The sequence below is a fragment of the Labrus mixtus genome, chromosome 4 (assembly GCF_963584025.1).
Source record: "Labrus mixtus chromosome 4, fLabMix1.1, whole genome shotgun sequence".
In the NCBI taxonomy this organism is placed as follows: Eukaryota; Metazoa; Chordata; class Actinopteri; order Labriformes; family Labridae; genus Labrus; species Labrus mixtus.
In genome coordinates, this window is record NC_083615.1 from 33,502,693 (window position 1) to 33,646,871 (window position 144,179).

The window sequence follows — 144,179 nt, forward strand, 5'->3', positions numbered from 1 at the left end:
CAACTTTTTTGAAGCTGAAATACTTCATGAAAATGTTCGACTTTTTTAAAGCCGAAATCCTGTCGTGAAAATTTTCAACTTTTTGAAACCGAAATCTTTTCATGAAAATTTTCAACTTTTTTGAAGCTGAAATACTTCATGAAAATGTTCGACTTTTTTAAAGCCGAAATCCTGTCGTGAAAATTTTTAACTTTTTTGAAGCCGAAATCTTTTCATGAAAATTTTCAACTTTTTTGAAGCCCAAATACTTCATGAAAATGTTCAACTTTTTTAAAGCCGAAATACTTCATGAAAATGTTCGACTTTTTTAAAGCCGAAATCCTGTCGTGAAAATTTTCAACCTTTTTGAAGCCGAAATACTTCATGAAAATGTTCGACTTTTTTAAAGCCGAAATCCTGTCGTGAAAATTTTCAACTTTTTTGAAGCCGAAATCTTTTCATGAAAATTTTCAACTTTTTTGAAGCCGAAATCTTTTCATGAAAATTTTCAACTTTTTTGAAGCCGAAATACTTCATGAAAACGTTCGACTTTTTTAAAGCCGAAATCCTGTCGTGAAAATTTTCAACTTTTTTGAATCCGAAATCTTTTCATGAAAATTTTTGAAATTTTTTGAAGCCGAAATACTTCATGAAAATGTTCGACTTTTTTAAAGCCGAAATCCTGTCGTGAAAATTTTCAACTTTTTTGAAGCCGAAATCTTTTCATGAAAATTTTCAACTTTTTTGAAGCCGAAATCTTTTCATGAAAATTTTCAACTTTTTTGAAGCCGAAATCTTTTCATGAAAATTTTCAACTTTTTTGAATCTGAAATACTACATGAAAATGTTCAACTTTTTAAATGCCGAAATCCTGTCGTGAAAATTTTCAACTTTTTTGAAGCCGAAATACTTCATGAAAATTTTCAACTTTTTTGAAGCCGAAATCTTTTCATGAAAATTTTCAACTTTTTTGAAGCTGAAATATTCATGAAAATGTTCGACTTTTTTAAAGCCGAAATCCTGTCGTGAAAATTTTCAACTTTTTTGAAGCCGAAATCTTTTCATGAAAATTTTCAACTTTTTTGAAGCCAAAATCTTTTCATGAAAATTTTCAACTTTTTTGAAGCTGAAATATTCATGAAAATGTTCGACTTTTTTAAAGCCGAAATCCTGTCGTGAAAATTTTCAACTTTTTTGAAGCCCAAAAACTTCATGAAAATGTTCAACTTTTTTGAAGCCGAAATACTTCATGAAAATGTTCGACTTTTTTAAAGCCGAAATCCTGTCGTGAAAATTTTCAACCTTTTTGAAGCCGAAATACTTCATGAAAATGTTCGACTTTTTTAAAGCCGAAAACCTGTCGTGAAAATTTTCAACTTTTTTGAAGCCGAAATCTTTTCATGAAAATTTTCAACTTTTTTGAAGCCGAAATCTTTTCATGAAAATTTTCAACTTTTTTGAAGCCGAAATCTTTTCTTGAAAATTTTCAACTTTTTTGTAGCCGAAATCTTTTCATGAAAATTTTCAACTTTTTTGAAGCTGAAATACTTCATGAAAATGTTCGACTTTTTTAAAGCCGAAATCCTGTCGTGAAAATGTTCAACTTTTTTGAAGCTGAAATCTTTTCATGAAAATTTTCAACTTTTTTGAAGCCGAAATCTTTTCATGAAAATTTCCAACTTTTTTGAAGCCGAAATCTTTTCTTGAAAATTTTCAACATTTTTGAAGCCGAAATCTTTTCGTGAAAATTTTCAACTTTTTTGAAGCTGAAATACTTCATGAAAATGTTCGACTTTTTTAAAGCCGAAATCCTGTCGTGAAAATTTTCAACTTTTTTGAAGCCCAAATACTTCATGAAAATGTTCGACTTTTTTGAAGCCGAAATACTTCATGAAAACGTTCGACTTTTTTAAAGCCGAAATCCTGTCGTGAAAATGTTCGACTTTTTTGAAGCCGAAATCTTTTCATGAAAATTTTCAACTTTTTTGTAGCCGAAATCTTTTCATGAAAATTTTCAACTTTTTTGTACCCGAAATCTTTTCATGAAAATTTTCAACTTTTTTGAAGCTGAAATACTTCATGAAAATGTTCGACTTTTTTAAAGCCGAAATCCTGTCGTGAAAATTTTCAACTTTTTTGAAACCGAAATCTTTTCATGAAAATTTTCAACTTTTTTGAAGCTGAAATACTTCATGAAAATGTTCGACTTTTTTAAAGCCGAAATCCTGTCGTAAAAATTTTCAACTTTATTGAAGCCGAAATCTTTTCATGAAAATTTTCAACTTTTTTAAAGCCGAAATACTTCATGAAAATGTTCGACTTTGTTAAAGTAGAAATCCTGTCGTGAAAATTTTCAACTCTTTTAAAGTAGAAATCTTTTCATGAAAATTTTCAACTTTTTTGAAGCCGAAATCTTTTCATGAAAATTTTCAACTTTTTTGAAGCTGAAATACTTCATGAAAATGTTCGACTTTTTTAAAGCCGAAATCCTGTCGTGAAAATTTTCAACTTTTTTGAAGCCGAAATCTTGTCATGAAAATTTTCAACTTTTTTGAAGCCGAAATCTTTTCATGAAAATTTTCAACTTTTTTGAAGCCGAAATCTTTTCATGAAAATTTTCAACTTTTTAGAAGCTGAAATACTTCATGAAAATGTTAGACTTTTTTAAAGCCGAAATCCTGTCGTGAAAATGTTCGACTTTTTTGAAGCCGAAATCTTTTCATGAAAATTTTCAACTTTTTTGAAGCCGAAATCTTTTCATGAAAATTTTCAACTTTATTGAAACTGAAATACTTCATGAAAATGTTCGACTTTTTTAAAGCCGAAATCCTGTCGTGAAAATTTTCAACTTTTTTGAAGCCCAAATACTTCATGAAAATGTTCGACTTTTTTGAAGCCGAAATACTTCATGAAAACGTTCGACTTTTTTAAAGCCGAAATCCTGTCGTGAAAATGTTCGACTTTTTTGAAGCCGAAATCTTTTCATGAAAATTTTCAACTTTTTTGTAGCCGAAATCTTTTCATGAAAATTTTCAACTTTTTTGAAACTGAAATACTTCATGAAAATGTTCGACTTTTTTAAAGCCGAAATCCTGTCGTGAAAATTTTCAACTTTTTTGAAGCCCAAATACTTCATGAAAATGTTCGACTTTTTTGAAGCCCAAATACTTCATGAAAACGTTCGACTTTTTTAAAGCCGAAATCCTGTCGTGAAAATTTTCAACTTTTTTGAAGCCGAAATCTTTTCATGAAAATTTTCAACTTTTTTGTAGCCGAAATCTTTTCATGAAAATTTTCAACTTTTTTGAAGCTGAAATATTTCATGAAAATGTTCGACTTTTTTAAAGCCGAAATCCTGTCGTGAAAATTTTCAACATTTTTGAAGCCGAAATCTTTTCGTGAAAATTTTCAACTTTTTTGAAGCTGAAATACTGTCGTGAAAATTTTCAACTTTTTTGAAGCCCAAATACTTCATGAAAATGTTCGACTTTTTTGAAGCCGAAATACTTCATGAAAACGTTCGACTTTTTTAAAGCCGAAATCCTGTCGTGAAAATTTTCAACTTTTTTGAAGCCGAAATCTTTTCATGTAAATTTTCAACTTTTTTGTAGCCGAAATCTTTTCATGAAAATTTTCAACTTTTTTGAAGCTGAAATACTTCATGAAAATGTTCGACTTTTTTAAAGCCGAAATCCTGTCGTGAAAATTTTCAACTTTTTGAAACCGAAATCTTTTCATGAAAATTTTCAACTTTTTTGAAGCTGAAATACTTCATGAAAATGTTCGACTTTTTTAAAGCCGAAATCCTGTCGTGAAAATTTTTAACTTTTTTGAAGCCGAAATCTTTTCATGAAAATTTTCAACTTTTTTGAAGCCCAAATACTTCATGAAAATGTTCAACTTTTTTAAAGCCGAAATACTTCATGAAAATGTTCGACTTTTTTAAAGCCGAAATCCTGTCGTGAAAATTTTCAACCTTTTTGAAGCCGAAATACTTCATGAAAATGTTCGACTTTTTTAAAGCCGAAATCCTGTCGTGAAAATTTTCAACTTTTTTGAAGCCGAAATCTTTTCATGAAAATTTTCAACTTTTTTGAAGCCGAAATCTTTTCATGAAAATTTTCAACTTTTTTGAAGCCGAAATACTTCATGAAAACGTTCGACTTTTTTAAAGCCGAAATCCTGTCGTGAAAATTTTCAACTTTTTTGAATCCGAAATCTTTTCATGAAAATTTTTGAAATTTTTTGAAGCCGAAATACTTCATGAAAATGTTCGACTTTTTTAAAGCCGAAATCCTGTCGTGAAAATTTTCAACTTTTTTGAAGCCGAAATCTTTTCATGAAAATTTTCAACTTTTTTGAAGCCGAAATCTTTTCATGAAAATTTTCAACTTTTTTGAAGCCGAAATCTTTTCATGAAAATTTTCAACTTTTTTGAATCTGAAATACTACATGAAAATGTTCAACTTTTTAAATGCCGAAATCCTGTCGTGAAAATTTTCAACTTTTTTGAAGCCGAAATACTTCATGAAAATTTTCAACTTTTTTGAAGCCGAAATCTTTTCATGAAAATTTTCAACTTTTTTGAAGCTGAAATATTCATGAAAATGTTCGACTTTTTTAAAGCCGAAATCCTGTCGTGAAAATTTTCAACTTTTTTGAAGCCGAAATCTTTTCATGAAAATTTTCAACTTTTTTGAAGCCAAAATCTTTTCATGAAAATTTTCAACTTTTTTGAAGCCGAAATACTTCATGAAAATGTTCGACTTTTTTAAAGCCGAAATCCTGTCGTGAAAATTTTCAACCTTTTTGAAGCCGAAATACTTCATGAAAATGTTCGACTTTTTTAAAGCCGAAAACCTGTCGTGAAAATTTTCAACTTTTTTGAAGCCGAAATCTTTTCATGAAAATTTTCAACTTTTTTGAAGCCGAAATCTTTTCATGAAAATTTTCAACTTTTTTGAAGCCGAAATCTTTTCTTGAAAATTTTCAACTTTTTTGTAGCCGAAATCTTTTCATGAAAATTTTCAACTTTTTTGAAGCTGAAATACTTCATGAAAATGTTCGACTTTTTTAAAGCCGAAATCCTGTCGTGAAAATTTTCAACTTTTTTGAAGCTGAAATCTTTTCATGAAAATTTTCAACTTTTTTGAAGCCGAAATCTTTTCATGAAAATTTCCAACTTTTTTGAAGCCGAAATCTTTTCTTGAAAATTTTCAACATTTTTGAAGCCGAAATCTTTTCGTGAAAATTTTCAACTTTTTTGAAGCTGAAATACTTCATGAAAATGTTCGACTTTTTTAAAGCCGAAATCCTGTCGTGAAAATTTTCAACTTTTTTGAAGCCCAAATACTTCATGAAAATGTTCGACTTTTTTGAAGCCGAAATACTTCATGAAAACGTTCGACTTTTTTAAAGCCGAAATCCTGTCGTGAAAATGTTCGACTTTTTTGAAGCCGAAATCTTTTCATGAAAATTTTCAACTTTTTTGTAGCCGAAATCTTTTCATGAAAATTTTCAACTTTTTTGAAACTGAAATACTTCATGAAAATGTTCGACTTTTTTAAAGCCGAAATCCTGTCGTGAAAATTTTCAACTTTTTTGAAGCCCAAATACTTCATGAAAATGTTCGACTTTTTTGAAGCCCAAATACTTCATGAAAACGTTCGACTTTTTTAAAGCCGAAATCCTGTCGTGAAAATGTTCAACTTTTTTGAAGCCGAAATCTTTTCATGAAAATTTTCAACTTTTTTGAAGCCGAAATACTTCATGAAAATGTTCGACTTTTTTGAAGCCGTAATACTTCATGAAAACGTTCGACTTTTTTAAAGCCGAAATCCTGTCGTGAAAATGTTCGACTTTTTTGAAGCCGAAATCTTTTCATGAAAATTTTCAACTTTTTTGTAGCCGAAATCTTTTCATGAAAATTTTCAACTTTTTTGTACCCGAAATCTTTTCATGAAAATTTTCAACTTTTTTGAAGCTGAAATACTTCATGAAAATGTTCGACTTTTTTAAAGCCGAAATCCTGTCGTGAAAATTTTCAACTTTTTTGAAACCGAAATCTTTTCATGAAAATTTTCAACTTTTTTGAAGCTGAAATACTTCATGAAAATGTTCGACTTTTTTAAAGCCGAAATCCTGTCGTAAAAATTTTCAACTTTATTGAAGCCGAAATCTTTTCATGAAAATTTTCAACTTTTTTAAAGCCGAAATACTTCATGAAAATGTTCGACTTTGTTAAAGTAGAAATCCTGTCGTGAAAATTTTCAACTCTTTTAAAGTAGAAATCTTTTCATGAAAATTTTCAACTTTTTTGAAGCCGAAATCTTTTCATGAAAATTTTCAACTTTTTTGAAGCTGAAATACTTCATGAAAATGTTCGACTTTTTTAAAGCCGAAATCCTGTCGTGAAAATTTTCAACTTTTTTGAAGCCGAAATCTTGTCATGAAAATTTTCAACTTTTTTGAAGCCGAAATCTTTTCATGAAAATTTTCAACTTTTTTGAAGCCGAAATCTTTTCATGAAAATTTTCAACTTTTTAGAAGCTGAAATACTTCATGAAAATGTTAGACTTTTTTAAAGCCGAAATCCTGTCGTGAAAATGTTCGACTTTTTTGAAGCCGAAATCTTTTCATGAAAATTTTCAACTTTTTTGAAGCCGAAATCTTTTCATGAAAATTTTCAACTTTATTGAAACTGAAATACTTCATGAAAATGTTCGACTTTTTTAAAGCCGAAATCCTGTCGTGAAAATTTTCAACTTTTTTGAAGCCCAAATACTTCATGAAAATGTTCGACTTTTTTGAAGCCGAAATACTTCATGAAAACGTTCGACTTTTTTAAAGCCGAAATCCTGTCGTGAAAATGTTCGACTTTTTTGAAGCCGAAATCTTTTCATGAAAATTTTCAACTTTTTTGTAGCCGAAATCTTTTCATGAAAATTTTCAACTTTTTTGAAACTGAAATACTTCATGAAAATGTTCGACTTTTTTAAAGCCGAAATCCTGTCGTGAAAATTTTCAACTTTTTTGAAGCCCAAATACTTCATGAAAATGTTCGACTTTTTTGAAGCCCAAATACTTCATGAAAACGTTCGACTTTTTTAAAGCCGAAATCCTGTCGTGAAAATTTTCAACTTTTTTGAAGCCGAAATCTTTTCATGAAAATTTTCAACTTTTTTGAAGCCGAAATCTTTTCATGAAAATTTTCAACTTTTTTGAAGCCGAAATCTTTTCATGAAAATTTTCAACTTTTTAGAAGCTGAAATACTTCATGAAAATGTTAGACTTTTTTAAAGCCGAAATCCTGTCGTGAAAATGTTCGACTTTTTTGAAGCCGAAATCTTTTCATGAAAATTTTCAACTTTTTTGAAGCCGAAATCTTTTCATGAAAATTTTCAACTTTATTGAAACTGAAATACTTCATGAAAATGTTCGACTTTTTTAAAGCCGAAATCCTGTCGTGAAAATTTTCGACTTTTTTGAAGCCGAAATCTTTTCATGAAAATTTTCAACTTTTTTGTAGCCGAAATCTTTTCATGAAAATTTTCAACTTTTTTGTACCCGAAATCTTTTCATGAAAATTTTCAACTTTTTTGAAGCCGAAATACTTCATGAAAATGTTCGACTTTGTTAAAGTAGAAATCCTGTCGTGAAAATTTTCAACTCTTTTAAAGTAGAAATCTTTTCATGAAAATTTTCAACTTTTTTGAAGCCGAAATCTTTTCATGAAAATTTTCAACTTTTTTGAAGCTGAAATACTTCATGAAAATGTTCGACTTTTTTAAAGCCGAAATCCTGTCGTGAAAATTTTCAACTTTTTTGAAGCCGAAATCTTGTCATGAAAATTTTCAACTTTTTTGAAGCCGAAATCTTTTCATGAAAATTTTCAACTTTTTTGAAGCCGAAATCTTTTCATGAAAATTTTCAACTTTTTAGAAGCTGAAATACTTCATGAAAATGTTAGACTTTTTTAAAGCCGAAATCCTGTCGTGAAAATGTTCGACTTTTTTGAAGCCGAAATCTTTTCATGAAAATTTTCAACTTTTTTGAAGCCGAAATCTTTTCATGAAAATTTTCAACTTTATTGAAACTGAAATACTTCATGAAAATGTTCGACTTTTTTAAAGCCGAAATCCTGTCGTGAAAATTTTCAACTTTTTTGAAGCCCAAATACTTCATGAAAATGTTCGACTTTTTTGAAGCCGAAATACTTCATGAAAACGTTCGACTTTTTTAAAGCCGAAATCCTGTCGTGAAAATGTTCGACTTTTTTGAAGCCGAAATCTTTTCATGAAAATTTTCAACTTTTTTGTAGCCGAAATCTTTTCATGAAAATTTTCAACTTTTTTGAAACTGAAATACTTCATGAAAATGTTCGACTTTTTTAAAGCCGAAATCCTGTCGTGAAAATTTTCAACTTTTTTGAAGCCCAAATACTTCATGAAAATGTTCGACTTTTTTGAAGCCCAAATACTTCATGAAAACGTTCGACTTTTTTAAAGCCGAAATCCTGTCGTGAAAATTTTCAACTTTTTTGAAGCCGAAATCTTTTCATGAAAATTTTCAACTTTTTTGAAGCCGAAATCTTTTCATGAAAATTTTCAACTTTTTTGAAGCCGAAATCTTTTCATGAAAATTTTCAACTTTTTAGAAGCTGAAATACTTCATGAAAATGTTAGACTTTTTTAAAGCCGAAATCCTGTCGTGAAAATGTTCGACTTTTTTGAAGCCGAAATCTTTTCATGAAAATTTTCAACTTTTTTGAAGCCGAAATCTTTTCATGAAAATTTTCAACTTTATTGAAACTGAAATACTTCATGAAAATGTTCGACTTTTTTAAAGCCGAAATCCTGTCGTGAAAATTTTCGACTTTTTTGAAGCCGAAATCTTTTCATGAAAATTTTCAACTTTTTTGTAGCCGAAATCTTTTCATGAAAATTTTCAACTTTTTTGTACCCGAAATCTTTTCATGAAAATTTTCAACTTTTTTGAAGCTGAAATACTTCATGAAAATGTTCGACTTTTTTAAAGCCGAAATCCTGTCGTGAAAATTTTCAACTTTTTTGAAACCGAAATCTTTTCATGAAAATTTTCAACTTTTTTGAAGCTGAAATACTTCATGAAAATGTTCGACTTTTTTAAAGCCGAAATCCTGTCGTAAAAATTTTCAACTTTATTGAAGCCGAAATCTTTTCATGAAAATTTTCAACTTTTTTAAAGCCGAAATACTTCATGAAAATGTTCGACTTTGTTAAAGTAGAAATCCTGTCGTGAAAATTTTCAACTCTTTTAAAGTAGAAATCTTTTCATGAAAATTTTCAACTTTTTTGAAGCCGAAATCTTTTCATGAAAATTTTCAACTTTTTTGAAGCTGAAATACTTCATGAAAATGTTCGACTTTTTTAAAGCCGAAATCCTGTCGTGAAAATTTTCAACTTTTTTGAAGCCGAAATCTTGTCATGAAAATTTTCAACTTTTTTGAAGCCGAAATCTTTTCATGAAAATTTTCAACTTTTTTGAAGCCGAAATCTTTTCATGAAAATTTTCAACTTTTTAGAAGCTGAAATACTTCATGAAAATGTTAGACTTTTTTAAAGCCGAAATCCTGTCGTGAAAATGTTCGACTTTTTTGAAGCCGAAATCTTTTCATGAAAATTTTCAACTTTTTTGAAGCCGAAATCTTTTCATGAAAATTTTCAACTTTATTGAAACTGAAATACTTCATGAAAATGTTCGACTTTTTTAAAGCCGAAATCCTGTCGTGAAAATTTTCAACTTTTTTGAAGCCCAAATACTTCATGAAAATGTTCGACTTTTTTGAAGCCGAAATACTTCATGAAAACGTTCGACTTTTTTAAAGCCGAAATCCTGTCGTGAAAATGTTCGACTTTTTTGAAGCCGAAATCTTTTCATGAAAATTTTCAACTTTTTTGTAGCCGAAATCTTTTCATGAAAATTTTCAACTTTTTTGAAACTGAAATACTTCATGAAAATGTTCGACTTTTTTAAAGCCGAAATCCTGTCGTGAAAATTTTCAACTTTTTTGAAGCCCAAATACTTCATGAAAATGTTCGACTTTTTTGAAGCCCAAATACTTCATGAAAACGTTCGACTTTTTTAAAGCCGAAATCCTGTCGTGAAAATTTTCAACTTTTTTGAAGCCGAAATCTTTTCATGAAAATTTTCAACTTTTTTGAAGCCGAAATCTTTTCATGAAAATTTTCAACTTTTTTGAAGCCGAAATCTTTTCATGAAAATTTTCAACTTTTTAGAAGCTGAAATACTTCATGAAAATGTTAGACTTTTTTAAAGCCGAAATCCTGTCGTGAAAATGTTCGACTTTTTTGAAGCCGAAATCTTTTCATGAAAATTTTCAACTTTTTTGAAGCCGAAATCTTTTCATGAAAATTTTCAACTTTATTGAAACTGAAATACTTCATGAAAATGTTCGACTTTTTTAAAGCCGAAATCCTGTCGTGAAAATTTTCAACTTTTTTGAAGCCCAAATACTTCATGAAAATGTTCGACTTTTTTGAAGCCCAAATACTTCATGAAAACGATCGACTTTTTTAAAGCCGAAATCCTGTCGCGAAAATGTTCAACTTTTTTGAAGCCGAAATCTTTTCATGAAAATTTTCAACTTTTTTGAAGCCGAAATCTTTTCATGAAAATTTCCAACTTTTTTGAAGCCGAAATCTTTTCTTGAAAATTTTCAACATTTTTGAAGCCGAAATCTTTTCGTGAAAATTTTCAACTTTTTTGAAGCTGAAATACTTCATGAAAATGTTCGACTTTTTTAAAGCCGAAATCCTGTCGTAAAAATTTTCAACTTTATTGAAGCCGAAATCTTTTCATGAAAATTTTCAACTTTTTTAAAGCCGAAATACTTCATGAAAATGTTCGACTTTGTTAAAGTAGAAATCCTGTCGTGAAAATTTTCAACTCTTTTAAAGTAGAAATCTTTTCATGAAAATTTTCAACTTTTTTGAAGCCGAAATCTTTTCATGAAAATTTTCAACTTTTTTGAAGCTGAAATACTTCATGAAAATGTTCGACTTTTTTAAAGCCGAAATCCTGTCGTGAAAATTTTCAACTTTTTTGAAGCCGAAATCTTGTCATGAAAATTTTCAACTTTTTTGAAGCCGAAATCTTTTCATGAAAATTTTCAACTTTTTTGAAGCCGAAATCTTTTCATGAAAATTTTCAACTTTTTAGAAGCTGAAATACTTCATGAAAATGTTAGACTTTTTTAAAGCCGAAATCCTGTCGTGAAAATGTTCGACTTTTTTGAAGCCGAAATCTTTTCATGAAAATTTTCAACTTTTTTGAAGCCGAAATCTTTTCATGAAAATTTTCAACTTTATTGAAACTGAAATACTTCATGAAAATGTTCGACTTTTTTAAAGCCGAAATCCTGTCGTGAAAATTTTCAACTTTTTTGAAGCCCAAATACTTCATGAAAATGTTCGACTTTTTTGAAGCCGAAATACTTCATGAAAACGTTCGACTTTTTTAAAGCTGAAATCCTGTCGTGAAAATGTTCGACTTTTTTGAAGCCGAAATCTTTTCATGAAAATTTTCAACTTTTTTGTAGCCGAAATCTTTTCATGAAAATTTTCAACTTTTTTGAAACTGAAATACTTCATGAAAATGTTCGACTTTTTTAAAGCCGAAATCCTGTCGTGAAAATTTTCAACTTTTTTGAAGCCCAAATACTTCATGAAAATGTTCGACTTTTTTGAAGCCCAAATACTTCATGAAAACGTTCGACTTTTTTAAAGCCGAAATCCTGTCGTGAAAATTTTCAACTTTTTTGAAGCCGAAATCTTTTCATGAAAATTTTCAACTTTTTTGAAGCCGAAATCTTTTCATGAAAATTTTCAACTTTTTTGAAGCCGAAATCTTTTCATGAAAATTTTCAACTTTTTAGAAGCTGAAATACTTCATGAAAATGTTAGACTTTTTTAAAGCCGAAATCCTGTCGTGAAAATGTTCGACTTTTTTGAAGCCGAAATCTTTTCATGAAAATTTTCAACTTTTTTGAAGCCGAAATCTTTTCATGAAAATTTTCAACTTTATTGAAACTGAAATACTTCATGAAAATGTTCGACTTTTTTAAAGCCGAAATCCTGTCGTGAAAATTTTCGACTTTTTTGAAGCCGAAATCTTTTCATGAAAATTTTCAACTTTTTTGTAGCCGAAATCTTTTCATGAAAATTTTCAACTTTTTTGTACCCGAAATCTTTTCATGAAAATTTTCAACTTTTTTGAAGCTGAAATACTTCATGAAAATGTTCGACTTTTTTAAAGCCGAAATCCTGTCGTGAAAATTTTCAACTTTTTTGAAACCGAAATCTTTTCATGAAAATTTTCAACTTTTTTGAAGCTGAAATACTTCATGAAAATGTTCGACTTTTTTAAAGCCGAAATCCTGTCGTAAAAATTTTCAACTTTATTGAAGCCGAAATCTTTTCATGAAAATTTTCAACTTTTTTAAAGCCGAAATACTTCATGAAAATGTTCGACTTTGTTAAAGTAGAAATCCTGTCGTGAAAATTTTCAACTCTTTTAAAGTAGAAATCTTTTCATGAAAATTTTCAACTTTTTTGAAGCCGAAATCTTTTCATGAAAATTTTCAACTTTTTTGAAGCTGAAATACTTCATGAAAATGTTCGACTTTTTTAAAGCCGAAATCCTGTCGTGAAAATTTTCAACTTTTTTGAAGCCGAAATCTTGTCATGAAAATTTTCAACTTTTTTGAAGCCGAAATCTTTTCATGAAAATTTTCAACTTTTTTGAAGCCGAAATCTTTTCATGAAAATTTTCAACTTTTTAGAAGCTGAAATACTTCATGAAAATGTTAGACTTTTTTAAAGCCGAAATCCTGTCGTGAAAATGTTCGACTTTTTTGAAGCCGAAATCTTTTCATGAAAATTTTCAACTTTTTTGAAGCCGAAATCTTTTCATGAAAATTTTCAACTTTATTGAAACTGAAATACTTCATGAAAATGTTCGACTTTTTTAAAGCCGAAATCCTGTCGTGAAAATTTTCAACTTTTTTGAAGCCCAAATACTTCATGAAAATGTTCGACTTTTTTGAAGCCGAAATACTTCATGAAAACGTTCGACTTTTTTAAAGCCGAAATCCTGTCGTGAAAATGTTCGACTTTTTTGAAGCCGAAATCTTTTCATGAAAATTTTCAACTTTTTTGTAGCCGAAATCTTTTCATGAAAATTTTCAACTTTTTTGAAACTGAAATACTTCATGAAAATGTTCGACTTTTTTAAAGCCGAAATCCTGTCGTGAAAATTTTCAACTTTTTTTGAAGCCCAAATACTTCATGAAAATGTTCGACTTTTTTGAAGCCCAAATACTTCATGAAAACGTTCGACTTTTTTAAAGCCGAAATCCTGTCGTGAAAATTTTCAACTTTTTTGAAGCCGAAATCTTTTCATGAAAATTTTCAACTTTTTTGAAGCCGAAATCTTTTCATGAAAATTTTCAACTTTTTTGAAGCCGAAATCTTTTCATGAAAATTTTCAACTTTTTAGAAGCTGAAATACTTCATGAAAATGTTAGACTTTTTTAAAGCCGAAATCCTGTCGTGAAAATGTTCGACTTTTTTGAAGCCGAAATCTTTTCATGAAAATTTTCAACTTTTTTGAAGCCGAAATCTTTTCATGAAAATTTTCAACTTTATTGAAACTGAAATACTTCATGAAAATGTTCGACTTTTTTAAAGCCGAAATCCTGTCGTGAAAATTTTCAACTTTTTTGAAGCCCAAATACTTCATGAAAATGTTCGACTTTTTTGAAGCCCAAATACTTCATGAAAACGATCGACTTTTTTAAAGCCGAAATCCTGTCGTGAAAATGTTCAACTTTTTTGAAGCCGAAATCTTTTCATGAAAATTTTCAACTTTTTTGAAGCCGAAATCTTTTCATGAAAATTTCCAACTTTTTTGAAGCCGAAATCTTTTCTTGAAAATTTTCAACATTTTTGAAGCCGAAATCTTTTCGTGAAAATTTTCAACTTTTTTGAAGCTGAAATACTTCATGAAAATGTTCGACTTTTTTAAAGCCGAAATCCTGTCGTGAAAATTTTCAACTTTTTTGAAGCCCAAATACTTCATGAAAATGTTCGACTTTTTTGAAGCCGAAATACTTCATGAAAACGTTCGACTTTTTTAAAGCCGAAATCCTGTCGTGAAAATGTTCGACTTTTTTGAAGCCGAAATCTTTTCATGAAAATTTTCAACTTTTTTGTAGCCGAAATCTTTTCATGAAAATTTTCAACTTTTTTGAAACTGAAATACTTCATGAAAATGTTCGACTTTTTTAAAGCCGAAATCCTGTCGTGAAAATTTTCAACTTTTTTGAAGCCCAAATACTTCATGAAAATGTTCGACTTTTTTGAAGCCCAAATAGTTCATGAAAACGTTCGACTTTTTTAAAGCCGAAATCCTGTCGTGAAAATTTTCAACTTTTTTGAAGCCGAAATCTTTTCATGAAAATTTTCAACTTTTTTGAAGCCGAAATCTTTTCATGAAAATTTTCAACTTTTTTGTAGCCGAAATCTTTTCATGAAAATTTTCAACTTTTTTGAAGCTGAAATACTTCATGAAAATGTTCGACTTTTTTAAAGCCGAAATCCTGTCGTGAAAATTTTCAACTTTTTTGAAACCGAAATCTTTTCATGAAAATTTTCAACTTTTTTGAAGCTGAAATACTTCATGAAAATGTTCGACTTTTTTAAAGCCGAAATCCTGTCGTGAAAATTTTCAACTTTTTTGAAGCCCAAACACTTCATGAAAATGTTCAACTTTTTTGAAGCCGAAATACTTCATGAAAATGTTCGACTTTTTTAAAGCCGAAATCCTGTCGTGAAAATTTTCAACCTTTTTGAAGCCGAAATACTTCATGAAAATGTTCGACTTTTTTAAAGCCGAAATCCTTTCGTGAAAATTTTCAACTTTTTTGAAGCCCAAATACTTCATGAAAATGTTCGACTTTTTTAAAGCCGAAATCCTGTCGTGAAAATTTTCAACTTTTTTGAAGCCGAAATCTTTTCATGAAAATTTTCAACTTTTTTGAAGCCGAAATCTTTTCATGAAAATTTTCAACTTTTTTGTAGCCGAAATCTTTTCATGAAAATTTTCAACTTTTTTGAGGCTGAAATACTTCATGAAAATGTTCGACTTTTTTAAAGCCGAAATCCTGTCGTGAAAATTTTCAACTTTTTTGAAGCCCAAATACTTCATGAAAATGTTCGACTTTTTTGAAGCCGAAATACTTCATGAAAACGTTCGACTTTTTTAAAGCCGAAATCCTGTCGTGAAAATGTTCGACTTTTTTGAAGCCGAAATCTTTTCATGAAAATTTTCAACTTTTTTGTAGCCGAAATCTTTTCATGAAAATTTTCAACTTTTTTGAAACTGAAATACTTCATGAAAATGTTCGACTTTTTTAAAGCCGAAATCCTGTCGTGAAAATTTTCAACTTTTTTGAAGCCCAAATACTTCATGAAAATGTTCGACTTTTTTGAAGCCCAAATACTTCATGAAAACGTTCGACTTTTTTAAAGCCGAAATCCTGTCGTGAAAATTTTCAACTTTTTTGAAGCCGAAATCTTTTCATGAAAATTTTCAACTTTTTTGAAGCCGAAATCTTTTCATGAAAATTTTCAACTTTTTTGTAGCCGAAATCTTTTCATGAAAATTTTCAACTTTTTTGAAGCTGAAATACTTCATGAAAATGTTCGACTTTTTTAAAGCCGAAATCCTGTCGTGAAAATTTTCAACTTTTTTGAAACCGAAATCTTTTCATGAAAATTTTCAACTTTTTTGAAGCTGAAATACTTCATGAAAATGTTCGACTTTTTTAAAGCCGAAATCCTGTCGTGAAAATTTTCAACTTTTTTGAAGCCCAAACACTTCATGAAAATGTTCAACTTTTTTGAAGCCGAAATACTTCATGAAAATGTTCGACTTTTTTAAAGCCGAAATCCTGTCGTGAAAATTTTCAACCTTTTTGAAGCCGAAATACTTCATGAAAATGTTCGACTTTTTTAAAGCCGAAATCCTTTCGTGAAAATTTTCAACTTTTTTGAAGCCCAAATACTTCATGAAAATGTTCGACTTTTTTAAAGCCGAAATCCTGTCGTGAAAATTTTCAACTTTTTTGAAGCTGAAATCTTTTCATGAAAATTTTCAACTTTTTTGAAGCCGAAATCTTTTCATGAAAATTTTCAACTTTTTTGTAGCCGAAATCTTTTCATGAAAATTTTCAACTTTTTTGAAGCTGAAATACTTCATGAAAATGTTCGACTTTTTTAACGCCGAAATCCTGTCGTGAAAATGTTCGACTTTTTTGAATCCGAAATACTTCATGAAAATTTTTGAAATTTTTTGAAGCCGAAATACTTCATGAAAATGTTCGACATTTTTAACGCCGAAATCCTGTCGTGAAAATTTTCAACTTTTTTGAAGCCGAAATACTTCATGAAAATTTTCAACTTTTTTAAAGCAGAAATACTTCATGAAAATGTTCGACTTTTTTAAAGTAGAAATCCTGTCGTGAAAATTTTCAACTCTTTTAAAGCCGAAATCTTTTCATGAAAATTTTCAACTTTTTTGAAGCCGAAATCTTTTCATGAAAATTTTCAACTTTTTTGAAGCCGAAATCTTTTCATGAAAATTTTCAACTTTTTTGAAGCTGAAATACTTCATGAAAATTTTCAACTTTTTTAACGCCGAAAACCTGTCGTGAAAATTTTCAACTTTTTTGAATCCGAAATACTTCATGAAAATTTTCAATCTTTTTGAAGCCGAAATCTTTTCATGAAAATGTTCGACTCTTTTAAAGCCGAAATCCTTTCGTGAAAATTTTCAACCTTTTTGAAGCCCAAATACTTCATGAAAATGTTCGACTTTTTTAAAGCCGAAATCCTGTCGTGAAAATTTTCAACTTTTTTGAAGCCGAAATCTTTTCATGAAAATTTTCAACTTTTTTGAAGCCGAAATCTTTTCATGAAAATTTTCAACTTTTTTGAAGCCGAAATCTTTTCATGAAAATTTTCAACTTTTTTGGAGCTGAAATACTTCATGAAAATGTTCGACTTTTTTATAGCCGAAATCCTTTCGTGAAAATTTTCAACTTTTTTGAAGCTGAAATACTTCATGAAAATTTTCAACTTTTTTAACGCCGAAAACCTGTCGTGAAAATTTTCAACTTTTTTGAATCCGAAATACTTCATGAAAATGTTCAACTTTTTTGAAGCCGAAATACTTCATGAAAATGTTCGACTTTTTTAAAGCCGAAATCCTGTCGTGAAAATTTTCAACCTTTTTGAAGCCGAAATACTTCATGAAAATTTTCAACTTTTTTGAAGCCGAAATCTTTTCATGAAAATTTTCAACTTTTTTGAAGCCGAAATCTTTTCATGAAAATTTTCAACTTTTTTGAAGCCGAAATCTTTTCATGAAAATTTTCAACTTTTTTGAAGCTGAAATACTTCATGAAAATTTTCAACTTTTTTAACGCCGAAAACCTGTCGTGAAAATTTTCAACTTTTTTGAATCCGAAATACTTCATGAAAATTTTCAATCTTTTTGAAGCCGAAATACTTCATGAAAATGTTCGACTCTTTTAAAGCCGAAATCCTTTCGTGAAAATTTTCAACCTTTTTGAAGCCCAAATACTTCATGAAAATGTTCGACTTTTTTAAAGCCGAAATCCTGTCGTGAAAATTTTCAACTTTTTTGAAGCCGAAATCTTTTCATGAAAATTTTCAACTTTTTTGAAGCCGAAATCTTTTCATGAAAATTTTCAACTTTTTTGAAGCCGAAATCTTTTCATGAAAATTTTCAACTTTTTTGGAGCTGAAATACTTCATGAAAATGTTCGACTTTTTTATAGCCGAAATCCTGTCGTGAAAATTTTCAACTTTTTTGAATCCGAAATCTTTTCATGAAAATTTTCTACTTTTTTGAAGCCGAAATACTTCATGAAAATGTTCGACTCTTTTAAAGCCGAAATCCTGTCGTGAAAATTTTCAACTTTTTTGAAGCCGAAATCTTTTCATGAAAATTTTCAACTTTTTTGAAGCCGAAATCTTTTCATGAAAATTTTCAACTTTTTTGAAGCTGAAATACTTCATGAAAATGTTCGACTTTTTTAAAGCCGAAATCCTGTCATGAAAATTTTCAACTTTGTTGAAGCCGAAATCTTTTCATGAAAATTTTCAACTTTTTTGAAGCCGAAATCTTTTCATGAAAATTTTCAACTTTTTTGAAGCCGAAATCTTTTCATGAAAATTTTCAACTTTTTTGAAACCGAAATCTTTTCATGAAAATTTTCAACTTTTTTGAATCTGAAATACTTCATGAAAATGTTCGACATTTTTAACGCCGAAATCCTGTCGTGAAAATTTTCAACTTTTTTGAAGCCGAAATCTTTTCATGAAAATTTTCAACTTTTTTGAAGCTGAAATACTTCATGAAAATGTTCGACTTTTTTAACGCCGAAATCCTGTCGTGAAAATGTTCGACTTTTTTGAATCCGAAATACTTCATGAAAAATTTTGAAATTTTTTGAAGCCGAAATACTTCATGAAAATGTTCGACTCTTTTAAAGCCGAAATCCTTTCGTGAAAATTTTCAACCTTTTTGAAGCCCAAATACTTCATGAAAATGTTCGACTTTTTTAAAGCCGAAATCCTGTCGTGAAAATTTTCAACTTTTTTGAAGCCGAAATCTTTTCATGAAAATTTTCAACTTTTTTGAAGCCGAAATCTTTTCATGAAAATTTTCAACTTTTTTGAAGCCGAAATCTTTTCATGAAAATTTTCAACTTTTTTGGAGCTGAAATACTTCATGAAAATGTTCGACTTTTTTATAGCCGAAATCCTTTCGTGAAAATTTTCAACTTTTTTGAAGCTGAAATACTTCATGAAAATTTTCAACTTTTTTAACGCCGAAAACCTGTCGTGAAAATTTTCAACTTTTTTGAATCCGAAATACTTCATGAAAATGTTCAACTTTTTTGAAGCCGAAATACTTCATGAAAATGTTCGACTTTTTTAAAGCCGAAATCCTGTCGTGAAAATTTTCAACCTTTTTGAAGCCGAAATACTTCATGAAAATTTTCAACTTTTTTGAAGCCGAAATCTTTTCATGAAAATTTTCAACTTTTTTGAAGCCGAAATCTTTTCATGAAAATTTTCAACTTTTTTGAAGCCGAAATCTTTTCATGAAAATTTTCAACTTTTTTGAAGCTGAAATACTTCATGAAAATTTTCAACTTTTTTAACGCCGAAAACCTGTCGTGAAAATTTTCAACTTTTTTGAATCCGAAATACTTCATGAAAATTTTCAATCTTTTTGAAGCCGAAATACTTCATGAAAATGTTCGACTCTTTTAAAGCCGAAATCCTTTCGTGAAAATTTTCAACCTTTTTGAAGCCCAAATACTTCATGAAAATGTTCGACTTTTTTAAAGCCGAAATCCTGTCGTGAAAATTTTCAACTTTTTTGAAGCCGAAATCTTTTCATGAAAATTTTCAACTTTTTTGAAGCCGAAATCTTTTCATGAAAATTTTCAACTTTTTTGAAGCCGAAATCTTTTCATGAAAATTTTCAACTTTTTTGGAGCTGAAATACTTCATGAAAATGTTCGACTTTTTTATAGCCGAAATCCTGTCGTGAAAATTTTCAACTTTTTTGAATCCGAAATCTTTTCATGAAAATTTTCTACTTTTTTGAAGCCGAAATACTTCATGAAAATGTTCGACTCTTTTAAAGCCGAAATCCTGTCGTGAAAATTTTCAACTTTTTTGAAGCCGAAATCTTTTCATGAAAATTTTCAACTTTTTTGAAGCCGAAATCTTTTCATGAAAATTTTCAACTTTTTTGAAGCTGAAATACTTCATGAAAATGTTCGACTTTTTTAAAGCCGAAATCCTGTCATGAAAATTTTCAACTTTGTTGAAGCCGAAATCTTTTCATGAAAATTTTCAACTTTTTTGAAGCCGAAATCTTTTCATGAAAATTTTCAACTTTTTTGAAGCCGAAATCTTTTCATGAAAATTTTCAACTTTTTTGAAACCGAAATCTTTTCATGAAAATTTTCAACTTTTTTGAATCTGAAATACTTCATGAAAATGTTCGACATTTTTAACGCCGAAATCCTGTCGTGAAAATTTTCAACTTTTTTGAAGCCGAAATCTTTTCATGAAAATTTTCAACTTTTTTGAAGCTGAAATACTTCATGAAAATGTTCGACTTTTTTAACGCCGAAATCCTGTCGTGAAAATGTTCGACTTTTTTGAATCCGAAATACTTCATGAAAAATTTTGAAATTTTTTGAAGCCGAAATACTTCATGAAAATGTTCGACATTTTTAACGCCGAAATCCTGTCGTGAAAATTTTCAACTTTTTTGAAGCCGAAATACTTCATGAAAATTTTCAACTTTTTTAAAGCAGAAATACTTCATGAAAATTTTCAACTTTTTTAACGCCGAAAACCTGTCGTGAAAATTTTCAACTTTTTTGAATCCGAAATACTTCATGAAAATTTTCAACCTTTTTGAAGCCGAAATACTTCATGAAAATGTTCGAATCTTTTAAAGCCGAAATCATTTCGTGAAAATTTTGAAATTTTTTGAAGCCGAAATACTTCATGAAAATGTTCGACATTTTTAACGCCGAAAACCTGTCGTGAAAATTTTCAACTTTTTTGAATCCGAAATACTTCATGAAAATTTTCAATCTTTTTGAAGCCGAAATCTTTTCATGAAAATGTTCGACTCTTTTAAAGCCGAAATCCTTTCGTGAAAATTTTCAACCTTTTTGAAGCCCAAATACTTCATGAAAATGTTCGACTTTTTTAAAGCCGAAATCCTGTCGTGAAAATTTTCAACTTCTTTGAAGCCGAAATCTTTTCATGAAAATTTTCAACTTTTTTGAAGCCGAAATCTTTTCATGAAAATTTTCAACTTTTTTGAAGCCGAAATCTTTTCATGAAAATTTTCAACTTTTTTGGAGCTGAAATACTTCATGAAAATGTTCGACTTTTTTATAGCCGAAATCTTTTCATGAAAATTTTCAACTTTTTTGAAGCTGAAATACTTCATGAAAATGTTCGACTTTTTTAAAGCCGAAATCCTGTCGTGAAAATTTTCAACTTTTTTGAAACCGAAATCTTTTCATGAAAATTTTCAACTTTTTTGAAGCTGAAATACTTCATGAAAATGTTCGACTTTTTTAAAGCCGAAATCCTGTCGTGAAAATTTTCAACCTTTTTGAAGCCGAAATACTTCATGAAAATGTTCGACTTTTTTAAAGCCGAAATCCTTTCGTGAAAATTTTCAACTTTTTTGAAGCCCAAATACTTCATGAAAATGTTCGACTTTTTTAAAGCCGAAATCCTGTCGTGAAAATTTTCAACTTTTTTGAAGCCGAAATCTTTTCATGAAAATTTTCAACTTTTTTGAAGCCGAAATCTTTACATGAAAATTTTCAAATTTTTTGAAGCCGAAATCTTTTCATGAAAATTTTCAACTTTTTTGTAGCCGAAATCTTTTCATGAAAATTTTCAACTTTTTTGAAGCTGAAATACTTCATGAAAATGTTCGACTTTTTTAACGCCGAAATCCTGTCGTGAAAATGTTCGACTTTTTTGAATCCGAAATACTTCATGAAAATTTTTGAAATTTTTTGAAGCCGAAATACTTCATGAAAATGTTCGACATTTTTAACGCCGAAATCCTGTCGTGAAAATTTTCAACTTTTTTGAAGCCGAAATACTTCATGAAAATGTTCGACTTTTTTAAAGCCGAAATCCTGTCGTGAAAATTTTCAACCTTTTTGAAGCCGAAATACTTCATGAAAATGTTCGACTTTTTTAAAGCCGAAATCCTTTCGTGAAAATTTTCAACTTTTTTGAAGCCCAAATACTTCATGAAAATGTTCGACTTTTTTAAAGCCGAAATCCTGTCGTGAAAATTTTCAACTTTTTTGAAGCCGAAATCTTTTCATGAAAATTTTCAACTTTTTTGAAGCCGAAATCTTTTCATGAAAATTTTCAACTTTTTTGAAGCCGAAATCTTTTCATGAAAATTTTCAACTTTTTTGTAGCCGAAATCTTTTCATGAAAATTTTCAACTTTTTTGAAGCTGAAATACTTCATGAAAATGTTCGACTTTTTTAACGCCGAAATCCTGTCGTGAAAATGTTCGACTTTTTTGAATCCGAAATCTTTTCATGAAAATTTTCAACTTTTTTGAAGCCGAAATCTTTTCATGAAAATTTTCAACTTTGTTGAAGCCGAAATCTTTTCATGAAAATTTTCAACTTTTTTGAAGCCGAAATCTTTTCATGAAAATTTTCAACTTTTTTGAAGCCGAAATCTTTTCATGAAAATTTTCAACTTTTTTGAAACCGAAATCTTTTCATGAAAATTTTCAACTTTTTTGAATCTGAAATACTTCATGAAAATGTTCGACATTTTTAACGCCGAAATCCTGTCGTGAAAATTTTCAACTTTTTTGAAGCCGAAATCTTTTCATGAAAATTTTCAACTTTTTTGAAGCTGAAATACTTCATGAAAATGTTCGACTTTTTTAACGCCGAAATCCTGTCGTGAAAATGTTCGACTTTTTTGAATCCGAAATACTTCATGAAAAATTTTGAAATTTTTTGAAGCCGAAATACTTCATGAAAATGTTCGACATTTTTAACGCCGAAATCCTGTCGTGAAAATTTTCAACTTTTTTGAAGCCGAAATACTTCATGAAAATTTTCAACTTTTTTAAAGCAGAAATACTTCATGAAAATTTTCAACTTTTTTAACGCCGAAAACCTGTCGTGAAAATTTTCAACTTTTTTGAATCCGAAATACTTCATGAAAATTTTCAACCTTTTTGAAGCCGAAATACTTCATGAAAATGTTCGAATCTTTTAAAGCCGAAATCATTTCGTGAAAATTTTGAAATTTTTTGAAGCCGAAATACTTCATGAAAATGTTCGACATTTTTAACGCCGAAAACCTGTCGTGAAAATTTTCAACTTTTTTGAATCCGAAATACTTCATGAAAATTTTCAATCTTTTTGAAGCCGAAATCTTTTCATGAAAATGTTCGACTCTTTTAAAGCCGAAATCCTTTCGTGAAAATTTTCAACCTTTTTGAAGCCCAAATACTTCATGAAAATGTTCGACTTTTTTAAAGCCGAAATCCTGTCGTGAAAATTTTCAACTTCTTTGAAGCCGAAATCTTTTCATGAAAATTTTCAACTTTTTTGAAGCCGAAATCTTTTCATGAAAATTTTCAACTTTTTTGAAGCCGAAATCTTTTCATGAAAATTTTCAACTTTTTTGGAGCTGAAATACTTCATGAAAATGTTCGACTTTTTTATAGCCGAAATCTTTTCATGAAAATTTTCAACTTTTTTGAAGCTGAAATACTTCATGAAAATGTTCGACTTTTTTAAAGCCGAAATCCTGTCGTGAAAATTTTCAACTTTTTTGAAACCGAAATCTTTTCATGAAAATTTTCAACTTTTTTGAAGCTGAAATACTTCATGAAAATGTTCGACTTTTTTAAAGCCGAAATCCTGTCGTGAAAATTTTCAACCTTTTTGAAGCCGAAATACTTCATGAAAATGTTCGACTTTTTTAAAGCCGAAATCCTTTCGTGAAAATTTTCAACTTTTTTGAAGCCCAAATACTTCATGAAAATGTTCGACTTTTTTAAAGCCGAAATCCTGTCGTGAAAATTTTCAACTTTTTTGAAGCCGAAATCTTTTCATGAAAATTTTCAACTTTTTTGAAGCCGAAATCTTTTCATGAAAATTTTCAACTTTTTTGAAGCCGAAATCTTTTCATGAAAATTTTCAACTTTTTTGTAGCCGAAATCTTTTCATGAAAATTTTCAACTTTTTTGAAGCTGAAATACTTCATGAAAATGTTCGACTTTTTTAACGCCGAAATCCTGTCGTGAAAATGTTCGACTTTTTTGAATCCGAAATACTTCATGAAAATTTTTGAAATTTTTTGAAGCCGAAATACTTCATGAAAATGTTCGACATTTTTAACGCCGAAATCCTGTCGTGAAAATTTTCAACTTTTTTGAAGCCGAAATACTTCATGAAAATGTTCGACTTTTTTAAAGCCGAAATCCTGTCGTGAAAATTTTCAACCTTTTTGAAGCCGAAATACTTCATGAAAATGTTCGACTTTTTTAAAGCCGAAATCCTTTCGTGAAAATTTTCAACTTTTTTGAAGCCGAAATACTTCATGAAAATGTTCGACTTTTTTAAAGCCGAAATCCTGTCGTGAAAATTTTCAACTTTTTTGAAGCCGAAATCTTTTCATGAAAATTTTCAACTTTTTTCAAGCCGAAATCTTTTCATGAAAATTTTCAACTTTTTTGAAGCCGAAATCTTTTCATGAAAATTTTCAACTTTTTTGTAGCCGAAATCTTTTCATGAAAATTTTCAACTTTTTTGAAGCTGAAATACTTCATGAAAATGTTCGAATTTTTTAACGCCGAAATCCTGTCGTGAAAATGTTCGACTTTTTTGAATCCGAAATACTTCATGAAAATTTTTGAAATTTTTTGAAGCCGAAATACTTCATGAAAATGTTCGACATTTTTAACGCCGAAATCCTGTCGTGAAAATTTTCAACTTTTTTGAAGCCGAAATACTTCATGAAAATTTTCAACTTTTTTAAAGCAGAAATACTTCATGAAAATTTTCAACTTTTTTGAAGCCGAAATCATTTCGTGAAAATTTTGAAATTTTTTGAAGCCGAAATACTTCATGAAAATGTTCGACATTTTTAACGCCGAAAACCTGTCGTGAAAATTTTCAACTTTTTTGAATCCGAAATACTTCATGAAAATTTTCAATCTTTTTGAAGCCGAAATCTTTTCATGAAAATGTTCGACTCTTTTAAAGCCGAAATCCTTTCGTGAAAATTTTCAACCTTTTTGAAGCCCAAATACTTCATGAAAATGTTCGACTTTTTTAAAGCCGAAATCCTGTCGTGAAAATTTTCAACTTCTTTGAAGCCGAAATCTTTTCATGAAAATTTTCAACTTTTTTGAAGCCGAAATCTTTTCATGAAAATTTTCAACTTTTTTGAAGCCGAAATCTTTTCATGAAAATTTTCAACTTTTTTGGAGCTGAAATACTTCATGAAAATGTTCGACTTTTTTATAGCCGAAATCTTTTCATGAAAATTTTCAACTTTTTTGAAGCTGAAATACTTCATGAAAATGTTCGACTTTTTTAAAGCCGAAATCCTGTCGTGAAAATTTTCAACTTTTTTGAAACCGAAATCTTTTCATGAAAATTTTCAACTTTTTTGAAGCTGAAATACTTCATGAAAATGTTCGACTTTTTTAAAGCCGAAATCCTGTCGTGAAAATTTTCAACTTTTTTGAAGCCCAAACACTTCATGAAAATGTTCAACTTTTTTGAAGCCGAAATACTTCATGAAAATGTTCGACTTTTTTAAAGCCGAAATCCTGTCGTGAAAATTTTCAACCTTTTTGAAGCCGAAATACTTCATGAAAATGTTCGACTTTTTTAAAGCCGAAATCCTTTCGTGAAAATTTTCAACTTTTTTGAAGCCCAAATACTTCATGAAAATGTTCGACTTTTTTAAAGCCGAAATCCTGTCGTGAAAATTTTCAACTTTTTTGAAGCCGAAATCTTTTCATGAAAATTTTCAACTTTTTTGAAGCCGAAATCTTTTCATGAAAATTTTCAACTTTTTTGAAGCCGAAATCTTTTCATGAAAATTTTCAACTTTTTTGTAGCCGAAATCTTTTCATGAAAATTTTCAACTTTTTTGAAGCTGAAATACTTCATGAAAATGTTCGACTTTTTTAACGCCGAAATCCTGTCGTGAAAATGTTCGACTTTTTTGAATCCGAAATACTTCATGAAAATTTTTGAAATTTTTTGAAGCCGAAATACTTCATGAAAATGTTCGACATTTTTAACGCCGAAATCCTGTCGTGAAAATTTTCAACTTTTTTGAAGCCGAAATACTTCATGAAAATGTTCGACTTTTTTAAAGCCGAAATCCTGTCGTGAAAATTTTCAACCTTTTTGAAGCCGAAATACTTCATGAAAATGTTCGACTTTTTTAAAGCCGAAATCCTTTCGTGAAAATTTTCAACTTTTTTGAAGCCCAAATACTTCATGAAAATGTTCGACTTTTTTAAAGCCGAAATCCTGTCGTGAAAATTTTCAACTTTTTTGAAGCCGAAATCTTTTCATGAAAATTTTCAACTTTTTTGAAGCCGAAATCTTTTCATGAAAATTTTCAACTTTTTTGAAGCCGAAATCTTTTCATGAAAATTTTCAACTTTTTTGTAGCCGAAATCTTTTCATGAAAATTTTCAACTTTTTTGAAGCTGAAATACTTCATGAAAATGTTCGACTTTTTTAACGCCGAAATCCTGTCGTGAAAATGTTCGACTTTTTTGAATCCGAAATACTTCATGAAAATTTTTGAAATTTTTTGAAGCCGAAATACTTCATGAAAATGTTCGACATTTTTAACGCCGAAATCCTGTCGTGAAAATTTTCAACTTTTTTGAAGCCGAAATACTTCATGAAAATTTTCAACTTTTTTAAAGCAGAAATACTTCATGAAAATGTTCGACTTTTTTAAAGTAGAAATCCTGTCGTGAAAATTTTCAACTCTTTTAAAGCCGAAATCTTTTCATGAAAATTTTCAACTTTTTTGAAGCCGAAATCTTTTCATGAAAATTTTCAACTTTTTTGAAGCCGAAATACTTCATGAAAATTTTCAACTTTTTTAACGCCGAAAACCTGTCGTGAAAATTTTCAACTTTTTTGAATCCGAAATACTTCATGAAAATTTTCAACCTTTTTGAAGCCGAAATACTTCATGAAAATGTTCGACTTTTCTAAAGCCGAAATCCTTTCGTGAAAATTTTCAACTTTTTTGAAGCCCAAATACTTCATGAAAATGTTCGACTTTTTTAAAGCCGAAATCCTGTCGTGAAAATTTTCAACTTTTTTGAAGCCGAAATCTTTTCATGAAAATTTTCAACTTTTTTGAAGCCGAAATCTTTTCATGAAAATTTTCAACTTTTTTGAAGCCGAAATCTTTTCATGAAAATTTTCAACTTTTTTGGAGCTGAAATACTTCATGAAAATGTTCGACTTTTTTATAGCCGAAATCCTGTCGTGAAAATTTTCAACTTTTTTGAATCCGAAATCTTTTCATGAAAATTTTCAACTTTTTTGAAGCCGAAATCTTTTCATGAAAATTTTCAACTTTTTTGAAGCCGAAATCTTTTCATGAAAATTTTCAACTTTTTTGAAGCCGAAATCATTTCGTGAAAATTTTGAAATTTTTTGAAGCCGAAATACTTCATGAAAATGTTCGACATTTTTAACGCCGAAAACCTGTCGTGAAAATTTTCAACTTTTTTGAATCCGAAATACTTCATGAAAATTTTCAATCTTTTTGAAGCCGAAATCTTTTCATGAAAATGTTCGACTCTTTTAAAGCCGAAATCCTTTCGTGAAAATTTTCAACCTTTTTGAAGCCCAAATACTTCATGAAAATATTCGACTTTTTTAAAGCCGAAATCCTGTCGTGAAAATTTTCAACTTCTTTGAAGCCGAAATCTTTTCATGAAAATTTTCAACTTTTTTGAAGCCGAAATCTTTTCATGAAAATTTTCAACTTTTTTGAAGCCGAAATCTTTTCATGAAAATTTTCAACTTTTTTGGAGCTGAAATACTTCATGAAAATGTTCGACTTTTTTATAGCCGAAATCTTTTCATGAAAATTTTCAACTTTTTTGAAGCTGAAATACTTCATGAAAATGTTCGACTTTTTTAAAGCCGAAATCCTGTCGTGAAAATTTTCAACTTTTTTGAAACCGAAATCTTTTCATGAAAATTTTCAACTTTTTTGAAGCTGAAATACTTCATGAAAATGTTCGACTTTTTTAAAGCCGAAATCCTGTCGTGAAAATTTTCAACTTTTTTGAAGCCCAAACACTTCATGAAAATGTTCAACTTTTTTGAAGCCGAAATACTTCATGAAAATGTTCGACTTTTTTAAAGCCGAAATCCTGTCGTGAAAATTTTCAACCTTTTTGAAGCCGAAATACTTCATGAAAATGTTCGACTTTTTTAAAGCCGAAATCCTTTCGTGAAAATTTTCAACTTTTTTGAAGCCCAAATACTTCATGAAAATGTTCGACTTTTTTAAAGCCGAAATCCTGTCGTGAAAATTTTCAACTTTTTTGAAGCCGAAATCTTTTCATGAAAATTTTCAACTTTTTTGAAGCCGAAATCTTTTCATGAAAATTTTCAACTTTTTTGAAGCCGAAATCTTTTCATGAAAATTTTCAACTTTTTTGTAGCCGAAATCTTTTCATGAAAATTTTCAACTTTTTTGAAGCTGAAATACTTCATGAAAATGTTCGACTTTTTTAACGCCGAAATCCTGTCGTGAAAATGTTCGACTTTTTTGAATCCGAAATACTTCATGAAAATTTTTGAAATTTTTTGAAGCCGAAATACTTCATGAAAATGTTCGACATTTTTAACGCCGAAATCCTGTCGTGAAAATTTTCAACTTTTTTGAAGCCGAAATACTTCATGAAAATGTTCGACTTTTTTAAAGCCGAAATCCTGTCGTGAAAATTTTCAACCTTTTTGAAGCCGAAATACTTCATGAAAATGTTCGACTTTTTTAAAGCCGAAATCCTTTCGTGAAAATTTTCAACTTTTTTGAAGCCCAAATACTTCATGAAAATGTTCGACTTTTTTAAAGCCGAAATCCTGTCGTGAAAATTTTCAACTTTTTTGAAGCCGAAATCTTTTCATGAAAATTTTCAACTTTTTTGAAGCCGAAATCTTTTCATGAAAATTTTCAACTTTTTTGAAGCCGAAATCTTTTCATGAAAATTTTCAACTTTTTTGTAGCCGAAATCTTTTCATGAAAATTTTCAACTTTTTTGAAGCTGAAATACTTCATGAAAATGTTCGACTTTTTTAACGCCGAAATCCTGTCGTGAAAATGTTCGACTTTTTTGAATCCGAAATACTTCATGAAAATTTTTGAAATTTTTTGAAGCCGAAATACTTCATGAAAATGTTCGACATTTTTAACGCCGAAATCCTGTCGTGAAAATTTTCAACTTTTTTGAAGCCGAAATACTTCATGAAAATTTTCAACTTTTTTAAAGCAGAAATACTTCATGAAAATGTTCGACTTTTTTAAAGTAGAAATCCTGTCGTGAAAATTTTCAACTCTTTTAAAGCCGAAATCTTTTCATGAAAATTTTCAACTTTTTTGAAGCCGAAATCTTTTCATGAAAATTTTCAACTTTTTTGAAGCCGAAATCTTTTCATGAAAATTTTCAACTTTTTTGGAGCTGAAATACTTCATGAAAATGTTCGACTTTTTTATAGCCGAAATCCTGTCGTGAAAATTTTCAACTTTTTTGAATCCGAAATCTTTTCATGAAAATTTTCTACTTTTTTGAAGCCGAAATACTTCATGAAAATGTTCGACTTTTTTATAGCCGAAATCCTGTCGTGAAAATTTTCAACTTTTTTGAATCCGAAATCTTTTCATGAAAATTTTCAACTTTTTTAACGCCGAAATCCTGTCGTGAAAATTTTCAACTTTTTTGAAGCCGAAATACTTCATGAAAATTTTCAACTTTTTTAAAGCAGAAATACTTCATGAAAATTTTCAACTTTTTTAACGCCGAAAACCTGTCGTGAAAATTTTCAACTTTTTTGAATCCGAAATACTTCATGAAAATTTTCAACCTTTTTGAAGCCGAAATACTTCATGAAAATGTTCGAATCTTTTAAAGCCGAAATCCTTTCGTGAAAATTTTCAACTTTTTTGAAGCCCAAATACTTCATGAAAATGTTCGACTTTTTTAAAGCCGAAATCCTGTCGTGAAAATTTTCAACTTTTTTGAAGCCGAAATCTTTTCATGAAAATTTTCAACTTTTTTGAAGCCGAAATCTTTTCATGACAATTTTCAACTTTTTTGAAGCCGAAATCTTTTCATGAAAATTTTCAACATTTTTGGAGCTGAAATACTTCATGAAAATGTTCGACTTTTTTATAGCCGAAATCCTGTCGTGAAAATTTTCAACTTTTTTGAATCCGAAATCTTTTCATGAAAATTTTCTACTTTTTTGAAGCCGAAATACTTCATGAAAATTTTCAACTTTTTTAACGCCGAAAACTGTCGTGAAAATTTTCAACTTTTTTGAATCCGAAATACTTCATGAAAATTTTCAACTTTTTTAAAGCCGAAATACTTCATGAAAATGTTCGACATTTTTAAAGTCGAAATCCTGTCGTGAAAATTTTCAACTCTTTTGAAGCCGAAATCTTTTCATGAAAATGTTCAACTTTTTTGAAGCCGAAATCTTTTCATGAAAATTTTCAACTTTTTTGGAGCTGAAATACTTCATGAAAATGTTCGACTTTTTTATAGCCGAAATCCTGTCGTGAAAATTTTCAACTTTTTTGAATCCGAAATCTTTTCATGAAAATTTTCTACTTTTTTGAAGCCGAAATACTTCATGAAAATGTTCGACTCTTTTAAAGCCGAAATCCTGTCGTGAAAATTTTCAACTTTTTTGAAGCCGAAATCTTTTCATGAAAATTTTCAACTTTTTTAAAGCCGAAATCCTGTCGTGAAAATTTTCAACTTTTTTGAAGCCGAAATCTTTACATGAAAATTTTCAACTTTTTTGAAGCCGAAATCTTTTCATGAAAATTTTCAACTTTTTTGAAGCCGAAATCTTTTCATGAAAATTTTCAACTTTTTTGGAGCTGAAATACTTCATGAAAATGTTCGACTTTTTTATAGCCGAAATCCTGTCGTGAAAATTTTCAACTTTTTTGAATCCGAAATCTTTTCATGAAAATTTTCTACTTTTTTGAAGCCGAAATACTTCATGAAAATGTTCGACTCTTTTAAAGCCGAAATCCTGTCGTGAAAATTTTCAACTTTTTTGAAGCCGAAATCTTTTCATGAAAATTTTCAACTTTTTTGAAGCCGAAATCTTTTCATGAAAATTTTAAACTTTTTTGAAGCCGAAATCTTTTCATGAAAATTTTCAACTTTTTTGAAGCTGAAATACTTCATGAAAATGTTCGACTTTTTTAAAGCCGAAATCCTGTCATGAAAATTTTCAACTTTGTTGAAGCCGAAATCTTTTCATGAAAATTTTCAACTTTTTTGAAGCCGAAATCTTTTCATGAAAATTTTCAACTTTTTTGAAACCGAAATCTTTTCATGAAAATTTTCAACTTTTTTGAATCTGAAATACTTCATGAAAATGTTCGACATTTTTAACGCCGAAATCCTGTCGTGAAAATTTTCAACTTTTTTGAAGCCGAAATCTTTTCATGAAAATTTTCAACTTTTTTGAAGCTGAAATACTTCATGAAAATGTTCGACTTTTTTAACGCCGAAATCCTGTCGTGAAAATGTTCGACTTTTTTGAATCCGAAATACTTCATGAAAATTTTTGAAATTTTTTGAAGCCGAAATACTTCATGAAAATGTTCGACATTTTTAACGCCGAAATCCTGTCGTGAAAATTTTCAACTTTTTTGAAGCCGAAATACTTCATGAAAATTTTCAACTTTTTTAAAGCAGAAATACTTCATGAAAATTTTCAACTTTTTTAACGCCGAAAACCTGTCGTGAAAATTTTCAACTTTTTTGAATCCGAAATACTTCATGAAAATTTTCAACCTTTTTGAAGCCGAAATACTTCATGAAAATGTTCGAATCTTTTAAAGCCGAAATCCTTTCGTGAAAATTTTCAACTTTTTTGAAGCCCAAATACTTCATGAAAATGTTCGACTTTTTTAAAGCCGAAATCCTGTCGTGAAAATTTTCAACTTTTTTGAAGCCGAAATCTTTTCATGAAAATTTTCTACTTTTTTGAAGCCGAAATACTTCATGAAAATTTTCAACTTTTTTAACGCCGAAAACTGTCGTGAAAATTTTCAACTTTTTTGAATCCGAAATACTTCATGAAAATTTTCAACTTTTTTAAAGCCGAAATACTTCATGAAAATGTTCGACATTTTTAAAGTCGAAATCCTGTCGTGAAAATTTTCAACTCTTTTGAAGCCGAAATCTTTTCATGAAAATGTTCAACTTTTTTGAAGCCGAAATCTTTTCATGAAAATTTTCAACTTTTTTGGAGCTGAAATACTTCATGAAAATGTTCGACTTTTTTATAGCCGAAATCCTGTCGTGAAAATTTTCAACTTTTTTGAATCCGAAATCTTTTCATGAAAATTTTCTACTTTTTTGAAGCCGAAATACTTCATGAAAATGTTCGACTCTTTTAAAGCCGAAATCCTGTCGTGAAAATTTTCAACTTTTTTGAAGCCGAAATCTTTTCATGAAAATTTTCAACTTTTTTAAAGCCGAAATCCTGTCGTGAAAATTTTCAACTTTTTTGAAGCCGAAATCTTTTCATGAAAATTTTCAACTTTTTTGAAGCCGAAATCTTTTCATGAAAATTTTCAACTTTTTTGAAGCCGAAATCTTTTCATGAAAATTTTCAACTTTTTTGGAGATGAAATACTTCATGAAAATGTTCGACTTTTTTATAGCCGAAATCCTGTCGTGAAAATTTTCAACTTTTTTGAATCCGAAATCTTTTCATGAAAATTTTCTACTTTTTTGAAGCCGAAATACTTCATGAAAATTTTCAACTTTTTTAACGCCGAAAACCTGTCGTGAAAATTTTCAACTTTTTTGATTCCGAAATACTTCATGAAAATTTTCAACTTTTTTAAAGCCGAAATACTTCATGAAAATGTTCGACATTTTTAAAGTCGAAATCCTGTCGTGAAAATTTTCAACTCTTTTGAAGCCGAAATCTTTTCATGAAAATGTTCAACTTTTTTGAAGCCGAAATCTTTTCATGAAAATTTTCAACTTTTTTGGAGCTGAAATACTTCATGAAAATGTTCGACTTTTTTATAGCCGAAATCCTGTCGTGAAAATTTTCAACTTTTTTGAATCCGAAATCTTTTCATGAAAATTTTCTACTTTTTTGAAGCCGAAATACTTCATGAAAATGTTCGACTCTTTTAAAGCCGAAATCCTGTCGTGAAAATTTTCAACTTTTTTGAAGCCGAAATCTTTTCATGAAAATTTTCAACTTTTTTGAAGCCGAAATCTTTTCATGAAAATTTTCAACTTTTTTGAAGCTGAAATACTTCATGAAAATGTTCGACTTTTTTAAAGCCGAAATCCTGTCATGAAAATTTTCAACTTTGTTGAAGCCGAAATCTTTTCATGAAAATTTTCAACTTTTTTGAAGCCGAAATCTTTTCATGAAAATTTTCAACTTTTTTGAAACCGAAATCTTTTCATGAAAATTTTCAACTTTTTTGAATCTGAAATACTTCATGAAAATGTTCGACATTTTTAACGCCGAAATCCTGTCGTGAAAATTTTCAACTTTTTTGAAGCCGAAATCTTTTCATGAAAATTTTCAACTTTTTTGAAGCTGAAATACTTCATGAAAATGTTCGACTTTTTTAACGCCGAAATCCTGTCGTGAAAATGTTCGACTTTTTTGAATCCGAAATACTTCATGAAAATTTTTGAAATTTTTTGAAGCCGAAATACTTCATGAAAATGTTCGACATTTTTAACGCCGAAATCCTGTCGTGAAAATTTTCAACTTTTTTGAAGCCGAAATACTTCATGAAAATTTTCAACTTTTTTAAAGCAGAAATACTTCATGAAAATTTTCAACTTTTTTAACGCCGAAAACCTGTCGTGAAAATTTTCAACTTTTTTGAATCCGAAATACTTCATGAAAATTTTCAACCTTTTTGAAGCCGAAATACTTCATGAAAATGTTCGAATCTTTTAAAGCCGAAATCCTTTCGTGAAAATTTTCAACTTTTTTGAAGCCCAAATACTTCATGAAAATGTTCGACTTTTTTAAAGCCGAAATCCTGTCGTGAAAATTTTCAACTTTTTTGAAGCCGAAATCTTTTCATGAAAATTTTCAACTTTTTTGAAGCCGAAATCTTTTCATGACAATTTTCAACTTTTTTGAAGCCGAAATCTTTTCTTGAAAATTTTCAACATTTTTGGAGCTGAAATACTTCATGAAAATGTTCGACTTTTTTATAGCCGAAATCCTGTTGTGAAAATTTTCAACTTTTTTGAATCCGAAATCTTTTCATGAAAATTTTCTACTTTTTTGAAGCCGAAATACTTCATGAAAATGTTCGACTCTTTTAAAGCCGAAATCCTGTCGTGAAAATTTTCAACTTTTTTGAAGCCGAAATCTTTTCATGAAAATTTTCAACTTTTTTGAAGCCGAAATCTTTTCATGAAAATTTTCAACTTTTTTGAAGCCGAAATCTTTTCATGAAAATTTTCAACTTTTTTGAAGCTGAAATACTTCATGAAAATGTTCGACTTTTTTAAAGCCGAAATCCTGTCATGAAAATTTTCAACTTTGTTGAAGCCGAAATCTTTTCATGAAAATTTTCAACTTTTTTGAAGCCGAAATCTTTTCATGAAAATTTTCAACTTTTTTGAAACCGAAATCTTTTCATGAAAATTTTCAACTTTTTTGAATCTGAAATACTTCATGAAAATGTTCGACATTTTTAACGCCGAAATCCTGTCGTGAAAATTTTCAACTTTTTTGAAGCCGAAATCTTTTCATGAAAATTTTCAACTTTTTTGAAGCTGAAATACTTCATGAAAATGTTCGACTTTTTTAACGCTGAAATCCTGTCGTGAAAATGTTCGACTTTTTTGAATCCGAAATACTTCATGAAAATTTTTGAAATTTTTTGAAGCCGAAATACTTCATGAAAATGTTCGACATTTTTAACGCCGAAATCCTGTCGTGAAAATTTTCAACTTTTTTGAAGCCGAAATACTTCATGAAAATTTTCAACTTTTTTAAAGCAGAAATACTTCATGAAAATTTTCAACTTTTTTAACGCCGAAAACCTGTCGTGAAAATTTTCAACTTTTTTGAATCCGAAATACTTCATGAAAATTTTCAACCTTTTTGAAGCCGAAATACTTCATGAAAATGTTCGAATCTTTTAAAGCCGAAATCCTTTCGTGAAAATTTTCAACGTTTTTGAAGCCCAAATACTTCATGAAAATGTTCGACTTTTTTAAAGCCGAAATCCTGTCGTGAAAATTTTCAACTTTTTTGAAGCCGAAATCTTTTAATGAAAATTTTCAACTTTTTTGAAGCCGAAATCTTTTCATGACAATTTTCAACTTTTTTGAAGCCGAAATCTTTTCATGAAAATTTTCAACATTTTTGGAGCTGAAATACTTCATGAAAATGTTCGACTTTTTTATAGCCGAAATCCTGTCGTGAAAATTTTCAACTTTTTTGAATCCGAAATCTTTTCATGAAAATTTTCTACTTTTTTGAAGCCGAAATACTTCATGAAAATTTTCAACTTTTTTAACGCCGAAAACTGTCGTGAAAATTTTCAACTTTTTTGAATCCGAAATACTTCATGAAAATTTTCAACTTTTTTAAAGCCGAAATACTTCATGAAAATGTTCGACATTTTTAAAGTCGAAATCCTGTCGTGAAAATTTTCAACTCTTTTGAAGCCGAAATCTTTTCATGAAAATGTTCAACTTTTTTGAAGCCGAAATCTTTTCATGAAAATTTTCAACTTTTTTGGAGCTGAAATACTTCATGAAAATGTTCGACTTTTTTATAGCCGAAATCCTGTCGTGAAAATTTTCAACTTTTTTGAATCCGAAATCTTTTCATGAAAATTTTCTACTTTTTTGAAGCCGAAATACTTCATGAAAATGTTCGACTCTTTTAAAGCCGAAATCCTGTCGTGAAAATTTTCAACTTTTTTGAAGCCGAAATCTTTTCATGAAAATTTTCAACTTTTTTGAAGCCGAAATCTTTTCATGAAAATTTTCAACTTTTTTGAAGCTGAAATACTTCATGAAAATGTTCGACTTTTTTAAAGCCGAAATCCTGTCATGAAAACTTTCAACTTTGTTGAAGCCGAAATCTTTTCATGAAAATTTTCAACTTTTTTGAAGCCGAAATCTTTTCATGAAAATTTTCAACTTTTTTGAAACCGAAATCTTTTCATGAAAATTTTCAACTTTTTTGAATCTGAAATACTTCATGAAAATGTTCGACATTTTTAACGCCGAAATCCTGTCGTGAAAATTTTCAACTTTTTTGAAGCTGAAATCTTTTCATGAAAATTTTCAACTTTTTTGAAGCTGAAATACTTCATGAAAATGTTCGACTTTTTTAACGCCGAAATCCTGTCGTGAAAATGTTCGACTTTTTTGAATCCGAAATACTTCATGAAAATTTTTGAAATTTTTTGAAGCCGAAATACTTCATGAAAATGTTCGACATTTTTAACGCCGAAATCCTGTCGTGAAAATTTTCAACTTTTTTGAAGCCGAAATACTTCATGAAAATGTTCAACTTTTTTAAAGCAGAAATACTTCATGAAAATGTTCGACTTTTTTAAAGTAGAAATCCTGTCGTGAAAATTTTCAACTCTTTTAAAGCCGAAATCTTTTCATGAAAAGTTTCAACTTTTTTGAAGCCGAAATCTTTTCATGAAAATTTTCAACTTTTTTGAAGCTGAAATACTTCATGAAAATGTTCGACTTTTTTAAAGCCGAAATCCTGTCGTGAAAATTTTCAACTTTTTTGAAGCCGAAATCTTTTCATGAAAATTTTCAACTTTTTTGAAGCCGAAATCTTTTCATGAAAATTTTCAACTTTTTTGAAGCTGAAATACTTCATGAAAATTTTCAACTTTTTTAACGCCGAAAACCTGTCGTGAAAATTTTCAACTTTTTTGAATCCGAAATACTTCATGAAAATTTTCAACCTTTTTGAAGCCGAAATCTTTTCATGAAAATTTTCAACTTTTTTGAAGCTGAAATACTTCATGAAAATGTTCGACTTTTTTAAAGCCGAAATCCTGTCATGAAAATTTTCAACTTTGTTGAAGCCGAAATCTTTTCATGAAAATTTTCAACTTTTTTGAAGCCGAAATCTTTTCATGAAAATTTTCAACTTTTTTGAAACCGAAATCTTTTCATGAAAATTTTCAACTTTTTTGAAGCTGAAATACTTCATGAAAATGTTCGACTTTTTTAACGCCGAAATCCTGTCGTGAAAATGTTCGACTTTTTTGAATCCGAAATACTTCATGAAAATTTTTGAAATTTTTTGAAGCCGAAATACTTCATGAAAATGTTCGACATTTTTAACGCCGAAATCCTGTCGTGAAAATTTTCAACTTTTTTGAAGCCGAAATACTTCATGAAAATTTTCAACTTTTTTAAAGCAGAAATACTTCATGAAAATTTTCAACTTTTTTAACGCCGAAAACCTGTCGTGAAAATTTTCAACTTTTTTGAATCCGAAATACTTCATGAAAATTTTCAACCTTTTTGAAGCCGAAATACTTCATGAAAATGTTCGAATCTTTTAAAGCCGAAATCCTTTCGTGAAAATTTTCAACTTTTTTGAAGCCCAAATACTTCATGAAAATGTTCGACTTTTTTAAAGCCGAAATCCTGTCGTGAAAATTTTCAACTTTTTTGAAGCCGAAATCTTTTAATGAAAATTTTCAACTTTTTTGAAGCCGAAATCTTTTCATGACAATTTTCAACTTTTTTGAAGCCGAAATCTTTTCATGAAAATTTTCAACATTTTTGGAGCTGAAATACTTCATGAAAATGTTCGACTTTTTTATAGCCGAAATCCTGTCGTGAAAATTTTCAACTTTTTTGAATCCGAAATCTTTTCATGAAAATTTTCTACTTTTTTGAAGCCGAAATACTTCATGAAAATTTTCAACTTTTTTAACGCCGAAAACTGTCGTGAAAATTTTCAACTTTTTTGAATCCGAAATACTTCATGAAAATTTTCAACTTTTTTAAAGCCGAAATACTTCATGAAAATGTTCGACATTTTTAAAGTCGAAATCCTGTCGTGAAAATTTTCAACTCTTTTGAAGCCGAAATCTTTTCATGAAAATGTTCAACTTTTTTGAAGCCGAAATCTTTTCATGAAAATTTTCAACTTTTTTGGAGCTGAAATACTTCATGAAAATGTTCGACTTTTTTATAGCCGAAATCCTGTCGTGAAAATTTTCAACTTTTTTGAATCCGAAATCTTTTCATGAAAATTTTCTACTTTTTTGAAGCCGAAATACTTCATGAAAATGTTCGACTCTTTTAAAGCCGAAATCCTGTCGTGAAAATTTTCAACTTTTTTGAAGCCGAAATCTTTTCATGAAAATTTTCAACTTTTTTGAAGCCGAAATCTTTTCATGAAAATTTTCAACTTTTTTGAAGCTGAAATACTTCATGAAAATGTTCGACTTTTTTAAAGCCGAAATCCTGTCATGAAAACTTTCAACTTTGTTGAAGCCGAAATCTTTTCATGAAAATTTTCAATTTTTTGAAGCCGAAATCTTTTCATGAAAATTTTCAACTTTTTTGAAACCGAAATCTTTTCATGAAAATTTTCAACTTTTTTGAATCTGAAATACTTCATGAAAATGTTCGACATTTTTAACGCCGAAATCCTGTCGTGAAAATTTTCAACTTTTTTGAAGCCGAAATCTTTTCATGAAAATTTTCAAATTTTTTGAAGCTGAAATACTTCATGAAAATGTTCGACTTTTTTAACGCCGAAATCCTGTCGTGAAAATGTTCGACTTTTTTGAATCCGAAATACTTCATGAAAATTTTTGAAATTTTTTGAAGCCGAAATACTTCATGAAAATGTTCGACATTTTTAACGCCGAAATCCTGTCGTGAAAATTTTCAACTTTTTTGAAGCCGAAATACTTCATGAAAATTTTCAACTTTTTTAAAGCAGAAATACTTCATGAAAATGTTCGACTTTTTTAAAGTAGAAATCCTGTCGTGAAAATTTTCAACTCTTTTAAAGCCGAAATCTTTTCATGAAAAGTTTCAACTTTTTTGAAGCCGAAATCTTTTCATGAAAATTTTCAACTTTTTTGAAGCTGAAATACTTCATGAAAATGTTCGACTTTTTTAAAGCCGAAATCCTGTCGTGAAAATTTTCAACTTTTTTGAAGCCGAAATCTTTTCATGAAAATTTTCAACTTTTTTGAAGCCGAAATCTTTTCATGAAAATTTTCAACTTTTTTGAAGCTGAAATACTTCATGAAAATTTTCAACTTTTTTAACGCCGAAAACCTGTCGTGAAAATTTTCAACTTTTTTGAATCCGAAATACTTCATGAAAATTTTCAACCTTTTTAAAGCCGAAATACTTCATGAAAATGTTCGACATTTTTAAAGTCGAAATCCTGTCGTGAAAATTTTCAACTCTTTTGAAGCCGAAATCTTTTCATGAAAATGTTCAACTTTTTTGAAGCCGAAATCTTTTCATGAAAATTTTCAACTTTTTTGGAGCTGAAATACTTCATGAAAATGTTCGACTTTTTTATAGCCGAAATCCTGTCGTGAAAATTTTCAACTTTTTTGAAGCCGAAATCTTTTCATGAAAATTTTCAACTTTTTTGAAGCCGAAATCTTTTCATGAAAATTTTCAACTTTTTTGAAGCCGAAATCTTTTCATGAAAATTTTCAACTTTTTTGAAGCTGAAATACTTCATGAAAATTTTCAACTTTTTTAACGCCGAAAACCTGTCGTGAAAATTTTCAACTTTTTTGAATCCGAAATACTTCATGAAAATTTTCAACCTTTTTGAAGCCGAAATACTTCATGAAAATGTTCGACTTTTTTAAAGCCGAAATCCTTTCGTGAAAATTTTCAACTTTTTTGAAGCCCAAATACTTCATGAAAATGTTCGACAATTTTAAAGCCGAAATCCTGTCGTGAAAATTTTCAACTTTTTTGAAACCGAAATCTTTTCATGAAAATTTTCAACTTTTTTGAAGCCGAAATCTTTTCATGAAAATTTTCAACTTTTTTGAAGCCGAAATCTTTTCATGAAAATTTTCAACTTTTTTGGAGCTGAAATACTTCATGAAAATGTTCGACTTTTTTATAGCCGAAATCCTGTCGTGAAAATTTTCAACTTTTTTGAATCCGAAATCTTTTCATGAAAATTTTCTACTTTTATGAAGCCGAAATACTTCATGAAAATTTTCAACTTTTTTAACGCCGAAAACCTGTCGTGAAAATTTTCAACTTTTTTGAATCCGAAATACTTCATGAAAATTTTCAACTTTTTTAAAGCCGAAATACTTCATGAAAATGTTCGACATTTTTAAAGTCGAAATCCTGTCGTGAAAATGTTCAACTCTTTTGAAGCCGAAATCTTTTCATGAAAATGTTCAACTTTTTTGAAGCCGAAATCTTTTCTTGAAAATTTTCAACTTTTCTGGAGCTGAAATACTTCATGAAAATGTTCGACTTTTTTATAGCCGAAATCCTGTCGTGAAAATTTTCAACTTTTTTGAATCCGAAATCTTTTCATGAAAATTTTCTACTTTTTTGAAGCCGAAATACTTCATGAAAATGTTCGACTCTTTTAAAGCCGAAATCCTGTCGTGAAAATTTTCAACTTTTTTGAAGCCGAAATCTTTTCATGAAAATTTTCAACTTTTTTGAAGCCGAAATCTTTTCATGAAAATTTTCAACTTTTTTGAAGCTGAAATACTTCATGAAAATGTTTGACTTTTTTAAAGCCGAAATCCTGTCATGAAAATTTTCAACTTTTTTGAAGCCGAAATCTTTTCATGAAAATTTTCAACTTTTTTGAAGCCGAAATCATTTCATGAAAATTTTCAACTTTTTTGAAACCGAAATCTTTTCATGAAAATTTTCAACTTTTTTGAATCTGAAATACTTCATGAAAATGTTCGACATTTTTAACGCCGAAATCCTGTCGTGAAAATTTTCAACTTTTTTCAAGCCGAAATACTTCATGAAAATTTTCAACTTTTTTAAAGCCGAAATACTTCATGAAAATGTTCGACTTTTTTAAAGTAGAAATCCTGTCGTGAAAATTTTCAACTCTTTTAAAGCCGAAATCTTTTCATGAAAATTTTCAACTTTTTTGAAGCCGAAATCTTTTCATGAAAATTTTCAACTTTTTTAAAGCCAAAATCCTGTCGTGAAAATTTTAAACTTTTTTGAAGCCGAAATCTTTTCATGAAAATTTTCAACTTTTTTGAAGCAAAAATCTTTTCATGAATATTTTCAACTTTTTTGAATCCGAAATACTTCATGAAAATGTTCGACATTTTTAAAGTCGAAATCCTGTCGTGAAAATGTTCAACTCTTTTGAAGCCGAAATCTTTTCATGAAAATGTTCAACTTTTTTGAAGCCGAAATCTTTTCTTGAAAATTTTCAACTTTTCTGGAGCTGAAATACTTCATGAAAATGTTCGACTTTTTTATAGCCGAAATCCTGTCGTGAAAATTTTCAACTTTTTTGAATCCGAAATCTTTTCATGAAAATTTTCTACTTTTTTGAAGCCGAAATACTTCATGAAAATGTTCGACTCTTTTAAAGCCGAAATCCTGTCGTGAAAATTTTCAACTTTTTTGAAGCCGAACTCTTTTCATGAAAATTTTCAACTTTTTTGAAGCCGAAATCTTTTCATGAAAATTTTCAACTTTTTTGAAGCTGAAATACTTCATGAAAATGTTCGACTTTTTTAAAGCCGAAATCCTGTCATGAAAATTTTCAACTTTTTTGAAGCCGAAATCTTTTCATGAAAATTTTCAACTTTTTTGAAGCCGAAATACTTCATGAAAATGTTCGACTTTTTTAAAGTAGAAATCCTGTCGTGAAAATTTTCAACTCTTTTAAAGCCGAAATCTTTTCATGAAAATTTTCAACTTTTTTGAAGCCGAAATCTTTTCATGAAAATTTTCAACTTTTTTAAAGCCAAAATCCTGTCGTGAAAATTTTAAACTCTTTTGAAGCCGAAATCTTTTCATGAAAATTTTCAACTTTTTTGAAGCAAAAATCTTTTCATGAATATTTTCAACTTTTTTGAATCCGAAATACTTCATGAAAATTTTCAACTTTTTTAAAGCCGAAATACTTCATGAAAATGTTCGACATTTTTAAAGTCGAAATCCTGTCGTGAAAATTTTCAACTCTTTTGAAGCCGAAATCTTTTCATGAAAATGTTCAACTTTTTTGAAGCCGAAATCTTTTCAAAAAAATTTTCAACTTTTTTGGAGCTGAAATACTTCATGAAAATGTTCGACTTTTTTATAGCCGAAATCCTGTCGTGAAAATTTTCAACTTTTTTGAAGCCGAAATCTTTTCATGAAAATTTTCAACTTTTTTCAAGCCGAAATCTTTTCATGAAAATTTTCAACTTTTTTGAAGCCGAAATCTTTTCATGAAAATTTTTCAACTTTTTTGAAGCTGAAATACTTCATGAAAATTTTCAACTTTTTTAACGCCGAAAACCTGTCGTGAAAATTTTCAACTTTTTTGAATCCGAAATACTTCATGAAAATTTTCAACCTTTTTGAAGCCGAAATACTTCATGAAAATGTTCGACTTTTCTAAAGCCGAAATCCTTTCGTGAAAATTTTCAACTTTTTTGAAGCCCAAATACTTCATGAAAATGTTCGACTTTTTTAAAGCCGAAATCCTGTCGTGAAAATTTTCAACTTTTTTGAAGCCGAAATCTTTTCATGAAAATTTTCAACTTTTTTGAAGCCGAAATCTTTTCATGAAAATTTTCAACTTTTTTGAAGCCGAAATCTTTTCATGAAAATTTTCAACTTTTTTGGAGCTGAAATACTTCATGAAAATGTTCGACTTTTTTATAGCCGAAATCCTGTCGTGAAAATTTTCAACTTTTTTGAATCCGAAATCTTTTCATGAAAATTTTCTACTTTTATGAAGCCGAAATACTTCATGAAAATTTTCAACTTTTTTAACGCCGAAAACCTGTCGTGAAAATTTTCAACTTTTTTGAATCCGAAATACTTCATGAAAATTTTCAACTTTTTTAAAGCCGAAATACTTCATGAAAATGTTCGACATTTTTAAAGTCGAAATCCTGTCGTGAAAATTTTCAACTCTTTTGAAGCCGAAATCTTTTCATGAAAATGTTCAACTTTTTTGAAGCCGAAATCTTTTCTTGAAAATTTTCAACTTTTTTGGAGCTGAAATACTTCATGAAAATGTTCGACTTTTTTATAGCCGAAATCCTGTCGTGAAAATTTTCAACTTTTTTGAATCCGAAATCTTTTCATGAAAATTTTCTACTTTTTTGAAGCCGAAATACTTCATGAAAATGTTCGACTCTTTTAAAGCCGAAATCCTGTCGTGAAAATTTTCAACTTTTTTGAAGCCGAAATCTTTTCATGAAAATTTTCAACTTTTTTGAAGCCGAAATCTTTTCATGAAAATTTTCAACTTTTTTGAAGCTGAAATACTTCATGAAAATGTTCGACTTTTTTAAAGCCGAAATCCTGTCATGAAAATTTTCAACTTTTTTGAAGCCGAAATCTTTTCATGAAAATTTTCAACTTTTTTGAAGCCGAAATCTTTTCATGAAAATTTTCAACTTTTTTGAAACCGAAATCTTTTCATGAAAATTTTCAACTTTTTTGAATCTGAAATACTTCATGAAAATGTTCGACATTTTTAACGCCGAAATCCTGTCGTGAAAATTTTCAACTTTTTTCAAGCCGAAATACTTCATGAAAATTTTCAACTTTTTTAAAGCCGAAATACTTCATGAAAATGTTCGACTTTTTTAAAGTAGAAATCCTGTCGTGAAAATTTTCAACTCTTTTAAAGCCGAAATGTTTTCATGAAAATTTTCAACTTTTTTGAAGCCGAAATCTTTTCATGAAAATTTTCAACTTTTTTGAAGCCGAAATCTTTTCATGAAAATTTTCAACTTTTTTGGAGCTGAAATACTTCATGAAAATGTTCGACTTTTTTATAGCCGAAATCCTGTCGTGAAAATTTTCAACTTTTTTGAATCCGAAATCTTTTCATGAAAATTTTCTACTTTTATGAAGCCGAAATACTTCATGAAAATTTTCAACTTTTTTAACGCCGAAAACCTGTCGTGAAAATTTTCAACTTTTTTGAATCCGAAATCTTTTCATGAAAATTTTCTACTTTTTTGAAGCCGAAATACTTCATGAAAATGTTCGACTCTTTTAAAGCCGAAATCCTGTCGTGAAAATTTTCAACTTTTTTGAAGCCGAAATCTTTTCATGAAAATTTTCAACTTTTTTGAAGCCGAAATCTTTTCATGAAAATTTTCAACTTTTTTGAAGCTGAAATACTTCATGAAAATGTTCGACTTTTTTAAAGCCGAAATCCTGTCATGAAAATTTTCAACTTTTTTGAAGCCGAAATCTTTTCATGAAAATTTTCAACTTTTTTGAAGCCGAAATCTTTTCATGAAAATTTTCAACTTTTTTGAAACCGAAATCTTTTCATGAAAATTTTCAACTTTTTTGAATCTGAAATACTTCATGAAAATGTTCGACATTTTTAACGCCGAAATCCTGTCGTGAAAATTTTCAACTTTTTTCAAGCCGAAATACTTCATGAAAATTTTCAACTTTTTTAAAGCCGAAATACTTCATGAAAATGTTCGACTTTTTTAAAGTAGAAATCCTGTCGTGAAAATTTTCAACTCTTTTAAAGCCGAAATGTTTTCATGAAAATTTTCAACTTTTTTGAAGCCGAAATCTTTTCATGAAAATTTTCAACTTTTTTGAAGCCGAAATCTTTTCATGAAAATTTTCAACTTTTTTGGAGCTGAAATACTTCATGAAAATGTTCGACTTTTTTATAGCCGAAATCCTGTCGTGAAAATTTTCAACTTTTTTGAATCCGAAATCTTTTCATGAAAATTTTCTACTTTTATGAAGCCGAAATACTTCATGAAAATTTTCAACTTTTTTAACGCCGAAAACCTGTCGTGAAAATTTTCAACTTTTTTGAATCCGAAATACTTCATGAAAATTTTCAACTTTTTTAAAGCCGAAATACTTCATGAAAATGTTCGACATTTTTAAAGTCGAAATCCTGTCGTGAAAATTTTCAACTCTTTTGAAGCCGAAATCTTTTCATGAAAATGTTCAACTTTTTTGAAGCCGAAATCTTTTCTTGAAAATTTTCAACTTTTTTGGAGCTGAAATACTTCATGAAAATGTTCGACTTTTTTATAGCCGAAATCCTGTCGTGAAAATTTTCAACTTTTTTGAATCCGAAATCTTTTCATGAAAATTTTCTACTTTTTTGAAGCCGAAATACTTCATGAAAATGTTCGACTCTTTTAAAGCCGAAATCCTGTCGTGAAAATTTTCAACTTTTTTGAAGCCGAAATCTTTTCATGAAAATTTTCAACTTTTTTGAAGCCGAAATCTTTTCATGAAAATTTTCAACTTTTTTGAAGCTGAAATACTTCATGAAAATGTTCGACTTTTTTAAAGCCGAAATCCTGTCATGAAAATTTTCAACTTTTTTGAAGCCGAAATCTTTTCATGAAAATTTTCAACTTTTTTGAAGCCGAAATCTTTTCATGAAAATTTTCAACTTTTTTGAAACCGAAATCTTTTCATGAAAATTTTCAACTTTTTTGAATCTGAAATACTTCATGAAAATGTTCGACATTTTTAACGCCGAAATCCTGTCGTGAAAATTTTCAACTTTTTTCAAGCCGAAATACTTCATGAAAATTTTCAACTTTTTTAAAGCCGAAATACTTCATGAAAATGTTCGACTTTTTTAAAGTAGAAATCCTGTCGTGAAAATTTTCAACTCTTTTAAAGCCGAAATGTTTTCATGAAAATTTTCAACTTTTTTGAAGCCGAAATCTTTTCATGAAAGTTTTCAACTTTTTTAAAGCCAAAATCCTGTCGTGAAAATTTTAAACTTTTTTGAAGCCGAAATCTTTTCATGAAAATTTTCAACTTTTTTGAAGCAAAAATCTTTTCATGAATATTTTCAACTTTTTTGAATCCGAAATACTTCATGAAAATGTTCGACTTTTTTTAAAGCCGAAATCCTGTCGTGAAAATTTTCAACTTTTTTGAAGCCGAAATTTTTTCATGAAAATTTTCAACTTTTTTGTAGCCGAAATCTTTTCATGAAAATTTTCAACTTTTTTGAATCCGAAATACTTCATGAAAATGTTCGACTTTTTTAAAGCCGAAATCCTGTCGTGAAAATTTTCAACTTTTTTGAAACCGAAATCTTTTCATGAAAATTTTCAACTTTTTTGAAGCTGAAATACTTCATGAAAATGTTCGACTTTTTTAAAGCCGAAATCCTGTCGTGAAAATTTTAAACTTTTTTGAAGCCGAAATCTTTTCATGAAAATGTTCGACTTTTTTAAAGCCGAAATCCTGTCGTGAAAATTTTCAACTTTTTTGAAGCCGAAATCTTTTCATGAAAATTTTCAACTTTTTTGAATCCGAAATACTTCATGAAAATTTTCAACTTTTTTAAAGCCGAAATACTTCATGAAAATGTTCGACATTTTTAAAGTCGAAATCCTGTCGTGAAAATTTTCAACTCTTTTGAAGCCGAAATCTTTTCATGAAAATTTTCAACTTTTTTGAAGCCGAAATCTTTTCATGAAAATTTTCAACTTTTTTAAAGCCAAAATCCTGTCGTGAAAATTTTAAACTTTTTTGAAGCCGAAATCTTTTCATGAAAATTTCCAACTTTTTTGAATCCGAAATCTTTTCATGAAAATTTTCAACTTTTTTGAAGCTGAAATACTTCATGAAAATGTTCGACTTTTTTAAAGCCGAAATCCTGTCATGAAAATTTTCAACTTTGTTGAAGCCGAAATCTTTTCATGAAAATTTTCAACTTTTTTGAAGCCGAAATCTTTTCATGAAAATTTTCAACTTTTTTGAAGATGAAATACTTCATGAAAATGTTCGACTTTTTTAAAGCCGAAATCCTGTCGTGAAAATTTTCAACTTTTTTGAAGCCGAAATTTTTTCATGAAAATTTTCAACTTTTTTGTAGCCGAAATCTTTTCATGAAAATTTTCAACTTTTTTGAATCCGAAATACTTCATGAAAATGTTCGACTTTTTTATAGCCGAAATCCTGTCGTGAAAATTTTCAACTTTTTTGAATCCGAAATCTTTTCATGAATATTTTCAACTTTTTTGAATCCGAAATACTTCATGAAAATGTTCGACTTTTTTTAAAGCCGAAATCCTGTCGTGAAAATTTTCAACTTTTTTGAAGCCGAAATTTTTTCATGAAAATTTTCAACTTTTTTGTAGCCGAAATCTTTTCATGAAAATTTTCAACTTTTTTGAATCCAAAATACTTCATGAAAATGTTCGACTTTTTTAAAGCCGAAATCCTGTCGTGAAAATTTTCAACTTTTTTGAAACCGAAATCTTTTCATGAAAATTTTCAACTTTTTTGAAGCTGAAATAATTCATGAAAATGTTCGACTTTTTTAAAGCCGAAATCCTGTCGTGAAAATTTTAAACTTTTTTGAAGCCGAAATCTTTTCATGAAAATGTTCGACTTTTTTAAAGCCGAAATCCTGTCGTGAAAATTTCCAACTTTTTTGAATCCGAAATCTTTTCATGAAAATTTTCAACTTTTTTGAAGCTGAAATACTTCATGAAAATGTTCGACTTTTTTAAAGCCGAAATCCTGTCATGAAAATTTTCAACTTTGTTGAAGCCGAAATCTTTTCATGAAAATTTTCAACTTTTTTGAAGCCGAAATCTTTTCATGAAAATTTTCAACTTTTTTGAAGCTGAAATACTTCATGAAAATGTTCGACTTTTTTAAAGCCGAAATCCTGTCGTGAAAATTTTCAACTTTTTTGAAGCCGAAATCTTTTCATGAAAATTTTCAACTTTTTTGAAGCCCAAATACTTCATGAAAATTTTCTACTTTTTTGAAGCCGAAATACTTCATGAAAATGTTCGACTTTTTTATAGCCGAAATCCTGTCGTGAAAATTTTCAACTTTTTTGAATCCGAAAACTTTTCATGAAAATTTTCTACTTTTTTGAAGCCGAAATACTTCATGAAAATGTTCGACTCTTTTAAAGCCGAAATCCTGTCGTGAAAATTTTCAACTTTTTTGAAGCCGAAATCTTTTCATGAAAATTTTCAACTTTTTTGAATCCGAAATCTTTTCATGAAAATTTTCAACTTTTTTGAAGCTGAAATACTTCATGAAAATGTTCGACTTTTTTAAAGCCGAAATCCTGTCATGAAAATTTTCAACTTTGTTGAAGCCGAAATCTTTTCATGAAAATTTTCAACTTTTTTGAAGCCGAAATCTTTTCATGAAAATTTTCAACTTTTTTGAAACCGAAATCTTTTCATGAAAATTTTCAACTTTTTTGAATCTGAAATACTTCATGAAAATGTTCGACATTTTTAACGCCGAAATCCTGTCGTGAAAATTTTCAACTTTTTTCAAGCCGAAATACTTCATGAAAATTTTCAACTTTTTTAAAGCCGAAATACTTCATGAAAATGTTCGACTTTTTTAAAGTAGAAATCCTGTCGTGAAAATTTTCAACTCTTTTAAAGCCGAAATCCTGTCGTGAAAATTTTAAACTTTTTTGAAGCCGAAATCTTTTCATGAAAATTTTCAACTTTTTTGAAGCAAAAATCTTTTCATGAATATTTTCAACTTTTTTGAATCCGAAATACTTCATGAAAATGTTCGACTTTTTTTAAAGCCGAAATCCTGTCGTGAAAATTTTCAACTTTTTTGAAGCCGAAATTTTTTCATGAAAATTTTCAACTTTTTTGTAGCCGAAATCTTTTCATGAAAATTTTCAACTTTTTTGAATCCGAAATACTTCATGAAAATGTTCGACTTTTTTAAAGCCGAAATCCTGTCTTGAAAATTTTCAACTTTTTTGAAACCGAAATCTTTTCATGAAAATTTTCGACTTTTTTAAAGCCGAAATCCTGTCGTGAAAATTTTCAACTTTTTTGAAGCCGAAATCTTTTCATGAAAATTTCCAACTTTTTTGAATCCGAAATACTTCATGAAAATTTTCAACTTTTTTAAAGCCGAAATACTTCATGAAAATGTTCGACATTTTTAAATTCGAAATCCTGTCGTGAAAATTTTCAACTCTTTTGAAGCCGAAATCTTTTCATGAAAATTTTCAACTTTTTTGAAGCCGAAATCTTTTCATGAAAATTTTCAACTTTTTTGGAGCTGAAATACTTCATGAAAATGTTCAACTTTTTTATAGCCGAAATCCTGTCGTGAAAATTTTCAACTTTTTTGAAGCCGAAATCTTTTCATGAAAATTTTCAACTTTTTTGAAGCCCAAATACTTCATGAAAATGTTCAACTTTTTTGAAGCCGAAATACTTCATGAAAATGTTCGACATTTTTAAAGCCGAAATCCTGTCGTGAAAATTTTCAACCTTTTTGAAGCCGAAATACTTCATGAAAATGTTCGACTTTTTTAAAGCCGAAATCCTGTCGTGAAAATTTTCAACTTTTTTAAAGCCGAAATCCTGTCGTGAAAATTTTCAACTTTTTTGAAGACGAAATCTTTTCATGAAAATTTTCAACTTTTTTGAAGACGAAATCTTTTCATGAAAATTTTCAACTTTTTTGAAGCCGAAATCTTTTCATGAAAATTTTCAACTTTTTTGAAGCCGAAATACTTCATGAAAACGTTCGACTTTTTTAAAGCCGAAATCCTGTCGTGAAAATTTTCAACTTTTTTGAAGCCGAAATCTTTTTATGAAAATTTTTGAAAATTTTTTGAAGCCGAAATACTTCATGAAAATGTTCGACTTTTTTAAAGCCGAAATCCTATCGTGAAAATTTTCAACTTTTTTAAAGTAGAAATCCTGTCGTGAAAATTTTCAACTCTTTTAAAGCCGAAATCTTTTCATGAAAATTTTCAACTTTTTTGAAGCCGAAATCTTTTCATGAAAATTTTCAACTTTTTTAAAGCCAAAATCCTGTCGTGAAAATTTTAAACTTTTTTGAAGCCGAAATCTTTTCATGAAAATTTTCAACTTTTTTGAAGCAAAAATCTTTTCATGAATATTTTCAACTTTTTTGAATCCGAAATACTTCATGAAAATGTTCGACTTTTTTTAAAGCCGAAATCCTGTCGTGAAAATTTTCAACTTTTTTGAAGCCGAAATTTTTTCATGAAAATTTTCTACTTTTTTGTAGCCGAAATCTTTTCATGAAAATTTTCAACTTTTTTGAATCCGAAATACTTCATGAAAATGTTCGACTTTTTTAAAGCCGAAATCCTGTCGTGAAAATTTTCAACTTTTTTGAAACCGAAATCTTTTCATGAAAATTTTCAACTTTTTTGAAGCTGAAATACTTCATGAAAATGTTCGACTTTTTTAAAGCCGAAATCCTGTCGTGAAAATTTTAAACTTTTTTGAAGCCGAAATCTTTTCATGAAAATGTTCGACTTTTTTAAAGCCGAAATCCTGTCGTGAAAATTTTCAACTTTTTTGAAGCCGAAATCTTTTCATGAAAATTTCCAACTTTTTTGAATCCGAAATACTTCATGAAAATTTTCAACTTTTTTAAAGCCGAAATACTTCATGAAAATGTTCGACATTTTTAAAGTCGAAATCCTGTCGTGAAAATTTTCAACTCTTTTGAAGCCGAAATCTTTTCATGAAAATTTTCAACTTTTTTGAAGCCGAAATCTTTTCATGAAAATTTTCAACTTTTTTGGAGCTGAAATACTTCATGAAAATGTTCAACTTTTTTATAGCCGAAATCCTGTCGTGAAAATTTTCAACTTTTTTGAATCCGAAATCTTTTCATGAAAATTTTCTACTTTTTTGAAGCCGAAATACTTCATGAAAATGTTCGACTCTTTCAAAGCCGAAATCCTGTCGTGAAAATTTTCAACTTTTTTGAAGCCGAAATCTTTTCGTGAAAATTTTCAACTTTTTTGAAGCCGAAATCTTTTCTTGAAAATTTTCAACTTTTTTGAAGTCGAAATCTTTTCATGAAAATTTTCAACTTTTTTGAAGCTGAAATACTTCATGAAAATGTTCGACTTTTTTAAAGCCGAAATCCTGTCATGAAAATTTTCAACTTTTTTGAAGCCGAAATCTTTTCATGAAAATTTTCAACTTTTTTGAAGCCCAAATACTTCATGAAAATGTTCAACTTTTTTGAAGCCGAAATACTTCATGAAAATGTTCGACATTTTTAAAGCCGAAATCCTGTCGTGAAAATTTTCAACCTTTTTGAAGCCGAAATACTTCATGAAAATGTTCGACTTTTTTAAAGCCGAAATCCTATCGTGAAAATTTTCAACTTTTTTGAAGCCGAAATCTTTTCATGAAAATTTTCAACTTTTTTGAAGCCGAAATACTTCATGAAAATGTTCGACTTTTTTAAAGCCGAAATCCTTTCGTGAAAATTTTCAACTTTTTTGAAGCCCAAATACTTCATGAAAATGTTCGACTTTTTTAAAGCCGAAATCCTGTCGTGAAAATTTTCAACTTTTTTGAAGGCGAAATCTTTTCATGAAAATTTTCAACTTTTTTGAAGCCGAAATCTTTTCATGAAAATTTTCAACTTTTTTGAAGCCGAAATCTTTTCATGAAAATTTTCAACTTTTTTAAAGCCGAAATCCTGTCATGAAAATTTTCAACTTTTTTGAAGCCGAAATACTTCATGAAAATGTTCGACTTTTTTAAAGCCGAAATCCTGTCGTGAAAATTTTCAACCTTTTTGAAGCCGAAATACTTCATGAAAATGTTCGACTTTTTTAAAGCCGAAATCCTGTCGTGAAAATTTTCAACTTTTTTAAAGCCGAAATCCTATCGTGAAAATTTTCAACTTTTTTGAAGCCGAAATCTTTTCATGAAAATTTTCAACTTTTTTGAAGCCGAAATACTTCATGAAAATGTTCGACTTTTTTAAAGCCGAAATCCTTTCGTGAAAATTTTCAACTTTTTTGAAGCCCAAATACTTCATGAAAATGTTCGACTTTTTTAAAGCCGAAATCCTGTCGTGAAAATTTTCAACTTTTTTGAAGGCGAAATCTTTTCATGAAAATTTTCAACTTTTTTGAAGCCGAAATCTTTTCATGAAAATTTTCAACTTTTTTGAAGCCGAAATCTTTTCATGAAAATTTTCAACTTTTTTGAAGCCGAAATCTTTTCATGAAAATTTTCAACTTTTTTGAAGCCGAAATCTTTTCATGAAAATTTTCAACTTTTTTGAATCTGAAATACTTCATGAAAATGTTCGACTTTTTTAACGCCGAAATCCTGTCGTGAAAATTTTCAACTTTTTTGAAGCCGAAATACTTCATGAAAATTTTCAACTTTTTTGAAGCCGAAATAGTTCATGAAAATGTTCGACTTTTTTAAAGCCGAAATCCTGTCGTGAAAATTTTCAACCTTTTTGAAGCCGAAATACTTCATGAAAATGTTCGACTTTTTTAAAGCCGAAATCCTGTCGTGAAAATTTTCAACTTTTTTGAAGCCGAAATCTTTTCATGAAAATTTTCAACTTTTTTGAAGCCCAAATACTTCATGAAAATGTTCAACTTTTTTGAAGCCGAAATACTTCATGAAAATGTTCGACATTTTTAAAGCCGAAATCCTGTCGTGAAAATTTTCAACCTTTTTGAAGCCGAAATACTTCATGAAAATGTTCGACTTTTTTAAAGCCGAAATCCTGTCGTGAAAATTTTCAACTTTTTTAAAGCCGAAATCCTGTCGTGAAAATTTTCAACTTTTTTGAAGACGAAATCTTTTCATGAAAATTTTCAACTTTTTTGAAGACGAAATCTTTTCATGAAAATTTTCAACTTTTTTGAAGCCGAAATCTTTTCATGAAAATTTTCAACTTTTTTGAAGCCGAAATACTTCATGAAAACGTTCGACTTTTTTAAAGCCGAAATCCTGTCGTGAAAATTTTCAACTTTTTTGAAGCCGAAATCTTTTCATGAAAATTTTCAACTTTTTTGAAGCCGAAATACTTCATGAAAATGTTCGACTTTTTTAAAGCCGAAATCCTTTCGTGAAAATTTTCAACTTTTTTGAAGCCCAAATACTTCATGAAAATGTTCGACTTTTTTAAAGCCGAAATCCTGTCGTGAAAATTTTCAACTTTTTTGAAGCCGAAATCTTTTCATGAAAATTTTCAACTTTTTTGAAGCCGACATCTTTTCATGAAAATTTTCAACTTTTTTGAAGCTGAAATCTTTTCATGAAAATTTTCAACTTTTTTGAAGCCGAAATCTTTTCATGAAAATTTTCAACTTTTTTGAAGCCGAAATCTTTTCATGAAAATTTTCAACTTTTTTGAATCTGAAATACTTCATGAAAATGTTCGACTTTTTTAACGCCGAAATCCTGTCGTGAAAATTTTCAACTTTTTTGAAGCCCAAATACTTCATGAAAATGTTCAACTTTTTTGACGCCGAAATACTTCATGAAAATGTTCGACTTTTTTAAAGCCGAAATCCTGTCGTGAAAATGTTCGACATTTTTAAAGCCGAAATCCTGTCGTGAAAATTTTCAACCTTTTTGAAGCCGAAATACTTCATGAAAATGTTCGACTTTTTTAAAGCCGAAATCCTGTCGTGAAAATTTTCAACTTTTTTAAAGCCGAAATCCTGTCGTGAAAATTTTCAACTTTTTTGAAGACGAAATCTTTTCATGAAAATTTTCAACTTTTTTGAAGACGAAATCTTTTCATGAAAATTTTCAACTTTTTTGAAGCCGAAATCTTTTCATGAAAATTTTCAACTTTTTTGAAGCCGAAATACTTCATGAAAACGTTCGACTTTTTTAAAGCCGAAATCCTGTCGTGAAAATTTTCAACTTTTTTGAAGCCGAAATCTTTTCATGAAAATTTTCAACTTTTTTGAAGCCGAAATACTTCATGAAAATGTTCGACTTTTTTAAAGCCGAAATCCTTTCGTGAAAATTTTCAACTTTTTTGAAGCCCAAATACTTCATGAAAATGTTCGACTTTTTTAAAGCCGAAATCCTGTCGTGAAAATTTTCAACTTTTTTGAAGCCGAAATCTTTTCATGAAAATTTTCAACTTTTTTGAAGCCGACATCTTTTCATGAAAATTTTCAACTTTTTTGAAGCTGAAATCTTTTCATGAAAATTTTCAACTTTTTTGAAGCCGAAATCTTTTCATGAAAATTTTCAACTTTTTTGTAGCCGAAATCTTTTCATGAAAATTTTCAACTTTTTTGAATCTGAAATACTTCATGAAAATGTTCGACTTTTTTAACGCCGAAATCCTGTCGTGAAAATTTTCAACTTTTTTGAAGCCGAAATACTTCATGAAAATTTTCAACTTTTTTGAAGCCGAAATAGTTCATGAAAATGTTCGACTTTTTTAAAGCCGAAATCCTGTCGTGAAAATTTTCAACCTTTTTGAAGCCGAAATACTTCATGAAAATGTTCGACTTTTTTAAAGCCGAAATCCTTTCGTGAAAATTTTCAACTTTTTTGAAGCCCAAATACTTCATGAAAATGTTCGACTTTTTTAAAGCCGAAATCCTGTCGTGAAAATTTTCAACTTTTTTGAAGACGAAATCTTTTCATGAAAATTTTCAACTTTTTTGAAGCCGAAATCTTTTCATGAAAATTTTCAACTTTTTTGAAGCCGAAATCTTTTCATGAAAATTTTCAACTTTTTTATAGCCGAAATCTTTTCATGAAAATTTTCAACTTTTTTGAAGCCGAAATCTTTTCATGAAAATTTTCAACTTTTTTGAAGCTGAAATATTCATGAAAATGTTCAACTTTTTTAAAGCCGAAATCCTGTCGTGAAAATTTTCAACTTTTTTGAAGCCGAAATCTTTTCATGAAAATTTTCAACTTTTTTGAAGCCAAAATCTTTTCATGAAAATTTTCAACTTTTTTGGAGCTGAAATACTTCATGAAAATGTTCGACTTTTTTAAAGCCGAAATCCTGTCGTGAAAATTTTCAACTTTTTTGAATCCGAAATCTTATCATGAAAATTTTCAACTTTTTTGAAGCCGAAATACTTCATGAAAATGTTCGACTCTTTTAAAGCCGAAATCTTTTCATGAAAATTTTCAACTTTTTTGAAGCCGAAATCTTTTCATGAAAATTTTCAACTTTTTTGAAGCCGAAATCCTTCATGAAAATGTTCGACTTTTTTAAAGCCGAAATCCTGTCGTGAAAATTTTCAACTTTTTTGAAGCCGAAATCTTTTCATGAAAATTTTCAACTTTTTTGAAGCCCAAATACTTCATGAAAATGTTCAACTTTTTTGAAGCCGAAATACTTCATGAAAATGTTCGACATTTTTAAAGCCGAAATCCTGTCGTGAAAATTTTCAACCTTTTTGAAGCCGAAATACTTCATGAAAATGTTCGACTTTTTTAAAGCCGAAATCCTGTCGTGAAAATTTTCAACTTTTTTAAAGCCGAAATCCTATCGTGAAAATTTTCAACTTTTTTGAAGCCGAAATCTTTTCATGAAAATTTTCAACTTTTTTGAAGCCGAAATACTTCATGAAAATGTTCGACTTTTTTAAAGCCGAAATCCTTTCGTGAAAATTTTCAACTTTTTTGAAGCCCAAATACTTCATGAAAATGTTCGACTTTTTTAAAGCCGAAATCCTGTCGTGAAAATTTTCAACTTTTTTGAAGGCGAAATCTTTTCATGAAAATTTTCAACTTTTTTGAAGCCGAAATACTTCATGAAAATGTTCGACTTTTTTAAAGCCGAAATCCTGTCGTGAAAATTTTCAACCTTTTTGAAGCCGAAATACTTCATGAAAATGTTCGACTTTTTTAAAGCCGAAATCCTGTCGTGAAAATTTTCAACTTTTTTAAAGCCGAAATCCTATCGTGAAAATTTTCAACTTTTTTGAAGCCGAAATCTTTTCATGAAAATTTTCAACTTTTTTGAAGCCGAAATACTTCATGAAAATGTTCGACTTTTTTAAAGCCGAAATCCTTTCGTGAAAATTTTCAACTTTTTTGAAGCCCAAATACTTCATGAAAATGTTCGACTTTTTTAAAGCCGAAATCCTGTCGTGAAAATTTTCAACTTTTTTGAAGGCGAAATCTTTTCATGAAAATTTTCAACTTTTTTGAAGCCGAAATCTTTTCATGAAAATTTTCAACTTTTTTGAAGCCGAAATCTTTTCATGAAAATTTTCAACTTTTTTGAAGCCGAAATCTTTTCATGAAAATTTTCAACTTTTTTGAAGCCGAAATCTTTTCATGAAAATTTTCAACTTTTTTGAATCTGAAATACTTCATGAAAATGTTCGACTTTTTTAACGCCGAAATCCTGTCGTGAAAATTTTCAACTTTTTTGAAGCCGAAATACTTCATGAAAATTTTCAACTTTTTTGAAGCCGAAATAGTTCATGAAAATGTTCGACTTTTTTAAAGCCGAAATCCTGTCGTGAAAATTTTCAACCTTTTTGAAGCCGAAATACTTCATGAAAATGTTCGACTTTTTTAAAGCCGAAATACTGTCGTGAAAATTTTCAACTTTTTTGAAGCCGAAATCTTTTCATGAAAATTTTCAACTTTTTTGAAGCCGAAATCTTTTCATGAAAATTTTCAACTTTTTTGAAGCCGAAATCTTTTCATGAAAATTTTCAACTTTTTTGAAGCCGAAATCTTTTCATGAAAATTTTCAACTTTTTTGAAGCCGAAATCTTTTCATGAAAATTTTCAACTTTTTTGAATCTGAAATACTTCATGAAAATGTTCGACTTTTTTAACGCCGAAATCCTGTCGTGAAAATTTTCAACTTTTTTGAAGCCGAAATACTTCATGAAAATTTTCAACTTTTTTGAAGCCGAAATAGTTCATGAAAATGTTCGACTTTTTTAAAGCCGAAATCCTGTCGTGAAAATTTTCAACCTTTTTGAAGCCGAAATACTTCATGAAAATGTTCGACTTTTTTAAAGCCGAAATCCTGTCGTGAAAATTTTCAACTTTTTTGAAGCCGAAATCTTTTCATGAAAATTTTCAACTTTTTTGAAGCCCAAATACTTCATGAAAATGTTCAACTTTTTTGAAGCCGAAATACTTCATGAAAATGTTCGACATTTTTAAAGCCGAAATCCTGTCGTGAAAATTTTCAACCTTTTTGAAGCCGAAATACTTCATGAAAATGTTCGACTTTTTTAAAGCCGAAATCCTGTCGTGAAAATTTTCAACTTTTTTAAAGCCGAAATCCTGTCGTGAAAATTTTCAACTTTTTTGAAGACGAAATCTTTTCATGAAAATTTTCAACTTTTTTGAAGACGAAATCTTTTCATGAAAATTTTCAACTTTTTTGAAGCCGAAATCTTTTCATGAAAATTTTCAACTTTTTTGAAGCCGAAATACTTCATGAAAACGTTCGACTTTTTTAAAGCCGAAATCCTGTCGTGAAAATTTTCAACTTTTTTGAAGCCGAAATCTTTTCATGAAAATTTTCAACTTTTTTGAAGCCGAAATACTTCATGAAAATGTTCGACTTTTTTAAAGCCGAAATCCTTTCGTGAAAATTTTCAACTTTTTTGAAGCCCAAATACTTCATGAAAATGTTCGACTTTTTTAAAGCCGAAATCCTGTCGTGAAAATTTTCAACTTTTTTGAAGCCGAAATCTTTTCATGAAAATTTTCAACTTTTTTGAAGCCGACATCTTTTCATGAAAATTTTCAACTTTTTTGAAGCTGAAATCTTTTCATGAAAATTTTCAACTTTTTTGAAGCCGAAATCTTTTCATGAAAATTTTCAACTTTTTTGAAGCCGAAATCTTTTCATGAAAATTTTCAACTTTTTTGAATCTGAAATACTTCATGAAAATGTTCGACTTTTTTAACGCCGAAATCCTGTCGTGAAAATTTTCAACTTTTTTGAAGCCCAAATACTTCATGAAAATGTTCAACTTTTTTGAAGCCGAAATACTTCATGAAAATGTTCGACTTTTTTAAAGCCGAAATCCTGTCGTGAAAATGTTCGACATTTTTAAAGCCGAAATCCTGTCGTGAAAATTTTCAACCTTTTTGAAGCCGAAATACTTCATGAAAATGTTCGACTTTTTTAAAGCCGAAATCCTGTCGTGAAAATTTTCAACTTTTTTAAAGCCGAAATCCTGTCGTGAAAATTTTCAACTTTTTTGAAGACGAAATCTTTTCATGAAAATTTTCAACTTTTTTGAAGACGAAATCTTTTCATGAAAATTTTCAACTTTTTTGAAGCCGAAATCTTTTCATGAAAATTTTCAACTTTTTTGAAGCCGAAATACTTCATGAAAACGTTCGACTTTTTTAAAGCCGAAATCCTGTCGTGAAAATTTTCAACTTTTTTGAAGCCGAAATCTTTTCATGAAAATTTTCAACTTTTTTGAAGCCGAAATACTTCATGAAAATGTTCGACTTTTTTAAAGCCGAAATCCTTTCGTGAAAATTTTCAACTTTTTTGAAGCCCAAATACTTCATGAAAATGTTCGACTTTTTTAAAGCCGAAATCCTGTCGTGAAAATTTTCAACTTTTTTGAAGCCGAAATCTTTTCATGAAAATTTTCAACTTTTTTGAAGCCGACATCTTTTCATGAAAATTTTCAACTTTTTTGAAGCTGAAATCTTTTCATGAAAATTTTCAACTTTTTTGAAGCCGAAATCTTTTCATGAAAATTTTCAACTTTTTTGTAGCCGAAATCTTTTCATGAAAATTTTCAACTTTTTTGAATCTGAAATACTTCATGAAAATGTTCGACTTTTTTAACGCCGAAATCCTGTCGTGAAAATTTTCAACTTTTTTGAAGCCGAAATACTTCATGAAAATTTTCAACTTTTTTGAAGCCGAAATAGTTCATGAAAATGTTCGACTTTTTTAAAGCCGAAATCCTGTCGTGAAAATTTTCAACCTTTTTGAAGCCGAAATACTTCATGAAAATGTTCGACTTTTTTAAAGCCGAAATCCTTTCGTGAAAATTTTCAACTTTTTTGAAGCCCAAATACTTCATGAAAATGTTCGACTTTTTTAAAGCCGAAATCCTGTCGTGAAAATTTTCAACTTTTTTGAAGACGAAATCTTTTCATGAAAATTTTCAACTTTTTTGAAGCCGAAATCTTTTCATGAAAATTTTCAACTTTTTTGAAGCCGAAATCTTTTCATGAAAATTTTCAACTTTTTTATAGCCGAAATCTTTTCATGAAAATTTTCAACTTTTTTGAAGCCGAAATCTTTTCATGAAAATTTTCAACTTTTTTGAAGCTGAAATATTCATGAAAATGTTCAACTTTTTTAAAGCCGAAATCCTGTCGTGAAAATTTTCAACTTTTTTGAAGCCGAAATCTTTTCATGAAAATTTTCAACTTTTTTGAAGCCAAAATCTTTTCATGAAAATTTTCAACTTTTTTGGAGCTGAAATACTTCATGAAAATGTTCGACTTTTTTAAAGCCGAAATCCTGTCGTGAAAATTTTCAACTTTTTTGAATCCGAAATCTTATCATGAAAATTTTCAACTTTTTTGAAGCCGAAATACTTCATGAAAATGTTCGACTCTTTTAAAGCCGAAATCTTTTCATGAAAATTTTCAACTTTTTTGAAGCCGAAATCTTTTCATGAAAATTTTCAACTTTTTTGAAGCCGAAATCCTTCATGAAAATGTTCGACTTTTTTAAAGCCGAAATCCTGTCGTGAAAATTTTCAACTTTTTTGAAGCCGAAATCTTTTCATGAAAATTTTCAACTTTTTTGAAGCCCAAATACTTCATGAAAATGTTCAACTTTTTTGAAGCCGAAATACTTCATGAAAATGTTCGACATTTTTAAAGCCGAAATCCTGTCGTGAAAATTTTCAACCTTTTTGAAGCCGAAATACTTCATGAAAATGTTCGACTTTTTTAAAGCCGAAATCCTGTCGTGAAAATTTTCAACTTTTTTAAAGCCGAAATCCTATCGTGAAAATTTTCAACTTTTTTGAAGCCGAAATCTTTTCATGAAAATTTTCAACTTTTTTGAAGCCGAAATACTTCATGAAAATGTTCGACTTTTTTAAAGCCGAAATCCTTTCGTGAAAATTTTCAACTTTTTTGAAGCCCAAATACTTCATGAAAATGTTCGACTTTTTTAAAGCCGAAATCCTGTCGTGAAAATTTTCAACTTTTTTGAAGGCGAAATCTTTTCATGAAAATTTTCAACTTTTTTGAAGCCGAAATACTTCATGAAAATGTTCGACTTTTTTAAAGCCGAAATCCTGTCGTGAAAATTTTCAACCTTTTTGAAGCCGAAATACTTCATGAAAATGTTCGACTTTTTTAAAGCCGAAATCCTGTCGTGAAAATTTTCAACTTTTTTAAAGCCGAAATCCTATCGTGAAAATTTTCAACTTTTTTGAAGCCGAAATCTTTTCATGAAAATTTTCAACTTTTTTGAAGCCGAAATACTTCATGAAAATGTTCGACTTTTTTAAAGCCGAAATCCTTTCGTGAAAATTTTCAACTTTTTTGAAGCCCAAATACTTCATGAAAATGTTCGACTTTTTTAAAGCCGAAATCCTGTCGTGAAAATTTTCAACTTTTTTGAAGGCGAAATCTTTTCATGAAAATTTTCAACTTTTTTGAAGCCGAAATCTTTTCATGAAAATTTTCAACTTTTTTGAAGCCGAAATCTTTTCATGAAAATTTTCAACTTTTTTGAAGCCGAAATCTTTTCATGAAAATTTTCAACTTTTTTGAAGCCGAAATCTTTTCATGAAAATTTTCAACTTTTTTGAATCTGAAATACTTCATGAAAATGTTCGACTTTTTTAACGCCGAAATCCTGTCGTGAAAATTTTCAACTTTTTTGAAGCCGAAATACTTCATGAAAATTTTCAACTTTTTTGAAGCCGAAATAGTTCATGAAAATGTTCGACTTTTTTAAAGCCGAAATCCTGTCGTGAAAATTTTCAACCTTTTTGAAGCCGAAATACTTCATGAAAATGTTCGACTTTTTTAAAGCCGAAATACTGTCGTGAAAATTTTCAACTTTTTTGAAGCCGAAATCTTTTCATGAAAATTTTCAACTTTTTTGAAGCCCAAATACTTCATGAAAATGTTCAACTTTTTTGAAGCCGAAATACTTCATGAAAATTTTCGACATTTTTAAAGCCGAAATCCTGTCGTGAAAATTTTCAACCTTTTTGAAGCCGAAATACTTCATGAAAATGTTCGACTTTTTTAAAGCCGAAATCCTGTCGTGAAAATTTTCAACTTTTTTAAAGCCGAAATCCTGTCGTGAAAATTTTCAACTTTTTTGAAGACGAAATCTTTTCATGAAAATTTTCAACTTTTTTGAAGACGAAATCTTTTCATGAAAATTTTCAACTTTTTTGAAGCCGAAATCTTTTCATGAAAATTTTCAACTTTTTTGAAGCTGAAATCTTTTCATGAAAATTTTCAACTTTTTTGAAGCTGAAATACTTCATGAAAATGTTCGACATTTTGAAAGCCGAAATCCTGTCGTGAAAATTTTCAACTTTTTTGAAGCCGAAATCTTTTCATGAAAATTTTCAACTTTTTTGAAGCCGAAATCTTTTCATGAAAATTTTCAACTTTTTTGAAGCCGAAATCTTTTCATGAAAATTTTCAACTTTTTAGAAGCCGAAATACTTCATGAAAATGTTCGACTTTTTTAAAGCCGAAATCCTGTCGTGAAATTTTTCAACCTTTTTGAAGCCGAAATACTTCATGAAAATGTTCGACTTTTTTAAAGCCGAAATCCTTTCGTGAAAATTTTCAACTTTTTTGAAGCCCAAATACTTCATGAAAATGTTCGAGTTTTTTAACGCCGAAATCCGGTCGTGAAAATGTTCGACTTTTTTTAATCCGAAATACTTCATGAAAATTTTTGAAATTTTTTGAAGCCGAAATACTTCATGAAAATGTTCGACTTTTTTAAAGCCGAAATCCTGTCGTGAACATTTTCAACTTTTTTGAAGCCGAAATCTTTTCATGAAAATTTTCAACTTTTTTGAAGCCGAAATCTTTTCATGAAAATTTTCAACTTTTTTGAAGCTGAAATACTTCATGAAAATGTTCGACATTTTGAAAGCCGAAATCCTGTCGTGAAAATTTTCAACTTTTTTGAAGCCGAAATCTTTTCATGAAAATTTTCAACTTTTTTGAAGCCGAAATCTTTTCATGAAAATTTTCAACTTTTTTGAAGCCGAAATCTTTTCATGAAAATTTTCAACTTTTTTGAATCCGAAATACTTCATGAAAATTTTCAACTTTTTTAAAGCCGAAATACTTCATGAAAATGTTCGACTTTTTTAAAGTCGAAATCCTGTCGTGAAAATTTTCAACTCTTTTGAAGCCGAAATCTTTTCATGAATATTTTCAACTTTTTTGAAGCCGAAATCTTTTCATGAAAATTTTCAACTTTTTTGTAGCCGAAATCCTGTCTTGAAAATTTTCAACTTTTTTGAAGCCGAAATCTTTTCATGAAAATTTTCAACTTTTTTGAAGCCGAAATCTTTTCGTGAAAATTTTCAACTTTTTTGAAGCCGAAATCTTTTCATGAAAATTTTCAACTTTTTTGAAGCTGAAATACTTCATGAAAATGTTCGACTTTTTTAAAGTCGAAATCCTGTCGTGAAAATTTTCAACTCTTTTGAAGCCGAAATCTTTTCATGAATATTTTCAACTTTTTTGAAGCCGAAATCTTTTCATGGAAATTTTCAACTTTTTTGTAGCCGAAATCTTGTCATGAAAATTTTCAACTTTTTTGAAGCCGAAATCTTTTCATGAAAATTTTCAACTTTTTTGAAGCCGAAATCTTTTCATGAAAATTTTCAACTTTTTTGAAGCTGAAATACTTCATGAAAATGTTCGACTTTTTTAAAGCTGAAATCCTGTCGTGAAAATTTTCAACTTTTTTGGAGCCCAAATACTTCATGAAAATGTTCGACTTTTTTAAAGCCGAAATCCTGTCGTGAAAATTTTCAACTTTTTTGAAGCCGAAATCTTTTCATGAAAATTTTCAACTTTTTTGAAGCCGAAATCTTTTCATGAAAATTTTAAACTTTTTTGAAACCGAAATCTTTACATGAAAATTTTCAACTTTTTAGAAGCTGAAATACTTCATGAAAATGTTCGACTTTTTTAAAGCCGAAATCCTGTCGTGAAAATTTTCAATTTTTTTAAAACCGAAATCTTTTCATGAAAATTTTCAACTTTTTTGAAGCCGAAATCTTTTCATGAAAATTTTCAACTTTTCTGAAGCTGAAATACTTCATGAAAATGTTCGACTTTTTTAAAGCTGAAATCCTGTCGTGAAAATTTTCAACTTTTTTGAAGCCCAAATACTTCATGAAAATGTTCAACTTTTTTGAAGCCGAAATACTTCATGAAAATGTTCGACTTTTTTAAAGCCGAAATCCTGTCGTGAAAATTTTCAACCTTTTTGAAGCCGAAATACTTCATGAAAATGTTCGACTTTTTTAAAGTCGAAATCCTGTCGTGAAAATTTTCAACTTTTTTGAAGCCCAAATACTTCATGAAAATGTTCGACTTTTTTAAAGCCGAAATCCTGTCGTGAAAATTTTCAACTTTTTTGAAGCCGAAATATTTTCATGAAAATTTTCAACTTTTTTGAAGCCGAAATCTTTTCATGAAAAATTTCAACTTTTTTGAAGCCGAAATCTTTTCATGAAAATTTTCAACTTTTTTGGAGCTGAAATACTTCATGAAAATGTTCGACTTTTTTAAAGCCGAAATCCTGTCGTGAAAATTTTCAACTTTTTTGAAGCCGAAATCTTTTCGTGAAAATTTTCAACTTTTTTGAAGCCGAAATCTTTTCATGAAAATTTTCAACTTTTTTGAAGCCGAAATCTTTTCATGAAAATTTTCAACTTTTTAGAAGCTGAAATACTTCATGAAAATGTTAGACTTTTTTAAAGCCGAAATCCTGTCGTGAAAATTTTCAACTTTTTTGAAGCCGAAATCTTTTCATGAAAATTTTCAACTTTTTTGAAGCCGAAATCTTTTCATGAAAATTTTCAACTTTTTAGAAGCCGAAATACTTCATGAAAATGTTCGACTTTTTTAAAGCCGAAATCCTGTCGTGAAATTTTTCAACCTTTTTGAAGCCGAAATACTTCATGAAAATGTTCGACTTTTTTAAAGCCGAAATCCTTTCGTGAAAATTTTCAACTTTTTTGAAGCCCAAATACTTCATGAAAATGTTCGAGTTTTTTAACGCCGAAATCCTGTCGTGAAAATGTTCGACTTTTTTTAATCCGAAATACTTCATGAAAATTTTTGAAATTTTTTGAAGCCGAAATACTTCATGAAAATGTTCGACTTTTTTAAAGCCGAAATCCTGTCGTGAAAATTTTCAACTCTTTTGAAGCCGAAATCTTTTCATGAATATTTTCAACTTTTTTGAAGCCGAAATCTTTTCATGAAAATTTTCAACTTTTTTGTAGCCGAAATCCTGTCGTGAAAATTTTCAACTTTTTTGAAGCCGAAATCTTTTCATGAAAATTTTCAACTTTTTTGAAGCCGAAATCTTTTCGTGAAAATTTTCAACTTTTTTGAAGCCGAAATCTTTTCATGAAAATTTTCAACTTTTTTGAAGCTGAAATACTTCATGAAAATGTTCGACTTTTTTAAAGTCGAAATCCTGTCGTGAAAATTTTCAACTCTTTTGAAGCCGAAATCTTTTCATGAATATTTTCAACTTTTTTGAAGCCGAAATCTTTTCACGAAAATTTTCAACTTTTTTGTAGCCGAAATCTTGTCATGAAAATTTTCAACTTTTTTGAAGCCGAAATCTTTTCATGAAAATTTTCAACTTTTTTGAAGCCGAAATTTTTTCATGAAAATTTTCAACTTTTTTGAAGCTGAAATACTTCATGAAAATGTTCGACTTTTTTAAAGCTGAAATCCTGTCGTGAAAATTTTCAACTTTTTTGGAGCCCAAATACTTCATGAAAATGTTCGACTTTTTTAAAGCCGAAATCCTGTCGTGAAAATTTTCAACCTTTTTGAAGCCGAAATACTTCATGAAAATGTTCGACTTTTTTAAAGCCGAAATCCTGTCGTGAAATTTTTCAACTTTTTTGAAGCCGAAATCTTTTCATGAAAATTTTCAACTTTTTTGAAGCCGAAATCTTTTCATGAAAATTTTAAACTTTTTTGAAACCGAAATCTTTACATGAAAATTTTCAACTTTTTAGAAGCTGAAATACTTCATGAAAATGTTCGACTTTTTTAAAGCCGAAATCCTGTCGTGAAAATTTTCAATTTTTTTGAAACCGAAATCTTTTCATGAAAATTTTCAACTTTTTTGAAGCCGAAATCTTTTCATGAAAATTTTCAACTTTTCTGAAGCTGAAATACTTCATGAAAATGTTCGACTTTTTTAAAGCTGAAATCCTGTCGTGAAAATTTTCAACTTTTTTGAAGCCCAAATACTTCATGAAAATGTTCAACTTTTTTGAAGCCGAAATACTTCATGAAAATGTTCGACTTTTTTAAAGCCGAAATCCTGTCGTGAAAATTTTCAACTTTTTTGAATCCGAAATCTTTTCATGAAAATTTTCAACTTTTTTGAAGCCGAAATACTTCATGAAAATGTTCGACTCTTTTAAAGCCAAAATCCTGTCGTGAAAATTTTCAACTTTTTTGAAGCCGAAATCTTTTCGTGAAAATTTTCAACTTTTTTGAAGCCGAAATCTTTTCATGAAAATTTTCAACTTTTTTGAAGCCGAAATCTTTTCATGAAAATTTTCAACTTTTTAGAAGCTGAAATACTTCATGAAAATGTTAGACTTTTTTAAAGCCGAAATCCTGTCGTGAAAATTTTCAACTTTTTTGAAGCCGAAATCTTTTCATGAAAATTTTCAACTTTTTTGAAGCCGAAATCTTTTCATGAAAATTTTCAACTTTTTTGAAGCTGAAATACTTCATGAAAATGTTCGACATTTTGAAAGCCGAAATCCTGTCGTGAAAATTTTCAACTTTTTTGAAGCCGAAATCTTTTCATGAAAATTTTCAACTTTTTTGAAGCAGAAATCTTTTCATGAACATTTGCAACTTTTTTGAAGCCGAAATCTTTTCATGAAAATTTTCTACTTTTTTGAATCCGAAATACTTCATGAAAATTTTCAACTTTTTTAAAGCCGAAATACTTCATGAAAATGTTCGACTTTTTGAAAGTCGAAATCCTGTCGTGAAAATTTTCAACTCTTTTGAAGCCGAAATCTTTTCATGAATATTTTCAACTTTTTTGAAGCCGAAATCTTTTCATGAAAATTTTCAACTTTTTTGTAGCCGAAATCCTGTCGTGAAAATTTTCAACTTTTTTGAAGCCGAAATCTTTTCATGAAAATTTTCAACTTTTTTGAAGCCGAAATCTTTTCGTGAAAATTTTCAACTTTTTTGAAGCCGAAATCTTTTCATGAAAATTTTCAACTTTTTTGAAGCTGAAATACTTCATGAAAATGTTCGACTTTTTTAACGCCGAAATCCTGTCGTGAAAATGTTCAACTTTTTTGAATCCGAAATACTTCATGAAAATTTTCAACTTTTTTGAAGCAGAAATACTTCATGAAAATTTTCAACTTTTTTGAAGCCGAATTTCTTCATGAATATTTTCAACTTTTTTGAAGCCCAAATAATTCATGAAAATTTTCAACTTTTTTGAAGCCGAATTTTTTCATGAATATTTTCAATTGACCCACCTCCCCTTACGAAAAAGTTGAAAAAAGACGCCACACGCCCCCTTGCGAAAACTTTTTTGAAGCCGAATTTCTTCATGAAAATTTTCAACTTTTTTGAAGCCCAAATACTTCATGAAAATTTTCATCTTTTTTGAAGCCTAATTTCTTCATGAATATTTTCAATTGACCCACCCCCCCTCACGAAAAAGTTGAAAAAAGACGATACACCCCCCCCTCACGAAAAAGTTGAAAAAAGACGAAACACCCCCCCTTACAAAAAAGTTGAAAAAAGACGAAACACCCCCCCCTCTACGAAAAAGTTGAAAAAAGACGAAACGCCCCCCCTTACGAAAAAGTTGAAAAAAAACGAAACACCCCCCCTTGCGAAAACTTTTTTGAAGCCGAATTTCTTCATGAAAATATTAAACTTTTTTAAAGCCCAAATACTTCATGAAAATTTTCAACTTTTATGAAGCCGAATTCCTTCCTGAAAATTTTAGACTTTTTTGAAGCCCAAATACTTCATGAAAATTTTCGACTTTTTTAAAGCCGAAATCCTGTCGTGAAAATTTTCATCTTTTTTGAAGCCGAATTTCTTCTTTAAAATTTTCAACTTTTTTGAAGCCCAAATCCTTCATGAAAATGTTCAACTTTTTTGAAGCCCAAATACTTGTTGAAAATTTTCAACTTTTTTGAATCCGAATTACTTCATGAAAATTTTCAACTTTTTTGAAGCCCAAATACTTTATGAAAATTTTCAACTTGTTTGAAGCTGAATTTCTTCATGAATATTTTCCACTTTTTTGAATCCGAATTTCTTCATGAAAATTTTCAAATTTTTTGAAGCCTAATTTCTTCATGAATATTTTCAAATGACCCACCCCCCCTACGAAAAAGTTGAAAAAAGACGAAACACCCCCCCTTGCGAAAACTTTTTTGAAGCCGAATTTCTTAATGAAAATTTTAAACTTTTTTGAAGCCGAATTTCTTCATGAAAATTTTAAACTTTTTTGAAGCCGAATTTCTTCATGAAAATTTTCAATTGACCCACCACCTCACGAAAAAGTTGAAAAAAGACTAAACACACCCCTCTTACGAAAAAGTTGAAATTTAGACGAAACACCCCCCCCCTTACGAAAAAGTTGAAAAAAGACGAAGCACCCCCCCTTGCGAAAACTTTTTTGAAGCCGAATTTCTTCATGAAAATTTTCAACTTTTTTGAAGCCCAAATACTTCATGAAAATTTTCATCTTTTTTGAAGCCTAATTTCTTCATGAATATTTTCAATTGACCCACCCCCCCTTACGAAAAAGTTGAAAAAAGACGATACACCCCCCCCTCACGAAAAAGTTGAAAAAAGACGAAACACCCCCCCTTACGAAAAAGTTGAAAAAAGACGAAACACCCCCCCCCTCTACGAAAAAGTTGAAAAAAGACGAAACACCCCCCCTTGCGAAAACTTTTTTGAAGCCGAATTTCTTAATGAATATTTTCAACTTTTTTGAAGCCCAAATAATTCATGAAAATTTTCAACTTTTTTGAAGCCGAATTTCTTCATGAATATTTTCAAATGACCCACCCCCCCTACGAAAAAGTTGAAAAAAGACGAAACACCCCCCCTTGCGAAAACTTTTTTGAAGCCGAATTTCTTAATGAAAATTTTAAACTTTTTTGAAGCCGAATTTCTTCATGAAAATTTTAAACTTTTTTGAAGCCGAATTTCTTCATGAAAATTTTCAATTGACCCACCACCTCACGAAAAAGTTGAAAAAAGACTAAACACACCCCTCTTACGAAAAAGTTGAAATTTAGACGAAACACCCCCCCCCTTACGAAAAAGTTGAAAAAAGACGAAGCACCCCCCCTTGCGAAAACTTTTTTGAAGCCGAATTTCTTCATGAAAATTTTCAACTTTTTTGAAGCCCAAATACTTCATGAAAATTTTCATCTTTTTTGAAGCCTAATTTCTTCATGAATATTTTCAATTGACCCACCCCCCCTTACGAAAAAGTTGAAAAAAGACGATACACCCCCCCCTCACGAAAAAGTTGAAAAAAGACGAAACACCCCCCCTTACGAAAAAGTTGAAAAAAGACGAAACACCCCCCCCCTCTACGAAAAAGTTGAAAAAAGACGAAACACCCCCCCTTGCGAAAACTTTTTTGAAGCCGAATTTCTTAATGAATATTTTCAACTTTTTTGAAGCCCAAATAATTCATGAAAATTTTCAACTTTTTTGAAGCCGAATTTCTTCATGAATATTTTCAAATGACCCACCCCCCCTACGAAAAAGTTGAAAAAAGACGAAACACCCCCCCTTGCGAAAACTTTTTTGAAGCCGAATTTCTTAATGAAAATTTTAAACTTTTTTGAAGCCGAATTTCTTCATGAAAATTTTAAACTTTTTTGAAGCCGAATTTCTTCATGAAAATTTTCAATTGACCCACCACCTCACGAAAAAGTTGAAAAAAGACTAAACACACCCCTCTTACGAAAAAGTTGAAATTTAGACGAAACACCCCCCCCCTTACGAAAAAGTTGAAAAAAGACGAAGCACCCCCCCTTGCGAAAACTTTTTTGAAGCCGAATTTCTTCATGAAAATTTTCAACTTTTTTGAAGCCCAAATACTTCATGAAAATTTTCATCTTTTTTGAAGCCTAATTTCTTCATGAATATTTTCAATTGACCCACCCCCCCTTACGAAAAAGTTGAAAAAAGACGATACACCCCCCCCTCACGAAAAAGTTGAAAAAAGACGAAACACCCCCCCTTACGAAAAAGTTGAAAAAAGACGAAACACCCCCCCCCTCTACGAAAAAGTTGAAAAAAGACGAAACACCCCCCCTTGCGAAAACTTTTTTGAAGCCGAATTTCTTAATGAATATTTTCAACTTTTTTGAAGCCCAAATAATTCATGAAAATTTTCAACTTTTTTGAAGCCGAATTTCTTCATGAATATTTTCAAATGACCCACCCCCCCTACGAAAAAGTTGAAAAAAGACGAAACACCCCCCCTTGCGAAAACTTTTTTGAAGCCGAATTTCTTAATGAAAATTTTAAACTTTTTTGAAGCCGAATTTCTTCATGAAAATTTTAAACTTTTTTGAAGCCGAATTTCTTCATGAAAATTTTCAATTGACCCACCACCTCACGAAAAAGTTGAAAAAAGACTAAACACACCCCTCTTACGAAAAAGTTGAAATTTAGACGAAACACCCCCCCCCTTACGAAAAAGTTGAAAAAAGACGAAGCACCCCCCCTTGCGAAAACTTTTTTGAAGCCGAATTTCTTCATGAAAATTTTCAACTTTTTTGAAGCCCAAATACTTCATGAAAATTTTCATCTTTTTTGAAGCCTAATTTCTTCATGAATATTTTCAATTGACCCACCCCCCCTTACGAAAAAGTTGAAAAAAGACGATACACCCCCCCCTCACGAAAAAGTTGAAAAAAGACGAAACACCCCCCCTTACGAAAAAGTTGAAAAAAGACGAAACACCCCCCCCCTCTACGAAAAAGTTGAAAAAAGACGAAACACCCCCCCTTGCGAAAACTTTTTTGAAGCCGAATTTCTTAATGAATATTTTCAACTTTTTTGAAGCCCAAATAATTCATGAAAATTTTCAACTTTTTTGAAGCCGAATTTCTTCATGAATATTTTCAAATGACCCACCCCCCCTACGAAAAAGTTGAAAAAAGACGAAACACCCCCCCTTGCGAAAACTTTTTTGAAGCCGAATTTCTTAATGAAAATTTTAAACTTTTTTGAAGCCGAATTTCTTCATGAAAATTTTAAACTTTTTTGAAGCCGAATTTCTTCATGAAAATTTTCAATTGACCCACCACCTCACGAAAAAGTTGAAAAAAGACTAAACACACCCCTCTTACGAAAAAGTTGAAATTTAGACGAAACACCCCCCCCCTTACGAAAAAGTTGAAAAAAGACGAAGCACCCCCCCTTGCGAAAACTTTTTTGAAGCCGAATTTCTTCATGAAAATTTTCAACTTTTTTGAAGCCCAAATACTTCATGAAAATTTTCATCTTTTTTGAAGCCTAATTTCTTCATGAATATTTTCAATTGACCCACCCCCCCTTACGAAAAAGTTGAAAAAAGACGATACACCCCCCCCTCACGAAAAAGTTGAAAAAAGACGAAACACCCCCCCTTACGAAAAAGTTGAAAAAAGACGAAACACCCCCCCTTGCGAAAACTTTTTTGAAGACGAATTTCTTCATGAAAATATTAAACTTTTTTAAAGCCCAAATACTTCATGAAAATTTTCAACTTTTATGAAGCCGAATTTCTTCCTGAAAATTTTAGACTTTTTTGAAGCCCACATACTTCATGAAAATTTTCAACCTTTTTGAAGCCGAATTTCTTCATGAAATTTTAAAACTTTTTTGAAGCCCAAATACTTCATGAAAATTTTCAACTTTTTTGAAGCCGAATTTCTTCATGAATATTTTCAATTGACCCACCCCCCCTCACGAAAAAGTTGAAAAAAGACGAAAAACTCTTATGAAAAAGTTGAAAAAAGACGAAACACCCCCCCTTGCGAAAACTTTTTTGAAGCCGAATTTCTTCATGAAAATTTTCAACTTTTTTGAAGCCCATATACTTCATGAAAATTTTCATCTTTTTTGAAGCCTAATTTCTTCATGAATATTTTCAATTGACCCACCCCCCCTTACGAAAAAGTTGAAAAAAGACGATACACCCCCCCCTCACGAAAAAGTTGAAAAAAGACGAAACACCCCCCCTTACGAAAAAGTTGAAAAAAGACGAAACACCCCCCCCCTCTACGAAAAAGTTGAAAAAAGACGAAACACCCCCCCTTGCGAAAACTTTTTTGAAGCCGAATTTCTTCATGAAAATATTAAACTTTTTTAAAGCCCAAATACTTCATGAAAATTTTCAACTTTTATGAAGCCGAATTTCTTCCTGAAAATTTTAGACTTTTTTGAAGCCCAAATACTTCATGAAAATTTTCGACTTTTTTAAAGCCGAAATCCTGTCGTGAAAATTTTCAACTTTTTTGAAGCCGAATTTCTTCTTTAAAATTTTCAACTTTTTTGAAGCCCAAATCCTTCATGAAAATGTTCAACTTTTTTGAAGCCCAAATACTTGTTGAAAATTTTCAACTTTTTTGAAGCCGAATTACTTCATGAAAATTTTCAACTTTTTTGAAGCCCAAATACTTCATGAAAATTTTCAACTTGTTTGAAGCTGAATTTCTTCATGAATATTTTCCACTTTTTTGAATCCGAATTTCTTCATGAAAATTTTCAAATTTTTTGAAGCACAAATACTTCATGAAAATTTTCAACTTTTTTGAAGCCGAATTTCTTAATGAATATTTTCAACTTTTTTGAAGCCCAAATAATTCATGAAAATTTTCAACTTTTTTGAAGCCGAATTTCTTCATGAATATTTTCAAATGACCCACCCCCCCTACGAAAAAGTTGAAAAAAGACGAAACACCCCCCCTTGCGAAAACTTTTTTGAAGCCGAATTTCTTAATGAAAATTTTAAACTTTTTTGAAGCCGAATTTCTTCATGAAAATTTTAAACTTTTTTGAAGCCGAATTTCTTCATGAAAATTTTCAATTGACCCACCACCTCACGAAAAAGTTGAAAAAAGACTAAACACACCCCTCTTACGAAAAAGTTAAAAAAAGACGAAACACCCCCCCCCTTACGAAAAAGTTGAAAAAAGACGAAACACCCCCCCCCTTACGAAAAAGTTGAAAAAAGACGAAACACCCCCCCCTCGCGAAAACTTTTTTGAAGCCGAATTTCTTCATGAAAATTTTCAACTTTTTTGAAGCCCAAATACTTCATGAAAATTTTCAACTTTTTTGAAGCCGAATTTCTTCATGAATACTTTCAACTTTTTTGAAGCCCAAATACTTCATGAAAATTTTCAACTTTTTTGAAGCCCAAATACTTCATTAAAATTTTCAACTTTTTTGAAGCCCAAATACTTCATGAAAACGTTCATCTTTTTTGAAGCCGAATTTCTTCATGAAAATTTTCAACTTTTTTGAAGCCGAATTTCTTCATGAAAATTTAAAACATTTTTGAAGCCCACATACTTCATGAAAATTTTCAACCTTTTTGAAGCCGAATTTCTTCATGAAATTTTAAAACTTTTTTGAAGCCCAAATACTTCATGAAAATTTTCAACTTTTTTGAAGCCGAATTTCTTCATGAATATTTTCAATTGACCCACCCCCCCTCACGAAAAAGTTGAAAAAAGACGAAAAACTCTTATGAAAAAGTTGAAAAAAGACGAAACACCCCCCCTTGCGAAAACTTTTTTGAAGCCGAATTTCTTCATGAAAATTTTCAACTTTTTTGAAGCCCAAATACTTCATGAAAATTTTCATCTTTTTTGAAGCCAAATTTCTTCATGAATATTTTCAATTGACCCACCCCCGCTAACGAAAAAGATGAAAAAAGACGAAACACCCCCCCTTACGAAAAAGTTGAAAAAAGACGAAACACCCCCCCCCTTGCGAAAACTTTTTTGAAGCCGAATTTCTTCATGAATATTTTCAATTGACCCACCACCTCACGAAAAAGTTGAAAAAAAACTAAACACACCCCTTACGAAAAAGTTGAAAAAAGACGAAACACCCCCCCTTACGAAAAAGTTGAAAAAAGACGAAACACACCCCCCTTACGAAAACTTTTTTGAAGCCGAATTTCTTCATGAAAATTTTCAACTTTTTTGAAGCCCAAATACTTCATGAAAATTTTCAACTTTTTTGAAGCCGAATTTCTTCATGAAAATTTTAAACTTTTTTGAAGCCGAATTTCTTCCTGAAAATTTAAAAAAACTTTTCAAGCCCAAATACTTCATGAAAATTTTCAACTTTTTTGAAGCCGAATTTCTTCATGAAAATTTAAAACATTTTTGAAGCCCAAATACTTCATGAAAATTTTCAACTTTTTTGAAGCCGAATTTCTTCATGAATATTTTCAATTGACCCACCCCCCCTCACGAAAAAGTTGAAAAAAGACGAAACACCCCCCTCTTACGAAAAAGTTGAAAAAAGACGAAACACCCCCCCCTTGCGAAAACTTTTTTGAAGCCGAATTTCTTAATGAAAATTTTCAACTTTTTTGAAGCCCAAATACTTCATGAAAATTTTCAACTTTTTTGAAGCCGAATTTCTTCATGAAAATTTTCAACTTTTTTGAAGCCCAAATACTTCATGAAAATTTTCAACTTTTTTGAAGACCAAATACTTCATAAAAATTTTCAACTTTTTTGAAGCCGAATTTCTTCATGAAAATTTTAAACTTTTTTGAAGCCGAATTTCTTCATGAAAATTTTAAACTTTTTTGAAGCCGAATTTCTTCATGAATATTTTCAACTTTTTTGAAGCCCAAATACTTCATGAAAATTTTCAACTTTTTTGAAGCCCAAATACTTCATGAAAATTTTCAACTTTTTTGAAGCCCAAATACTTCATGAAAATTTTCAACTTTTTTGAAGCCGAATTTCTTCTTGAATATTTTCAACTTTTTTGAAGCCCAAATACTTCATGAAAATTTTCAACTTTTTTGAAGCCCAAATACTTCATGAAAATTTTCAACTTTTTTGAAGCCCAAATATTTCATGAAAATTTTCAACTTTTTTGAAGTCGAATTTCTTCATGAAAATTTTAAACTTTTTTGAAGCCGAATTTCTTCATGAAAATTTAAAAAAAATTTCAAGCCCAAATACTTCATGAAAATTTTCAACTTTTTTGAAGCCGAATTTCTTCATGAATATTTTCAACTTTTTTGAAGCCCAAATACTTCATGAAAATTTTCAACCTTTTTGAAGCCGAATTTCTTCATGAATATTTTCAATTGACCCACCCCCCCTCACGAAAAAGTTGAAAAAAGACGAAACACCCCCCTCTTACGAAAAAGTTGAAAAAGGACGAAACACCCCCCCCTTGCGAAAACTTTTTTGAAACCGAATTTCTTAATGAAAATTTTCAACTTTTTTGAAGCCCAAATACTTCATGAAAATTTTCAACTTTTTTGAAGCCGAATTTCTTCATGAAAATTTTCAACTTATTTGAAGCCCAAATACTTCATGAAAATTTTCAACTTTTTTGAAGCCGAATTTCTTCATGAAAATTTTCAACTTTGTTGAATCCGAATTTCTTCATGAATATTTTCATCTTTTTTGAAACCCAAATACTTCATGAAAATTTTCAACTTTTTTGAAGCCGAATTTCTTCATGAAAATTTTAAACTTTTTTGAAGCCGAATTTCTTCATGAAAATTTAAAAAAACTTTTCAAGCCCAAATACTTCATGAAAATTTTCAACTTTTTTGAAGCCGATTTTCTTCATGAATATTTTCAACTTTTTTGAAGCCCAAATACTTCATGAAAATTTTCAACTTTTTTGAAGCCGAATTTCTTCATGAATATTTTCAATTGACCCACCCCCCCTCACGAAAAAGTTGAAAAAAGACGAAACACCCCCGTCTTACGAAAAAGTTGAAAAAAGACGAAACACCCCCCCCTTGCGAAAACTTTTTTGAAGCCGAATTTCTTAATGAAAATTTTCAACTTTTTTGAAGTCCAAATACTTCATGAAAATTTTCAACTTTTTTGAAGCCCAAATACTTCATAAAAATTTTCAACTTTTTTGAAGCCGAATTTCTTCATGAAAATTTTAAACTTTTTTGAAGCCGAATTTCTTCATGAAAATTTTAAACTTTTTTGAAGCCGAATTTCTTCATGAATATTTTCAACTTTTTTGAAGCCCAAATACTTCATGAAAATTTTCAACTTTTTTGAAGCCCAAATACTTCATGAAAATTTTCAACTTTTTTGAAGCCCAAATACTTCATGAAAATTTTCAACTTTTTTGAAGCCGAATTTCTTCTTGAATATTTTCAACTTTTTTGAAGCCCAAATACTTCATGAAAATTTTCAACTTTTTTGAAGCCCAAATTCTTCATGAAAATTTTCATCTTTTTTGAAGCCAAATTTCTTCATGAATATTTTCAATTGACCCACCCCCGCTAACGAAAAAGATGAAAAAAGACGAAACACCCCCCCTTACGAAAAAGTTGAAAAAAGACGAAACACCCCCCCCCTTGCGAAAACTTTTTTGAAGCCGAATTTCTTCATGAATATTTTCAATTGACCCACCACCTCACGAAAAAGTTGAAAAAAAACTAAACACACCCCTTACGAAAAAGTTGAAAAAAGACGAAACACCCCCCCTTACGAAAAAGTTGAAAAAAGACGAAACACACCCCCCTTACGAAAACTTTTTTGAAGCCGAATTTCTTCATGAAAATTTTCAACTTTTTTGAAGCCCAAATACTTCATGAAAATGTTCAACTTTTTTGAAGCCCAAATACTTCATGAAAATTTTCAACTTTTTTGAAGCCCAAATACTTCATGAAAATTTTCAACTTTTTTGAAGACGAATTTCTTCATGAAAATTTTCAACTTTTTTGAAGCCGAATTTTTTCATGAAAATTTTCAACTTTTTTGAAGCCGAATTTCTTCATGAATATTTTCAGCTTTTTTGAAGCCCAAATACTTCATGAAAATTTTCAACTTTTTTGAAGCCGAATTTCTTCATGAAAATTTTAAACTTTTTTGAAGCCGAATTTCTTCATGAAAATTTAAAAAAACTTTTCAAGCCCAAATACTTCATGAAAATTTTCAACTTTTTTGAAGCCGATTTTCTTCATGAATATTTTCAACTTTTTTGAAGCCCAAATACTTCATGAAAATTTTCAACTTTTTTGAAGCCGAATTTCTTCATGAATATTTTCAATTGACCCACCCCCCCTCACGAAAAAGTTGAAAAAAGACGAAACACCCCCGTCTTACGAAAAAGTTGAAAAAAGACGAAACACCCCCCCCTTGCGAAAACTTTTTTGAAGCCGAATTTCTTAATGAAAATTTTCAACTTTTTTGAAGTCCAAATACTTCATGAAAATTTTCAACTTTTTTGAAGCCCAAATACTTCATAAAAATTTTCAACTTTTTTGAAGCCGAATTTCTTCATGAAAATTTTAAACTTTTTTGAAGCCGAATTTCTTCATGAAAATTTTAAACTTTTTTGAAGCCGAATTTCTTCATGAATATTTTCAACTTTTTTGAAGCCCAAATACTTCATGAAAATTTTCAACTTTTTTGAAGGCCAAATACTTCATGAAAATTTTCAACTTTTTTGAAGCCCAAATACTTCATGAAAATTTTCAACTTTTTTGAAGCCGAATTTCTTCTTGAATATTTTCAAGTTTTTTGAAGCCCAAATACTTCATGAAAATTTTCAACTTTTTTGAAGCCCAAATACTTCATGAAAATTTTCATCTTTTTTGAAGCCAAATTTCTTCATGAATATTTTCAATTGACCCACCCCCGCTAACGAAAAAGATGAAAAAAGACGAAACACCCCCCCTTACGAAAAAGTTGAAAAAAGACGAAACACCCCGCCCCTTGCGAAAACTTTTTTGAAGCCGAATTTCTTCATGAATATTTTCAATTGACCCACCACCTCACGAAAAAGTTGAAAAAAAACTAAACACACCCCTTACGAAAAAGTTGAAAAAAGACGAAACACCCCCCCTTACGAAAAAGTTGAAAAAAGACGAAACACACCCCCCTTACGAAAACTTTTTTGAAGCCGAATTTCTTCATGAAAATTTTCAACTTTTTTGAAGCCCAAATACTTCATGAAAATGTTCAACTTTTTTGAAGCCCAAATACTTCATGAAAATTTTCAACTTTTTTGAAGCCCAAATACTTCATGAAAATTTTCAACTTTTTTGAAGCCGAATTTCTTCATGAAAATTTTAAACTTTTTTGAAGCCGAATTTCTTCATGAAAATTTTCAACTTTTTTGAAGCCGAATTTCTTCATGAATATTTTCAGCTTTTTTGAAGCCCAAATACTTCATGAAAATTTTCAACTTTTTTGAAGCCCAAATACTTCATGAAAATTTTCAACTTTTTTGAAGCCCAAATATTTCATGAAAATTTTCAACTTTTTTGAATTCGAATTTCTTCATGAAAATTTTAAACTTTTTTGAAGCCGAATTTCTTCATGAAAATTTAAAAAAAATTTCAAGCCCAAATACTTCATGAAAATTTTCAACTTTTTTGAAGCCGAATTTCTTCATGAATATTTTCAACTTTTTTGAAGCCCAAATACTTCATGAAAATTTTCAACCTTTTTGAAACCGAATTTCTTCATGAATTATTTCAATTGACCCACCCCCCCTCACGAAAAAGTTGAAAAAAGACGAAACACCCCCCTCTTACGAAAAAGTTGAAAAAGGACGAAACACCCCCCCCTTGCGAAAACTTTTTTGAAACCGAATTTCTTAATGAAAATTTTCAACTTTTTTGAAGCCCAAATACTTCATGAAAATTTTCAACTTTTTTGAAGCCGAATTTCTTCATGAAAATTTTCAACTTATTTGAAGCCCAAATACTTCATGAAAATTTTCAACTTTTTTGAAGCCCAAATACTTCATGAAAATTTTCAACTTTTTTGAAGCCGAATTTCTTCATGAAAATTTTAAACTTTTTTGAAGCCGAATTTCTTCATGAAAATTTTCAACTTTTTTGAATCCGAATTTCTTCATGAAAATTTTAAACTTTTTTGAAGCCGAATTTCTTCATGAAAATTTAAAAAAACTTTTCAAGCCCAAATACTTCATGAAAATTTTCAACTTTTTTGAAGCCGAATTTCTTCATGAATATTTTCAACTTTTTTGAAGCCCAAATACTTCATGAAAATTTTCAACCTTTTTGAAGCCGAATTTCTTCATGAAAATTTTAAACTTTTTTGAAGCCCAAATACTTCATGAAAATTTTCAACTTTTTTGAAGCCGAATTTCTTCATGAATATTTTCAATTGACCCACCCCCCCTCACGAAAAAGTTGAAAAAAGACGAAACACCCCCCTCTTACGAAAAAGTTGAAAAAGGACGAAACACCCCCCCCTTGCGAAAACTTTTTTGAAACCGAATTTCTTAATGAAAATTTTCAAATTTTTTGAAGCCCAAATACTTCATGAAAATTTTCAACTTTTTTGAAGCCGAATTTCTTCATGAAAATTTTCAACTTTTTTGAAGCCCAAATACTTCATGAAAATGTTCAACTTTTTTGAAGCCCAAATACTTCATGAAAATTTTCAACTTTTTTGAAGCCCAAATACTTCATGAAAATTTTCAACTTTTTTGAAGCCGAATTTCTTCATGAAAATTTTAAACTTTTTTGAAGCCGAATTTCTTCATGAAAATTTTCAACTTTTTTGAAGCCGAATTTCTTCATGAATATTTTCAGCTTTTTTGAAGCCCAAATACTTCATGAAAATTTTCAACTTTTTTGAAGCCGAATTTCTTCATGAAAATTTTAAACTTTTTTGAAGCCGAATTTCTTCATGAAAATTTAAAAAAACTTTTCAAGCCCAAATACTTCATGAAAATTTTCAACTTTTTTGAAGCCGAATTTCTTCATGAATATTTTCAACTTTTTTGAAGCCCAAATACTTCATGAAAATTTTCAACCTTTTTGAAGCCGAATTTCTTCATGAAAATTTTAAACTTTTTTGAAGCCCAAATACTTCATGAAAATTTTCAACTTTTTTGAAGCCGAATTTCTTCATGAATATTTTCAATTGACCCACCCCCCCTCACGAAAAAGTTGAAAAAAGACGAAACACCCCCCTCTTACGAAAAAGTTGAAAAAGGACGAAACACCCCCCCCCTTGCGAAAACTTTTTTGAAGCCGAATTTCTTCATGAATATTTTCAATTGACCCACCACCTCACGAAAAAGTTGAAAAAAAACTAAACACACCCCTTACGAAAAAGTTGAAAAAAGACGAAACACCCCCCCTTACGAAAAAGTTGAAAAAAGACGAAACACACCCCCCTTACGAAAACTTTTTTGAAGCCGAATTTCTTCATGAAAATTTTCAACTTTTTTGAAGCCCAAATACTTCATGAAAATGTTCAACTTTTTTGAAGCCCAAATACTTCATGAAAATTTTCAACTTTTTTGAAGCCGAATTTCTTCATGAAAATTTTCAACTTTTTTGAAGCCGAATTTCTTCATGAAAATTTTCAACTTTTTTGAAGCCGAATTTCTTCATGAATATTTTCAGCTTTTTTGAAGCCCAAATACTTCATGAAAATTTTCAACTTTTTTGAAGCCCAAATACTTCATGAAAATTTTCAACTTTTTTGAAGCCCAAATATTTCATGAAAATTTTCAACTTTTTTGAATCCGAATTTCTTCATGAAAATTTTAAACTTTTTTGAAGCCGAATTTCTTCATGAAAATTTAAAAAAAATTTCAAGCCCAAATACTTCATGAAAATGTTCAACTTTTTTGAAGCCGAATTTCTTCATGAATATTTTCAACTTTTTTGAAGCCCAAATACTTCATGAAAATTTTCAACCTTTTTGAAACCGAATTTCTTCATGAATTATTTCAATTGACCCACCCCCCCTCACGAAAAAGTTGAAAAAAGACGAAACACCCCCCTCTTACGAAAAAGTTGAAAAAGGACGAAACACCCCCCCCTTGCGAAAACTTTTTTGAAACCGAATTTCTTAATGAAAATTTTCAACTTTTTTGAAGCCCAAATACTTCATGAAAATTTTCAACTTTTTTGAAGCCGAATTTCTTCATGAAAATTTTCAACTTATTTGAAGCCCAAATACTTCATGAAAATTTTCAACTTTTTTGAAGCCCAAATACTTCATGAAAATTTTCAACTTTTTTGAAGCCGAATTTCTTCATGAAAATTTTAAACTTTTTTGAAGCCGAATTTCTTCATGAAAATTTTCAACTTTTTTGAATCCGAATTTCTTCATGAATATTTTCATCTTTTTTGAAGCCCAAATACTTCATGAAAATTTTCAACTTTTTTGAAGCCGAATTTCTTCATGAAAATTTTAAACTTTTTTGAAGCCGAATTTCTTCATGAAAATTTAAAAAAACTTTTCAAGCCCAAATACTTCATGAAAATTTTCAACTTTTTTGAAGCCGAATTTCTTCATGAATATTTTCAACTTTTTTGAAGCCCAAATACTTCATGAAAATTTTCAACCTTTTTGAAGCCGAATTTCTTCATGAAAATTTTAAACTTTTTTGAAGCCCAAATACTTCATGAAAATTTTCAACTTTTTTGAAGCCGAATTTCTTCATGAATATTTTCGATTGACCCACCCCCCCTCACGAAAAAGTTGAAAAAAGACGAAACACCCCCCTCTTACGAAAAAGTTGAAAAAGGACGAAACACCCCCCCCTTGCGAAAACTTTTTTGAAACCGAATTTCTTAATGAAAATTTTCAAATTTTTTGAAGCCCAAATACTTCATGAAAATTTTCAACTTTTTTGAAGCCGAATTTCTTCATGAAAATTTTCAACTTTTTTGAAGCCCAAATACTTCATGAAAATTTTCAACTTTTTTGAAGCCCAAATACTTCATGAAAATTTTCAACTTTTTTGAAGCCGAATTTCTTCATGAAAATTTTCAACTTTTTTGAAGCCCAAATACTTCATGAAAATTTTCAACTTTTTTGAAGCCCAAATATTTCATGAAAATTTTCAACTTTTTTGAAGCCGAATTTCTTCATGAAAATTTTCAACTTTTTTGAAGCCCAAATACTTCATGAAAATTTTCAACTTTTTTGAAGCCCAAATACTTCATGAAAGTTTTCAACTTTTTTGAAGCCGAATTTCTTCATGAAAATTTTCAACTTTTTTGAAGCCGAATTTCTTCATGAAAATTTTCAACTTTTTTGAAGCCGAATTTCTTCATGAATATTTTCATCTTTTTTGAAGCCCAAATACTTCATGAAAATTTTCAACCTTTTTGAAGCCGAATTTCTTCATGAAAATTTTAAACTTTTTTGAAGCCCAAATACTTCATGAAAATTTTCAACTTTTTTGAAGCCGAATTTCTCGTTGAATATTTTCAATTGACCCACCCCCCCTCACGAAAAAGTTGAAAAAAGACGAAACACCCCCCTCTTACGAAAAAGTTGAAAAAGGACGAAACACCCCCCCCTTGCGAAAACTTTTTTGAAACCGAATTTCTTAATGAAAATTTTCAAATTTTTTGAAGCCCAAATACTTCATGAAAATTTTCAACTTTTTTGAAGCCGAATTTCTTCATGAAAATTTTCAACTTTTTTGAAGCCCAAATACTTCATGAAAATGTTCAACTTTTTTGAAGCCCAAATACTTCATGAAAATTTTCAACTTTTTTGAAGCCCAAATACTTCATGAAAATTTTCAACTTTTTTGAAGCCGAATTTCTTCATGAAAATTTTAAACTTTTTTGAAGCCGAATTTCTTCATGAAAATTTTCAACTTTTTTGAAGCCGAATTTCTTCATGAATATTTTCAGCTTTTTTGAAGCCCAAATACTTCATGAAAATTTTCAACTTTTTTGAAGCCGAATTTCTTCATGAAAATTTTAAACTTTTTTGAAGCTTAATTTCTTCATGAAAATTTAAAAAATCTTTTCAAGCCCAAATACTTCATGAAAATTTTCAACTTTTTTGAAGCCGAATTTCTTCATGAATATTTTCAACTTTTTTGAAGCCCAAATACTTCATGAAAATTTTCAACCTTTTTGAAGCCGAATTTCTTCATGAAAATTTTAAACTTTTTTGAAGCCCAAATACTTCATGAAAATTTTCAACTTTTTTGAAGCCGAATTTCTTCATGAATATTTTCAATTGACCCACCCCCCCTTACGAAAAAGTTGAAAAAAGACGAAACACCCCCCTCTTACGAAAAAGTTGAAAAAGGACGAAACACCCCCCCCTTGCGAAAACTTTTTTGAAACCGAATTTCTTAATGAAAATTTTCAACTTTTTTGAAGCCCAAATACTTCATGAAAATGTTCAACTTTTTTGAAGCCGAATTTCTTCATGAAAATTTTCAACTTTTTTGAAGCCCAAATACTTCATGAAAATTTTCAACTTTTTTGAAGCCCAAATATTTCATGAAAATTTTCAACTTTTTTGAAGCCGAATTTCTTCATGAAAATTTTCACCTTTTTTGAAGCCCAAATACTTCATGAAAATTTTCAACTTTTTTGAAGCCGAATTTCTTCATGAAAATTTTCAACTTTTTTGAAGCCCAAATACTTCATGAAAATTTTCAACTTTTTTGAAGCCCAAATATTTCATGAAAATTTTCAACTTTTTTGAAGCCGAATTTCTTCATGAAAATTTTCAACTTTTTTGAAGCCCAAATACTTCATGAAAATTTTCAACTTTTTTGAAGCCCAAATACTTCATGAAAATTTTCAACTTTTTTGAAGCCGAATTTCTTCATGAAAATTTTCAACTTTTTTGAAGCCGAATTTCTTCATGAAAATTTTCAACTTTTTTGAAGCCGAATTTCTTCATGAATATTTTCATCTTTTTTGAAGCCCAAATACTTCATGAAAATTTTCAACTTTTTTGAAGCCGAATTTCTTCATGAATATTTTCAGCTTTTTTGAAGCCGAAATACTTCATGAAAATTTTCAACTTTTTTGAAGCCGAATTTCTTCATGAAAATTTTAAACTTTTTTGAAGCCGAATTTCTTCATGAAAATTTAAAAAAACTTTTCAAGCCCAAATACTTCATGAAAATTTTCAACTTTTTTGAAGCCGAATTTCTTCATGAATATTTTCAACTTTTTTGAAGCCCAAATACTTCATGAAAATTTTCAACCTTTTTGAAGCCGAATTTCTTCATGAAAATTTTAAACTTTTTTGAAGCCCAAATACTTCATGAAAATTTTCAACTTTTTTGAAGCCGAATTTCTTCATGAATATTTTCAATTGACCCACCCCCCCTCACGAAAAAGTTGAAAAAAGACGAAACACCCCCCTCTTACGAAAAAGTTGAAAAAGGACGAAACACCCCCCCCTTGCGAAAACTTTTTTGAAACCGAATTTCTTAATGAAAATTTTCAACTTTTTTGAAGCCCAAATACTTCATGAAAATTTTCAACTTTTTTGAAGCCCAAATATTTCATGAAAATTTTCAACTTTTTTGAAGCCGAATTTCTTCATGAAAATTTTCACCTTTTTTGAAGCCCAAATACTTCATGAAAATTTTCAACTTTTTTGAAGCCGAATTTCTTCATGAAAATTTTCAACTTTTTTGAAGCCCAAATACTTCATGAAAATTTTCAACTTTTTTGAAGCCCAAATATTTCATGAAAATTTTCAACTTTTTTGAAGCCGAATTTCTTCATGAAAATTTTCAACTTTTTTGAAGCCCAAATACTTCATGAAAATTTTCAACTTTTTTGAAGCCCAAATACTTCATGAAAATTTTCAACTTTTTTGAAGCCGAATTTCTTCATGAAAATTTTCAACTTTTTTGAAGCCGAATTTCTTCATGAAAATTTTCAACTTTTTTGAAGCCGAATTTCTTCATGAATATTTTCAATTGACCCACCCCCCCTCACGAAAAAGTTGAAAAAAGACGAAACACCCCCCTCTTACGAAAAAGTTGAAAAAGGACGAAACACCCCCCCCTTGCGAAAACTTTTTTGAAACCGAATTTCTTAATGAAAATTTTCAACTTTTTTGAAGCCCAAATACTTCATGAAAATTTTCAACTTTTTTGAAGCCGAATTTCTTCATGAAAATTTTCAACTTTTTTGAAGCCCAAATACTTCATGAAAATTTTCAACTTTTTTGAAGCCCAAATATTTCATGAAAATTTTCAACTTTTTTGAAGCCGAATTTCTTCATGAAAATTTTCACCTTTTTTGAAGCCCAAATACTTCATGAAAATTTTCAACTTTTTTGAAGCCGAATTTCTTCATGAAAATTTTCAACTTTTTTGAAGCCCAAATACTTCATGAAAATTTTCAACTTTTTTGAAGCCCAAATATTTCATGAAAATTTTCAACTTTTTTGAAGCCGAATTTCTTCATGAAAATTTTCAACTTTTTTGAAGCCCAAATACTTCATGAAAATTTTCAACTTTTTTGAAGCCCAAATACTTCATGAAAATTTTCAACTTTTTTGAAGCCGAATTTCTTCATGAAAATTTTCAACTTTTTTGAAGCCGAATTTCTTCATGAAAATTTTCAACTTTTTTGAAGCCGAATTTCTTCATGAATATTTTCATCTTTTTTGAAGCCCAAATACTTCATGAAAATTTTCAACTTTTTTGAAGCCGAATTTCTTCATGAAAATTTTAAACTTTTTTGAAGCCGAATTTCTTCATGAAAATTTAAAAAAACTTTTCAAGCCCAAATACTTCATGAAAATTTTCAACTTTTTTGAAGCCGAATTTCTTCATGAAAATTTTAAACTTTTTTGAAGCCGAATTTCTTCATGAAAATTTAAAAAAACTTTTCAAGCCCAAATACTTCATGAAAATTTTCAACTTTTTTGAAGCCGAATTTCTTCATGAATATTTTCAACTTTTTTAAAGCCCAAATACTTCATGAAAATTTTCAACCTTTTTGAAGCCGAATTTCTTCATGAAAATTTTCAACTTTTTTGAAGCCCAAATACTTCATGAAAATTTTCAACTTTTTTGAAGCCGAATTTCTTCATGAAAATTTTCAACTTTTTTGAAGCCCAAATACTTCATGAAAATTTTCAACTTTTTTGAAGCCCAAATACTTCATAAAAATTTTCAACTTTTTTGAAGCCGAATTTCTTCATGAAAATTTTAAACTTTTTTGAAGCCGAATTACTTCATGAATATTTTCAACTTTTTTGAAGCCCAAATACTTCATGAAAATTTTCAACTTTTTTGAAGCCCAAATACTTCATGAAAATTTTCAACTTTTTTGAAGCCCAAATACTTCATGAAAATTTTCAACTTTTTTGAAGCCGAATTTCTTCTTGAATATTTTCAACTTTTTTGAAGCCCAAATACTTCATGAAAATTTTCAACTTTTTTGAAGCCCAAATATTTCATGAAAATTTTCAACTTTTTTGAAGCCGAATTTCTTCATGAATATTTTCAACTTTTTTGAAGCCCAAATACTTCATGAAAATTTTCAACCTTTTTGAAGCCGAATTTCTTCATGAATATTTTCAATTGACCCACCCCCCCTCACGAAAAAGTTGAAAAAAGACGAAACACCCCCCTCTTACGAAAAAGTTGAAAAAGGACGAAACACCCCCCCCTTGCGAAAACTTTTTTGAAACCGAATTTCTTAATGAAAATTTTCAACTTTTTTGAAGCCCAAATACTTCATGAAAATTTTCAACTTTTTTGAAGCCGAATTTCTTCATGAAAATTTTCAACTTATTTGAAGCCCAAATACTTCATGAAAATTTTCAACTTTTTTGAAGCCCAAATACTTCATAAAAATTTTCAACTTTTTTGAAGCCGAATTTCTTCATGAAAATTTTAAACTTTTTTGAAGCCGAATTACTTCATGAATATTTTCAACTTTTTTGAAGCCCAAATACTTCATGAAAATTTTCAACTTTTTTGAAGCCCAAATACTTCATGAAAATTTTCAACTTTTTTGAAGCCGAATTTCTTCTTGAATATTTTCAACTTTTTTGAAGCCCAAATACTTCATGAAAATTTTCAACTTTTTTGAAGCCCAAATACTTCATGAAAATTTTCAACTTTTTTGAAGCCCAAATATTTCATGAAAATTTTCAACTTTTTTGAAGTCGAATTTCTTCATGAAAATTTTAAACTTTTTTGAAGCCGAATTTCTTCATGAAAATTTAAAAAAAATTTCAAGCCCAAATACTTCATGAAAATTTTCAACTTTTTTGAAGCCGAATTTCTTCATGAATATTTTCAACTTTTTTGAAGCCCAAATACTTCATGAAAATTTTCAACCTTTTTGAAGCCGAATTTCTTCATGAATATTTTCAATTGACCCACCCCCCCTCACGAAAAAGTTGAAAAAAGACGAAACACCCCCCTCTTACGAAAAAGTTGAAAAAGGACGAAACACCCCCCCCTTGCGAAAACTTTTTTGAAACCGAATTTCTTAATGAAAATTTTCAACTTTTTTGAAGCCCAAATACTTCATGAAAATTTTCAACTTTTTTGAAGCCGAATTTCTTCATGAAAATTTTCAACTTATTTGAAGCCCAAATACTTCATGAAAATTTTCAACTTTTTTGAAGCCCAAATACTTCATGAAAATTTTCAACTTTTTTGAAGCCGAATTTCTTCATGAAAATTTTAAACTTTTTTGAAGCCGAATTTCTTCATGAAAATTTTCAACTTTTTTGAATCCGAATTTCTTCATGAATATTTTCATCTTTTTTGAAGCCCAAATACTTCATGAAAATTTTCAACTTTTTTGAAGCCGAATTTCTTCATGAAAATTTTAAACTTTTTTGAAGCCGAATTTCTTCATGAAAATTTAAAAAAACTTTTCAAGCCCAAATACTTCATGAAAATTTTCAACTTTTTTGAAGCCGAATTTCTTCATGAATATTTTCAACTTTTTTGAAGCCCAAATACTTCATGAAAATTTTCAACCTTTTTGAAGCCGAATTTCTTCATGAAAATTTTAAACTTTTTTGAAGCCCAAATACTTCATGAAAATTTTCAACTTTTTTGAAGCCGAATTTCTTCATGAATATTTTCAATTGACCCACCCCCCCTCACGAAAAAGTTGAAAAAAGACGAAACACCCCCCTCTTACGAAAAAGTTGAAAAAGGACGAAACACCCCCCCCTTGCGAAAACTTTTTTGAAACCGAATTTCTTAATGAAAATTTTCAACTTTTTTGAAGCCCAAATACTTCATGAAAATTTTCAACTTTTTTGAAGCCGAATTTCTTCATGAAAATTTTCAACTTTTTTGAAGCCCAAATACTTCATGAAAATTTTCAACTTTTTTGAAGCCCAAATATTTCATGAAAATTTTCAACTTTTTTGAAGCCGAATTTCTTCATGAAAATTTTCACCTTTTTTGAAGCCCAAATACTTCATGAAAATTTTCAACTTTTTTGAAGCCGAATTTCTTCATGAAAATTTTCAACTTTTTTGAAGCCCAAATACTTCATGAAAATTTTCAACTTTTTTGAAGCCCAAATATTTCATGAAAATTTTCAACTTTTTTGAAGCCGAATTTCTTCATGAAAATTTTCAACTTTTTTGAAGCCCAAATACTTCATGAAAATTTTCAACTTTTTTGAAGCCCAAATACTTCATGAAAATTTTCAACTTTTTTGAAGCCGAATTTCTTCATGAAAATTTTCAACTTTTTTGAAGCCGAATTTCTTCATGAAAATTTTCAACTTTTTTGAAGCCGAATTTCTTCATGAATATTTTCATCTTTTTTGAAGCCCAAATACTTCATGAAAATTTTCAACTTTTTTGAAGCCGAATTTCTTCATGAAAATTTTAAACTTTTTTGAAGCCGAATTTCTTCATGAAAATTTAAAAAAACTTTTCAAGCCCAAATACTTCATGAAAATTTTCAACTTTTTTGAAGCCGAATTTCTTCATGAATATTTTCAACTTTTTTGAAGCCCAAATACTTCATGAAAATTTTCAACCTTTTTGAAGCCGAATTTCTTCATGAAAATTTTAAACTTTTTTGAAGCCCAAATACTTCATGAAAATTTTCAACTTTTTTGAAGCCGAATTTCTTCATGAATATTTTCAATTGACCCACCCCCCCTCACGAAAAAGTTGAAAAAAGACGAAACACCCCCCTCTTACGAAAAAGTTGAAAAAGGACGAAACACCCCCCCCTTGCGAAAACTTTTTTGAAACCGAATTTCTTAATGAAAATTTTCAACTTTTTTGAAGCCCAAATACTTCATGAAAATTTTCAACTTTTTTGAAGCCGAATTTCTTCATGAAAATTTTCAACTTTTTTGAAGCCCAAATACTTCATGAAAATTTTCAACTTTTTTGAAGCCCAAATATTTCATGAAAATTTTCAACTTTTTTGAAGCCGAATTTCTTCATGAAAATTTTCACCTTTTTTGAAGCCCAAATACTTCATGAAAATTTTCAACTTTTTTGAAGCCGAATTTCTTCATGAAAATTTTCAACTTTTTTGAAGCCCAAATACTTCATGAAAATTTTCAACTTTTTTGAAGCCCAAATATTTCATGAAAATTTTCAACTTTTTTGAAGCCGAATTTCTTCATGAAAATTTTCAACTTTTTTGAAGCCCAAATACTTCATGAAAATTTTCAACTTTTTTGAAGCCGAATTTCTTCATGAAAATTTTCAACTTTTTTGAAGCCGAATTTCTTCATGAAAATTTTCAACTTTTTTGAAGCCGAATTTCTTCATGAATATTTTCATCTTTTTTGAAGCCCAAATACTTCATGAAAATTTTCAACTTTTTTGAAGCCGAATTTCTTCATGAAAATTTTAAACTTTTTTGAAACCGAATTTCTTCATGAAAATTTAAAAAAACTTTTCAAGCCCAAATACTTCATGAAAATTTTCAACTTTTTTGAAGCCGAATTTCTTCATGAAAATTTTAAACTTTTTTGAAGCCGAATTTCTTCATGAAAATTTAAAAAAACTTTTCAAGCCCAAATACTTCATGAAAATTTTCAACTTTTTTGAAGCCGAATTTCTTCATGAATATTTTCAACTTTTTTAAAGCCCAAATACTTCATGAAAATTTTCAACCTTTTTGAAGCCGAATTTCTTCATGAAAATTTTAAACTTTTTTGAAGCCCAAATACTTCATGAAAATTTTCAACTTTTTTGAAGCCGAATTTCTTCATGAATATTTTCAATTGACCCACCCCCCCTCACGAAAAAGTTGAAAAAAGACGAAACACCCCCCTCTTACGAAAAAGTTGAAAAAAGACGAAACACCCCCCCCTTGCGAAAACTTTTTTGAAGCCGAATTTCTTCATGAAAATTTTCAACTTTTTTGAAGCCCAAATACTTCATGAAAATTTTCAACTTTTTTGAAGCCGAATTTCTTCATGAAAATTTTCAACTTTTTTGAAGCCCAAATACTTCATGAAAAATTTCAACTTTTATGAAGCCGAATTTCTTCATGAAAATTTTTATCTTTTTTGAAGCCGAATTTCTTCATGAAAATTTTAAAATTTTTTGAAGCCGAATTTCTTCATGAAAATTTTAAACTTTTTTGAAGCCGAATTTCTTCATGAAAATTTAAAAAAATTTTGAAGCCCAAATACTTCATGAAAATTTTCAACGTTTTTGAAGCCCAAATACTTCATGAAAATTTTCAACTTTTTTGAAGCCCAAATACTTCATGAAAAATTTCAACTTTTTTGAAGCCGAATTTCTTCATGAAAATTTTAAACTTTTTTGAAGCCGAATTTCTTCATGAAAATTTAAAAAAAATTTCAAGCCCAAATACTTCATGAAAATTTTCAACTTTTTTGAAGCCGAATTTCTTCATGAATATTTTCAACTTTTTTGAAGCCCAAATACTTCATGAAAATTTTCAACCTTTTTGAAGCCGAATTTCTTCATGAAAATTTTAAACTTTTTTGAAGCCGAATTTCTTCATGAAAATTTTAAACTTTTTTGAAGCCGAATTTCTTCATGAATATTTTCATCTTTTTTGAAGCCCAAATACTTCATGAAAATTTTCAACTTTTTTGAAGCCGAATTTCTTCATGAAAATTTTAAACTTTTTTGAAGCCGAATTTCTTCATGAAAATTTAAAAAAAATTTTCAAGCCCAAATACTTCATGAAAATTTTCAACTTTTTTGATCCGAATTTCTTCATGAATATTTTCAACTTTTTTGAAGCCCAAATACTTCATGAAAATTTTCAACCTTTTTGAAGCCGAATTTCTTCATGAATATTTTCAATTGACCCACCCCCCCTCACAAAAAAGTTGAAAAAAGACGAAACACCCCCCCTTGCGAAAACTTTTTTGAAGCCGAATTTCTTCATGAAAATTTTCAACTTTTTTGAAGCCCAAATACTTCATGAAAATTTTCATCTTTTTTGAAGCCGAATTTCTTCATGAAAATTTTCAACTTTTTTGAAGCCCAAATACTTCATGAAAAATTTCAACTTTTTTGAAGCCGAATTTCTTCATGAAAATTTTAAACTTTTTTGAAGCCGAATTTCTTCATGAAAATTTAAAAAAAATTTCAAGCCCAAATACTTCATGAAAATTTTCAACTTTTTTGAAGCCGAATTTCTTCATGAATATTTTCAACTTTTTTGAAGCCCAAATACTTCATGAAAATTTTCAACCTTTTTGAAGCAGAATTTCTTCATGAAAATTTTAAACTTTTTTGAAGCCCAAATACTTCATGAAAATTTTCAACTTTTTTGAAGCCGAATTTCTTCATGAATATTTTCAACTTTTTTGAAGCACAAATACTTTATGAAAATTTTCAACCTTTTTGAAGCTGAATTTCTTCATGAAAATTTTAAACTTTTTTGAAGCCCAAATACTTCATGAAAATTTTCAACTTTTTTGAAGCCGAATTTCTTCATGAATATTTTCAACTTTTTTGAAGCCCAAATACTTCATGAAAATTTTCAACTTTTTTGAAGCCGAATTTCTTCATGAAAATTTTAAACTTTTTTGAAGCCGAATTTCTTCATGAAAATTTTCAACTTTTTTGAAGCCGAATTTCTTCATGAATATTTTCATCTTTTTTGAAGCCCAAATACTTCATGAAAATTTTCAACTTTTTTGAAGCCGAATTTCTTCATGAAAATTTAAAAAAACTTTTCAAGCCCAAATACTTCATGAAAATTTTCAACTTTTTTGATCCGAATTTCTTCATGAATATTTTCAACTTTTTTGAAGCCCAAATACTTCATGAAAAATTTCAACTTTTTTGAAGCCGAATTTCTTCATGAAAATTTTAAACTTTTTTGAAGCCGAATTTCTTCATGAAAATTTAAAAAAAATTTCAAGCCCAAATACTTCATGAAAATTTTCAACTTTTTTGAAGCCGAATTTCTTCATGAATATTTTCAACTTTTTTGAAGCCCAAATACTTCATGAAAATTTTCAACCTTTTTGAAGCAGAATTTCTTCATGAAAATTTTAAACTTTTTTGAAGCCCAAATACTTCATGAAAATTTTCAACTTTTTTGAAGCCGAATTTCTTCATGAATATTTTCAACTTTTTTGAAGCACAAATACTTTATGAAAATTTTCAACCTTTTTGAAGCTGAATTTCTTCATGAAAATTTTAAACTTTTTTGAAGCCCAAATACTTCATGAAAATTTTCAACTTTTTTGAAGCCGAATTTCTTCATGAATATTTTCAACTTTTTTGAAGCCCAAATACTTCATGAAAATTTTCAACTTTTTTGAAGCCGAATTTCTTCATGAAAATTTTAAACTTTTTTGAAGCCGAATTTCTTCATGAAAATTTTCAACTTTTTTGAAGCCGAATTTCTTCATGAATATTTTCATCTTTTTTGAAGCCCAAATACTTCATGAAAATTTTCAACTTTTTTGAAGCCGAATTTCTTCATGAAAATTTAAAAAAACTTTTCAAGCCCAAATACTTCATGAAAATTTTCAACTTTTTTGATCCGAATTTCTTCATGAATATTTTCAACTTTTTTGAAGCCCAAATACTTCATGAAAATTTTCAACCTTTTTGAAGCCGAATTTCTTCATGAATATTTTCAATTGACCCACCCCCCCTCACGAAAAAGTTGAAAAAAGACGAAACACCCCCCTCTTACAAAAAAGTTGAAAAAAGACGAAACACCCCCCCTTGCGAAAACTTTTTTGAAGCCGAATTTCTTCATGAAAATTTTCAACTTTTTTGAAGCCCAAATACTTCATGAAAATTTTCATCTTTTTTGAAGCCGAATTTCTTCATGAAAATTTTCAACTTTTTTGAAGCCCAAATACTTCATGAAAATTTTCAACTTTTTTGAAGCCCAAATACTTCATGAAAAATTTCAACTTTTTTGAAGCCGAATTTCTTCATGAAAATTTTAAACTTTTTTGAAGCCGAATTTCTTCATGAAAATTTAAAAAAAATTTCAAGCCCAAATACTTCATGAAAATTTTCAACTTTTTTGAAGCCGAATTTCTTCATGAATATTTTCAACTTTTTTGAAGCCCAAATACTTCATGAAAATTTTCAACCTTTTTGAAGCAGAATTTCTTCATGAAAATTTTAAACTTTTTTGAAGCCCAAATACTTCATGAAAATTTTCAACTTTTTTGAAGCCGAATTTCTTCATGAATATTTTAAACTTTTTTGAAGCCCAAATACTTCATGAAAATTTTCAACTTTTTTGAAGCCGAATTTCTTCATGAATATTTTCAATTGACCCACCCCCCCTCACGAAAAAGTTGAAAAAAGACGAAACACCCCCCTCTTACGAAAAAGTTGAAAAAAGACGAAACACCCCCCCTTGCGAAAACTTTTTTGAAGCCGAATTTCTTCATGAAAATTTTCAACTTTTTTGAAGCCCAAATACTTCATGAAAATTTTCAACTTTTTTGAAGCCGAATTTCTTCATGAAAATTTTCAACTTTTTTGAAGCCCAAATACTTCATGAAAATTTTCAACTTTTTTGAAGCCCAAATACTTCATGAAAATTTTCATCTTTTTTTGAAGCCGAATTTCTTCATGAAAATTTTCAACTTTTTTGAAGCCCAAATACTTCATGAAAAATTTCAACTTTTTTGAAGCCGAATTTCTTCATGAAAATTTTAAACTTTTTTGAAGCCGAATTTCTTCATGAAAATTTAAAAAAAATTTCAAGCCCAAATACTTCATGAAAATTTTCAACTTTTTTGAAGCCGAATTTCTTCATGAATATTTTCAACTTTTTTGAAGCCCAAATACTTCATGAAAATTTTCAACCTTTTTGAAGCAGAATTTCTTCATGAAAATTTTAAACTTTTTTGAAGCCCAAATACTTCATGAAAATTTTCAACTTTTTTGAAGCCGAATTTCTTCATGAATATTTTCAACTTTTTTGAAGCCCAAATACTTTATGAAAATTTTCAACCTTTTTGAAGCCGAATTTCTTCATGAAAATTTTAAACTTTTTTGAAGCCCAAATACTTCATGAAAATTTTCAACTTTTTTGAAGCCGAATTTCTTCATGAAAATTTTCAACTTTTTTGAAGCCCAAATACTTCATGAAAATTTTCAACTTTTTTGAAGCCGAATTTCTTCATGAATATTTTCAATTGACCCACCCCCCCTCACGAAAAAGTTGAAAAAAGACGAAACACCCCCCTCTTACGAAAAAGTTGAAAAAAGACAAAACACCCCCCCTTGCGAAAACTTTTTTGAAGCCGAATTTCTTCATGAAAATTTAAAAAAAATTTCAAGCCCAAATACTTCATGAAAATTTTCAACTTTTTTGAAGCCGAATTTCTTCATGAATATTTTCAACTTTTTTGAAGCCCAAATACTTCATGAAAATTTTCAACCTTTTTGAAGCCGAATTTCTTCATGAATATTTTCAATTGACCCACCCCCCCTCACGAAAAAGTTGAAAAAAGACGAAACACCCCCCTCTTACGAAAAAGTTGAAAAAGGACGAAACACCCCCCCCTTGCGAAAACTTTTTTGAAACCGAATTTCTTAATGAAAATTTTCAACTTTTTTGAAGCCCAAATACTTCATGAAAATTTTCAACTTTTTTGAAGCCGAATTTCTTCATGAAAATTTTCAACTTATTTGAAGCCCAAATACTTCATGAAAATTTTCAACTTTTTTGAAGCCCAAATACTTCATGAAAATGTTCAACTTTTTTGAAGCCCAAATACTTCATGAAAATTTTCAACTTTTTTGAAGCCCAAATACTTCATGAAAATTTTCAATTTTTTTGAAGCCGAATTTCTTCATGAAAATTTTAAACTTTTTTGAAGCCGAATTTCTTCATGAAAATTTTCAACTTTTTTGAAGCCGAATTTCTTCATGAATATTTTCAGCTTTTTTGAAGCCCAAATACTTCATGAAAATTTTCAACTTTTTTGAAGCCCAAATACTTCATGAAAATTTTCAACTTTTTTGAAGCCCAAATACTTCATGAAAATTTTCATCTTTTTTGAAGCCGAATTTCTTCATGAAAATTTTAAACTTTTTTGAAGCCCAAATACTTCATGAAAAATTTCAACTTTTTTGAAGCCGAATTTCTTCATGAAAATTTTAAACTTTTTTGAAGCCGAATTTCTTCATGAAAATTTAAAAAAAATTTCAAGCCCAAATACTTCATGAAAATTTTCAACTTTTTTGAAGCCGAATTTCTTCATGAATATTTTCAACTTTTTTGAAGCCCAAATACTTTATGAAAATGTTCAACCTTTTTGAAGCCGAATTTCTTCATGAAAATTTTAAACTTTTTTGAAGCCCAAATACTTCATGAAAATTTTCAACTTTTTTGAAGCCGAATTTCTTCATGAATATTTTCAATTGACCCACCCCCCCTCACGAAAAAGTTGAAAAAAGACGAAACACCCCCCTCTTACGAAAAAGTTGAAAAAAGACGAAACACCCCCCCTTGCGAAAACTTTTTTGAAGCCGAATTTCTTCATGAAAATTTTCAACTTTTTTGAAGCCCAAATACTTCATGAAAATTTTCAACTTTTTTGGAGCCGAATTTCTTCATGAAAATTTTCAACTTTTTTGAAGCCCAAATACTTCATGAAAATTTTCAACTTTTTTGAAGCCGAATTTCTTCATGAATATTTTCAATTGACCCACCCCCCCTCACGAAAAAGTTGAAAAAAGACGAAACACCCCCCTCTTACGAAAAAGTTGAAAAAAGACGAAACACCCCCCCTTGCGAAAACTTTTTTGAAGCCGAATTTCTTCATGAAAATTTTCAACTTTTTTGAAGCCCAAATACTTCATGAAAATTTTCAACTTTTTTGAAGCCGAATTTCTTCATGAATATTTTCAACTTTTTTGAAGCCCAAATACTTTATGAAAATTTTCAACCTTTTTGAAGCCGAATTTCTTCATGAAAATTTTAAACTTTTTTGAAGCCCAAATACTTCATGAAAATTTTCAACTTTTTTGAAGCCGAATTTCTTCATGAATATTTTCAATTGACCCACCCCCCCTCACGAAAAAGTTGAAAAAAGACGAAACACCCCCCTCTTACGAAAAAGTTGAAAAAAGACGAAACACCCCCCCTTGCGAAAACTTTTTTGAAGCCGAATTTCTTCATGAAAATTTTCAACTTTTTTGAAGCCCAAATACTTCATGAAAATTTTCAACTTTTTTGAAGCCGAATTTCTTCATGAAAATTTTCAACTTTTTTGAAGCCCAAATACTTCATGAAAAATTTCAACTTTTATGAAGCCGAATTTCTTCATGAAAATTTTTATCTTTTTTGAAGCCGAATTTCTTCATGAAAATTTTAAACTTTTTTGAAGCCGAATTTCTTCATGAAAATTTTAAACTTTTTTGAAGCCGAATTTCTTCATGAAAATTTAAAAAAATTTTGAAGCCGAATTTCTTCATGAATATTTTCAACTTTTTTGAAGCCCAAATACTTCATGAAAATTTTAAACTTTTTTGAAGCCGAATTTCTTCATGAAAATTTTAAACTTTTTTGAAGCCCAATTTCTTCATGAAAATTTTCAACTTTTTTGAAGCCCAAATACTTCATGAAAATTTTCAACTTTTTTGAAACCAAATTTCTTCATGAATATTTTCAATTGACCCACCCCTGCTAACGAAAAAGTTGGAAAAAGACGAAACACCCCCCCCTCACGAAAAAGTTGAAAAAAGACGAAACACCCCCCCCTTGCGACAACTTTTTTGAAGCCGAATTTCTTCATGAATATTTTCAATTAACCCACCCCCTCACGAAAAAGTTGAAAAAAGACGAAACACACCCCTCTTACGAAAAAGTTGAAAAAAGACGAAACACCCCCCCCTTACGAAAAAGTTGAAAAAAGACGAAACACCCCCCCCTTGCGAAAACTTTTTTGAAGCCGAAGTTCTTCATGAAAATTTTCAACTTTTTTGAAGCCCAAATACTTCATGAAAATTTTCATCTTTTTTGAAGCCGAATTTCTTCATGAAAATTTTCAACTTTTTTGAAGCCCAAATACTTCATGAAAATTTTCATCTTTTTTGAAGCCGAATTTCTTCATGAAAATGTTCAACTTTTTTGAAGCCGAATTTCTTCATGAAAATTTTAAAAAAATTTCAAGCCCAAATACTTCATGAAAATTTTCAACTTTTTTGAAGCCGAATTTCTTCATGAATATTTTCAACTTTTTTGAAGCCCAAATACTTTATGAAAATTTTCAACCTTTTTGAAGCCGAATTTCTTCATGAAAATTTTAAACTTTTTTGAAGCCCAAATACTTCATGAAAATTTTCAACTTTTTTGAAGCCGAATTTCTTCATGAATATTTTCAATTGACCCACCCCCCCTCACGAAAAAGTTGAAAAAAGACGAAACACCCCCCTCTTACGAAAAAGTTGAAAAAAGACGAAAAACCCCCCCTTGCGAAAACTTTTTTGAAGCCGAATTTCTTCATGAAAATTTTCAACTTTTTTGAAGCCCAAATACTTCATGAAAATTTTCAACTTTTTTGAAGCCGAATTTCTTCATGAAAATTTTCAACTTTTTTGAAGCCCAAATACTTCATGAAAATTTTCAACTTTTTTGAAGCCGAATTTCTTCATGAATATTTTCAATTGACCCACCCCCCCTCACGAAAAAGTTGAAAAAAGACGAAACACTCCCCTCTTACGAAAAAGTTGAAAAAAGACGAAACACCCCCCCTTGCGAAAACTTTTTTGAAGCCGAATTTCTTCATGAAAATTTTCAACTTTTTTGAAGCCCAAATACTTCATGAAAATTTTTATCTTTTTTGAAGCCGAATTTCTTCATGAAAATTTTCAACTTTTTTGAAGCCGAATTTCTTCATGAAAATTTTCAACTTTTTTGAAGCCGAATTTCTTCATGAAAATTTAAAAAATTTTTGAAGCCCAAATACTTCATGAAAATTTTCAACTTTTTTGAAGCCGAATTTCTTCATGAATATTTTCAACTTTTTTGAAGCCCAAATACTTCATGAAAATTTTAAACTTTTTTGAAGCCGAATTTCTTCATGAAAATTTTAAACTTTTTTGAAGCCCAATTTCTTCATGAAAATTTTCAACTTTTTTGAAACCAAATTTCTTCATGAATATTTTCAATTGACCCACCCCTGCTAACGAAAAAGTTGGAAAAAGACGAAACACCCCCCCCTCACGAAAAAGTTGAAAAAAGACGAAACACCCCCCCCTTGCGACAACTTTTTTGAAGCCGAATTTCTTCATGAATATTTTCAATTAACCCACCCCCTCACGAAAAAGTTGAAAAAAGACGAAACACACCCCTCTTACGAAAAAGTTGAAAAAAGACGAAACACCCCCCCCTTACGAAAAAGTTGAAAAAAGACGAAACACCCCCCCCTTGCGAAAACTTTTTTGAAGCCGAATTTCTTCATGAAAATTTTCAACTTTTTTGAAGCCCAAATACTTCATGAAAATTTTCATCTTTTTTGAAGCCGAATTTCTTCATGAAAATTTTCAACTTTTTTGAAGCCCAAATACTTCATGAAAATTTTCAACTTTTTTAAGCCCAAATACTTCATGAAAAATTTCAACTTTTTTGAAACCGAATTTCTTCATGAAAATTTTAAACTTTTTTGAAGCCGAATTTCTTCATGAAAATTTAAAAAAAATTTCAAGCCCAAATACTTCATGAAAATTTTCAACTTTTTTGAAGCCGAATTTCTTCATGAATATTTTCAATTGACCCACCCCCCCTCACGAAAAAGTTGAAAAAAGACGAAACACCCCCCTCTTACGAAAAAGTTGAAAAAGGACGAAACACCCCCCCCTTGCGAAAACTTTTTTGAACCCGAATTTCTTAATGAAAATTTTCAACTTTTTTGAAGCCCAAATACTTCATGAAAATTTTCAACTTTTTTGAAGCCGAATTTCTTCATGAATATTTTCAACTTTTTTGAAGCCCAAATACTTCATGAAAATTTTAAACTTTTTTGAAGCCGAATTTCTTCATGAAAATTTTAAACTTTTTTGAAGCCCAATTTCTTCATGAAAATTTTCAACTTTTTTGAAGCCCAAATACTTCATGAAAATTTTCAACTTTTTTGAAACCAAATTTCTTCATGAATATTTTCAATTGACCCACCCCTGCTAACGAAAAAGTTGGAAAAAGACGAAACACCCCCCCCCTCACGAAAAAGTTGAAAAAAGACGAAACACCCCCCCCTTGCGACAACTTTTTTGAAGCCGAATTTCTTCATGAATATTTTCAATTAACCCACCCCCTCACGAAAAAGTTGAAAAAAGACGAAACACACCCCTCTTACGAAAAAGTTGAAAAAAGACGAAACACCCCCCCCTTACGAAAAAGTTGAAAAAAGACGAAACACCCCCCCCTTGCGAAAACTTTTTTGAAGCCGAATTTCTTCATGAAAATTTTCAACTTTTTTGAAGCCCAAATACTTCATGAAAATTTTCATCTTTTTTGAAGCCGAATTTCTTCATGAAAATTTTCAACTTTTTTGAAGCCCAAATACTTCATGAAAATTTTCAACTTTTTTAAGCCCAAATACTTCATGAAAAATTTCAACTTTTTTGAAACCGAATTTCTTCATGAAAATTTTAAACTTTTTTGAAGCCGAATTTCTTCATGAAAATTTAAAAAAAATTTCAAGCCCAAATACTTCATGAAAATTTTCAACTTTTTTGAAGCCGAATTTCTTCATGAATATTTTCAATTGACCCACCCCCCCTCACGAAAAAGTTGAAAAAAGACGAAACACCCCCCTCTTACGAAAAAGTTGAAAAAGGACGAAACACCCCCCCCTTGCGAAAACTTTTTTGAACCCGAATTTCTTAATGAAAATTTTCAACTTTTTTGAAGCCCAAATACTTCATGAAAATTTTCAACTTTTTTGAAGCCGAATTTCTTCATGAAAATTTTCAACTTTTTTGAAGCCCAAATACTTCATGAAAATTTTCAACTTTTTTGAAGCCCAAATACTTCATGAAAATTTTCAACTTTTTTGAAGCCGAATTTCTTCATGAAAATTTTAAACTTTTTTGAAGCCGAATTTCTTAATGAAAATTTTCAACTTTTTTGAAGCCGAATTTCTTCATGAATATTTTCAACTTTTTTGAAGCCCAAATACTTCATGAAAATTTTCAACTTTTTTGAAGCCGAATTTCTTCATGAAAATTTTAAACTTTTTTGAAGCCCAATTTCTTCATGAAAATTTTCAACTTTTTTGAAGCCCAAATACTTCATGAAAATTTTCAACTTTTTTGAAACCAAATTTCTTCATGAATATTTTCAATTGACCCACCCCTGCTAACGAAAAAGTTGGAAAAAGACGAAACACCCCCCCCTCACGAAAAAGTTGAAAAAAGACGAAACACCCCCCCCTTGCGACAACTTTTTTGAAGCCGAATTTCTTCATGAATATTTTCAATTAACCCACCCCCTCACGAAAAAGTTGAAAAAAGACGAAACACACCCCTCTTACGAAAAAGTTGAAAAAAGACGAAACACCCCCCCCTTACGAAAAAGTTGAAAAAAGACGAAACACCCCCCCCTTGCGAAAACTTTTTTGAAGCCGAATTTCTTCATGAAAATTTTCAACTTTTTTGAAGCCCAAATACTTCATGAAAATTTTCAACTTTTTTGAAGCCGAATTTCTTCATGAAAATTTTAAACTTTTTTGAAGCCGAATTTCTTAATGAAAATTTTCAACTTTTTTGAAGCCGAATTTCTTCATGAATATTTTCATCTTTTTTGAAGCCCAAATACTTCATGAAAATTTTCAACTTTTTTGAAGCCGAATTTCTTCATGAATATTTTCAACTTTTTTGAAGCCCAAATACTTCATGAAAATTTTCAACCTTTTTGAAGCCGAATTTCTTCATGAATATTTTCAATTGACCCACCCCCCCTCACGAAAAAGTTGAAAAAAGACGAAACACCCCCCTCTTACAAAAAAGTTGAAAAAAGACGAAACACCCCCCCTTGCGAAAACTTTTTTGAAGCCGAATTTCTTCATGAAAATTTTCAACTTTTTTGAAGCCCAAATACTTCATGAAAATGTTCAACTTTTTTGAAGCCCAAATACTTCATGAAAAATTTCAACTTTTTTGAAGCCGAATTTCTTCATGACAATTTTAAACTTTTTTGAAGCCGAATTTCTTCATGAAAATTTAAAAAAAATTTCAAGCCCAAATACTTCATGAAAATTTTCAACTTTTTTGAAGCCGAATTTCTTCATGAATATTTTCAATTGACCCACCCCCCCTCACGAAAAAGTTGAAAAAAGACGAAACACCCCCCTCTTACGAAAAAGTTGAAAAAGGACGAAACACCCCCCCCTTGCGAAAACTTTTTTGAAACCGAATTTCTTAATGAAAATTTTCAACTTTTTTGAAGCCCAAATACTTCATGAAAATTTTCAACTTTTTTGAAGCCGAATTTCTTCATGAAAATTTTCAACTTTTTTGAAGCCCAAATACTTCATGAAAATTTTCAACTTTTTTGAGGCCCAAATACTTCATGAAAATTTTCAACTTTTTTGAAGCCGAATTTCTTCATGAAAATTTTAAACTTTTTTGAAGCCGAATTTCTTAATGAAAATTTTCAACTTTTTTGAAGCCGAATTTCTTCATGAATATTTTCAACTTTTTTGAAGCCCAAATACTTTATGAAAATTTTAAACTTTTTTGAAGCCGAATTTCTTCATGAAAATTTTAAACTTTTTTGAAGCCCAATTTCTTCATGAAAATTTTGAACTTTTTTGAAGCCCAAATACTTCATGAAAATTTTCAACTTTTTTGAAACCAAATTTCTTCATGAATATTTTCAATTGACCCACCCCCGCTAACGAAAAAGTTGAAAAAAGACGAAACACCCCCCCCTCACGAAAAAGTTGAAAAAAGACGAAACACCCCCCCCTTGCGGCAACTTTTTTGAAGCCGAATTTCTTCATGAATATTTTCAATTAACCCACCCCCTCACGAAAAAGTTGAAAAAAGACGAAACACACCCCTCTTACGAAAAAGTTGAAAAAAGACGAAACACCCCCCCCTTACGAAAAAGTTGAAAAAAGACGAAACACCCCCCCCTTGCGAAAACTTTTTTGAAGCCGAATTTCTTCATGAAAATTTTCAACTTTTTTGAAGACCAAATACTTCATGAAAATTTTCATCTTTTTTGAAGCCGAATTTCTTCATGAAAATTTTCAACTTTTTTGAAGCCCAAATACTTCATGAAAATGTTCAACTTTTTTAAGCCCAAATACTTCATGAAAAATTTCAACTTTTTTGAAGCCGAATTTCTTCATGAAAATTTTAAACTTTTTTGAAGCCGAATTTCTTCATGAAAATTTAAAAAAAATTTCAAGCCCAAATACTTCATGAAAATTTTCAACTTTTTTGAAGCCGAATTTCTTCATGAATATTTTCAATTGACCCACCCCCCCTCACGAAAAAGTTGAAAAAAGACGAAACACCCCCCTCTTACGAAAAAGTTGAAAAAGGACGAAACACCCCCCCCTTGCGAAAACTTTTTTGAAACCGAATTTCTTAATGAAAATTTTCAACTTTTTTGAAGCCCAAATACTTCATGAAAATTTTCAACTTTTTTGAAGCCGAATTTCTTCATGAAAATTTTCAACTTTTTTGAAGCCCAAATACTTCATGAAAATTTTAAACTTTTTTGAAGCCCAATTTCTTCATGAAAATTTTGAACTTTTTTGAAGCCCAAATACTTCATGAAAATTTTCAACTTTTTTGAAACCAAATTTCTTCATGAATATTTTCAATTGACCCACCCCCGCTAACGAAAAAGTTCAAAAAAGACGAAACACCCCCCCCTCACGAAAAAGTTGAAAAAAGACGAAACACCCCACCCTTGCGGCAACTTTTTTGAAGCCGAATTTCTTCATGAATATTTTCAATTAACCCACCCCCTCACGAAAAAGTTGAAAAAAGACGAAACACACCCCTCTTACGAAAAAGTTGAAAAAAGACGAAACACCCCCCCCTTTCGAAAAAGTTGAAAAAAGACGAAACACCCCCCCCTTGCGAAAACTTTTTTGAAGCCGAATTTCTTCATGAAAATTTTCAACTTTTTTGAAGCCCAAATACTTCATGAAAATTTTCATCTTTTTTGAAGCCGAATTTCTTCATGAAAATTTTCAACTTTTTTGAAGCCCAAATACTTCATGAAAATTTTCAACTTTTTTAAGCCCAAATACTTCATGAAAAATTTCAACTTTTTTGAAGCCGAATTTCTTCATGAAAATTTTAAACTTTTTTGAAGCCGAATTTCTTCATGAAAATTTTCAACTTTTTTGAAGCCCAAATACTTCATGAAAAATTTCAACTTTTATGAAGCCGAATTTCTTCATGAAAATTTTTATCTTTTTTGAAGCCGAATTTCTTCATGAAAATTTTAAACTTTTTTGAAGCCGAATTTCTTCATGAAAATTTTCAACTTTTTTGAAGCCGAATTTCTTCATGAAAATTTAAAAAAATTTTGAAGCCCAAATACTTCATGAAAATTTTCAACTTTTTTGAAGCCGAATTTCTTCATGAATATTTTCAACTTTTTTGAAGCCCAAATACTTCATGAAAATTTTAAACTTTTTTGAAGCCGAATTTCTTCATGAAAATTTTAAACTTTTTTGAAGCCCAATTTCTTCATGAAAATTTTCAACTTTTTTGAAGCCCAAATACTTCATGAAAATTTTCAACTTTTTTGAAACCAAATTTCTTCATGAATATTTTCAATTGACCCACCCCTGCTAACGAAAAAGTTGGAAAAAGACGAAACACCCCCCCCTCACGAAAAAGTTGAAAAAAGACGAAACACCCCCCCCTTGCGACAACTTTTTTGAAGCCGAATTTCTTCATGAATATTTTCAATTAACCCACCCCCTCACGAAAAAGTTGAAAAAAGACGAAACACACCCCTCTTACGAAAAAGTTGAAAAAAGACGAAACACCCCCCCCTTACGAAAAAGTTGAAAAAAGACGAAACACCCCCCCCTTGCGAAAACTTTTTTGAAGCCGAATTTCTTCATGAAAATTTTCAACTTTTTTGAAGCCCAAATACTTCATGAAAATTTTCATCTTTTTTGAAGCCGAATTTCTTCATGAAAATTTTCAACTTTTTTGAAGCCCAAATACTTCATGAAAATTTTCAACTTTTTTAAGCCCAAATACTTCATGAAAAATTTCAACTTTTTTGAAACCGAATTTCTTCATGAAAATTTTAAACTTTTTTGAAGCCGAATTTCTTCATGAAAATTTAAAAAAAATTTCAAGCCCAAATACTTCATGAAAATTTTCAACTTTTTTGAAGCCGAATTTCTTCATGAATATTTTCAATTGACCCACCCCCCCTCACGAAAAAGTTGAAAAAAGACGAAACACCCCCCTCTTACGAAAAAGTTGAAAAAGGACGAAACACCCCCCCCTTGCGAAAACTTTTTTGAACCCGAATTTCTTAATGAAAATTTTCAACTTTTTTGAAGCCCAAATACTTCATGAAAATTTTCAACTTTTTTGAAGCCGAATTTCTTCATGAAAATTTTCAACTTTTTTGAAGCCCAAATACTTCATGAAAATTTTCAACTTTTTTGAAGCCCAAATACTTCATGAAAATTTTCAACTTTTTTGAAGCCGAATTTCTTCATGAAAATTTTAAACTTTTTTGAAGCCGAATTTCTTAATGAAAATTTTCAACTTTTTTGAAGCCGAATTTCTTCATGAATATTTTCATCTTTTTTGAAGCCCAAATACTTCATGAAAATTTTCAACTTTTTTGAAGCCGAATTTCTTCATGAATATTTTCAACTTTTTTGAAGCCCAAATACTTCATGAAAATTTTCAACCTTTTTGAAGCCGAATTTCTTCATGAATATTTTCAATTGACCCACCCCCCCTCACGAAAAAGTTGAAAAAAGACGAAACACCCCCCTCTTACAAAAAAGTTGAAAAAAGACAAAACACCCCCCCTTGCGAAAACTTTTTTGAAGCCGAATTTCTTCATGAAAATTTTCAACTTTTTTGAAGCCCAAATACTTCATGAAAATGTTCAACTTTTTTGAAGCCCAAATACTTCATGAAAAATTTCAACTTTTTTGAAGCCGAATTTCTTCATGAAAATTTTAAACTTTTTTGAAGCCGAATTTCTTCATGAAAATTTTAAACTTTTTTGAAGCCGAATTTCTTCATGAAAATTTAAAAAATTTTTGAAGCCCAAATACTTCATGAAAATTTTCAACTTTTTTGAAGCCGAATTTCTTCATGAATATTTTCAACTTTTTTGAAGCCCAAATACTTCATGAAAATTTTAAACTTTTTTGAAGCCGAATTTCTTCATGAAAATTTTAAACTTTTTTGAAGCCCAATTTCTTCATGAAAATTTTCAACTTTTTTGAAGCCCAAATACTTCATGAAAATTTTCAACTTTTTTGAAACCAAATTTCTTCATGAATATTTTCAATTGACCCACCCCCGCTAACGAAAAAGTTGAAAAAAGACGAAACACCCCCCCTTCACGAAAAAGTTGAAAAAAGACGAAACACCCCCCCCTTGCGGCAACTTTTTTGAAGCCGAATTTCTTCATGAATATTTTCAATTAACTCACCCCCTCACGAAAAAGTTGAAAAAAGACGAAACACACCCCTCTTACGAAAAAGTTGAAAAAAGTCGAAACACCCCCCCCTTACGAAAAAGTTGAAAAAAGACGAAACACCCCCCCCTTGCGAAAACTTTTTTGAAGCCGAATTTCTTCATGAAAATTTTCAACTTTTTTGAAGCCCAAATACTTCATGAAAATTTTCATCTTTTTTGAAGCCGAATTTCTTCATGAAAATTTTCAACTTTTTTGAAGCCCAAATACTTCATGAAAATTTTCAACTTTTTTAAGCCCAAATACTTCATGAAAAATTTCAACTTTTTTGAAGCCGAATTTCTTCATGAAAATTTTAAACTTTTTTGAAGCCGAATTTCTTCATGAAAATTTAAAAAAAATTTCAAGCCCAAATACTTCATGAAAATTTTCAACTTTTTTGAAGCCGAATTTCTTCATGAATATTTTCAATTGACCCACCCCCCCTCACGAAAAAGTTGAAAAAAGACGAAACACCCCCCTCTTACGAAAAAGTTGAAAAAGGACGAAACACCCCCCCCTTGCGAAAACTTTTTTGAAACCGAATTTCTTAATGAAAATTTTCAACTTTTTTGAAGCCCAAATACTTCATGAAAATTTTCAACTTTTTTGAAGCCGAATTTCTTCATGAAAATTTTCAACTTTTTTGAAGCCCAAATACTTCATGAAAATTTTCAACTTTTTTGAAGCCCAAATACTTCATGAAAATTTTCAACTTTTTTGAAGCCGAATTTCTTCATGAAAATTTTAAACTTTTTTGAAGCCGAATTTCTTAATGAAAATTTTCAACTTTTTTGAAGCCGAATTTCTTCATGAATATTTTCAACTTTTTTGAAGCCCAAATACTTCATGAAAATTTTAAACTTTTTTGAAGCCGAATTTCTTCATGAAAATTTTCAACTTTTTTGAAGCCCAAATACTTCATGAAAATTTTCAACTTTTTTGAAGCCCAAATACTTCATGAAAATTTTCAACTTTTTTGAAGCCGAATTTCTTCATGAAAATTTTAAACTTTTTTGAAGCCGAATTTCTTAATGAAAATTTTCAACTTTTTTGAAGCCGAATTTCTTCATGAATATTTTCAACTTTTTTGAAGCCCAAATACTTCATGAAAATTTTAAACTTTTTTGAAGCCGAATTTCTTCATGAAAATTTTAAACTTTTTTGAAGCCCAATTTCTTCATGAAAATTTTGAACTTTTTTGAAGCCCAAATACTTCATGAAAATTTTCAACTTTTTTGAAACCAAATTTCTTCATGAATATTTTCAATTGACCCACCCCCGCTAACGAAAGAGTTGAAAAAAGACGAAACACCCCCCCCTCACGAAAAAGTTGAAAAAAGACGAAACACCCCCCCCTTGCGGCAACTTTTTTGAAGCCGAATTTCTTCATGAATATTTTCAATTAACCCACCCCCTCACGAAAAAGTTGAAAAAAGACGAAACACACCCCTCTTACGAAAAAGTTGAAAAAAGACGAAACACCCCCCCCTTACGAAAAAGTTGAAAAAAGACGAAACACCCCCCCCTTGCGAAAACTTTTTTGAAGCCGAATTTCTTCATGAAAATTTTCAACTTTTTTGAAGCCCAAATACTTCATGAAAATTTTCATCTTTTTTGAAGCCGAATTTCTTCATGAAAATTTTCAACTTTTTTGAAGCCCAAATACTTCATGAAAATTTTCAACTTTTTTAAGCCCAAATACTTCATGAAAAATTTCAACTTTTTTGAAGCCGAATTTCTTCATGAAAATTTTAAACTTTTTTGAAGCCGAATTTCTTCATGAAAATTTTAAAAAAATTTCAAGCCCAAATACTTCATGAAAATTTTCAACTTTTTTGAAGCCGAATTTCTTCATGAATATTTTCAATTGACCCACCCCCCCTCACGAAAAAGTTGAAAAAAGACGAAACACCCCCCTCTTACGAAAAAGTTGAAAAAGGACGAAACACCCCCCCCTTGCGAAAACTTTTTTGAAACCGAATTTCTTAATGAAAATTTTCAACTTTTTTGAAGCCCAAATACTTCATGAAAATTTTAAACTTTTTTGAAGCCGAATTTCTTCATGAAAATTTTAAACTTTTTTGAAGCCCAATTTCTTCATGAAAATTTTCAACTTTTTTGAAGCCCAAATACTTCATGAAAATTTTCAACTTTTTTGAAACCAAATTTCTTCATGAATATTTTCAATTGACCCACCCCCGCTAACGAAAAAGTTGAAAAAAGACGAAACACCCCCCCTTCACGAAAAAGTTGAAAAAAGACGAAACACCCCCCCCTTGCGGCAACTTTTTTGAAGCCGAATTTCTTCATGAATATTTTCAATTAACTCACCCCCTCACGAAAAAGTTGAAAAAAGACGAAACACACCCCTCTTACGAAAAAGTTGAAAAAAGTCGAAACACCCCCCCCTTACGAAAAAGTTGAAAAAAGACGAAACACCCCCCCCTTGCGAAAACTTTTTTGAAGCCGAATTTCTTCATGAAAATTTTCAACTTTTTTGAAGCCCAAATACTTCATGAAAATTTTCATCTTTTTTGAAGCCGAATTTCTTCATGAAAATTTTCAACTTTTTTGAAGCCCAAATACTTCATGAAAATTTTCAACTTTTTTAAGCCCAAATACTTCATGAAAAATTTCAACTTTTTTGAAGCCGAATTTCTTCATGAAAATTTTAAACTTTTTTGAAGCCGAATTTCTTCATGAAAATTTAAAAAAAATTTCAAGCCCAAATACTTCATGAAAATTTTCAACTTTTTTGAAGCCGAATTTCTTCATGAATATTTTCAATTGACCCACCCCCCCTCACGAAAAAGTTGAAAAAAGACGAAACACCCCCCTCTTACGAAAAAGTTGAAAAAGGACGAAACACCCCCCCCTTGCGAAAACTTTTTTGAAACCGAATTTCTTAATGAAAATTTTCAACTTTTTTGAAGCCCAAATACTTCATGAAAATTTTCAACTTTTTTGAAGCCGAATTTCTTCATGAAAATTTTCAACTTTTTTGAAGCCCAAATACTTCATGAAAATTTTCAACTTTTTTGAAGCCCAAATACTTCATGAAAATTTTCAACTTTTTTGAAGCCGAATTTCTTCATGAAAATTTTAAACTTTTTTGAAGCCGAATTTCTTAATGAAAATTTTCAACTTTTTTGAAGCCGAATTTCTTCATGAATATTTTCAACTTTTTTGAAGCCCAAATACTTCATGAAAATTTTAAACTTTTTTGAAGCCGAATTTCTTCATGAAAATTTTAAACTTTTTTGAAGCCCAATTTCTTCATGAAAATTTTGAACTTTTTTGAAGCCCAAATACTTCATGAAAATTTTCAACTTTTTTGAAACCAAATTTCTTCATGAATATTTTCAATTGACCCACCCCCGCTAACGAAAAAGTTGAAAAAAGACGAAACACCCCCCCCTCACGAAAAAGTTGAAAAAAGACGAAACACCCCCCCCTTGCGGCAACTTTTTTGAAGCCGAATTTCTTCATGAATATTTTCAATTAACCCACCCCCTCACGAAAAAGTTGAAAAAAGACGAAACACACCACTCTTACGAAAAAGTTGAAAAAAGACGAAACACCCCCCCCTTACGAAAAAGTTGAAAAAAGACGAAACACCCCCCCCTTGCGAAAACTTTTTTGAAGCCGAATTTCTTCATGAAAATTTTCAACTTTTTTGAAGCCCAAATACTTCATGAAAATTTTCATCTTTTTTGAAGCCGAATTTCTTCATGAAAATTTTCAACTTTTTTGAAGCCCAAATACTTCATGAAAATTTTCAACTTTTTTAAGCCCAAATACTTCATGAAAAATTTCAACTTTTTTGAAGCCGAATTTCTTCATGAAAATTTTAAACTTTTTTGAAGCCGAATTTCTTCATGAAAATTTAAAAAAAATTTCAAGCCCAAATACTTCATGAAAATTTTCAACTTTTTTGAAGCCGAATTTCTTCATGAATATTTTCAATTGACCCACCCCCCCTCACGAAAAAGTTGAAAAAAGACGAAACACCCCCCTCTTACGAAAAAGTTGAAAAAGGACGAAACACCCCCCCCTTGCGAAAACTTTTTTGAAACCGAATTTCTTAATGAAAATTTTCAACTTTTTTGAAGCCCAAATACTTCATGAAAATTTTCAACTTTTTTGAAGCCGAATTTCTTCATGAAAATTTTCAACTTTTTTGAAGCCCAAATACTTCATGAAAATTTTCAACTTTTTTGAAGCCCAAATACTTCATGAAAATTTTCAACTTTTTTGAAGCCGAATTTCTTCATGAAAATTTTAAACTTTTTTGAAGCCGAATTTCTTAATGAAAATTTTCAACTTTTTTGAAGCCGAATTTCTTCATGAATATTTTCAACTTTTTTGAAGCCCAAATACTTCATGAAAATTTTAAACTTTTTTGAAGCCGAATTTCTTCATGAAAATTTTAAACTTTTTTGAAGCCCAATTTCTTCATGAAAATTTTGAACTTTTTTGAAGCCCAAATACTTCATGAAAATTTTCAACTTTTTTGAAACCAAATTTCTTCATGAATATTTTCAATTGACCCACCCCCGCTAACGAAAAAGTTGAAAAAAGACGAAACACCCCCCCCTCACGAAAAAGTTGAAAAAAGACGAAACACCCCCCCCTTGCGGCAACTTTTTTGAAGCCGAATTTCTTCATGAATATTTTCAATTAACCCACCCCCTCACGAAAAAGTTGAAAAAAGACGAAACACACCCCTCTTACGAAAAAGTTGAAAAAAGACGAAACACCCCCCCCTTACGAAAAAGTTGAAAAAAGACGAAACACCCCCCCCTTGCGAAAACTTTTTTGAAGCCGAATTTCTTCATGAAAATTTTCAACTTTTTTGAAGACCAAATACTTCATGAAAATTTTCATCTTTTTTGAAGCCGAATTTCTTCATGAAAATTTTCAACTTTTTTGAAGCCCAAATACTTCATGAAAATGTTCAACTTTTTTAAGCCCAAATACTTCATGAAAAATTTCAACTTTTTTGAAGCCGAATTTCTTCATGAAAATTTTAAACTTTTTTGAAGCCGAATTTCTTCATGAAAATTTTAAAAAAATTTCAAGCCCAAATACTTCATGAAAATTTTCAACTTTTTTGAAGCCGAATTTCTTCATGAATATTTTCAATTGACCCACCCCCCCTCACGAAAAAGTTGAAAAAAGACGAAACACCCCCCTCTTACGAAAAAGTTGAAAAAGGACGAAACACCCCCCCCTTGCGAAAACTTTTTTGAAACCGAATTTCTTAATGAAAATTTTCAACTTTTTTGAAGCCCAAATACTTCATGAAAATTTTCAACTTTTTTGAAGCCGAATTTCTTCATGAAAATTTTCAACTTTTTTGAAGCCCAAATACTTCATGAAAATTTTCAACTTTTTTGAAGCCCAAATACTTCATGAAAATTTTCAACTTTTTTGAAGCCGAATTTCTTCATGAAAATTTTAAACTTTTTTGAAGCCGAATTTCTTAATGAAAATTTTCAACTTTTTTGAAGCCGAATTTCTTCATGAATATTTTCAACTTTTTTGAAGCCCAAATACTTCATGAAAATTTTAAACTTTTTTGAAGCCGAATTTCTTCATGAAAATTTTAAACTTTTTTGAAGCCCAATTTCTTCATGAAAATTTTGAACTTTTTTGAAGCCCAAATACTTCATGAAAATTTTCAACTTTTTTGAAACCAAATTTCTTCATGAAAATTTTCAATTGACCCACCCCCGCTAACGAAAAAGTTGAAAAAAGACGAAACACCCCCCCCTCACGAAAAAGTTGAAAAAAGACGAAACACCCCCCCCTTGCGGCAACTTTTTTGAAGCCGAATTTCTTCATGAATATTTTCAATTAACCCACCCCCTCACGAAAAAGTTGAAAAAAGACGAAACACACCCCTCTTACGAAAAAGTTGAAAAAAGACGAAACACCCCCCCCTTGCGAAAACTTTTTTGAAACCGAATTTCTTAATGAAAATTTTCAACTTTTTTGAAGCCCAAATACTTCATGAAAATTTTCAACTTTTTTGAAGCCGAATTTCTTCATGAAAATTTTCAACTTTTTTGAAGCCCAAATACTTCATGAAAATTTTCAACTTTTTTGAAGCCCAAATACTTCATGAAAATTTTCAACTTTTTTGAAGCCGAATTTCTTCATGAAAATTTTAAACTTTTTTGAAGCCGAATTTCTTAATGAAAATTTTCAACTTTTTTGAAGCCGAATTTCTTCATGAATATTTTCAACTTTTTTGAAGCCCAAATACTTCATGAAAATTTTAAACTTTTTTGAAGCCGAATTTCTTCATGAAAATTTTAAACTTTTTTGAAGCCCAATTTCTTCATGAAAATTTTGAACTTTTTTGAAGCCCAAATACTTCATGAAAATTTTCAACTTTTTTGAAACCAAATTTCTTCATGAATATTTTCAATTGACCCACCCCCGCTAACGAAAAAGTTGAAAAAAGACGAAACACCCCCCCCTCACGAAAAAGTTGAAAAAAGACGAAACACCCCCCCCTTGCGGCAACTTTTTTGAAGCCGAATTTCTTCATGAATATTTTCAATTAACCCACCCCCTCACGAAAAAGTTGAAAAAAGACGAAACACACCCCTCTTACGAAAAAGTTGAAAAAAGACGAAACACCCCCCCTTATGAAAAAGTTGAAAAAAGACGAAACACCCCCCCCTTGCGAAAACTTTTTTGAAGCCGAATTTCTTCATGAAAATTTTCAACTTTTTTGAAGCCCAAATACTTCATGAAAATTTTCATCTTTTTTGAAGCCGAATTTCTTCATGAAAATTTTCAACTTTTTTGAAGCCCAAATACTTCATGAAAATTTTCAACTTTTTTAAGCCCAAATACTTCATGAAAAATTTCAACTTTTTTGAAGCCGAATTTCTTCATGAAAATTTTAAACTTTTTTGAAGCCGAATTTCTTCATGAAAATTTAAAAAAAATTTCAAGCCCAAATACTTCATGAAAATTTTCAACTTTTTTGAAGCCGAATTTCTTCATGAATATTTTCAATTGACCCACCCCCCCTCACGAAAAAGTTGAAAAAAGACGAAACACCCCCCTCTTACGAAAAAGTTGAAAAAGGACGAAACACCCCCCCCTTGCGAAAACTTTTTTGAAACCGAATTTCTTAATGAAAATTTTCAACTTTTTTGAAGCCGAATTTCTTCATGAAAATTTTCAACTTTTTTGAAGCCCAAATACTTCATGAAAATTTTCAACTTTTTTGAAGCCCAAATACTTCATGAAAATTTTCAACTTTTTTGAAGCCGAATTTCTTCATGAAAATTTTCAACTTTTTTGAAGCCGAATTTCTTAATGAAAATTTTCAACTTTTTTGAAGCCGAATTTCTTCATGAATATTTTCAACTTTTTTGAAGCCCAAATACTTCATGAAAATTTTAAACTTTTTTGAAGCCGAATTTCTTCATGAAAATTTTAAACTTTTTTGAATCCGAATTTCTTCATGAAAATTTTAAACTTTTTTGAAGCCCAAATACTTCATGAAAATTTTCAACTTTTTTGAAGCCGAATTTCTTCATGAATATTTTCAATTTACCCACCCCCCCTCACGAAAAAGTTGAAAAAAGACGAAACACCCCCCTCTCACGAAAAAGTTGAAAAAAGACGAAACACCACCCCCTTGCGAAAACTTTTTTGAAGCCGAATTTCTTCATGAAAATTTTCAACTTTTTTGAAGCCCAAATACTTCATGAAAATTTTCAACTTTTTTGAAGCCGAATTTCTTCATGAAAATTTTAAACTTTTTTGAAGCCGAATTTCTTCATGAAAATTTTAAAAAAAATTTCAAGCCCAAATACTTCATGAAAATTTTCAACTTTTTTGAAGCCGAATTTCTTCATGAATATTTTCAACTTTTTTGAAGCCCAAATACTTCATGAAAATTTTCAACCTTTTTGAAGCCGAATTTCTTCATGAAAATTTTCAACTTTTTTGAAGCCCAAATACTTCATGAAAATTTTCAACTTTTTTGAAGCCGAATTTCTTCATGAATATTTTCAATTGACCCACCCCCCCTCACGAAAAAGTTGAAAAAAGACGAAACACCCTCCCCTTGCGAAAACTTTTTTGAAGCCGAATTTCTTCATGAAAATTTTCAACTTTTTTGAAGCCCAAATACTTCATGAAAATTTTCATCTTTTTTGAAGCCAAATTTCTTCATGAATATTTTCAATTGACCCACCCCCGCTAACGAAAAAGTTGAAAAAAGACGAAACACCCCCCCCTTACGAAAAAGTTGAAAAAAGATGAAACACCCCCCCCTTGCGAAAACTTTTTTGAAGCCGAATTTCTTCATGAATATTTTCAATTGACCCACCCCCTCACGAAAAAGTTGAAAAAAGACGAAACACACCCCTCTTACGAAAAAGTTGAAAAAAGACCAAACACCCCCCCCCTTACGAAAAAGTTGAAAAAAGATGAAACACCCCCCCCTTGCGAAAACTTTTTTGAAGCCGAATTTCTTCATGAAAATTTTTAACTTTTTTGAAGCCGAATTTCTTCATGAAAATTTTTAACTTTTTTGAAGCCGAATTTCTTCATGAAAATTTTAAACTTTTTTGAAGCCGAATTTCTTCATGAAAATTTAAAACATTTTTGAAGCCCAAATACTTCATGAAAATTTTCAACTTTTTTGAAGCCGAATTTCTTCATGAATATTTTCAACTTTTCTTAACCCGAATTTCTTCATGAATATTTTCAACTTTTTTGAATCCGAATTTCTTCATGAATATTTTCAATTGACCCACCCCCCCTTACGAAAAAGTTGAAAAAAGACGAAACACCCACCCCTTACGAAAAAGTTGAAAAAAGACGAAACACCCCCCCCTTACGAAAAAGTTTAAAAAAGACGAAAGACCACCCCCTTACGAAAAAGTTGAAAAAAGACGAAACAACCTCCCCTTGGGAAAACGTTTTTGAAGCCGAATTTATTCATGAAAATTTTTAACTTTTTTGAAACCCAAATACTTCATGAAAATTTTTAACTTTTTTGAAGACGAATGTCTTCATGAATATTTTCAACTTTTTTGAAACCCAAATACTTCATGAAAATTTTCAACTTTTTTGAAGCCCAAATAATTCATGAAAATTTTCAACTTTTTTGAAGCCGAATTTCTTCATGAATATTTTCAATTGACCCACCCCCTCACGAAAAAGTTGAAAAAAGACGAAACACACCCCTCTTACGAAAAAGTTGAAAAAAGACCAAACACCCCCCCCCTTACGAAAAAGTTGAAAAAAGATGAAACACCCCCCCCTTGCGAAAACTTTTTTGAAGCCGAATTTCTTCATGAAAATTTTTAACTTTTTTGAAGCCGAATTTCTTCATGAAAATTTTTAACTTTTTTGAAGCCGAATTTCTTCATGAAAATTTTAAACTTTTTTGAAGCCGAATTTCTTCATGAAAATTTAAAACATTTTTGAAGCCCAAATACTTCATGAAAATTTTCAACTTTTTTGAAGCCGAATTTCTTCATGAATATTTTCAACTTTTCTTAACCCGAATTTCTTCATGAATATTTTCAACTTTTTTGAATCCGAATTTCTTCATGAATATTTTCAATTGACCCACCCCCCCTTACGAAAAAGTTGAAAAAAGACGAAACACCCACCCCTTACGAAAAAGTTGAAAAAAGACGAAACACCCCCCCCTTACGAAAAAGTTTAAAAAAGACGAAAGACCACCCCCTTACGAAAAAGTTGAAAAAAGACGAAACAACCTCCCCTTGGGAAAACGTTTTTGAAGCCGAATTTATTCATGAAAATTTTTAACTTTTTTGAAACCCAAATACTTCATGAAAATTTTTAACTTTTTTGAAGACGAATGTCTTCATGAATATTTTCAACTTTTTTGAAACCCAAATACTTCATGAAAATTTTCAACTTTTTTGAAGCCCAAATAATTCATGAAAATTTTCAACTTTTTTGAAGCCGAATTTCTTCATGAAAATTTTCAACTTTTTTGAAGCCGAATTTCTTCATGAATATTTTCAACTTTTTTGAAGCCCAAATCCTTCATGAAAATTTTCAACTTTTTTGAAGCCCAAATACTTCATGAAAATTTTCATCTTTTTTGAAGCCGAATTTCTTCATGAAAATTTTCAACTTTTTTGAAGCCCAAATACTTCATGAAAATTTTCAACTTTTTTAAGCCCAAATACTTCATGAAAAATTTCAACTTTTTTGAAGCCGAATTTCTTCATGAAAATTTTAAACTTTTTTGAAGCCGAATTTCTTCATGAAAATTTAAAAAAAATTTCAAGCCCAAATACTTCATGAAAATTTTCAACTTTTTTGAAGCCGAATTTCTTCATGAATATTTTCAATTGACCCACCCCCCCTCACGAAAAAGTTGAAAAAAGACGAAACACCCCCCTCTTACGAAAAAGTTGAAAAAGGACGAAACACCCCCCCCTTGCGAAAACTTTTTTGAAACCGAATTTCTTAATGAAAATTTTCAACTTTTTTGAAGCCCAAATACTTCATGAAAATTTTCAACTTTTTTGAAGCCGAATTTCTTCATGAAAATTTTCAACTTTTTTGAAGCCCAAATACTTCATGAAAATTTTCAACTTTTTTGAAGCCCAAATACTTCATGAAAATTTTCAACTTTTTTGAAGCCGAATTTCTTCATGAAAATTTTAAACTTTTTTGAAGCCGAATTTCTTAATGAAAATTTTCAACTTTTTTGAAGCCGAATTTCTTCATGAATATTTTCAACTTTTTTGAAGCCCAAATACTTCATGAAAATTTTAAACTTTTTTGAAGCCGAATTTCTTCATGAAAATTTTAAACTTTTTTGAAGCCCAATTTCTTCATGAAAATTTTGAACTTTTTTGAAGCCCAAATACTTCATGAAAATTTTCAACTTTTTTGAAACCAAATTTCTTCATGAATATTTTCAATTGACCCACCCCCGCTAACGAAAAAGTTGAAAAAAGACGAAACACCCCCCCCTCACGAAAAAGTTGAAAAAAGACGAAACACCCCCCCCTTGCGGCAACTTTTTTGAAGCCGAATTTCTTCATGAATATTTTCAATTTACCCACCCCCCCTCACGAAAAAGTTGAAAAAAGACGAAACACCCCCCTCTCACGAAAAAGTTGAAAAAAGACGAAACACCACCCCCTTGCGAAAACTTTTTTGAAGCCGAATTTCTTCATGAAAATTTTCAACTTTTTTGAAGCCCAAATACTTCATGAAAATTTTAAACTTTTTTGAAGCCGAATTTCTTCATGAAAACTTTAAACTTTTTTGAAGCCGAATTTCTTCATGAAAATTTTAAACTTTTTTGAAGCCGAATTTCTTCATGAAAATTTTAAACTTTTTTGAAGCCCAAATACTTCATGAAAATTTTCAACTTTTTTAAAGCCGAATTTCTTCATGAATATTTTCAATTGACCCACCCCCCCTCACGAAAAAGTTGAAAAAAGACGAAACACCCCCCCCTTGCGAAAACTTTTTTGAAGCCGAATTTCTTCATGAAAATTTTCAACTTTTTTGAAGCCCAAATACTTCATGAAAATTTTCATCTTTTTTGAAGCCAAATTTCTTCATGAATATTTTCAATTGACCCACCCCCGCTAACGAAAAAGTTGAAAAAAGACGAAACACCCTCCCCTTGCGAAAACTTTTTTGAAGCCGAATTTCTTCATGAATATTTTCAATTGACCAACCCCCTCACGAAAAAGTTGAAAAAAGACGAAACACACCCCTCTTACGAAAAAGTTGAAAAAAGACGAAACACCCCCCCCTTGAGAAAACTTTTTTGAAGCCGAATTTCTTCATGAAAATTTTCAACTTTTTTGAAGCCCAAATACTTCATGAAAATTTTCAACTTTTTTGAAGCCGAATTTCTTCATGAAAATTTTCAACTTTTTTGAAGCCCAAATACTTCATGAAAATTTTCAACTTTTTTGAAGCCCAAATACTTCATGAAAATTTTCAACTTTTTTGAAGCCGAATTTCTTCATGAAAATTTTAAACTTTTTTGAAGCCGAATTTCTTAATGAAAATTTTCAACTTTTTTGAAGCCGAATTTCTTCATGAATATTTTCAACTTTTTTGAAGCCCAAATACTTCATGAAAATTTTAAACTTTTTTGAAGCCGAATTTCTTCATGAAAATTTTAAACTTTTTTGAAGCCCAATTTCTTCATGAAAATTTTGAACTTTTTTGAAGCCCAAATACTTCATGAATATTTTCAATTTACCCACCCCCCCTCACGAAAAAGTTGAAAAAAGACGAAACACCCCCCTCTCACGAAAAAGTTGAAAAAAGACGAAACACCACCCCCTTGCGAAAACTTTTTTGAAGCCGAATTTCTTCATGAATATTTTCAATTGACCCACCCCCCCTCACGAAAAAGTTGAAAAAAGACGAAACACCCCCCCCTTGCGAAAACTTTTTTGAAGCCGAATTTCTTCATGAAAATTTTCAACTTTTTTGAAGCCCAAATACTTCATGAAAATTTTCATCTTTTTTGAAGCCAAATTTCTTCATGAATATTTTCAATTGACCCACCCCCGCTAACGAAAAAGTTGAAAAAAGACGAAACACCCTCCCCTTGCGAAAACTTTTTTGAAGCCGAATTTCTTCATGAATATTTTCAATTGACCAACCCCCTCACGAAAAAGTTGAAAAAAGACGAAACACACCCCTCTTACGAAAAAGTTGAAAAAAGACGAAACACCCCCCCCTTGAGAAAACTTTTTTGAAGCCGAATTTCTTCATGAAAATTTTCAACTTTTTTGAAGCCCAAATACTTCATGAAAATTTTCAACTTTTTTGAAGCCGAATTTCTTCATGAAAATTTTAAACTTTTTTGAAGCCGAATTTCTTCATGAAAATTTAAAAAAAAATTTCAAGCCCAAATACTTCATGAAAATTTTCAACTTTTTTGAAGCCGAATTTCTTCATGAATATTTTCAACTTTTTTGAAGCCCAAATACTTCATGAAAATTTTCAACCTTTTTGAAGCCGAATTTCTTCATGAAAATTTTCAACTTTTTTGAAGCCCAAATACTTCATGAAAATTTTCAACTTTTTTGAAGCCGAATTTCTTCATGAATATTTTCAATTGACCCACCCCCCCTCACGAAAAAGTTGAAAAAAGACGAAACACCCTCCCCTTGCGAAAACTTTTTTGAAGCCGAATTTCTTCATGAAAATTTTCAACTTTTTTGAAGCCCAAATACTTCATGAAAATTTTCATCTTTTTTGAAGCCAAATTTCTTCATGAATATTTTCAATTGACCCACCCCCGCTAACGAAAAAGTTGAAAAAAGACGAAACACCCCCCCCTTACGAAAAAGTTGAAAAAAGATGAAACACCCCCCCCTTGCGAAAACTTTTTTGAAGCCGAATTTCTTCATGAATATTTTCAATTGACCCACCCCCTCACGAAAAAGTTGAAAAAAGACGAAACACACCCCTCTTACGAAAAAGTTGAAAAAAGACCAAACACCCCCCCCCTTACGAAAAAGTTGAAAAAAGATGAAACACCCCCCCCTTGCGAAAACTTTTTTGAAGCCGAATTTCTTCATGAAAATTTTTAACTTTTTTGAAGCCGAATTTCTTCATGAAAATTTTTAACTTTTTTGAAGCCGAATTTCTTCATGAAAATTTTAAACTTTTTTGAAGCCGAATTTCTTCATGAAAATTTAAAACATTTTTGAAGCCCAAATACTTCATGAAAATTTTCAACTTTTTTGAAGCCGAATTTCTTCATGAATATTTTCAACTTTTCTTAACCCGAATTTCTTCATGAATATTTTCAACTTTTTTGAATCCGAATTTCTTCATGAATATTTTCAATTGACCCACCCCCCCTTACGAAAAAGTTGAAAAAAGACGAAACACCCACCCCTTACGAAAAAGTTGAAAAAAGACGAAACACCCCCCCCTTACGAAAAAGTTTAAAAAAGACGAAAGACCACCCCCTTACGAAAAAGTTGAAAAAAGACGAAACAACCTCCCCTTGGGAAAACGTTTTTGAAGCCGAATTTATTCATGAAAATTTTTAACTTTTTTGAAACCCAAATACTTCATGAAAATTTTTAACTTTTTTGAAGACGAATGTCTTCATGAATATTTTCAACTTTTTTGAAACCCAAATACTTCATGAAAATTTTCAACTTTTTTGAAGCCCAAATAATTCATGAAAATTTTCAACTTTTTTGAAGCCGAATTTCTTCATGAATATTTTCAATTGACCCACCCCCTCACGAAAAAGTTGAAAAAAGACGAAACACACCCCTCTTACGAAAAAGTTGAAAAAAGACCAAACACCCCCCCCCTTACGAAAAAGTTGAAAAAAGATGAAACACCCCCCCCTTGCGAAAACTTTTTTGAAGCCGAATTTCTTCATGAAAATTTTTAACTTTTTTGAAGCCGAATTTCTTCATGAAAATTTTTAACTTTTTTGAAGCCGAATTTCTTCATGAAAATTTTAAACTTTTTTGAAGCCGAATTTCTTCATGAAAATTTAAAACATTTTTGAAGCCCAAATACTTCATGAAAATTTTCAACTTTTTTGAAGCCGAATTTCTTCATGAATATTTTCAACTTTTCTTAACCCGAATTTCTTCATGAATATTTTCAACTTTTTTGAATCCGAATTTCTTCATGAATATTTTCAATTGACCCACCCCCCCTTACGAAAAAGTTGAAAAAAGACGAAACACCCACCCCTTACGAAAAAGTTGAAAAAAGACGAAACACCCCCCCCTTACGAAAAAGTTTAAAAAAGACGAAAGACCACCCCCTTACGAAAAAGTTGAAAAAAGACGAAACAACCTCCCCTTGGGAAAACGTTTTTGAAGCCGAATTTATTCATGAAAATTTTTAACTTTTTTGAAACCCAAATACTTCATGAAAATTTTTAACTTTTTTGAAGACGAATGTCTTCATGAATATTTTCAACTTTTTTGAAACCCAAATACTTCATGAAAATTTTCAACTTTTTTGAAGCCCAAATAATTCATGAAAATTTTCAACTTTTTTGAAGCCGAATTTCTTCATGAATATTTACAACTTTTTTGAAGCCGAATTTCTTCATGAAAATTATTAACTTTTATGAAGCCTAAATACTTCATGAAAATGTTCAACTTTTTTGAAGCCGAATTTCTTCATGAAAATTTTCAAGTTTTTTGAAGCCGAAATACTTCATGAAAATTTTCAACTTTTTTGAAGCCGAACTTCTTAATGAAAATTTTCAACTTTTTTGAAGCCGAAATACTTCATGAAAATTTTCAACTTTTTTAAAGCCAAAATACTTCATGAAAATTTTCAACTTTTTTGAAGCCGAATTTCTTCATGAAAATTTTCAACTTTTTTGAATCCGAATTTCTTCATGAAAATTTTCAACTTTTTTGAAGCCGAATTTCTTCATGAATATTTTCAACTTTTTTGAAGCCCAAATCCTTCATGAAAATTTTCAACTTTTTTGAAGCCCAAATCCTTCATGAAAATGTTCAACTTTTTTGAAGCCCAAATTCTTCAAGAAAATTTTCAACTTTTTTGAAGCCGAAATACTTCATGAATATATTCAACTTTTTTGACGCCCAAATACTTTCTTAAAATTTTCAACTTTTTTGAAGCCGAATTTCTTCATGAAAATACTCAACTTTATTGAAGGCGAAATGCTTCATGAAAATTTTGAACTTTTTTGAAGGCCAAATACTTCATGAAAATATACAACTTTTTTGAAGCCGAAATCCTTCATGAAAATTTTCAACTTTTTTGAAGCCCAAATACTTCATGAAAATTTTCAACTTTTTTGAAGCCGAATTTCTTCATGAATATTTTCAATTGACCCACCCCCGCTTACGAAAAAGTTGAAAAAAGACGAAACACCCCCCCTTACGAAAAAGTTGAAAAAAGACGAAACACCCCCCCCCTTACGAAAAAGTTGAAAAAAGACGAAACACCCCCCCCTTGGGAAATCTTTTTTGAAGCCGAATTTCTTCATGAAAATACTCAACTTTATTGAAGGCGAAATACTTCTTGAAAATTTTCAACTTTTTTGAAGCCCAAATACTTCCTGAAAATTTTCAACTTTTCTGAAGCTGAATTTCTCCATGAAAATTTTCAACTTTATTGAAGGCGAAATACTTCATGAAAATTTTCAACTTTTTTGAAGCCGAATTTCTTCATGAATATTTACAACTTTTTTGAAGCCCAAATACTTCATGAAAATTTTCAACTTTTTTGAAGCCGAATTTCTTCATGAAAATTTTTAACTTTTATGAAGCCCAAATACTTCATTAAAATGTTCAACTTTTTTGAAGCCGAATTTCTTCATGAAAATTTTCAACTTTTTTGAAGCCGAAATACTTCATGAAAATTTTCAACTTTTTTAAAGCCCAAATACTTCATGAATATTTTCAATTGACCCACCCCCCCTCACGAAAAACTTGAAAAAAGACGAAACACCCCCCCGTTATGAAAAAGTTGAGAAAAGACGAAACACCCCCCCCTTACGAAAAAGTTGAAAAAAAAAGAAACACCCCCCCCCTTACGAAAAAGTTGAAAAAAGACGAAACACCCCCCCCTTACGAAAAAGTTGAAAAAAGACGAAACACCACCCCCTTACGAAAAAGTTGAAAAAAGACGAAACAACCTGCCCTTGGGAAAACTTTTTTGAAGCCGAATTTATTCATGAAAATTTTCAACTTTTTTGAAGCCGAATTTCTTCATGAATATTTACAACTTTTTTGAAGCCCAAATACTTCATGAAAATTTTCAACTTTTTTGAAGCCGAATTTCTTCATGAAAATGTTTAACTTTTATGAAGCCCAAATACTTCATTAAAATGTTCAACTTTTTTGAAGCCGAATTTCTTCATGAAAATTTTCAAGTTTTTTGAAGCCGAAATACTTCATGAAAATTTTCAACTTTTTTGAAGCCGAATTTCTTAATGAAAATTTTCAACTTTTTTGAAGCCGAAATACTTCATGAAAATTTTCAACTTTTTTAAAGCCCAAATACTTCATGAAAATTTTCAACTTTTTTGAAGCCGAATTTCTTCATGAATATTTTCAATTGACCCACCCCCCCTTACGAAAAACTTGAAAAAAGACGAAACACCCCCACCTTACGAAAAAGATGAAAAAAGACGAAACACCCCCCCCTCACGAAAAATTTGAAAAAAGACTAAACACCCCCCCCCTTGGGAAAACTTTTTTGAAGCCGAATTTCTTCATGAAAATTTTCTACTTTTTTAAAGCCCAAATACTTCATGAAAATTTTCAACTTTTTTGAAGCCGAATTTCTTCATGAAAATTTTCAACTTTTTTGAAGCCGAATTTCTTCATGAATATGTTCAACTTTTTTGAAGCCCAAATACTTCATGAATATATTCAACTTTTTTGAAGCCCAAATACTTCATGAAAATTTTCAACTTTTTTGAATCCGAATTTCTTAATGAAAATTTTCAACTTTTTTGAAGCCGAATTTCTTCATGAATATTTACAACTTTTTTGAAGCCCAAATACTTCATGAAAATTTTCAACTTTTTTGAAGCCGAATTTCTTCATGAATATTTTCAATTGACCCACCCCCGCTTACGAAAAAGTTGAAAAAAGACGAAACACCCCCCCTTACGAAAAAGTTGAAAAAAGACGAAACACCCCCCCCCTTACGAAAAAGTTGAAAAAAGACGAAACACCCCCCCCTTGGGAAATCTTTTTTGAAGCCGAATTTCTTCATGAAAATTTTCAACTTTTTTGAAGCGGAATTTCTTCATGAATATTTTCAATTGACCCACCCCCGCTTACGAAAAAGTTGAAAAAAGACGAAACACCCCCCCTTACGAAAAAGTTGAAAAAAGACGAAACACCCCCCCCCTTACGAAAAAGTTGAAAAAAGACGAAACACCCCCCCCTTGGGAAATCTTTTTTGAAGCCGAATTTCTTCATGAAAATACTCAACTTTATTGAAGGCGAAATACTTCTTGAAAATTTTCAACTTTTTTGAAGCCCAAATACTTCCTGAAAATTTTCAACTTTTCTGAAGCTGAATTTCTCCATGAAAATTTTCAACTTTATTGAAGGCGAAATACTTCATGAAAATTTTCAACTTTTTTGAAGCCGAATTTCTTCATGAATATTTACAACTTTTTTGAAGCCCAAATACTTCATGAAAATTTTCAACTTTTTTGAAGCCGAATTTCTTCATGAAAATTTTTAACTTTTATGAAGCCCAAATACTTCATTAAAATGTTCAACTTTTTTGAAGCTGAATTTCTTCATGAAAATTTTCAACTTTTTTGAAGCCGAAATACTTCATGAAAATTTTCAACTTTTTTAAAGCCCAAATACTTCATGAATATTTTCAATTGACCCACCCCCCCTCACGAAAAACTTGAAAAAAGACGAAACACCCCCCCGTTATGAAAAAGTTGAGAAAAGACGAAACACCCCCCCCTCACGAAAAAGTTGAAAAAAAAAGAAACACCCCCCCCTTACGAAAAAGTTGAAAAAAGACGAAACACCCCCCCCTTACGAAAAAGTTGAAAAAAGACGAAACACCACCCCCTTACGAAAAATTTGAAAAAAGACGAAACAACCTGCCCTTGGGAAAACTTTTTTGAAGCCGAATTTATTCATGAAAATTTTCAACTTTTTTGAAGCCGAATTTCTTCATGAATATTTACAACTTTTTTGAAGCCCAAATACTTCATTAAAATTTTAAACTTTTTTGAAGCCGAATTTCTTCATGAAAATGTTTAACTTTTATGAAGCCCAAATACTTCATTAAAATGTTCAACTTTTTTGAAGCCGAATTTCTTCATGAAAATTTTCAAGTTTTTTGAAGCCGAAATACTTCATGAAAATTTTCAACTTTTTTGAAGCCGAATTTCTTAATGAAAATTTTCAACTTTTTTGAAGCCGAAATACTTCATGAAAATTTTCAACTTTTTTAAAGCCCAAATACTTCATGAAAATTTTCAACTTTTTTGAAGCCGAATTTCTTCATGAATATTTTCAATTGACCCACCCCCCCTTACGAAAAACTTGAAAAAAGACGAAACACCCCCACCTTACGAAAAAGATGAAAAAAGACGAAACACCCCCCCCTCACGAAAAATTTGAAAAAAGACTAAACACCCCCCCCCTTGGGAAAACTTTTTTGAAGCCGAATTTCTTCATGAAAATTTTCTACTTTTTTAAAGCCCAAATACTTCATGAAGATTTTCAACTTTTTTGAAGCCGAATTTCTTCATGAAAATTTTCAACTTTTTTGAAGTCGAATTTCTTCATGAATATGTTCAACTTTTTTGAAGCCCAAATACTTTGTGAATATATTCAACTTTTTTGAAGCCCAAATACTTCATGAAAATATTCAACTTTTTTGATGCCGAAATACTTCATGAAAAATTTCAACTTTTTTGAAGCCAAATTTCTTAATGAAAATTTTCAACTTTTTTGAAGCCGAAATACTTCATGAAAATTTTCAACTTTTTTAAAGCCCAAATACTTCATGAAAATTTTCAACTTTTTTGAAGCCGAATTTCTTCATGAATATTTTCAATTGACCCACCCCCCCTTACGAAAAACTTGAAAAAAGACGAAACACCCCCACCTTACGAAAAAGATGAAAAAAGACGAAACACCCCCCCCTCACGAAAAATTTGAAAAAAGACTAAACACCCCCCCCCTTGGGAAAACTTTTTTGAAGCCGAATTTCTTCATGAAAAATTTCTACTTTTTTAAAGCCCAAATACTTCATGAAAATTTTCAACTTTTTTGAAGCCGAATTTCTTCATGAAAATTTTCAACTATTTTGAAGCTGAATTTCTTCATGAATATGTTCAACTTTTTTGAAGCCCAAATACTTCATGAATATATTCAACTTTTTTGAAGCCCAAATACTTCATGAAAATATTCAACTTTTTTGAAGCCCAAATACTTCATGAAAATTTTCAACTTTTTTGAATCCGAATTTCTTAATGAAAATTTTCAACTTTTTTGAAGCCGAAAAACTTCATGAAAATATTCAACTTTTTTGATGCCGAAATACTTCATGAAAATTTTAAACTTTTTTGAAGCCAAATTTCTTAATGAAAATTTTCAACTTTTTTGAAGCCGAAATACTTCATGAAAATTTTCAACTTTTTTGAAACCCAAATACTTCATGAAAATGTTTAACTTATTTGAAGACGAATGTCTTCATGAAAATTTTAAACTTTTTTGAAGCCCAAATCCTTCATGAAAATGTTCAACTTTTTTGAAGCCCAAATAATTCATGAATATATTCAACTTTTTTGAAGCCCAAATACTTCATGAAAATATTCAACTTTTTTGAAGCCGAAATACTTCATGAATATTTTCAATTGACCCACCCCCCCTTATTAAAAAATTGAAAAAAGACGAAACACCCCCCCCTTACGAAAAAGATGAAAAAAGACGAAACACCCCCCCTTCACGAAAAATTTGAAAAAAGACTAAACACCTCCCCCCTTGGGAAAACTTTTTTGAAGCCGAATTTCTTCATGAAAAATTTCTACTTTTTTAAAGCCCAAATACTTCATGAAAATTTTCAACTTTTTTGAAGCCGAATTTCTTCATGAAAATTTTCAACTTTTTTGAAGCCGAATTTCTTCATGAATATGTTCAACTTTTTTGAAGCCCAAATACTTCATGAATATATTCAACTTTTTTGAAGCCCAAATACTTCATGAAAATTTTCAACTTTTTTGAATCCGAATTTCTTAATGAAAATTTTCAACTTTTTTGAAGCCGAATTTCTTCATGAATATTTACAACTTTTTTGAAGCCCAAATACTTCATGAAAATTTTCAACTTTTTTGAAGCCGAATTTCTTCATGAATATTTTCAATTGACCCACCCCCGCTTACGAAAAAGTTGAAAAAAGACGAAACACCCCCCCTTACGAAAAAGTTGAAAAAAGACGAAACACCCCCCCCCTTACGAAAAAGTTGAAAAAAGACGAAACACCCCCCCCTTGGGAAATCTTTTTTGAAGCCGAATTTCTTCATGAAAATTTTCAACTTTTTTGAAGCGGAATTTCTTCATGAATATTTTCAATTGACCCACCCCCGCTTACGAAAAAGTTGAAAAAAGACGAAACACCCCCCCTTACGAAAAAGTTGAAAAAAGACGAAACACCCCCCCCCTTACGAAAAAGTTGAAAAAAGACGAAACACCCCCCCCTTGGGAAATCTTTTTTGAAGCCGAATTTCTTCATGAAAATACTCAACTTTATTGAAGGCGAAATACTTCTTGAAAATTTTCAACTTTTTTGAAGCCCAAATACTTCCTGAAAATTTTCAACTTTTCTGAAGCTGAATTTCTCCATGAAAATTTTCAACTTTATTGAAGGCGAAATACTTCATGAAAATTTTCAACTTTTTTGAAGCCGAATTTCTTCATGAATATTTACAACTTTTTTGAAGCCCAAATACTTCATGAAAATTTTCAACTTTTTTGAAGCCGAATTTCTTCATGAAAATTTTTAACTTTTATGAAGCCCAAATACTTCATTAAAATGTTCAACTTTTTTGAAGCTGAATTTCTTCATGAAAATTTTCAACTTTTTTGAAGCCGAAATACTTCATGAAAATTTTCAACTTTTTTAAAGCCCAAATACTTCATGAATATTTTCAATTGACCCACCCCCCCTCACGAAAAACTTGAAAAAAGACGAAACACCCCCCCGTTATGAAAAAGTTGAGAAAAGACGAAACACCCCCCCCTCACGAAAAAGTTGAAAAAAAAAGAAACACCCCCACCTTACGAAAAAGTTGAAAAAAGACGAAACACCCCCCCCTTACGAAAAAGTTGAAAAAAGACGAAACACCACCCCCTTACGAAAAATTTGAAAAAAGACGAAACAACCTGCCCTTGGGAAAACTTTTTTGAAGCCGAATTTATTCATGAAAATTTTCAACTTTTTTGAAGCCGAATTTCTTCATGAATATTTACAACTTTTTTGAAGCCCAAATACTTCATTAAAATTTTAAACTTTTTTGAAGCCGAATTTCTTCATGAAAATGTTTAACTTTTATGAAGCCCAAATACTTCATTAAAATGTTCAACTTTTTTGAAGCCGAATTTCTTCATGAAAATTTTCAAGTTTTTTGAAGCCGAAATACTTCATGAAAATTTTCAACTTTTTTGAAGCCGAATTTCTTAATGAAAATTTTCAACTTTTTTGAAGCCGAAATACTTCATGAAAATTTTCAACTTTTTTAAAGCCCAAATACTTCATGAAAATTTTCAACTTTTTTGAAGCCGAATTTCTTCATGAATATTTTCAATTGACCCACCCCCCCTTACGAAAAACTTGAAAAAAGACGAAACACCCCCACCTTACGAAAAAGATGAAAAAAGACGAAACACCCCCCCCTCACGAAAAATTTGAAAAAAGACTAAACACCCCCCCCCTTGGGAAAACTTTTTTGAAGCCGAATTTCTTCATGAAAATTTTCTACTTTTTTAAAGCCCAAATACTTCATGAAGATTTTCAACTTTTTTGAAGCCGAATTTCTTCATGAAAATTTTCAACTTTTTTGAAGTCGAATTTCTTCATGAATATGTTCAACTTTTTTGAAGCCCAAATACTTTGTGAATATATTCAACTTTTTTGAAGCCCAAATACTTCATGAAAATATTCAACTTTTTTGATGCCGAAATACTTCATGAAAAATTTCAACTTTTTTGAAGCCAAATTTCTTAATGAAAATTTTCAACTTTTTTGAAGCCGAAATACTTCATGAAAATTTTCAACTTTTTTAAAGCCCAAATACTTCATGAAAATTTTCAACTTTTTTGAAGCCGAATTTCTTCATGAATATTTTCAATTGACCCACCCCCCCTTACGAAAAACTTGAAAAAAGACGAAACACCCCCACCTTACGAAAAAGATGAAAAAAGACGAAACACCCCCCCCTCACGAAAAATTTGAAAAAAGACTAAACACCCCCCCCCTTGGGAAAACTTTTTTGAAGCCGAATTTCTTCATGAAAAATTTCTACTTTTTTAAAGCCCAAATACTTCATGAAAATTTTCAACTTTTTTGAAGCCGAATTTCTTCATGAAAATTTTCAACTATTTTGAAGCTGAATTTCTTCATGAATATGTTCAACTTTTTTGAAGCCCAAATACTTCATGAATATATTCAACTTTTTTGAAGCCCAAATACTTCATGAAAATATTCAACTTTTTTGAAGCCCAAATACTTCATGAAAATTTTCAACTTTTTTGAATCCGAATTTCTTAATGAAAATTTTCAACTTTTTTGAAGCCGAAAAACTTCATGAAAATATTCAACTTTTTTGATGCCGAAATACTTCATGAAAATTTTAAACTTTTTTGAAGCCAAATTTCTTAATGAAAATTTTCAACTTTTTTGAAGCCGAAATACTTCATGAAAATTTTCAACTTTTTTGAAACCCAAATACTTCATGAAAATGTTTAACTTATTTGAAGACGAATGTCTTCATGAAAATTTTAAACTTTTTTGAAGCCCAAATCCTTCATGAAAATGTTCAACTTTTTTGAAGCCCAAATAATTCATGAATATATTCAACTTTTTTGAAGCCCAAATACTTCATGAAAATATTCAACTTTTTTGAAGCCGAAATACTTCATGAATATTTTCAATTGACCCACCCCCCCTTATTAAAAAATTGAAAAAAGACGAAACACCCCCCCCTTACGAAAAAGATGAAAAAAGACGAAACACCCCCCCTTCACGAAAAATTTGAAAAAAGACTAAACACCTCCCCCCTTGGGAAAACTTTTTTGAAGCCGAATTTCTTCATGAAAATTTTCTACTTTTTTAAAGCCCAAATACTTCATGAAAATTTTCAACTTTTTTGAAGCCGAATTTCTTCATGAAAATTTTCAACTTTTTTGAAGCCGAATTTCTTCATGAAAATTTTCAATTTTTTTGAAGCCGAATTTCTTCATGAATATTTTCAACTTTTTTGAAGCCCAAATCCTTCATGAAAATTTTCAACTTTTTTGAAGCCCAAATACTTCATGAAAATTTTCAACTTTTTTGAAGCCCAAATCCTTCATGAAAATGTTCAACTTTTTTGAAGCCCAAATACTTCATGAATATATTCAACTTTTTTGAAGCCCAAATACTTCATGAATATTTTCAATTGACCCACCCCCCCTAACGAAAAACTTGAAAAAAGACGAAACACCCCCCCGTTACGAAAAAGTTGAGAAAAGACGAAACACACCCCCCTTACGAAAAAGATGAATAAAGACGAAACACCCCCCCCTAACGAAAATGTTGAAAAAGACGAAACACCCCCCCCTTACGAAAAAGATGAAAAAAGACGAAACACACCCCCCTTACGAAAAAGATGAATAAAGACGAAACACCCCCCCCTCACGAAAAATTTGAAAAAAGACGAAACACCCCCACCTTGGGAAAACTTTTTTGAAGCCGAAATTCTTCATGAAAATTTTCTACTTTTTTGAAGCCGAATTTCTTCATTAATATTTTCAATTGACCCACCCCCCCTTACGAAAAAGTTGAAAAAAGACGAAACACCCACCCCTTACGAAAAAGTTGAAAAAAGACGAAACACCCCCCCCCTTACGAAAAAGTTGAAAAAAGACGAAACACCACCCCCTTACGAAAAAGTTGAAAAAAGACGAAACAACCTCCCCTTGGGAAAACTTTTTTGAAGCCGAATTTATTCATGAAAATTTTCAACTTTTTTGAAACCCAAATACTTCATGAAAATGTTTAACTTTTTTGAAGCCGAATTTCTTCATGAAAATTTTCAACTTTTTTGAAGCCGAATTTCTTCATGAAAATTTTCAACTTTTTTGAAGCCGAATTTCTTCATGAATATTTTCAACTTTTTTGAAGCCCAAATCCTTCATGAAAATTTTCAACTTTTTTGAAGCCCAAATACTTCATGAAAATTTTCAACTTTTTTGAAGCCCAAATCCTTCATGAAAATGTTCAACTTTTTTGAAGCCCATATACTTCATGAATATATTCAACTTTTTTGAAGCCCAAATACTTCATGAATATTTTCAATTGACCCACCCCCCCTAACGAAAAACTTGAAAAAAGACGAAACACCCCCCCGTTACGAAAAAGTTGAGAAAAGACGAAACACCCCCCCCTTACGAAAAATTTGAAAAAAGACGAAACACCCCCCCTTACGAAAATGTTGAAAAAGACGAAACACCCCCCCCTTACGAAAAAAATGAAAAAAGACGAAACACACCCCCCTTACGAAAAAGATGAATAAAGACGAAACACCCCCCCCTCACGAAAAATTTGAAAAAAGACGAAACACCCCCACCTTGGGAAAACTTTTTTGAAGCCGAAATTCTTCATGAAAATTTTCTACTTTTTTGAAGCCGAATTTCTTCATTAATATTTTCAATTGACCCACCCCCCCTTACGAAAAAGTTGAAAAAAGACGAAACACCCACCCCTTACGAAAAAGTTGAAAAAAGACGAAACACCCCCCCCCTTACGAAAAAGTTGAAAAAAGACGAAACACCACCCCCTTACGAAAAAGTTGAAAAAAGACGAAACAGCCTCCCCTTGGGAAAACTTTTTTGAAGCCGAATTTATTCATGAAAATTTTCAACTTTTTTGAAACCCAAATACTTCATGAAAATTTTTAACTTTTTTGAAGACGAATGTCTTCATGAATATTTTCAACTTTTTTGAAGCCCAAATCCTTCATGAAAATTTTCAACTTTTTTGAAGCCCAAATACTTCATGAAAATTTTCAACTTTTTTGAAGCCCAAATGCTTCATGAAAATTTTCAACTTTTTTGAAGCCCAAATACTTCATGAATATATTCAACTTTTTTGAAGCCCAAATACTTCATGAAAATATTCAACTTTTTTGAAGCCGAAATACTTCATGAAAATTTTCAACTTTTTTGAAGCCCAAATACTTCATGAAAATTTTCAACTTTTTTGAAGCCGAATTTCTTCATGAATATTTTCAATTGACCCACCCCCCTTACGAAAATGTTGAAAAAGACGAAACACCCCCCCCTTACGAAAAAGATGAAAAAAGACGAAACACCCCCCCTTACGAAAAAGATGAAAAAAGACGAAACACCCCCCCCTTACGAAAAATTTGAAAAAAGACTAAACACCCCCCCCCTTGGGAAAACTTTTTTGAAGCCGAATTTCTACGTGAAAATCTTCAACTTTTTTGAAGCCCAAATACTTCATGAATATTTTAAACTTTTTTGAATTCCAAATCCTTCATGAAAATTTTCAACTTTTTTGAAGCCCAAATACTTCAAGAAAATTTTCAACTTTTTTGAAGCCGAATTTCTTCATGAATATTTTCAATTGACCCACCCTCCCTTACGAAAAAGTTGAAAAAAGACGAAACACCCACCTCTTACGAAAAAGTTGAAAAAAGACGAAACACCCCCCCCTTGGGAAAACTTTTTTGAAGCCGAATTTCTTCATGAATATTTTCAATTGACCCACCCCCCCTTACGAAAAAGATGAAAAAAGACGAAACACCCCCCCCTTACGAAAAATTTGAAAAAAGACTAAACACCCCCCCCCTTGGGAAAACTTTTTTGAAGCCGAATTTCTACATGAAAATTTTCAACTTTTTTGAAGCCCAAATACTTCATGAATATTTTCAACTTTTTTGAATTCCAAATACTTCAAGAAAATTTTCAACTTTTTTGAAGCCGAATTTCTTCATGAATATTTTCAATTGACCCACCCCCCCTTACGAAAAAGTTGAAAAAAGACGAAACACCCACCTCTTACGAAAAGGTTGAAAAAATACGAAACATCCCCCCTTACGAAAAAGTTGAAAAAAGACGAAACACCCCCCCTTACGAAAAAGTTGAAAAAAGACGAAACACCCCCCCTTACGAAAAAGTTGAAAAAAGACGAAACACCCCCCCTTGGGAAAACTTTTTTGAAGCCGAATTTCTTCATGAATATTTTCAATTGACCCACCCCCCCTTACGAAAAAGTTGAAAAAAGACGAAACACCCCCCCCTTGCGAAAACTTTTTTGAAGCTGAATTTCATCATGAAAATTTTCAACTTTATTGAAGGCGAAATACTTCATGAATATATTCAACTTTTTTGAAGCCGAATTTCTTCATGAATATTTTCAATTGACCCACCCCCCTTACGAAAATGTTGAAAAAGACTAAACACCCCCGCTTACGAAAAATTTGAAAAAAGACTAAACACACCCCCCCTTTGGAAAACTTTTTTGAAGCCGAATTTCTACATGAAAATTTTCAACTTTTTTGAAGCCCAAATACTTCATGAATATTTTCAACTTTTTTGAATTCCAAATCCTTCATGAAAATTTTCAACTTTTTTGAAGCCCAAATACTTCATGAATATTTTCAACTTTTTTGAATTCCAAATACTTCAAGAAAATTTTCAACTTTTTTGAAGCCGAATTTCTTCATGAATATTTTCAATTGACCCACCCCCCCTTACCAAAAAGTTGAAAAAAGACGAAACACCCACCTCTTACGAAAAGGTTGAAAAAAGACGAAACATCCCCCCTTACGAAAAAGTTGAAAAAAGACGAAACACCCCCCCTTACCAAAAAGTTGAAAAAAGACGAAACACCCCCCCTTACCAAAAAGTTGAAAAAAGACGAAACACCCACCTCTTACGAAAAAGTTGAAAAAAGACGAAACATCCCCCCTTACGAAAAAGTTGAAAAAAGACGAAACACCCCCCATTACGAAAAAGTTGAAAAAAGACGAAACACCCCCCCTTACGAAAAAGTTGAAAAAAGACGAAACACCCCCCCCTTGCGAAAACTTTTTAGAAGCTTAATTTCATCATGAAAATTTTCAACTTTTTTGAAGCCCAAATACTTCATGAAAATTTTCAACTTTTTTGAAGCCAAACTTCTTCATGAAAATTTTCAACTTTTTTGAAGCCGAATTTCTTCATGAATATTTTGAATTGACCCACCCCCCCTTACGAAAAAGTTGAAAAAAAACGAAACACCCACCTCTTACGAAAAAGTTGAAAAAAGACGAAACATCCCCCCTTACGAAAAAGTTGAAAAAAGACGAAACACCCCCCCTTACGAAAAAGTTGAAAAAAGACGAAACACCCCCCCCCTTACGAAAAAAGTTGAAAAAAGACGAAACACCCCCCCTTTGGGAAAACTTTTTTGAAGCCGAATTTCTTCATGAATATTTTCAATTGACCCACCCCCCCTTACGAAAAAGTTGAAAAAAGACGAAACACCCCCCCTTACGAAAAAATTGAAAAAAGACGAAACACCCCCCCCTTGCGAAAACTTTTTTGAAGCTGAATTTCATCATGAAAATGTTCATGTTGGTTTGAAGCCCAAATACTTCATGAAAATTTTCTATTTTTTTGAAGCCGAATTTCTTCATGAAAATTTTCAACTTTTTTGAAGCCGAATTTCTTCATGAAAATTTTCAACTTTTTTGAAGCCGAATTTCTTCATGAAAATTTTCAACTTTTTTGAAGCCGAATTTCTTCATGAATATTTTCAACTTTTTTGAAGCCCAAATCCTTCATGAAAATTTTCAACTTTTTTGAAGCCCAAATACTTCATGAAAATTTTCAACTTTTTTGAAGCCCAAATCCTTCATGAAAATGTTCAACTTTTTTGTAGCCCAAATACTTCATGAAAATTTTCAACTTTTTTGAATTCCAAATCCTTCATGAAAATTTTCAACTTTTTTGAAGCCCAAATACTTCAAGAAAATTTTTAATTTTTTTGAAGCCGAATTTCTTCATGAATATTTTCAATTGACCCACCCACCCTTACGAAAAAGTTGAAAAAAGACGAAACACCCCCCCCTTGCGAAAACTTTTTTGAAGCTGAATTTCATCATGAAAATTTTCAACTTTTTTGAAGCCCAAATACTTCATGAAAATTTTCAACTTTTTTGAAGCCAAACTTCTTCATGAAAATTTTCAACTTTTTTGAAGCCGAATTTCTTCATGAATATTTTGAATTGACCCACCCCCCCTTACGAAAAAGTTGAAAAAAGACGAAACACCCACCTCTTACGAAAAAGTTGAAAAAAGACGAAACATCCCCCCTTACGAAAAAGTTGAAAAAAGACGAAACACCCCCCCTTACGAAAAAGTTGAAAAAAGACGAAACACCCCCCCCTTACGAAAAAGTTGAAAAAAGACGAAACAACCTCCCTTGGGAAATCTTTTTTGAAGCCAAATTTCTTCATGAAAATTTTCAACTTTTTTGAAGCCCAAATACTTCATGAAAATTTTCAACTTTTTTGAAGCCCAAATCCTTCATGAAAATGTTCAACTTTTTTGAAGCCCAAATACTTCATGAATATATTCAACTTTTTTGAAGCCCAAATACTTCATGAAAATATTCAACTTTTTTGAAGCCCAAATACTTCAAGAAAATTTTAAATTTTTTTGAAGCCGAATTTCTTCATGAATATTTTCAATTGACCCACCCACCCTTACGAAAAAGTTGAAAAAAGACGAAACACCCACCTCTTACGAAAAAGTTGAAAAAAGACGAAACATCCCCCCTTACGAAAAAGTTGAAAAAAGACGAAACACCCCCCCTTACGAAAAAGTTGAAAAAAGACGAAACACCCCCCCCTTACGAAAAAGTTGAAAAAAGACAAAACACCCCCCCCTTGGGAAAACTTTTTTGAAGCCGAATTTCTTCATGAATATTTTCAATTGACCCACCCCCCCTTACGAAAAAGTTGAAAAAAGACGAAACACCCCCCCCTTGCGAAAACTTTTTTGAAGCTGAATTTCATCATGAAAATTTTCAACTTTTTTGAAGCCCAAATACTTCATGAAAATTTTCAACTTTTTTGAAGCCAAACTTCTTCATGAAAATTTTCAACTTTTTTGAAGCCGAATTTCTTCATGAATATTTTGAATTGACCCACCCCCCCTTACGAAAAAGTTGAAAAAAGACGAAACACCCACCTCTTACGAAAAAGTTGAAAAAAGACGAAACATCCCCCCTTACGAAAAAGTTGAAAAAAGACGAAACACCCCCCCTTACGAAAAAGTTGAAAAAAGACGAAACACCCCCCCCTTACGAAAAAGTTGAAAAAAGACGAAACACCCCCCCTTGGGAAAACTATTTTGAAGCCGAATTTCTTCATGAAAATTTTCAACTTTTTTGAAGCCCAAATACTTCATGAAAATTTTCAACTTTTTTGAAGCCCAAATCCTTCATGAAAATGTTCAACTTTTTTGAAGCCCAAATACTTCATGAATATATTCAACTTTTTTGAAGCCCAAATACTTCATGAAAATATTCAACTTTTTTGAAGCCCAAATACTTCAAGAAAATTTTAAATTTTTTTGAAGCCGAATTTCTTCATGAATATTTTCAATTGACCCACCCACCCTTACGAAAAAGTTGAAAAAAGACGAAACACCCACCTCTTACGAAAAAGTTGAAAAAAGACGAAACATCCCCCCTTACGAAAAAGTTGAAAAAAGACGAAACACCCCCCCTTACGAAAAAGTTGAAAAAAGACGAAACATCCCCCCCCCTTGGGAAAACTTTTTTGAAGCCGAATTTCTTCATGAAAATTTTCAACTTTTTTGAAGCCCAAATACTTCCTGAAAATTTTCAACTTTTTTTAACCCGATTTTCTTCATGAATATTTTCAACTTTTTTGAAGCCGAATTTCTTCATGAATATTTTCAATTGACCCACCCCCCCTTACGAAAAAGTTGAAAAAAGACGAAACACCCCCCCTTACGAAAAAATTGAAAAAAGACGAAACACCCCCCCCTTGCGAAAACTTTTTTGAAGCCGAATTTCATCATGAAGATTTTCAACTTTTTTGAAGCCCAATTTCTTCCTGAAAATTTTCAACTTTTTTGAAGCCAAATTTCTTTATGAAAATTTTAAACTTTTTTGAAGCCGAATTTCTTCATGAATATTTTCAATTGACCCACCCCCCTTACGAAAAAGATGAAAAAAGACGAAACACCCCCCCCTTACGAAAAAGATGAAAAAAGACGAAACACCCCCCCCTCACGAAAAATTTGAAAAAAGACTAAACACCCCCCCCCTTGGGAAAACTTTTTTGAAGCCGAATTTCTTCATGAAAATTTTCAACTTTTTTGAAACCGAATTTCTTCATGAATATTTTCAATTGACCCACCCCCCTTACAAAAAAGATGAAAAAAGACGAAACACCCCCCCCCCTTACGAAAAAGATGAAAAAAGACGAAACACCCCTCCCTCACGAAAAAATTTGAAAAAAGACTAAACACCCCCCCCATTGGGAAAACTTTTTTGAAGCCGAATTTCTTCATGAAAATTTTCAATTGATCCACCCCCCCTTACGAAAAAGTTGGAAAAAGACGAAACACCCCCCCTTACGAAAAAATTGAAAAAAGACGAAACACCCCCCCCTTGCGAAAACTTTTTTGAAGCCGAATTTCATCGTGAAGATTTTCAACTTTTTTGAAGCCCAAATACTTCATGAAAATTTTCAACTTTTTTGAAGCCCAAATACTTCATGAAAATTTTCAATTTTTTTGAAGCCGAATTTCTTCATGAAAATTTTCAACTTTTTTGAAGCCAAATTTCTTCATGAAAATTTTAAACTTTTTTGAAGCCGAATTTCTTCATGAATATTTTCAATTGACCCACCCCCCTTACGAAAAAGATGAAAAAAGACGAAACACCCCCCCCTTACGAAAAAGATGAAAAAAGACGAAACACCCCCCCCTCACGAAAAATTTGAAAAAAGACTAAACACCCCCCCCCTTGGGAAAACTTTTTTGAAGCCGAATTTCTTCATGAAAATTTTCAATTGACCCACCCCCCTTATGAAAATGTTGAAAAAGACGAAACACCCCCCCCTTACGAAAAAGATGAAAAAAGACGAAACACCCCCCCCCCCTTACGAAAAAGATGAAAAAAGACGAAACACCCCCCCCTCACGAAAAAATTTGAAAAAAGACTAAACACCCCCCCCCTTGGGAAAACTTTTTTGAAGCCGAATTTCTTCATGAAAATTTTCTACTTTTTTAAAGCCCAAATACTTCATGAAAATTTTCAACTTTTTTGAAGCCGAATTTCTTCATGAAAATTTTCAACTTTTTTGAAGCCGAATTTCTTCATGAATATTTTCAACTTTTTTAAAGCCCAAATCCTTCATGAAAATATTAAACTTTTTTGAAGCCCAAATACTTCATGAAAATTATGAACTTTTTTGAAGCCCAAATCCTTCATGAAAATGTTCAACTTTTTTGAAGCCCAAATACTTCATGAATATATACAACTTTTTTGAAGCCCAAATACTTCATGAAAATATTCAACTTTTTTGAAGCCGAAATTCTTCATGAAAATTTTCAACTTTTTTGAAGCCCAAATACTTCATGAATATATTCAACTTTTTTGAAGCCGAAATACTTCATGAATATATTCAACTTTTTTGAAGCCGAATTTCTTCATGAAAATTTTCAACTTTTTTGAAGCCCAAATACTTCATGAAAATTTTCAAATGACCAACCCCCCCTAATGAAAAAGTTGAAATAAGAGGAAACACCCCCCCCTTGCGAAAACTTTTTTGAAGACGAATTTCTTCATGAAAATTTTCAACTTTTTTGAAGCCCAAATACTTCATGAAAATTTTCAACTTTTTTGAAGCCGAATTTCTTCATGAAAATTTTAAACTTTTTTGAAGCCGAATTTCTTCATGAAAATGTAAAACATTTTTGAAGCCCAAATACTTCATGAAAATTTTCAACTTTTTTGAAGCCGAATTTCTTCATGAAAATTTTCAACTTTTTTGAAACCGAATTTCTTCATGAATATTTTCAATTGACCCACCCCCCTTATGAAAATGTTGAAAAAGACGAAACACCCCCCCCTTACGAAAAAGATGAAAAAAGACGAAACACCCCCCCCCCCTTACGAAAAAGATGAAAAAAGACGAAACACCCCCCCCTAACGAAAAAATTTGAAAAAAGACTAAACACCCCCCCCCTTGGGAAAACTTTTTTGAAGCCGAATTTCTTCATGAAAATTTTCTACTTTTTTAAAGCCCAAATACTTCATGAAAATTTTCAACTTTTTTGAAGCCGAATTTCTTCATGAAAATTTTCAACTTTTTTGAAGCCGAATTTCTTCATGAAAATTTTCAACTTTTTTGAAGCCGAATTTCTTCATGAATATTTTCAACTTTTTTGAAGCCCAAATACTTCATGAAAATTTTCATCTTTTTTGAAGCCGAATTTCTTCATGAAAATTTTAAACTTTTTTGAAGCCGAATTTCTTCATGAAAATGTAAAACATTTTTGAAGCCCAAATACTTCATGAAAATTTTCAACTTTTTTGAAGCCGAATTTCTTCATGAAAATTTTCAACTTTTTTGAAACCGAATTTCTTCATGAATATTTTCAATTGACCCACCCCCCTTATGAAAATGTTGAAAAAGACGAAACACCCCCCCCTTACGAAAAAGATGAAAAAAGACGAAACACCCCCCCCCCTTACGAAAAAGATGAAAAAAGACGAAACACCCCCCCCTAACGAAAAAATTTGAAAAAAGACTAAACACCCCCCCCCTTGGGAAAACTTTTTTGAAGCCGAATTTCTTCATGAAAATTTTCTACTTTTTTAAAGCCCAAATACTTCATGAAAATTTTCAACTTTTTTGAAGCCGAATTTCTTCATGAAAATTTTCAACTTTTTTGAAGCCGAATTTCTTCATGAAAATTTTCAACTTTTTTGAAGCCGAATTTCTTCATGAATATTTTCAACTTTTTTGAAGCCCAAATCCTTCATGAAAATATTCATCTTTTTTGAAGCCGAATTTCTTCATGAAAATTTCCTACTTTTTTAAAGCCCAAATACTTCATGAAAATTTTCAACTTTTTTGAAGCCGAATTTCTTCATGAAAATTTTCAACTTTTTTGAAGCCGAATTTCTTCATGAATATTTTCAACTTTTTTGAAGCCCAAATCCTTCATGAAAATATTAAACTTTTTTGAAGCCCAAATACTTCATGAAAATTTTCATCTTTTTTGAAGCCGAATTTCTTCATGAAAATTTTAAACTTTTTTGAAGCCGAATTTCTTCATGAAAATGTAAAACATTTTTGAAGCCCAAATACTTCATGAAAATTTTCAACTTTTTTGAAGCCGAATTTCTTCATGAAAATTTTAAACTTTTTTGAAGCCCAAATACTTCATGAAAATTTCAAACTTTTTTGAAGCCGAATTTCTTCATGAATATTTTCAATTGACCCACCCCCCCTCACGAAAAAGTTGAAAAAAGACGAAACACCCCCACCTTGAGAAAACTTTTTTGAAGCCGAATTTCTTCATGAATATTTTCAATTGACCCACCCCCTCACGAAAAAGTTGAAAAAAGACGAAACACACCCCTCTTACGAAAAATTTGAAAAAAGACGAAACACCCCCCCCTTGCGAAAACTTTTTTGAAGCCGAATTTCTTCATGAAAATTTTCAACTTTTTTGAAGCCCAAATACTTCATGAAAATTTTCAACTTTTTTGAAGCCGAATTTCTTCATGAAAATTTTAAACTTTTTTGAAGGCGAATTTCTTCATGAAAATGTAAAACATTTTTGAAGCCCAAATACTTCATGAAAATTTTCAACTTTTTTGAAGCCGAATTTCTTCATGAAAATTTTCAACTTTTTTGAAACCGAATTTCTTCATGAATATTTTCAATTGACCCACCCCCCTTATGAAAATGTTGAAAAAGACGAAACACCCCCCCCTTACGAAAAAGATGAAAAAAGACGAAACACCCCCCCCCCCTTACGAAAAAGATGAAAAAAGACGAAACACCCCCCCCTAACGAAAAAATTTGAAAAAAGACTAAACACCCCCCCCCCTTGGGAAAACTTTTTTGAAGCCGAATTTCTTCATGAAAATTTTCTACTTTTTTAAAGCCCAAATACTTCATGAAAATTTTCAACTTTTTTGAAGCCGAATTTCTTCATGAAAATTTTCAACTTTTTTGAAGCCGAATTTCTTCATGAAAATTTTCAACTTTTTTGAAGCCGAATTTCTTCATGAATATTTTCAACTTTTTTGAAGCCCAAATCCTTCATGAAAATATTAAACTTTTTTGAAGCCCAAATACTTCATGAAAATTATGAACTTTTTTGAAGCCCAAATCCTTCATGAAAATGTTCAACTTTTTTGAAGCCCAAATACTTCATGAATATATACAACTTTTTTGAAGCCCAAATACTTCATGAAAATATTCAACTTTTTTGAAGCCGAAATACTTCATGAAAATGTTCAACTTTTTTGAAGCCCAAATACTTCATGAATATATTCAACTTTTTTGAAGCCGAAATACTTCATGAATATATTCAACTTTTTTGAAGCCGAATTTCTTCATGAAAATTTTCAACTTTTTTGAAGCCGAATTTCTTCATGAATATTTTCAACTTTTTTGAAGCCCAAATCCTTCATGAAAATATTCATCTTTTTTGAAGCCGAATTTCTTCATGAAAATTTTCTACTTTTTTAAAGCCCAAATACTTCATGAAAATTTTCAACTTTTTTGAAGCCGAATTTCTTCATGAAAATTTTCAACTTTTTTGAAGCCGAATTTCTTCATGAATATTTTCAACTTTTTTGAAGCCCAAATCCTTCATGAAAATATTAAACTTTTTTGAAGCCCAAATACTTCATGAAAATTTTCATCTTTTTTGAAGCCGAATTTCTTCATGAAAATTTTAAACTTTTTTGAAGCCGAATTTCTTCATGAAAATGTAAAACATTTTTGAAGCCCAAATACTTCATGAAAATTTTCAACTTTTTTGAAGCCGAATTTCTTCATGAAAATTTTAAACTTTTTTGAAGCCCAAATACTTCATGAAAATTTCAAACTTTTTTGAAGCCGAATTTCTTCATGAATATTTTCAATTGACCCACCCCCCCTCACGAAAAAGTTGAAAAAAGACGAAACACCCCCACCTTGCGAAAACTTTTTTGAAGCCGAATTTCTTCATGAATATTTTCAATTGACCCACCCCCTCACGAAAAAGTTGAAAAAAGACGAAACACACCCCTCTTACGAAAAATTTGAAAAAAGACGAAACACCCCCCCCTTGCGAAAACTTTTTTGAAGCCGAATTTCTTCATGAAAATTTTCAACTTTTTTGAAGCCCAAATACTTCATGAAAATTTTTAACTTTTTTGAAGCAGAATTTCTTCATGAAAATTTTAAACTTTTTTGAAGGCGAATTTCTTCATGAAAATGTAAAACATTTTTGAAGCCCAAATACTTCATGAAAATTTTCAACTTTTTTGAAGCCGAATTTCTTCATGAAAATTTTCAACTTTTTTGAAACCGAATTTCTTCATGAATATTTTCAATTGACCCACCCCCCTTATGAAAATGTTGAAAAAGACGAAACACCCCCCCCTTACGAAAAAGATGAAAAAAGACGAAACACCCCCCCCCCCTTACGAAAAAGATGAAAAAAGACGAAACACCCCCCCCTAACGAAAAAATTTGAAAAAAGACTAAACACCCCCCCCCCTTGGGAAAACTTTTTTGAAGCCGAATTTCTTCATGAAAATTTTCAACTTTTTTGAAGCCGAATTTCTTCATGAAAATTTTCAACTTTTTTGAAGCCGAATTTCTTCATGAAAATTTTCAACTTTTTTGAAGCCGAATTTCTTCATGAATATTTTCAACTTTTTTGAAGCCCAAATCCTTCATGAAAATATTAAACTTTTTTGAAGCCCAAATACTTCATGAAAATTATGAACTTTTTTGAAGCCCAAATCCTTCATGAAAATGTTCAACTTTTTTGAAGCCCAAATACTTCATGAATATATACAACTTTTTTGAAGCCCAAATACTTCATGAAAATATTCAACTTTTTTGAAGCCGAAATACTTCATGAAAATTTTCAACTTTTTTGAAGCCCAAATACTTCATGAATATATTCAACTTTTTTGAAGCCGAAATACTTCATGAATATATTCAACTTTTTTGAAGCCGAATTTCTTCATGAAAATTTTCAACTTTTTTGAAGCCCAAATACTTCATGAAAATTTTCAAATGACCAACCCCCCCTTATAAAAAAGTTGAAATAAGAGGAAACACCCCCCCCTCACGAAAAAGTTGAAAAAAGACGAAACACCCCCCCCTTGCGAAAACTTTTTTGAAGACGAATTTCTTCATGAAAATTTTCAACTTTTTTGAAGCCCAAATACTTCATGAAAATTTTCATCTTTTTTGAAGCCGAATTTCTTCATGAAAATTTTAAACTTTTTTGAAGCCGAATTTCTTCATGAAAATGTAAAACATTTTTGAAGCCCAAATACTTCATGAAAATTTTCAACTTTTTTGAAGCCGAATTTCTTCATGAAAATTTTCAACTTTTTTGAAACCGAATTTCTTCATGAATATTTTCAATTGACCCACCCCCCTTATGAAAATGTTGAAAAAGACGAAACACCCCCCCCTTACGAAAAAGATGAAAAAAGACGAAACACCCCCCCCCCTTACGAAAAAGATGAAAAAAGACGAAACACCCCCCCCTAACGAAAAAATTTGAAAAAAGACTAAACACCCCCCCCCTTGGGAAAACTTTTTTGAAGCCGAATTTCTTCATGAAAATTTTCTACTTTTTTAAAGCCCAAATACTTCATGAAAATTTTCAACTTTTTTGAAGCCGAATTTCTTCATGAAAATTTTCAACTTTTTTGAAGCCGAATTTCTTCATGAAAATTTTCAACTTTTTTGAAGCCGAATTTCTTCATGAATATTTTCAACTTTTTTGAAGCCCAAATCCTTCATGAAAATATTAAACTTTTTTGAAGCCCAAATACTTCATTAAAATTATGAACTTTTTTGAAGCCCAAATCCTTCATGAAAATGGTCAACTTTTTTGAAGCCCAAATACTTCATGAATATATACAACTTTTTTGAAGCCCAAATACTTCATGAAAATATTCAACTTTTTTGAAGCCGAAATACTTCATGAAAATTTTCAACTTTTTTGAAGCCCAAATACTTCATGAATATATTCAACTTTTTTGAAGCCGAAATACTTCATGAATATATTCAACTTTTTTGAAGACGAATTTCTTCATGAAAATTTTCAACTTTTTTGAAGCCCAAATACTTCATGAAAATTTTCAAATGACCAACCCCCCCTTATGAAAAAGTTGAAATAAGAGGAAACACCCCCCCCTCACGAAAAAGTTGAAAAAAGACGAAACACCCCCCCCTTGCGAAAACTTTTTTGAAGACGAATTTCTTCATGAAAATTTTCAACTTTTTTGAAGCCCAAATACTTCATGAAAATTTTCATCTTTTTTGAAGCCGAATTTCTTCATGAAAATTTTAAACTTTTTTGAAGCCGAATTTCTTCATGAAAATGTAAAACATTTTTGAAGCCCAAATACTTCATGAAAATTTTCAACTTTTTTGAAGCCGAATTTCTTCATGAAAATTTTCAACTTTTTTGAAACCGAATTTTTTCATGAATATTTTCAATTGACCCACCCCCCTTATGAAAATGTTGAAAAAGACGAAACACCCCCCCCTTACGAAAAAGATGAAAAAAGACGAAACACCCCCCCCCCCCTTACGAAAAAGATGAAAAAAGACGAAACACCCCCCCCTAACGACAAAATTTGAAAAAAGACTAAACACCCCCCCCCTTGGGAAAACTTTTTTGAAGCCGAATTTCTTCATGAAAATTTTCTACTTTTTTAAAGCCCAAATACTTCATGAAAATTTTCAACTTTTTTGAAGCCGAATTTCTTCATGAAAATTTTCAACTTTTTTGAAGCCGAATTTCTTCATGAAAATTTTCAACTTTT